Genomic DNA, 144,179 nt, shown 5'->3' on the forward strand with positions numbered 1-144,179 from the left:
TTTGGTTAGCGAGAAGACCAAGCTGCCTAGGTAGATACCAAATTGTGATCACAGAAGGATCTCTTAAAAAGGATCGTGCTAAGCCTTTGATTGTATGGTTCATAACATATATGCAATAGAGTATTGTTGAGTGTGCTACTCTCTCTCTCTCTCTCTCTCTCTCTCTCTCTCTCTCTCTCTAGCTATGGAATTCTTGGTGTGGTTCAACCCACCTTATACATGTAATTTTTTATTCCCTCTATAGCCCCAAAAAATCGGGCAAATATCGGCTTCATTGAAGTCGTGGTATTTTTTACCACATTGGTAAACAGGTGCACTGCCCTTGATGCATAAAAAGGATTGCATTTTTCTCACCCAGATTATGAGGGTCCCCTACCCAAGCCCGTGGGTACTTGAAACAGTTTGTAATGTGGTGTGCATTGAGTAGTGCATGCATGGGGGATGCACTTTGTGGGTTGGTTCCTTCCCCCGGGCATGCATGGGTGTCCAAAAAGTACTTTTGGGTGGCTCCTCCCAAGCAAAATGGTGCTACTCGAAATGGACTTGAGGTGTCTAGGTTGGGTAGACACACACAGACACACTTGTTGAACACTCCATGCATTGAGGGGGAGAGTTGAGATTGGCAATGCCAAATTGTTGAGGGTGAGAGGTGAGTTGGTCAAATTGGTTGGAGAGATGGTTAGTTCATGCATCTAATTTTACGTTGAGGAGGGGTGTTGAAATGTGCAATGTAAAATGAAGTGTGAGTTTATGTTTGTGTGGGAACACACCTTATGGATGAGATATTGTGAGATGTGATTTATGAGAGCCACACAAGAGGATGTGGGATAGAGATTGCCACATGGCATAATAACGTGTAAAGGAGATTGGGCTAGAGGCTATCTATATTAGAAGCCTTTGATTGTATCATAACACATTGCAATACATTGAGTTGAGTGTGCCTGTCTTGTTTATCTCCCATTAGTGTGCCTATCTTGTCTATCTCTCATTAGTGTGCAATTAACATTGTGGAGTTTCTTGATTACTATGAGCCTCCTTAAGCATTTGCTTAGTATGTGATTAGCACTAGGCTTAGCACGATTCTCACTTTCTTAACACCCCACAATGTGCACACACACATACACTTGTACGTACGCATGCATATGCTTGCCATAACTCTCTGTGTTAACCTATCCACCATGGAAGTACCTCAAGTTTTTGTCATCATGCCATCAATTCATTTTAGGGACAACCACTATGGGTTGTCTTTATTTTTAACAAACTTTTGTATCTTTCTAATTTTTAAAAGTGTAGATGTGTCTAGGTTATGGAGCAAATGGCAAAGGTGATAGTCATGTGAGATATACACATTTGTGAGAAGTATATTACACTAAGGATTTTGTAACTTGTTTTTTTTGAATATTTTTCTTAATTGGCTCAAGTAAAATGTGCTTAGTCTATTTAATTATAATAAAGGTACTTTAGATGTGTCCTTGTGTTTGGAAAGTTGGCCTATCCCCTTATTATCGAAGACATAAAAAAAATCAATGTTTATGGACAACCATTATGGTTTGCTTTGATGATAATAAAATTAAGAAGTTTTCTAATTTCTTTTTTTTTGCTATAACTAGGTTATGGATCAAATGACAAGGGATATGGTTATGTGATATTTACTTGTTGTGTTACTATATATATGTGGGGTGTGGATAAGTTTTCCACATACTTTCTTATCTATGTATGGACTTAGTCCATGAGGGATAACTATATACACTTGTTGTGTTACTATATATATATATGGGTTATGGATAAGTTTTCCACATACTTTCTTATCTATGCATGGATTTGGTCCATGAGGGATAATTATAGTCAAAGTTTTATTATAACTTGACTTGTTATAGTGCATGTTCTCATGGTTGAGCTGATGGATAGTTTGGACCTTAACTACCTAGGTCTAGTGTGTGAAGATGTTTTTAACCATTCATGAGTATAAAGTTTATATCTATACACATATGCATTTGTGTTGTCATTCTCTTTTGCTATACTCCTTATCAAACATCAAAAACTTGAAAAAGTTATTTAATGCGACTTGAGAGTAGCAAGCGTCTACTAGTGTTGTGAAGAGGTTTTTATTTGTGATCATAAGATCCATATCTATACACTTATGTATTTGTGTTTCCATTCTCTTTTGCTTTACACTTTATTAAAAATTATAGAGTTAAAAGACTAAGTTAATGAGACTTAAGAGCGGCAAGGAGATATTGCTAAACAACCCCATAAAGCCTTTTCATCTTGCACTTTGACTATTGTCCAAAGATGTCTTTTAGTGTAGTTTTTTAGTTTAGCATACTAAGGGATAGGTAAAGTTCCTCAATGTTCCAAACAATACAAGAATGCTATTTTATTTTAAAATTTATAAGAGAAAATAACAAAATGTACACGTCATTTGAGAGCACCCTTTAATTTATAAGAGAACACAACAAAATATACATATGTCATTTGACAAAAGCAATACAAAATGTACATGTGTCACTTGACAAAAACAATACAAAATGTACACTTGTAATTTAACAAAAGCAATATAATAAATACAACAAAATAGCAACCTCCCTTCCCATTTCAAATGCCATCCTTAGCATGTCTTCTTCATATTCACGTGACGATGGAATGTAAGAAGATGGTTACGTAAAACCCTTTGTTTTTGAGTATGGAATCTCTTGCCCTTTGGGGTTGGTGGGCTATGCGGTTTTGCAATGGCACTTATCCTTAGCATGTCTTCTTCATGTGACGATGGAATGTAACGAGATGGTTACATAAAACCCTCTGTTTCTGGGTATGGAATCTTTTACCCTTTGGGTTGGTGGGCTATGCAGTTTTCCAATGGCACTTATCCTCTCAGCATCCTAGCTTTAAGTTTACAAGCTCACTGCTACAACTGCAAGGACACGTTCTATGAATGCTCGTGTGAATCCCTTTGTCATGAGGTAGTCCTTGACATTGGCCCCTTACCCCTCCCCATGTTCCATGTTTCTCATCCAAATGGAGAAGAGCTAGAACTTGGTTATGTATAATAAAGACACTTCTATAGTGGGCTATTGTGGTGAGTGTGACTCTTGCTTGTGCTTTGTGTGCTTACTGTTCTGTGTAATGTGGAACATTTTTCCTTGGTGGCATAGCAAAAGAGAAATGTCTCATTTGCCATAACTATAATTGTTGGGCTGCTTTTTGGTCATGATATACTTGAGATAAACCCAGCTCAGGATCGACACCAAATGTTTGAAACATTATGGCATTAGATATGGTTTGACAGCTTCTTGTGGAAGTAAACCTTAAGGTTCTAAGTCCTACTCCGCTCCTTCACTGGAGCTACACCAAAAAATAAGGCGGTTAAATGCTTTCTTCATAAAATTTAAGATGTTGTGACAGAGATAGTAGGTAAACTTAAAACATTATATGTGTCAAAGAATACCAATGAGAACGATCTTTATTCCTAAAAGCGGCCAATAATGCATGGACCAAATCCTAGAACACAATAAACGTTGGTATTCTAGTAGTGTTCCAACACATAACTTGTGAAAGATCCCAAAGCAATCCCACATGTGAAGAAGTATTTATTTTCTATAAACAAAAATGACATTATAGAGCTTAAACATGGCTTGCATACATACATCCAAAAGTAAATATAGTGATACATGTAAATATGTGGCCCAATATACTACATGTTAGAGAGAACTAATAGCGTCTACATCAAGTTTTAAAATGCATAATTATGCAAGAGAAGCTAAATTATCTAAAGAGAGTCTAAAGGAGGTATAGTGCCCAGAAAAAATCCAAAACCCTAGATAGTCACTATACCTCCCATGCTAAATTATTAATTATACTAAAGGCCCAAACGAAACCCAAAACCTTACATAGTCACTATATCTCCCATGCTAAATCATCAATATAATGCAATGAACCGTGGCTCTTCTTAGGAATGTAGTCATAATGTGTGTGGAGCTCCATAAAGGATAATATCTTCTCTACATAATAAGGCAAAGCACTATAGCATATATTTGAGTATTAGACAAATCTTAAGGCAAAGAGTTGTCATGCTAGACAACTCTTAAAAAAACCAAGACATATTTACTTACCAATATGCTAGAATTTGAGTATTGAATGCTTGATCATTTGGATCCACAACCATAAGAGCATGGCATGCAAAAGGTCCCTCATCATGTAACAATCCTTAATAACCCCTTTATGTATGAATCATTTGGATCCATAACCGTACGATCATGGCATGCAAAAGATCTCTCATCTATGTAACTATCCTTTATAACCCCTCAAGTATGAATCATATATCTTTTATCCAATTCCCCCACAAGGCAAGAACGACAAGAATGCAAAGTTGCTTTAATTCCTAGATCCTTTCCAATACTGGTCAACTCAAGAATGGAACCCTTTCTAGGACCACAAAACTCCATGAACATCATTACGTGGGGGTTACACTCTTCTTAAGACCACCGCACCATGTTCTTACCTTCTTATTTACAGCACCACATGGAAGAAGGTAAGAGTAGGAATTAAGAAATTATGAAGTTACAAGTTTAAAGAAGAAGCAATTGCTTTTGTATCCTACAAATAAAATAGCTCTTTGTTGTTTAGTATCGTGCGAAATCTAATTTAAGTTGTCTCGAAACCATTCGGCCTTCTAGACCACTATCCCATGTGAATACAAAAATGTAGCGTACTTGGGATACTCAACCATGGTTGGACAATAAAATATGAGGGTGGAGCATTGGTATCCAACACCCCACCTTGATGTCCATAGGTAAACTAGCCATTTCTTGGATACTACAATATGAGGGTGGAGCGTTAAAGTTCAACACCCCACCTTGATGTCCACCCATAGGTCAATTACCTTTGTGGTCCTATGCAATGAACATGTTGCTCTATTTAGTCTTTGCTTCGAGTCTTTCTAAAGATGTCCACACAATTATCTATCTTCATATAGTAGATATATTATGGGAATATATTTTAAGCCCTCTTAAAAATATTATTCTACCCTCTTAGATAATTCGAGGATGCTTGGATTATCTTTGCGTCAAACCAAATCATGTTAATATCATGGGTGATGCCATTATAAATATTAATATGTTTGGTGGATCTTGACGTATGTTTGGGGTCTCCAATGTTTGTTTCAATTGGTTTGTATGGAACGGTGATTTCTGGGTTACTTACGCCTAGCAAACATGTGTGTGGTTATAGTTTGTATACTTATGGAATATTTGTTTCACCAATTTATTGTTGGTTATTTTATAGGTGAAGAGGATTCCAAAGATTGAGGAGAAATTACACAAATTTATTACTTGGCACACCATTTTTGTAAACAAGCTTTGTATATACATGTGCTAGCTTGTGCACATTTTGATTTATTTGGAAAGCCTTAGTTTATCAAGCATAGACTTGAACTTTAATATTTTGTAAAGCGTGATATGCTTTAAACCCTAGCCTCAATTTATGGGCACTCTATTTTAAGCAAGAAAAGCACCTTTTTGTATTTTTGGAGGCTATGGCCTAAATTGGAATAAAGTAATCCGTAAATACTCGTGTGGGGATAGACCACACACATGAAGGGGGATGATTGCACCCAATCTTGGAGTCATGCTTTGTGAGCTAAGTATTATTTGTGTTTCACTCAATTATTAAATATGTTGACTATGTGGAATTTGATGAGTTATTTGATTTAATCAATTCTTGTAAAGTTTCTTTAAACTCTATTTTCCTAAAAAATTTAGATCCGTGACAATGGTATCAGAGCTTGGATCTAGGAAGATGGAGATAAGGATTGAAGGCTTGATTCAAAGGTGTTGCACTCTATTATCCAAGGGGCATAGACCAAAGGATAAAGGGGGTGGAAAACCACTCTATAGAAAACCATGAAACCACCTTCTTCTTCAAAAGTGGTTTTTCCAAATTCATAACCTGACAGTGATCCAATTGTTTGGATTGAAGCAGCTTTTGAAGGGGGTTTGGGTCCCATAATCCAGTTGTTTGCTAAACCACTGCAAGTTGAGAAAATCCATAATGGAGGGTCCCTATGCCGCTACAAAATCAAATTTTGGTGGAAGAGAGAAAGTATTGAAAAACATAGCCTGGGGAAATTCTTATTGAATTTTTTTTAAAAAAAAGAGAAAATCTTTTAAATTATCTCTTCTTCTCCAACGGGTGGCAGCACATATTTTCATCTCTCTCCTCTCTCTTCTTCTCCACGACAGCGACAGCGTGAGTTTTCTCCTTCTTCACAGTTGCGCAGTCGGCGGGGCAGGTTCTAGAGAGAAGAGAAGCACTGTTTCTTTTTTTAAAGCTTTGTAAGCTTTACAAAGCAAAGCTTTAACCTTAAGCTTTGAAGCTTTAATATTAAAGATTTATAAGCTTAAAAAAGCTTATATAAGTTTTAAAAACTTATCTTACAAAGCTTATACTCAAAGGTTCTCTAAGACCTCAAGAAAAGAAGAGTTTACTCAAAGGAAAAATTCAGCATTTCATATTTTCAGGTTGTAGGAAATTTATAGAATTTTTGAAAGGCCCTCTTTTCTTTTTCAAAAGATTAGAAATCTCATGCAATAAAATTTTTGACATCAAAGAATTATTAGCTTTCGGCAAATTCTTGGAGGACGGAATCAAGCCAACTATTGGACAACGAATTCAACAATTCTAGAGCTAAGTCTTCCATCTTGATTTATTTGCATTATTAAATTACATTGTCCTTATCTATTTAATTGTAATGGCTACTTTACCTGCACCACCCATTGTGTAAGAACAAATCTTAGCACTACAAGAGCAAATTGCTAGTGAGCGAGAACTTCAACGCAAATTAGCGCGTCAAGTGAAGTGTTCGAAACGCAAACGTGATTCTTCTAACTCTTCTGACTCAGACGAGGAGGAAAGTGATCATGTTTGTTAGAAGCATTGTAAAGCTACCTTGCGTGCTCAAAATTCTCGAAAAGACTCATGAATCAGTCGAAAGGTGTTCACTTTCCAAAATTATGAGGCAAGAAGGATGCACAAGTTCTTATTGCATGGATTAGCCAACTAGATGATTATTTCTCTGGCGACAAGTTCTCAGAGAAGGATAAAATTAAATGTGCTTGTAATCACTTAATCAAAAGTGCTGCTTTATGGTGGAATGTGATCAAACAGGGTGAACATAGACCTTCAACATGCAAAGAGTTTCAAAAACTTTTAAAAAACATTTTCTACCATCTCAGTACAAGGCTAAAGCACATCAATGATGGGACACTCTACGCCAGATTGAGAAAGAGAATGTCCAAGCTTATGGGTGGTTGCAGGATCAGGGTGCCCAATTTTGTCCACTTATACACCCTGTAAATAGTAAAAAAATAGACATTTGTTTACCTTTAGTGGCTAATCTCTCCTAACTAACGAAGGAATTTCCTTTCAAGTTCTTTTGTTGGAACATCACATACAAAGTTGGGAATATAGTTGCATAATCTGATTAAGCATTAGATAGTCAAAAGTCCTCATTTCCTTAGGTATAAGGTAATTTATACACCCTATCCCAAATTTGGACTGATTCCATAAAATGCTAATATCTTTTACGTATAAACTCATATGAGATTCCCAATTTGGACCTTAGATATTCACATAAAATAGAGCTTAACTTGATTTTTTGAGAAACTTTTAAGCTATTTGTCTATTTTCTTTAAATATTTCAAGGTCTTTAAAGTGTTATAATATATGTCACCTTTTGCACCCACAATAACTACCACTTAAAATGCTCAATCTTGTAGATCAAAAGAGTGGTAGATAGTGAGACATTAGTAGAATGTGGTGGTTAGTCAAAATTACAAATCCAATGGTTGAATTTTTAATGATCTCTTTTCCAAAATTCTTCCAAGCTATCAGAAGGCCTGCAAATATTAATAATCTAATTAGTAAAATTACATTTTTGATGTAAATCATCTAAAACCTGTAGGGACTAGTGTACTTGTAATGATGAATCTATGGAAAAAAAATGGATCACTCTAAGTATAGAAAGATCATTTTTTATCATTTCATCATATTTTTGATTACTTTTCTCATTTAAAGTACCTTGCCCCGCCCAAATTTTCTCTCCAAGCATTGTCCCAGTCCAACATAAACTGGACAAAACTAGATTGCTGGACTTAACTCTACCATTAGAGCCGCATTAATATGTTCCATCCACATGACCTTAGTTCTGTTATGGACCTCGCTTTAAATTCAGAACGTAAAACATCTATATCTAGAGATTTTAGGATGTAGGATAAATCTTTTACAAAGCCTACTAAATCTTCTTTCCCTTCTAGTACTTTTGATAAATCTAGGATGCAAAAGGGTAAAGATGTGATTAAGGGAGATGTTCGGAAAGAGAACAACAACAAACTCTCGAATGGTCAACCAAAGAATTGAATCTTTAGATGTTACAAATGTCACAAGGAAGGACACCTCGCACAAGACTGTCTCGTGAGACAAAAAGAAGAATTTTGCATAGATGGCTTGACTCAACGTTATTGAAGAAGATGACGATGATTCTTTCAAGCAAGAGGGTAACTCTGATCCCGATTAGTCGGATGATGGTACGTTTTTAATTCATGCTTTATTGAGAATTCAAGTCAAAATAAAAGGAAAATCAATTTCTATATTGCATGATGATGGTAGCTGGCATGATTTCATTTATGAAAAAGCATTGAAAGCACTTAACCTAGATGCATCGTGCTCTAGTTATTACAAAGTAAAAGCTGTATTCCAAGGTACTAAGTACAACTGCACAAAAGAGGTTAAGGATTTAGAATTAGAAATGGGTTCACTGAAAGAAAAGAGAATATTCCTAGTGGCTCCTCCTTTGCAAGGTGTGGATGTCATCTTAGGTATGCCATGGAGACATGAGCATAATCCCCAGATTGACTATGAAACCCATACTATGTAGTTAGTAAAAGGTGACCAAGAAATTTTTCTTCAATGTAAGACCAAAGGTGAGTTAGGACCATTTTTGACTCATACTTAAGCAAAAAGAACTATACGAAAAAAGGAGAAGACATTTTTTATTTTTGTCAACTAGCTTACTGCCTAGGATGACTCCAAATCAAATGTGTCTCATGATCCTTTCATCTTTAAGTTTTCTAATTGCTTCATAGATGATTTACCACCTGGCTTACCCAAACCGCATCTAGAAGACCATAGAATTGGGATAATTCCTGGTAGCTCACCACCAACATTGAGTCATGAAAAATGTTCTCAAAATCGTGCAAACGTTCACTCAACTCCATTTTTGGAAAAAAAACAAAAAATGTACCTTTTTTTCAAATTTATGGAGACAAAAGACATACTTTGTCAAACATTTAAAAAACACCACTACTTTTGTGGAAAAAAATGCATAAAACATTACTTACGTTTTACTCTAAACCCAAAAATGTCCAATTTGAAAAAAGAATTACAAAGGAGAAGAAACTCTTCCAATCAACTAGAAGAGTCATTAGACCTTTTGCTTAAAAATATCAATTGTTTTCTGGCGCAAGTGTCCATATTTTTTTAACTTAAATCCATACACAAGAATTGCTATATCATACAAATTAAGCATGTCCTCACGTTGACGAATTACACTTTTCTTTCCTTTTTTGCTTTATTTAAACATCTCTAGATCATACTTTCTCTTGAGCATAGATAAGTTTTGTACCAATACACATTTCTAGACTATATGTTATATGTAGCATGTTATCTACAAACTGATAAGTGGTAAAATTGACATTACTTTTAGACCCAATATAATTTGATGAAACCCTCTTGCATGGGACTTGTGGATTATCTAAGAAAATAATTTTTTTGGTATACAAAGTTGATCCAATGGTTGAATTTAATCATATTTTTGATATTAAGATAGGTAGGTATATGGAGTCAATGGCCATAGAGAAGAGGTTTATTGAAGGCAAAGATGTCTCTAGATTTAGATAAAAATCCAACGATCTTAATGGTCAAATTTTAGACGGTAGTGAGTACTACAATTTATCACTTTACTTTATTTTGATCTAATAGCTCAATTTTGAGTTATAGTCTTTGCAAGAACACAGTTTTAGTTTACAACAGTTAAATTTTGAGCCATGAAAATGACAATAGTCGTTGTTTTGAAAATTTGATGAAATTTTAGATTTTAGAATCTTGTTGATTTTGGAATCCAAAATTCCGTGACAAACTAAAAAGTTTAGTCAATCAGTGAAAAACCATTTCGTTGACGAAATTTTTTCCGTTGATGGAAAAAATTTTCGTCAATGAGAAATTGGATTCCAAAATCCACTTGGATTCTGGAATTTGAATTTTCATCTTTGATGGATTGAAATTTTTGTTGACCAAAAAAAATTTTCGTCAAAAAAAAAAATCTGTCAAAAATTTCTAGATGGAACAAAAATTTCATCGATGGAAAAAAATTCTGTCAAAAATTCAGTTGATGAAAATATTTTCTGTTGACGAATTTTTTTTCTCGTCGACAGGAAAAAATTTTGTTAATGAGAATTTGGGATCTAAAATCCAAATTTCCATTGACGAATTGAACTTTACATCATCAGATTGAAATTTTCATTAACAAAAATTTGGATTCCAGAATTTAAGTGAATTCTGGAATCTAAATTCTCATCGAAAGATTGTTTTTTCCCATCGATGGCTTTTTTTCATCGACGAAAATTTATACCGTCGAGACGAACTAATTTGTTTGTCTTGTAAATGTGAAATTTTTGTTCATTATGGACCAAAATTTCTCTTTTTCGGACGAAAATTTCACTGTCATGTCAGTCTTTTAGATTCCAGAATCTACTTTGTCAACAAAGTGGATTCTAAAATCCAAATTTTCATCAATTTTTTAAAACGACAACTATTGTCATTTTCATGGTTCAAAATCTAAATGTTATAAACTAAAAATTGTGTTTTTGCAAAGACTAGAACTCTAAATTGAACTATTAGATCAAAATAAACTAATAAATTGTAGTGCTCACTACTATCTAAAATTTAACCATTTGGATCGTTGGTTTTCTATCTGAATCTAGAGAAATCATTTCTTTCAATAAGCCTCTTCTATGGCCATGGACTCCAGATACCTTCTTATCTTAATATCAAATATATCAAATATATGCTCTAATTCAATGATTGGGATATGGCCATGGACTCCATATACCTTCTTATCTTAATATCAAATATATGCTCTAATTCAATGATTGGGATAAAGTACAATGTTTGAGATGAAGTTAGTTAAGTTCTTGTAGAAGAAAAAGCACATTTTTATAATTCTAAGTAAAGAATTTATTTTAGATTACATAGACATTGTAAATTATTAGTAGTTTTAAAGAACATTAGATCTTGTCAAACTGACCTTGTTTTTTCCATTTTGTTATTTGACATGAAAAGTGAAAACTTTTTTACCTTTAAATTAGCAATATGTAAATTTTTTAAAAGAAGTTTGAAACTATAGTTATTTTGTAAAAGTTATTAAAAAATTTCTCTTTAATGTCTCCAAAAGATTATAAAATTGATCAATATTTAGGAATAGTGAAAAAATCAAGAGAGCCTGTTGTAAACGACTACTCTGAACATTTTTCATGAGTCGCTGATGTAAAGCTCCTTATAGAGTCAACATGTTTGAGCAAAAGGAGATCCAAAGGCAAGTTGAAGAACTATTAGAGAAAGACTTGATTAGACCCAATAGTTCTCGATTTGGTGCTCTAGTTCTTCTTGTTAAAAAGAAGAATGGAACATATTGATTGTGTATCGTTTATCGTGCACTAAATAAGATTACTATCAAGAATCGATATCCGATACCTCAAGTGGATGACCTGCTAGATAAGCTTAAGGGAGGCCAAGTTTTTAGTAAGATTGACCTAAAGTTTGGTTATCACATCAGATTCAAATGGACGAAGGGGATATTCTTGAAATATCAAAATTTTATTGTAGTATTTTTTGATGATATCTTATTTTTTAGTAAGAATCGTCAAGAGTACGAACAACAACTAGAAAAAGTGTTCTCACTTCTTCAAGAAAATCAACTCTATGTCAATTCTGAAAAGAGAAAATTCTTTCAAAATAAAATTGTATATCTAGGACACATTGTTTCTATTGATGGTATTCGAGTAGACCCTAAAAAGATTGAAAGCATTGCTAATTGGCCTAGACCATGTGATATTCACAAACTCCAATCTTTTCTTGGATTATGTAGTTACTACAAGAAGTTCATTAGAAATTTTGCATACATTGCACATCCTTTGACTAAACTTTTTAAGAAATATAGAAATTTTGATTGGACTAATAGAGAGGATCATTCCTTCGCTGAACTTAAGAAAGCGTTGACCCATGCACTAGTTCTTACACTACCAGATTTTCAACGATCATACTTTGTTGTAGTTTTATTGATGCAAGTGGACAAGGCTTTGGTGTGCTGCTCTTATGCAAGATGGACATCCCATTGCTTTTATGAAAGTCGTAAGCTTGAACCAGTAGAAAGAAATTATAGTACATATGACAAAGATTTAGCTGTTGTTATGCATGATTTAAGACTTTGGAAACATTATTTAATGGGATTTGAATTCTTAATCAAGACAGACCACAGCAAAACATTCGTCATTTTTTGACCCAACCATTGATCTCTGGTTGACATATTAAATGGGATTCATTTATCCAAAGTTTTCAAACCATGATTCAATATCAACCAGGCAAAGAAAATGTTGTGGCATATGCTTTAAGTAGACGTCCTAGTGTTTACAACATTTTTGTTATTCAAAGTGAACCATTGAGTCCTATGAGATAATCCTATGATATGGACCCAAATTTTATTGAAGTTTGACCATCCATAGCCATGACAGATCATAGATTCAAAGAACTTGTGGAAGTAGCCAAGAGGGTTGGGAAGAATATGCATAAGGCAGAAAAGGCCAAGAAGAAAGAAGGAGGGACCTTGTAGAGCAACCATGTCTAGGAATACCAAGAAGAATGTCAGGAGTTTGGATGGCTCATGATTCCATGAAGGAGTGTGTGCGGACAATGCAGGGGTAAGAATGCCACCTCCAGGAAGAGAGTGAACCATAGAGCCTACATGCTAAATCTTTCCAGTATGGAACCATCCAAACTACAAATACAATGGGAAAAATAGAACCCTTGTAGTAAAAATCAGGTAACAAGCAATTAATATCCACTAAACAGATAGTATTATAGAAGAGGTGATGATAATTTGCCACAAAGATAGCATATTATGGAAGAGGTTAAGGTAGAGGATGGATAAGTGTACACTTGTTTAGCAGGCATTATGCAACTACAACTTGCCCTTAACCTATCTGATATGTCTCTGGATGCATCTTAGAGCTTAAAGGAAATCCATATTTTCATAATGCATGCATGGCTATACGCTTGCTAGGCTTGCACTATGAAAATCTGAATTCGCTTAATTCATGCCCAGATTCTTACATGAAAGTGAGCATGCATTATGGTAATTCGGATTCACTTAATGCATGCCCAACCTTCAGAATGCAATACACGCTTATCCAATATTCTATATGCAAATCCAACTTGTCCTTAAGCATAAGGGCATGCTCGGCTTGTGTATATGCTTTTCAGACTTGCATTCAAATAAGGGGGTAGAGCAAACCCCCTTATTGAAGAGAAAGGGAAAATAAAAATGTTTGAAGAGAGCTAGCAAGATTAGCAAGATTACCTAAAGCAGGGTGTTGAAGGACCATTGGATCCACCCTAAACATTTTAGCTAGCCTGGAAGACTTGGAAGGTGTTCCTAAGAGCTTAGAAAGAAGTTACAGGGAGAGATAACAAGAGTAAGGATAAATTAGAAAAGGAAAGTAATTTTTTTGCACAAAGATGTTGTAGGAGTGAGGAGCAAGAGTCAACAACTACTCAAAGATGATGTAAGGAAGCTAGAGAACCTTAAATAGAGTACGATTTTTGGGGCAACATGAAAGATTTGGAACTAAACATCACCTTGAGAGAATTGCTAGCATTAGTTCTCAACTATAAAAAATAGCTCTTGGTCAAGCTATTAGAAAATACATTGCTATAGCTAATATACATAGTTAGTGGAATGTATGAATACAACAATAGAAAATATCCTAGAGGTGGACAATGTAGTTTTATGAGTGACAGTTACAATCGAAGGTCGGGTGGTGGATCGGAGTGAACAACATCTCAGAGAATACGACTAGACTGTTGGTGGGCAAAAGTAGTTAGCAAGGCACTAGTACCATTCAACATCCACATGGTAGATGAGAGGATAGTGAAGCTACTTGGCATTGTCAAGAGTGAATAAGTGTTGATAGTAGAATACAGATTTCTAGTAACATTTGTGACACTATTGTGGATGGAGTCCATATTAGTCTCCTATCAACCAACTCCACCACTAGAAAATTTCTTGAAATGGGGATTGGACTTCATCTGCAAGATTGACCCTGTGGCACAAGGAGTCGAGAAATCATTTTGTCTTGCTAGCAAACTATTGCACCAAGTGGGTAGATGCCAAGCATTTAGAGATAGCTCTCCTCTAGGACAGTGATGACCAAATTTTTGTATGAAAACATTATGACAAGGTTTGGCTTCCTGATAGAGCTTGTTAATGATTAAGAAGGACACTTCTTGAATGTTATGGTGTCAAAACCAATGGACAAGTGCTTAGTTATTCACAAGAAGTACATTGTGTACTATCCACCTACAGCTTAATGGGGGCAAGCACAATCTACCAATTAGGTACTGATGAAAATCTTAAAGAACATTGTGGTGAGAATAGGACTGACTAGGATCAAAAGTTGAACACTCAGCACTATGAGCATTTTGTACAGCATCATACAAGGTCACAACAATAGATACCATTAAAATTGGTGTGTAGATTGGAACTAATAGTCCCTAGGGATTTCCTTGTTAACCCACTTTTCAGGTTACATGAGTTACTACTATAATAGCAAAGATAGAGACACCAAAACAATTTATGGTCACTCTATGAAGCAACAATGTGCAAATTTATAAGTTGGACGAGCACTGGAAAATGGTTCGAGAGAACACTTATGGTGATTCTTGCTCCAAGAGTGTGTGGCAATAAGTTAGAATGGAATGTACTTCATGCATGTATTATGAGATTAAGCATTGTTGTATAAGTAATAGACCACTTATGAGTCGGGCATGCTCGTGCAAGAAAGTTGGACACTCAAGGCATGGAGTGACAACATGGGAGTTCACCATCCTAGAATCTCATGAAGAGAGAAGCTCACCATGGAAGCTTGCTATAGGCAAGGAGATAAACAAATGGTCATGTATTAAAAGATATCAAAGATGTATAAACTATCCAATACGTGACTTATAGTCACTTACTCCTAGGACCTTTCACACATGGGCTGCCCATAAACCCAAGTCCTATGCTCCATATCATGTACTTAGGTCCTCACCCCACATGTGCATGTGTAGTACAACCAATCACATAATTTCCTACTATAATGATTTCATCCTCAAAATCAAAGTTGGCTGTATAAAACAAACCAAAACCAACCCACAACATGTGGAGTCATAAACCATAGTAAGTGCAAATAGTCCATGATCTTGTATAATAAGCTGAGTCGCCGCCAACATCAAATGGAAACCCTTGAATATTGATGCACAAGGAACATTAACATCAAAAGGTCCTCGCAGCCTCCTGGATCAAATGGAAAACTCCATGGACCAACTCCCAAACTGTAGAACATGATGCCGCCTGGATCAAAAAGATGATATAGCCATGCATCCTCAATCATAACACAATCTCTTAGATCAAATGGAAATCCACATCTTGGAAATCCACATCTTGCACTCGCCAAGACAATGGCTCTATAACCCCCAAGGTCAAATGGCCAATGTCAAAAATCGGAGGCAAAGCTAAGCAAGTCAAAAATTGGAGGCAAAGATAAGCATGTATCCTCCCGGATCAAATGGAAAATGTAAAGAACCATCATTTATGATGAAGATGGTCATGTGCTCTCCATCAAAATTACATTCCAAACGGCACCAAGCACATCCAAAAATGAATGCCCCAATTGCATAAACCATCACCTCGTGTCGGCATCCATAAGGTCCAAAAATACACCTCATAGCTGATATCCATATGGGCATTGGTGTGATCATCCAAATACACATGATCACTGTGCATACAAAAATTTCCACCATCAAACATAGAGTAAACATCATCATAGTGGGTATCTCCATTGTCAAAACGATCATCACATGCTCCACAATCAAGCATACATCCATCATCATAATTATCCCCGTTCTCATGATACTTCGTAGTACAATGATAATCTGACAAGCCCTCCATACATACAACTGTCTCTATGACATCCTCTATGAAATGAGAATAGCACATGTCAATGTCCCATGTACAAGAAGAATCACCATACACATCATATAAATAATTAGCATCTCCTAATAGGTGTATGTAAGGCATCACTGTAATGCACATCATTCTGATCAATACATGTCAAATCATCATGTGCATAACCATCACCACATGTGTAATCTACCCACATGTCCAAGGTATGATCCTCAAGACTATCATTAGCATGATCCTCATCAACATTAGACTCCGATAAGGCATCCACACATGAAGTGGTCTCATAGAGCTCACAATCATAAACTCTCCACTTCAAACTTGGAAAAGCATCATAAATTGGATTCACAAATGTATTCCACGGACCATCCTTCAAAGAGTCCATAGGTGAATCCCTAGTAAGGGTGTCCATACCAGTCAATGCATGTGTAACACCTACCATAAATAAGCGGATAAAAAACAAATATGTACACACAATGAGTATCACATATTTCCACATCGTAAGCATCACACAAAGTATATGCACAACTATCCAATCTCTTGTGAACACATACATCCATCTCTTCTACAAATTTATCATACCCATGGATGCATACATCAATAGAAGGTGTAGTGCTCAAACCAAAACCATCCACCTCTATAACATATATGGACTCCATAATCTCATGCATATCAACATCTCTTAAGGATGACTCCATATCAAACCCCCAAGAAAAGATAAGTCACCGCACAAGAAACTTGGTGCCAATCCACGTGTATGCTGCCCATAAATATCAACCCCAAGAGAAGATAAGTCACCACACAAGAAACTTGGTGCCAATCCACATGTGTATGCTGCCCATAAATATCATCAATCGATGCATCACCAAACCAAGTGTGAAGAGTCTTCGAGGAAGGTAAAAGAGGCTCGTTCACACAATTATCAATGAGTTGTGAATTTCCAGCCACATCACAAAGCTCATCATTGTCTCACAATGGGTCGCTACATTAACACATATGGATGTTTCCAACAACATGGGAAAAAGATTTATGCATGTCAGAACACAATCTGTACATGAGATAATGTCCAAAACTTCTTGTACTTGAGTGTATGGTTTCGCAATTACTTGCATGTGTTGACCCTAATAAGGATACCCTCAATTAGCTCACAAAGACCCACATAATCATAGTCCATGCAATGACCAAAAGGTTGAGTGAGCGGATAACCTCTTTTATCCCTTTTGATATCCAAATCTTTCAACATGAGCCTTGAAGCATTCCATCCCCACTCAAGCATGAAGTGTATCCAAGAATGGGTACTACCAACTCATTCATTTCTATCTTGCTTAGCTCAACAAACTTGCCCTTGTGTGATTGACCCTTTGGGTATGCATGTGAACAAGTCCCACTAACACCATGATCTCATCAAGACCAATGTCCTCATCAATTTGCACAATACTTTGAGATACCTGCATAAAGTCTTTGTCTAATCTTTGCATTAAACCCTCTTTAGTTTCCTTCTCTTTGATGTTGGGAGAGTCCTCATGTGAGAATACCATGCATTAATATCTAAAGCACTTTTGCTCTTAGGTGGTCACAAAGTATTGCACAACATCATATGCCAAATTCTACCAATCCCAATTATACTTGTGCATTTCCTTAAACCACCAAGATCTAGCTCTTCCCTTGAAATGAGAATTCACTTTCTTTAATTTGTCAAGCATAAGGAAAGGCATGAAAATAGGCATCCCAATTACGAATCCAATCCTTGAGTCATGTGCAAGTGACTCCTTCACCATCATCGAATGCAAAAAACTTTATGCAAATGGTCTCCTCTTTTGAACCATAGACTACCCACTTGAGTAGACACCGTATACTCAAGAAAATCTTGCACTTTCATTGGTTTCAAAAACCGTGTACGCATAAGTTCATACATCAAGGAAAACCTAAATCTTGCTTTTGCATCCACAACCTTTTGACTTTGAACATTACCATAATAATGTTCCATAATCCTTGTCTTTAAAGGTATATTGTCCTTTGTTCTTGACTCTCAATTGATAAAGTCCTTTGATAGGTATTTCCATCCATTGCCTTTGAAAATGAAAAGTCTCCGGTTGGCCTTGCTTGAGAGACACCTCGTCCTTGTATACCATACATGTTTGATTAGTATAAACATTGCTTCTTGCTTACATAGCATCAAATTCCTTGGTTAACTATTCCCCCAATACAAGATTTGATCCAAATTATGATTCTGAAATCCGATTGACGAGGTTGAAATATTGTAGTGAAGCTTATGGGATAAGTATTTAATCCCAATGATTTCTTTCAAAACAGCCCTAAACCCTCGATCATACTCATAGTCTTCATCACATTGATCATTATCCATGCATGTTGAATCTTCATGATTGTCTCTATCCTCATCGGATCTTCCTCATCCGTGGTACAACTTCCATTGCAAATATTTTCATTGGTACTATAACCATATTCATCCCCATAATAACTTTCATCATCCTCACTATCATAGCCACCCATGACTCCTGAATAGTGTACCGGATCCAAAATTGGTTAACTATGCCCCAGTACAAGATTTGATCCAACTTGTGATTACGAAATCCGATTGACAAGGTTAAAAGATTTTCGTGAAGCTTATGGGATAAGGATTGAATCCAAATTATTTCTTTTAAAGCAGCCCTAAACCCTCTTGACTGAATTAGGGTTTAGCACTCTACTATATGCGGTCAAAAACTACCAAAACATCAAATAGGCCTTATTTTCCTCAAACACACTCTAAATTTAATGAGATTTAGTTTCCATGTCCGTAATGGAAAGAAGATATCATATAGCACCCTAGATCCCAATTTGGATGTGTGCTATACCTCTCTGTTTTAGGGATTTTGAAGTACTGCTGAAAATGGAAAGTTGGCTATAAGATGACCAAAACTAGAATGATTTTGATGATCTTTAGCTTGCTGGAATTATCTTAGCAATTACTATCATCACCCCAAAAGGTTTAACCAAATTCAAAGTGTAAGTTAACTTTGTTTTGACTTTTGTCAAAAAGTCAACTATGTCACTTTGACCTAGCAAATGAAACCAGAATAAAAAAGTTAAGGGCTTGATTGGAAGGTCTAATAAAGTACTAAAAGAATATGTAAAGAACCTTGTGACAAAATCTAGGATTTATGATTGAATTAGGGTTTGTTAATTTCTAGTAAACCCTAATTTCACCCCCAAATGATGTCGGAATCAAGATCTTTAAGGCTTGATGCAAATTACATATGGAGCACTACAAGAGGGTATAAAGCCCAAGCCAAGACCTAAAAACCCGTATGACTGAATTTAGGATTTAGGTTGTAGGTATACATGGAATTTTAGAAATTTTGGTAGCATTTTGGTTGCTTTTAGAGTCGAATCTCAATATAAGCAAACAAAATTATTGATTCCCATGAACTCCTTGTGTAATTGCTATCACAAGGCATTCACAATCTGTCAATATGCATCCAAGATCATCTAATTAGTGTCCCCAATTGTATCAAATGCATAACACTTTGCCTTTTGCAAAAATGCATCCACTATCCAATGTGTCAACACTATGTTCAATGAGAATACATCATTTGCCACAATTGGTAGTCGATGAAGCGAACTCAAAGAAGTGTGTTGAAGCTTGCTAATCTCCTAGCCAAGCTCTTCCAACCCTTATACCCAAGTTTGAAGTCCGAGGACACAAGTTTGGGCCATGTCTTCACCATCAGGACCTAATCCTTTACCGTACCTCTTTACCACGACACTCACGGTACGGTGAATTTCAGCGATGCTCCCCTTGGTCTTTCCTCCACATATACTAGGGTATCCTTACACATCACTAGTCGTGGGGCCAGAAATGAGAAGTGTAGTATAATGTGATGTGGACAGTGAGTGAATCTCAAATAGATGGTGAGATCACTTACAAACTGATTTTAAGCATGACTCGTGCTCTTACAATTATTCATACATTCAAGTATATACTCATGCTTATCCATGAATCTCCCAATGATCTCAATACATAAAGTGTCCATAGTATGCCCTTACCATGGCATAAGATAAGCATAGGCAATCCAACAAAGCATCACTTAAGCATAGGTTGCATCAAAGCTTGTGTATGATGAAGACTCAAAAACCCTTGATTGGATATACTGGAATTGACTCAATCTTGCTTGATATGTGTTAATCATGCAAGAGAATCCTGAATCAAAGCATTAACTGTTCCATTATGCACATCAATTAACTCAATCTTGCTAGATATGATGTGAATCATACAAGAGAGTCTCAAATCAAAGCGTTAACCATTCCATTATGCATCGATTGACTCAATCTTGCTAGATACGCTGTGAATCATACAAGAGAGTCTCATATCAAGGCATTAACCCTTCCATTATGAATTGTAATAGCTTTACGCACCATATTTAGGTCTTATTGTAAAATCACATTTTTTTTTCTCTCCATAGCTACTCTTGATGAACAAAAAGACTTTATTAAAATAGACTTTAATGGGCCATAGTCTGAGGAGTGGTGTCCTCTTTTCTTGAACTATGGTTTACATTTCTTTTCGGTTTTTTGTAGTGCAAAGTGAATTATGTTTTTGAAGGACCCTCTTTATAATATGCCATGATCATGTTGGCAGTTTGATGGAGAAACTAGAGATTCTTAAGCTAACCAATTAAGATAAAATCAAAGGTTCAGAATATTGTGATACCAAATTGAGCATTCAAATAAATTTTTGTACAATGCTTGATAGAAGGCATCTAAAAGTGGAACTACGGATCAAATGGTAACGAGAGAGAGAGAGAGAGAGAGAGAGAGAGAGAGAGAGAGAGAGAGAGAGGGGGGGGATAATTTCATCAATCTGTGTGTATGTGTGTGTTTGTGCACACTTGTTTGTGTATGTGTGTGTCGTTTACAAAACAACAAAATGTATGTGTGTATTTTTATACAAAAAGAAAGTTTGTGTGGGAGGAGAGACGAGGGAGAGGGAGAGGGATTTGTAAATACATATCAAATTATCAAATTATTAAGGCTATTTTTTTATATAATAGGGTTCCTAAATATCACCCACCTTTAAGGCATTGAAAAGCCTTGGGGCATGCTAGATCACCTTGCACATTCTCTAGGAGATTGGCTGTCATCTCTAATCTAGAATTTGCGACTTGATGAGGTCATCATCACAACATCAATGTGGAGTCTTCCACTAGAGACAATAAAGTGGGCACTATCAAGCTCGATACACGTGTAATCACATACCTAGTGGCATGTCAATAGACTCTAGCACAACGTTTCCAAAAAAAGATAGAGGTTTGAACTCTAGACCTTTCAGAATCATGAAAAAAGTGAAGATTACACCTCTCTAATCACCAAATCTTTAGGGAGATGCCTTGAGTGATTGTAAAGCCTCAAACTAGTTGAAAATAGCTTTGCTAAAAAGGAAGGCATATGGTCACTTACATGTAATGAATAGAGAGATGCCTTGAGTGATTTAGTAAAGCCTCAAACTCGATGAGAATAGCTTTGCTAAAAAGGAAAGCATATGGTCACTTATGTGTAAAGAATGTTTTCACATGACTTGTATTTTACCTTATTCCAATATTTTACGTACAGCTACATTTTGGGCACATCATGCTATAGTTAATTGGTTGATTTCCCACATTAATGTATAGTGACTAGTGTGAAGCGTATATATGTGTTTGAGGCCTCTTACCTTATGCGGTCGATGTTATGGCAATGTAAGTTGAACATAAGAGCAACCTATAAGTGTAGTGCAACATGATGTCTTGGATTTATGTAGGGCAAAAAGACTCAAAAGATTGAGTTATAGCCAAGTAAGAACATACACTTGATCCAGCATTTTATGAAGCCTAGGTTTATCTCGGCCAAGCTTGGGCATTTGTTGGGCACATGAGAACAAACTCCATTGTAAATAAATCAATTTAATTAGACTACAATCTTTTCAATGGTTTGATTTTGTTAATATAATCACTTGTCAAAAATCATGGTAAAAGGGGGTCGTGTACAAATAGCATGTGAGAAGCCATGTGCACGTGTAGCATTTCCACCTTTTGTACTCATTAATGGGCAAGTGGCACTAGGCTAATTAAAAAAGAGATACCCTTATATGAAATCTTTGGGCTACATGCGAAGTGTAAGAAATTTAGACCATTAATGTGCCAACATCTTTTACTTCATCTTAGCTAAAATCCTTTTTATCTTATGCTTAAGCTAAGATAAAAATGGTTGATTAATCCATATTTGTTATGTGTATTATATGGGTGTGTTGAGTACTTTATTGTACCTTTTTCTCTACAAGATCCTTATCTCATGGGTATCAAAGCTTGAAGAAAGGGGAGACATTCCAAGACTTTTCTCTCAATTATGGAGCAAAAAATTACATCCTTGAGAGAGGGGACACTTGAAATTTAGTAGCATACTATATATACTTTGTTTATATAGTATATATATAATTCAAGAGGAAAAATTGGTTGAGTATTGAATTTTTAAAGCTTTATTAACAAATCTTTATAATGGATTCATAGGCAAATTAAAGCTTTACAAATAAAGATTTTGAGAGGTAAAAAATTTAAAGTAATACCTCATACATCTGTAGCCGCTTTGTCAACAAAAAGATTTTACTTTTGAATCAAAAAGTTCTAATCTCAAAATTCCAACAACAAAGCTAGATTATGTTAATCTTTATCTGTTTTATCTCTTTGTAATAATATGTGAATATTATTGAGCAAAGCTATTAAATGGTTGTAAAATTATTTTGGTGAAAGGAAAAATCGCATAAGTAAATAATTATTTAAAAGTGCTATATTGAATACAATTGTCTAAATAGAAGTCACAAATAAAATAAATAAATAAAGTTTCAAAAGGTGCAGAAGGCATGCATGAATCCATTTTTTATTGTGTGGTGAAAGGTTCTCCACACTGACCTTCCCAGAAAATCCCCTCCATGTTATGGTTTCTCCGTGGACTTGTTTTAAGGATTTATTTCAAGCAAGGTCAATTTGAGTGGAACCAGAATTTTATTTTTCATAGTTTTCTTTTCCTGAATGTGCAAAATGCTACTCAGCGAAGATTTTTTCCGCTGCTTTACGATTTCCCAAAAAAGAGAGATTTCTAGCCTAGTTGCGCGTGGTGGATGTTTCTCTCAACCACTAGGAAGTTTTCGAACAGAGTTGCGGTAAAGTTTTCTCACAGCAGGACGTTTTCCAACGGAGTTGCGGCGGTAAAGTTTCCCAGCAAAGTTGCATTGAGTTTCCCCAGCAGGATCTCCAGTTGTTTCCCCAGCAGGATCTCCAGTTGTTTCTCGTCTCGCTGATTTCCCTCTTATTGGAATGGAAAGATAGCGGTCTACGATAGACCAGTTAGGCAATGCCATGGGAGACGTGTTGCCACCAGCCAGAGCTTTTGGACTCAAACACCAACTCTAGAGTGGTCATGGGAACACTCAAAACAACACTTAGATTTGGAACTTCTCATACTTTCACTCTGCTCTCACTCGGCTGCGTGATTCTCTCACTCTCTTTCACGTGAACAGCATGTTTATTAAAACAGAGACATGGCACTCTTATTCAGCACATAAAAGAGAGTACATGGAGACAAAGTGAATAGCAACATTGCTCTTTGTTTAATGTATTACTTTGAGAATCAGTATAAGTTCACTACAGATCAAGTGCTCGACACAAGGCTATGACCTCCTAAGAAGTATGACTATTCTATGCCTCACATCACTCACTAACAACTGCTAGTTGTGAGCTAATTGCAACAAGCAACCTCTGTAACCTTCCAACTCGTACATCCTCTAACCTTGCAGTCATGACCAGCCATCCTTTTAAGCTTAGTCTTTTTTATCTTAGCAACAGCTACTCTGGTGGTTACAGCCCGCCTTCACACATGGAGTACTGAGGTGGTGCTCACGACGTGGAAGGTGGTCAGACTAAGCGTTATGTCGCCACTGAGCCGCTAGGTGCAACACCTTGGGAACCTCATCATGGGAAAAAACATGTGCATAAGCATAAAAGGCAAAGAAAAGATGCATTAAACACTATCCTCAGTGTGCTCAAAGCACAAGTGCACGATGAGATGACCACAACACACAGCGTGGCATCCACACTAAATGCATCAAAGTCATATAAGGAAATCAAGAACAAATTATTAAAGGAAGCATTAAAAAAACAAGAAGAAGTATCAAGTGGCATTAAAGATAAAGTCTACACCAAAGACATAATGAAGAAAAAGCCAAAAGATGGACATGAAGACAAGCAAGGACAAGTAGACAAAGAGCCAAGCCAAAGAGCAAAGACCAACACCAGCCAGGAAACATTCAACAATGCAAAGAGGAAATGACATCAACATGAAGCATTAAAGAAGAAACAAGAGATATTCATCAAGCAAAATCAAGGAGTTCTCAAGCAAGCAACAGCATTGAGTAACAAAGGAGCTACCAACTACTACCCTAACCTAATGTTGTAAGCCACTAAATAAGTAGGAAAATCTATCTGTTTGTAAGAACTCTTTACACCCTAAGAATAGCCAGAGAGTACCTAGGGGAAGTGATGCAAATGTAAAACATTCCTGACCACTTGAGAGTAGCTAATCAAGCACCCAAGGGGGGGAGATGTTCCATGTCCAAATCCAAATCTCAATTCACCTACCACCTACATTAAGTGGGGGTGAAGTATTTGTAAACCTCACATCTGACCACCTTGCAGAACCCTAACAAAATGGCACCAAGGGGGGGTGTTGAGAAATGTGGTTACATTAAGCACAAGGAATACAGCCACCCATGTAAAAAGGGGGCATTTCAAAAGTATCAAGCTCTTAAGCCTCTATATGAGTAAAAGTCTCGATCTTGTAACCTAATTGTGTTTAAGTCTCTTATTTAATTAGTTTAGCAATTAATCATCATGTTTATACTTAGGCGTCACCCACCTTAGATTAGCTCAATTACTAGATTAATGTAAGATTAATACTAATATAATCACTTTGCACATTCACATTATATCCATGATTTTGATGAAGTATGACATTGAGAGGAGCATTTATAGCCTTGCATGGTCTTTATGCCACTTCTCACTGCATTTGAACACAACCTGTTTCTCCTGAGTTCATTAAGACGGTCCTCTTTGACATACTTTGTCTTACTTCCGCCATTAGAGACATTTCCATCCCAACTTGAAGCCTTTGAAGCACCGCTTCTACCAAATCTGAAATTTATGTTACCATCCTTTTCATAGATGGTAGAGAACCTAGGCATTGTCACATTCAAAGGAGCATCCTTTCCATAGACGGTAGGGTCACCTAGGAATTGCTTGTGGGTACCACATAAGAAGATGGGGCAACTTCAATCCGCTAGAAGCTCTTGTATAGCCACCCTTTAAGGCACATTTTTCTTTGTATATCTCCACCATCATCTTATATCTTCGTAAAGAGTGGTGGCCTTTGAGAATCAACATCAACCCTTATGTCCTTCACACAAGGCCTTTGATGTACTTGATAGTCTTGAAATCACACTTAATCCTTTGACAATTTGAGGAATTTGTGATTGAAATCTCTTACATTTCTTGTTTGTGTCAAGTCATCCCACTCACTAATCTTGTGAGCACCATGCAATTTGGAAACAAATGCATCTTATTTTATTCCCGAATTCTGACCAAGTGGTGATAACAAAGCCATCTTCATATACATTCCACCGCCTCACATTTGTGTGCATACCCTTCCAATTGTAGAATAGCAAAATGCCATCTTCATATACATTCCACCACCACCATTTGTGTGCATACCCTTCCAATTGTAGAATAGCAAAATGCACCTTAACACGCTCACATCTAGAATTGAGCTCAAAGTCAAGTTTATTTGCCCAGAATTCAAGCTCCTCGTTGTTGGTGTTGGTATTCTCTCCCTTGAACTTTGTAAACACCACTTTCAACATGCCCTTTTGGTGTAGATCTATCAAACCTCCCTCACATTTACATGCATGTCATCAAATACCACTTATTTTCCTCTCCCAAAATCTCTAGATAAAGATCCAAATCTCTAGATAAAGATAAAGATCTCTAGATAAATATTGCTTCTCTAGATAAAGATAAAGGTCTATCAAACCTCCCATTTACATGCATGTAATCATATACTGCTTGTTTGTCTCTTCCAAAATCTCTCGATAAAGATTGAGGAGATTGATTCTCCTTATTCACAATGTCATGAGCATTTTCAATTTCATAGTCATCTTCATCATCATAGTCATGACATTGTCTCTTCCAAAATCTCTCGATAAAGATTGAGGAGATTGATTCTCCTTATTCACAATGTCATGAGCATTTTCAATTTCATAGTCATCTTCATCATCATCTATAAGCATCATGGTAGTATTGGTTGAGTTCAAATTGTCATTTGGTTGTTTTGGAGACCCACCAATGTGTGATTTCTTCCTCTCTTCCACATGAGTTTTCCTCTCAATATTTTCCCCAAGTCAAGAGAATTCATTTCACCTTTCATCTCTCAAAGCATCTCTCTATTGATTGAGTTGGAAGCTCTCATCATATTCTTTTGAGAGTTAAAAATTTGTCCATCATTGACCTAAACATCATTGCAACATATCGCATCTCATTGCTCACAATTGAGTGTGGGAACATTTGTGTAACACCCTCATTAACATCCATATCATTCACTTGAGCTTGTACCACATGTATTGCCTCACTTTGAGCCTTCAATATGTCATTGTCCCCTACAGTATTATCCAATGATGTGTGTGCATCATCCACATTTGCCATTGCTTCTTTCCTAAGTGATGGTAAAAGAGGGGTCTTTCTTGTACCTTTCGGCATGGAAAATATGCAATTTCACCAATCAAATGACCTTTGATTGTAGTGCCCAATATCTCTTCGTAAAGCTCTTGAGATAAGCTTCACAAAGATTCAAAGATCATCAACAAATAAAGCTCTCTATTTTTTTCTGTGCTAACGACACAAAATCAGCTGTCCCGAAAGGCCAACCCCATCTTGCCTTCCAGGTCCATCCGACCTTGTGCACTTGCACAGGGCATTGGTGGTTCGAGCTGTTTCGAAGTCCCGAATAAAAGGGACTTCCGCTTGTCGAACCGGGACATGTCAAACAGACTCCTTCACCACTGGAACTCCAATTTGAGAATTATTTAACCTGTTGTATGGGAATCGGAATCGGGTGGTTGACGACTTGTTAGCAAGCCTTCAACATAGCTTCCCAAATATGCTACCAAATTAGGTTCAATCCGGTTAATTGAGATTGAATCAACTTCTTAGATTTTCCCAAACTAGCCGCATTTTGTTGCCAATTGCTCAAATGCATGTGTTTCCAACATCATAGAACATCAAAAGCACTTGACAAAGCACCTTTGAATACATTCCATATGATCCGTTTGTCCACACATGCATTTCATAAGCATAGCCTCATGTACATCATTCCATTGGTAACAACCCTTAGCCATACATAGATCCATTGGAAACCATTAGACATACATGTGATCCTTTGATTCCATTTCCATGTGTTTGTCCAATGTATACCAGTCCATTGCATGCGGTGCATAATCCTCCCACTTCAGGGACTAATAGTTTTGAGGTAGTGGAATTCATGAAAACTCTCTCCCTTGGCCCCTTTTTCCTCCTCTTGTCGTACAACAAGATGGATTCTAAGAATTTGAAATGCAATTGATAGAGGCTTGCAATAGTGACATTGAGGTCACTTAAAAGTTTTCTCACATTCCGCTTAGCGTGGACTCATGATATAGCATTCCAATGACCATTGCATCACCAATCCTTCAATGAGCTCCAATCTTTGCCTCTTCACCAAAACATCTCATGTGCCTCTTGTGTGGAGCACCTTTGAATACATTCCATATGATCCCTTTGTCCACCAAGGCTTACATAAAAACAAAGATGTCCCTTTGTCCGCCAAGGCTCATAGCTGCTTCAAGAAGTGAGAAATTATTCCAAAGGCTTCAAGAAAAGCATGGAGATGTCCAAAATGGCTTCAAGAATGCCTCATATGCAAATAGAAGCTCCCTTCATGATTTTTGCCCAAAAAAAAAAACTTCTTAATGCTTGTATTCAAGCTCCATAGCTATGATTTATGTAAGAACTTTTGGGAATAAGCAAGAAGAAGGTAAATCTTGGCAAGGTCTCGTTGCTGCAAATGCTCCAAATGCTTGTAAATGTTTACTAATGTCTTCCAAGGCTAGTGTTTGCAAAAGGCTTCAATATATGTGCAAGAAACCCTAAATACCTTCATACAACTTATCCAAGGGTAATTCAACCACCAATCATGCCCTTCTCCATGCCCGTAAACATTACCACAAAAAACGCAGGTTGCCGCCCAAATTCGCGTCGTTGACTACTACTACTACTACTACATTTTTTCCCCTTCTTTGCTTTCTAAAAATGATTAGTATTATGCCTAAGAAACCCTAACCAAAGCTCACAACACTCTCAAAGCTCACAAGATCAAGATACTCTTAAAAGCCCTAGGGTTTGGAGGACAAAAACAGCAAGAAAAATTGCACAAAATAGGCATATCTATTTAAATTTTTTTTGAGAAATTTAATCGAGGAGGATCACAGCTTGTGCTTTGATACCAATGCAAGAGAAGGGATCTCATAAGGGCTTGAATGGGAACAAGATAAAAGAAAGGTTCCTTCAACACAATCAAGGTTCCATTAAAGCTTGCATGAGCTCTCCAAGGATGTATTAGTTACATGATTGGTAAATGGATTACGCTCAATAATTGTCTTATATACTTGGCCCTTCTTTACATGCCCAAACTTTACAAGCATATAAGCTAATATGTACATGGCCCACTTCTTATGATCATCGCTGACCATTATTACACCATGTAAATACAAGGATACCAAGCACCTGACCCACTCAACCATGGCTAATCTTGATTATAGGGACCATACAAACATGAGTTAGCCGATCCCTCAATAATACAATACAAGAGTGGAGCGTTGATATCCAACATTATTTGCCCGAATCCATGTGTGTGTGTGTGTGTGTGTGTGTGTGTGTGTGTGTGTGTGTGAGAGAGAGAGAGAGAGAGAGAGAGAGAGAGAGAGAGCATTTTCACAAAAGGATGGACAAAATATAGTTACATATGCAGTGAACACATTGGATAACATAGGATGACATGTGCATTCAAGATTTTAAGGTGTCTTCTTTTTTATAGATGGTAATATAGTGTACACATGTACAATGTGCACCTGCACATTGCAATACACAAGCCCGATTTCCTTTTGCAAGTGTTTTATTTTTTGTTTTCATGTTTCATGTTGACAACTATGTTATATAATCTCTCTCTCTCTCTCTCTCTATGAAGGCATTCCCCCCTTTCGGGCCACAAACCCCCTTGTTCCCATCCATAAAGCAAGAGACCCTATGGACCTCAATAATCCTGAACTATCATGATTGGCCATACCTTGGCCAAGATCATGAGGCAATACTAGAGGCAAAGATTGGTACTCTAATAGAGGTAGAGACAACGCACACCACAATAGGCACACTTTAGGAGGACATATTCCACATTGGATCATATCTTTACTCTCAAGGCTATGATTGAGGAAGCTAGGGGACATGGGCTATTGTTGCTTTGTGGATTTCTACAAGGCTTTTTTATTCCCTTGTTGGGTCACAACTTCTTGGGCAATTGTAGGAGCTCCACTTGACACCTAAAATGATTTGGGGTGTCATGGCACTCTATGATTACATAAACAACAACGTTTAAGAACCAGGGAACCTTTTCAAAGAGACTACTAGCACTATTGATGTCAAACAAGGACATCCACTCTCCTCGACACTTTTTGGAATATACATTGATGGGACCTTGGGTTTCATTGATCAATTGGGTGGTACAAGCTCACATGCCAGCATAGATGATGATAGATATCCTCTTATATGCACATGCTCTAGGCCTTATCTCAAACTCGGTCGAGGGAATGCAACACCACCTCGATGCATTGCAAGCCTTTTGTGATAAGGACCTCGGAGAAAATCTTGGGGAGACCAATATTATGCTTTTCAACACTGTCTACCAAGTTGCAGCTAGACATTCCTTCACATACAAAGGAGACGAGATTGAGTTGGTCATATCATATGTATATCTGGGATTCCTTTTATTGGCCCATTATTTAGCATGCATCCCACTGCCACGCAACACGATTGACATGAGGATATATGCCACTTTGGATCGTTAAGAGTGTTTTTGAGGTTTATTTTTAGGAACATAATACCAAATGTTGACTATTTTGATACTTTGGTTCGCCCAACAATGATATGCAAAGCATCTTTCTGGGAACTAGACTTCAGAGCGAAGACTGGAGGAGAGTGGAAAGAGTGCAGATTATGATGTTGTAGTGCATGATTAAGAGTAAGCCATCAATGCCACAACTCCTCTCATCATTGATGCAATGTTCCACATCGTCACATACTTATAGCATGTCCTCCAAAGAGCCAAACTTCCCCGCTGATACCAAAAACCTAGATCCTCTACCCAACAACTCCACATTTAGGACTTGCTCTTCAATGACAAGGAGAGGCACCTCCCACAAGTAGTTGACGTTGAGGCTCCATAAGGAGGATGACATGTTATGAGTATGGACACATGAGGCTCTTTTGCTGGCCACTCTATTGCAATATACTTCAAGGCCCGCATAGTACGTTGGCCCTGTATTTTTCTTTGGGCAGTTGTTCTTTTTTCATGCATCCAACTTACTTATGTAACATCTTTGCAGTCTCATAGAGCCTTACAGATTTTCGTGGACGTTAATAACATCTTTCTTCTTTCTTGCTCTTTAATAGTCTGAGCTGTTTTCCTCCTCATTACATGGAAGCATTGTAAGATTGTCACACGCATGAATGTTTAGTTACCTTTTACCTAGGTTGTTTCCTCTTATCACATGATATAGCCACTTCATGCATGTATTGTAATACTTTTGGTTTCGTACTCTGTAGATGGTGTCTGTGTGTGTGTGTGTGTGTGTGTGTGTGTGTTGTGTGAGAGAGAGAGAGAGAGAGAGAGAGAGAGAGGATCATTTGAACAAGCTCTCTCAACAAACCTTTAGCTGAGAATATTTTACAAGAGAAATGCTCTATAACTAGCTCAATCCGTTTGCAGAAAAGTACAACCATCGTATTGTATACCATGGCACATGTCAAAAACCGCCACCATGTTTCACTTCTAAAAAAAGGTGAACTTTTCTCCCCAACAATTTTCTCAGCTCCTCGCATGCCTTGATTCCAATTTCTCTAAAATCAAAATCCTTGTCAGCTATAATCAAACATCTAGTCGCCGAGTTGGTTGGCACAGAGTAGTGGAATGACTGCAACATCTACAATCATGCCATGCTCAATTGTAGTAATAGGAGCAACTTACCTTATTTTAGAGCCACTTTTGCCAACAACAATTCTGCATTGGCCCTTCTTGGGCAGGTAAAAATGTTGCTCAATCTGCAGAGAACCATCCTCCAGCTCTTGCCAGTCAACAAGTTGCTGATCCAATTCATAAGGTATTTCCTACAAAAGAACGTAGCCCCCATTAGACCTGGGAGCAAGTTATATGTGGCCACAACAGATCCCACTCTAGCTTGAGCCTTGAATGATCTATACCTCGTGTACAAGGTCCAATAAATGCTCGCGTACTACCTCCATTGAAAGTGTCTTTATAGTCTCCTCATTCAGTGGGTTTGGTTCCTCTTCCCATGCCCTCAAAACGGCCTGCAAGCCACACCATAAAATTAGAACACGAGATCGTCAACATTTCATAAGCCCATTCACCTGCTTCAAGGTATACTAAAACAAATAACATAGAAAAAGCTACTGTTCATATGTTTTGTTATAACCAAATTAGCGATCATTCTTAGGCCTGGTTCACAGGTATCCGGCATCCAAGGCAGATGCAAAAAATTGATGCTGGCAGGTGGATGGCAACAAAGCAGCAATTGTCAGGAAAGCTGTTCAGGTGTCCTAGACATAAGGTAAATCATTTATAGGCCATCTTAACAACTCCTTGTAGCACAGCTGTAAAGCTAGCAGACCAACTAATCGACACAGGTGCAATTCACATATCCATGCTGTCGGAAGCATGTTGAGGCTGGACACATTTCAACACTCTTGGTGGTGGGACACTTCACAAGTGCACGCACCTCTTTTGCCAAATACCTCTTTGTGCCAACAGAATTCTTTGGAAGGACCAGCAGACCTTTGTGAACCAAGCAGTAAATGAAGCGTCTTTACTCTATTTTAGGGTGCCATCAAGTTGGCTCCTTGTGAACCAGGCCTTAGATAAGGACTCTTTACCCTATTAAAGGTTGCCCAAAGCAATCATGGTGTCCTCCAAAATTCTATAAAAGCACGGTGTGTGCATGGCAACCATGGTGGCCTCCAAAATCCTGTAAAAGTACAGTGTGTGCATGCACATGTAGCAAACCTGATCATTCAAGTAGTTTACAATGTCCTTAACACCTGAGCCCGTCAAAGCTGACACCATGAAGATGCTGCATTCATCAAAAAGTGAGTTCCCCCTGCTGGAATGTTGGAGAGAGAGAATATACAAAAAATAACGCATTCAATTCAATTGTGTCACCTTTCATAGCCAAGAAGCTTCTCAAATTGTTGAGCAAGTGGCAACAAATCCTTTTTGTTCTCAACAATGTCAACCTTATTCAATACCAGAACTCGCTTTGGATGTGGGTTCTCTTCCATTCCTAACCTTTCTACCAGTCTTAAAACTCTTTTATCTGGCCTGTAGACAGAAAAGTTCCGGGATGAAGAAACCAATATACTCCTAAAACAATATTAATGAACCAAGACAGCAACCAATGTAAACCTGCAAAATCATCACATACAAAGACAAAAAAGGTGCTCCCCAGCAATCATACAAAATAGCTAAACCAAGATAATTTATTTAAAAAACATGGTCAAGTGTACTAAAGGATATAGTGATGGGATCCATTATGTACAGTAAAGGATAAAACCTTTTCTCACTGACACAAAGTAGGGTCCCCAAAAGTTTGAGTAATATTACAAGAATCACAGCTATGCACCATTTAGCACTGAATTTCTCAGGGATGAATAGCAAATGGGGCTGCATAAACTAGGTGACTAAATGACCCACTGATTCCATGAAAATACTAAGCTATTTGTTTTTCATGGGATCAGTTTGTCATAAAGCACTGGAAAAGTGTATTTACCTTTTAAAAAAGTCTATCTAAGAAACTGTTTCCACATTCAGTTAATGATTACAGTTACAAGAGGAGACAGATCAGAGCTCTTATTAAAAGAAACGTAGGTTGCCTTTCTAAGACCCACCATAAATCTAAAGAGTTGTCTCTCTACTGATTCACGTGCACATTTGATGTCAGAGCTTTCAGCCACGATCTTGTGAAGGTGGTTCCAAATTGCAAATACGAATCTGCAAGCACATCAAGCTTAACTGGCTGGATATGTGGACACTCTTCAAGAAAGAACAACAGCACTGTGCTCTTTTTAGCTTAGGGCTTCTCAAAATTTTTCTTTTCTTGCCATTCTTCCATCTTGGTTGCCTGATTAGGGTCTTAGTGTCAAGATGGCATTGTATTTGGGGCAAAGTTTTATTTTGCACCCTACTTTCAGCTTAGGATCTTCCTTTCCTTGTGCCTGCTACTACCATACATATGGCAGAACCATTTCCAACCCAAGCCCAAGACTTGCAAGGGCATCTGATGGTCAAAGAGTTGTCTGAACCTTCCATGGAGCTAGAAGAGCACGAGAGTCGCTTCAATATGCATGGGACGCATAGGCGGTGTCCCCCCTCTCAGGATCCCTCTTCCTCCCTCAGTTCTTGTGCATCGTCTTCCAATCCCTAAGCCCGTCAGCGCTCCTCTTCTAGACACCATTGTTTGACTAAATTGTCGAAACAAGAGCATACCCAAATGATGAAGAGGCTGAAGCCTCCCAATCCCGATAGCTTTGAATGGATGAAAAAACATAGCTAAGCCCTAGGCTAGTCCCCGGCAACGGCACCAAATATGTTCAAGTCAAGAGCTTACCTTAGCCTTGCCAAAGCATGTGTCATTGGGTCTTGCCTTGGAGCTACAAAATGCAACTTCCCAATGTGGGAGCGCTACCTTTTCCATCACGTCCTCCATCTCTTCATGCCTCCATCTAGGCAGAAAGAGCTCTACTTTTATCCCATTGGCAAAGGAGTATTCCGGTGTGACAATGGAGTGTCTTTCGCGATGGTTCTCTCTCACAAAAGGCGCGAATGAAGAAGCTAATAGAAAGGAGAAACTTACAATTACAACTATTCAAACAAACATCCATAAGCATGTAAGAATCCCATACTATGCAAGCAAGCAAAAAGAGGGAAGAAGGGAAGCTCACAAGAAAACTATTGCAAGGAAATGATTGTGTGTTGCTTATTGTCAAAGCGCCTTGTACAAAGGTCTAGCATATATGGTATGCATAAAGATGAATATCTATAATACCCTACATGCTGTATGACTCTCTGCACCCTTGTAGTTGACAAGCAATGGCAACACTAAGAGCACAAGAAAACTTGTTTTCATCTCTAGAGATGCCATCCTTGGAAACAATGTGTCCAAGAATAACACCGAGTTGAACCCAAAATTGACATTTGAGGGGGTATAACGAGATGTGATAGAGTCTCCGCCTCTCAAAGACGAGCCGAAGTTGAGCAAGATGCTTCTTTCAGTTGAAATGCATGCATAGGTCATTAGTGATGCATCAAAAAAAAAAGCGTGTACTTTCCGCATAACTCGATCAAGTTATGTAAACACCCAATGAATAGTTGACACGTGTCCCTTGAAGCCTAATTTGTTTTTCCATTTTTCTTTCATGTATTTCAATCAAGTTATGCATAGAGCCAATCGATGCTTGTTTCTCGAGGTCCAAAAAATTCATATTTTTCATGTAACACAATCGAGTTATTCAGAAAGCTAATCACCTGACACGTGTCCCTTGATATTTAAAAAAAACCCCCCAACCCTAACTTGGTTGAGCTATAAAAAGTCCCTTTCTTAACCCTCATTCTTGAAGTACAGCTGGAAGATGGATGGTGAGACAATCACCAATTGGGCCTATCACTCTTGCAGTGGCTGGCAGATCAAAGAAATTTAGCTCCACATTGTTTGGAAAGCACAGCTCTCCTTTGGTGGAAGGACTAAACGCAAGCACACACATAGTATACCTAACTCTAACTGCATATTACGTACAAAGATGAAAGTCCAACAAAAAGTTTTGAATATATATCACGTGCTTCCTGCACTTAGATGCCACGTGGATGTTGAATTATGACCTAGGATTAGCTACTTGCATACAAGCTATGGTGGCTTGTATTGAAACGTGGCTATAGCACTGGAGCAAGAGAGAGAGAGAGAGAGAGAGAGAGAGAGAGAGAGAAGAGAAGAGAGAGAAAGACAATGCACAAATTAAGAGGCGGATTTGCACAGCTTAAATAATGTGACTTGTGTTGTATTTCTTCACTCAAGTACAATGCTTTTATAGGCTTAGAGCCTCTCTTACATAACATCACTACTTAGGTCAATACACGTATAATATCTAGATATTTAGGTGCTAATATTGGATTCACACACGCACATACATATGAAGCCTTTTTAGAGGCTATTCACAAACACTTATCATTTGTTACTTGGATAAAGCTTGTTCTCCAACACTTTCCCTCAAGCATTATTCTAGTACACACTTCATTTGGATAAATCTATATATATATATATATATATACCTAGATGAAACCAAGAACATACCCAAATTCACCATTAGGCAACGTGCATGTTATATACTCATGGTAGTCAACCCACAAGACTATATAACTATCAACTCCATTATGCATAGTATGGACTAGATACTACCACATCTCCACTAACGTCATCAGTGTCCAATAGTGAGTGTAGAACTCTGTTTCAAGATATACTCTCACACACGCACTCCACACACACACACACACACACACACATACATAAGAGCATATATTCACACAAAGGCCTTCGTACTGAGTTTTTGTCAAACCTCCGGAGATGCAAGGCAAACTCAGCCATAATGAAGCCTAGCACTAAGGGAAGTAGCAAATAGAAAGAATTAGTACAGCAAATAAGTAGCTGATAGGACAAATGCACCACTAAAGATAGAAAGAATAAGCACAATATCAATTGGCTATGACATAGTTTCACTTCTATCCCTTGAAGTAGAGTAAAATGGAAGTTAAGCCACTTTCTGTGTAGTAGACCTTTAAAAAGCCCATGAGTCTTCATACTCTGCAAAGTTTGCGTCTTCTTTGCAAGTGGCTTCTTCTTTCTAACTAACATTAGTCTCTTGTAAAAGCAATTGTTCTCATTGTGGTTGGTTTTCCACAATGTTTGCAAGGCTTCTTGGCATTGCAGTTCTTCTTTGCATGATTGTTTCTTCCACAGATGGAACACTTTTTACTTTGTAGTTCTTCTTTGTGAAGGAGGAGTTGTCCCCCTCAGCTTTGTTCTTTATCTTCCTTTCTTCTTCCTTGAAGGAGGTTATGACCCCTTCCAAGATAAGATATGGGATGTTCCTCAATGTAGTGATGGGATTCCTGTAAAGCTCTTCAAGCATGGACTTTACGAGTACTGCCAGGGCCACATCATCTTCAACTTGTACCTTTAGACTTACAAGCTGGTTCATTAAGGACTTCATCCTATTCACATGAGCATCAAAGCTCTCATGTGTATGCATTAAAAGACCATAGAACTCTATTTGCAAAGAAACTTTGGAGTTCTTTTCCTAAGCCCAAAAGGCTTGTCCAACTTTTCATAGGCTTCTTTGGAGGTAGGGAAATCTACATGATGGTGTATGAAATTATCAAAGAGGCCAAAGACTCTTTTAGCCCTAAGCTTTTCCATGCTTTCTGAGCTGCACCTTCAATCTCGAGCATCATGTCATTTTTTGCTCACGTGATATTTGAATCACAGTGAGGAATAATACCCACCAGAGGACAACCACACTCCACTAGCAAGCCATAATATACTATAAATCCAGGCAGCTTAGTTTTCAATGCCAATGTCTAATCTGTTACAAAAAACAAATGCCCCTAAAAAATTAGACTTTTAAGAAAATAGGGTTTTTTTTAATTAGGATTTTCAAAAATTAGGGTTTCCAAACAAGGGAATTTTGAAAAATGATGATGTAGCATGCTATAGCAACACTTCAATGCTTAATTTGTACCCTCAATTTTGAAAAACGATGGAGTAATTAAGGTTAATTTCTCTAATTAAGCAAGATTTTACAGAAAATTAAAAAGCCCCGAATTGATTTTACTTCCATGTGTAATGGTAGCTTTCTGGCTGAAGTAACTCTTGAAGATGTGCTTTGAGCCCCTCTATCAAGCTCTTGCAAGAAGGAGACACTGTTACTCGCTTGTTGATGAGCCTTTGTGGTTATTTTGGTGTTGCAAATCTTAGTGAGCGACAGTACGTCATGCCTACTTGTGTATGCAAAGGTGTTGCTGAATAATTTGCGCTTGTGAGAGTTGGTGTGCGAGTCGAATGCAATGCGCACACTGGAGAGGAGGCTCACAGTCGAGGCAGCATGGCTGGGTCAAGTTCTTCTTGACTTCTACAACTTGGTGTGGGCTCTACAACCCATGGAGGCGGCTGCAACGGCTCTGCACATTCAGTTGTGGCGGTGACGAGCAGCTCAGGCAGCGTGTGTATAGTGGAGGAATCAGCCACAAAATGTGGGGGCGAACATAGTGAATGCCAATGCTTTGATAACGACCGTTGAATTATGGCCTAGGATTAGCTGCCTGCACACAAGCTATGGTGGCTCGTACTGAAACATGGCTATGGCATTGGCACAAAGAGAGAGAGAGAGAGAGAGAGAGAGAGAGAGAGAGTGCACAAATTAAGAGATTAATTTGCACAACTCAAATGATGTGACTTGTGTTGTATTTTTTTACTCAAGTACAATGCTTTTATAGGCTTAAAGCCTCTCCTGCATGCCATCAATGCTTAGGTCAGTACAGGTATAAATCTAGATATTTAGGTGCACCCCTCTAAGGGTGGGTTCGCGCACACACATACACACAAAGCCTTTTAAGAGGATGTTCACACACGCACACTTATCATTTGTTACTTGGATAAGGCTTGTTCTCCAACACTGGGCATATCTGTACAGAACAAGTGCAAGCCTATGGTGGTTACATGGTCCCATGTGAGCCCTTATCCGGGGCGAGTCAACAAGGGATCCACTATAGAGCATCATGGCTAGGTGTACAAGTCCCATACATGGTCATGGTCAGTTGTGCATGTCCCCCACATGATTTCAGTGCATGTTCTGCACGTCTTTGTAACCCTCTGGATATGATGTACGGGCAATTATTAGGGATGCAGCCAGGTGTACGAGCACCAGTCTGGGTCTAGGAGTCAGTAGCCAAGAGTACAATGTGTGTGAACCCATATTTACATGGTAACTAGCAATACCAATAAGGGGATTGTGGACCAGCTATGGCTTGCGAACAAGGTGTGGCACAGTGGGCAGCCTTGCAGGCTTGCCCAGGACCCATTGGGGACCCACAGGAGCAGCCAGCCCTACGCAACCAGATTTGGGGGGCCACACACAAGAAAACACGTCATTGAATGATCATTTTGTCCTCTTTTTGTTGGTCTGCCAAGGTGCTGAATTCCATTAATCAAAGTATAATCCTTGTGTGTCAGCTTCCGCATGTTACAATATACAAAAGATACACGCTAGATCTCAACCCATATATGTGGTAGATGGCTATCCCTCAGCAAACCTTGGCTGTTGAAGATCCAATTCTAGCTCTCCAAACACGTCTTGTTTAAGCGCTCCTAAAGGTCACGCTCCAAAGTATTTGAGAGGATGAATAAAGCCCCCAAACCCCCTATTTATAGGGAAGGGGTTAGGCTGCTCAGCTAGTAGGGCTGGTCTGCCTGGTCGACCCCCAGGTGCTGCCTGACCTGCTGGACTCTTATTCAGGGCCACTCGGCACCTATTCAAGCTTCTCGCTTCAATGCACTCCTGCCCCGCCCTCTCCCAGGCTGCCTAAGTGTAACATGCTAACAAACATTGGAAGACTTAAAATGAGATTAACACAATTACTCACACATTGACAATGAATGGAATTGCAAACCCTAGAGTGGGGCACTTCCGTGAAGATGATGATGTTAATTCACGTGCTCACGGTATGTTGGTGAGTCTCTTGTCTACTAGCTGTCCATTGTCTCCGAGCACATACTACTCAACATGAATGACTCTCAGCCCTTGCCGTCTACTTATAGTGTCCTAGGCTAGTTGGCTGTGGCTTCAAGAGTCTAAATATAATAACACGAATGTCCAAAAATAATAAAACTGTCCACATTTGGCTGCTCATTGGATGCCTTGACCAAATACAATGTAATGGTTGAAGAGACTCAAATTGACCAAGACTCTACCATGGACATGCCCTTTAAACTCGCTAAATGGTGAGGACATGTCCATGTCACACCGCCAGAAGGTGTACACATGACATCCCCTCTTGCTTAACTTCACAGACATAATGTTGGAGGTCGAGCCCGTAGTTGGATCGACATCAAGTTGGAGCATAGGAGCATCATGTGCACCCTTGCTCCAAGTTAAGCAAGAGGGGATGTCATGTGCACACCTCCAACACACTGTCTCTCCTCACTGCCTCTTCGGGTACTATAGGTATTGGAACTAGCCCCTTTGCTTCCAGATGCTCTACTCGCATGATAAATTCCACGAAAACCTCGGGAACTGTTGAGGCACTCAACTCATCCTCAACGGATTCGGGGAGACATGCCTAAACCTCGAAATTTGATACAAGATCTGAGATGGGTTGTCCTTCTCTATCAGTATCAACTTCAAGCCGCAATGTCTGCACCTCACGATCATCCTCTAAAATCTACTCCTTACTTGGGAACATTGTCTCCGATGGCATTTCCTCTCTTGAAAGCTGTATGGCACACTCAGACACTGCCTCTTCTTGAGCTTCCTCCATGGGTGGACTCACCACCATACTTACTGCTTTTTTTGCTTGAATCTCCCGTCGGCATGCTGCCAACTGGTCTCCCAGCACTTCCGGCAATCAATAGTCCCCTCAATGAAATCCTCTTTTCCATTATGGAGAACATATACGTGATGGTCTCCTCCCAAATCCTTAACTCGTCAAAGTAAGAACAAGCTCCATGTCTACCATGAAGAGTTGCTTGATGTTTTTCTATAGTAATCGGCCCACAAATCCTAACCTTAGACTTCTACATGCTTCCTAGACTCCCTAGGACCATGCTAGGCTTTCCAGCTTTGCCCTATGTTGAAAACGAGCAAAACTTTGATGCCAAAACGCTCATTTAACGCAAAAAAGAATTCACTTGTTCCTAATTTTTCTTGCAAATCCTAAAACGTAATGTCACCATTTGGCCACCCAAGTGGTCTTCCCCTATTTCATGCCAAGGTACAGGAGACTAGGGAGCTTCATGTCGCCCGTATTGAGGCTAGGACTCACATCACCTACACAAGGCCAGGACATGGAACCTAATCTCACCTACAAATGACACGAGGCCTCGTGTCATTTGTAGTGTGGCCAGGACATGGAACCCACTCTCACAGACCTAGTTTAGGTTCCCAATGAGCCGGTTCCGTGCTCACGCATGAAGACCTACTACAGGAACAGGAGATATATCCATTGCATAATGCATATGCACTCTGCCTGCTTGAAACTGTTTTCACGTGGCTTGTTTTCGTGTGACTGCCTACTACAATGTGTCCAATTCACAGGCAAGGGACGCCCACCCATTAAACCTTGCGAATGCCCTATATTCTGACACGGTTTGGCATCAGGTGGTAAGTATTAATCTAGGTCTTTATTCTTTATTGTAAGGGTTTTATAACCTTTACTATTCACATTCATTAAAGTTGGGCACCGGCCAATGCCCGGGGCCCAATAGACCTTTGTGTGTGCAACCCCAAACCTGTGGAACCTTGTAAACACACATTAATGTGAACTCTTAAAAGAGGTTCCCACCCCAGTTTGAGGTGGCTATGCCACGTGGCACCCGGGGGTTGGACCCCTTCCACCTCAAGCCCACCAACCTCTCCTACGACTCGTATGCTCCTCTCCATCACACCACCTTGGTCAAGCGCATCACTACCAGGGCTCTTTTTATGCAAGTTTACTAGCTCCAAGAGCTTCCCTTGGCTGCCATACAGTACCTACTATAGCCGCCTATTGTGCCTGCTGTAGCCATCGTATAGTACCTACTATAGCTACCTACTGTACCTGGTGAAGCCGCCTGTTGTACCGGCTATAGCCACCTACTGTACTTCATGTAGCCGCCTACTATACCTGCTGAAGCCGCCTATTGTAGCCGCCTAATGTACCTATTCAAGCCGCCTATTGTACCTAGGTAATGCTATGTCTCCCAAAATAAAGTCTTATGTGCACAAAGATGAGGCTTCCGTGACTTCCAAGCAAGCCTCGACCTTGCATGGGTCAGGAAAAGGAAGGGATGTACATGGCAAAGAGAGTGGCAAACATGATATAAATGTACATGTGATGCAGGCTTCCCATGGGGAAAGTGATAGGCATGTTACCCGCCCTGCTTTGCTATGGAATTGGCTAGAGATGAGCCCCATCATGGGCTGAAAGTTGTGCAAAATGTTGGGACAGCCAAAGCTGATTATGTAACATCTACTACTCATCCCATCGAGTGTGTACATGGTGAACGAGTCTCATGCAAAGACCCTTATGCAAATGCAAGTACTGGGAGGCCGCCTTTGCACAAGTCACCATTGCATAGGGCACATGCCTCTGCCTGCATATTTTCAGTACCACTCTTTATATCTTTCACAAAAGGTTCAACATGCTGTCTACGGTTTTTCTAGTTATGACCAGCTACATGATGTACACATAACCTAAGGCCCAAAACCTTGCGGCTTTAGCTAGGCAGCATTATTTTGTCTTTTTCATCTACATCTACCACCTTCTCCTACCTTAAAAAGTGCCTCACTGAAGCTCCCATTCTCATCCCACCGGACTGGACACTCATCTTCCACATCCATATAGATGCAAGCCTCACTGCTGCTGTGGGCGCGGTCCTCACTAAACCTAGTGTGGAATACAAGATGGACAGACTAATCTACTATGCCAACTACTTCCTCACACCCGCTGAACATAACTACACCATTGAGCGGGAAGGCTTCTATGCATGTCAAAAGTTCCAACACTATCTCTTGGGCTCCCACTTCATTGTCATCTCAGACCACCGTGCTCTCAAATATCTTCTCAAACAAGAGCGACTGCAGTCCTGCAAGGTAGTATTGTGTGGTGAGTATCAAGACCGGAGTTGTAGACCAGTTGAAGTCCAGATTTGAACTTCCTTTTCTTCTCGGGTTCACCCATAGACAAGAATGGCGAGACCTCTAAGTAGATCTTCAAAAACTTCTGCACAAACTCATTGTGCTTCTACTCAATCTTATCCCACTTCCTCATGATCTTCTCCACGACATTGGGAGGTAAGAGTTGTGCATACTATCTCTCTTTAAAGTCCTCCCATGTTTGAACAGGGTTGCTTGAGAGCTTTTCTGTGATCCACCAATGGGCAACTGAGCCCTTTAGGAACATGCTCACATAGCGAATCTTTGATTTCTCAAAGAATCGCTCATCAATGTAGGCAATGTCAAAGTTGGCTATAAAAGCCATTGCTTGCATCATAATCACCATGATGAGCTTTAAACTCTACAGATTTGTCACGTGCTTTAAATTCTTTGAGTCTCTTGGCATGGTGACCCTCATCTTCCAGCTTTCTCTTCCTCTTATCCAATGGGGCAGCAGTAGGTGCATGCATATGACCTTGGCGAGAAACATGCGACAGATGCCTCTCAGAGAAAGCACAAGTTTAGCCTCACTTCGGAGCAAAGGGAGCAACATGCCTGTGGTAGCAAAGATCACATGTTTCGGGAGTGTCTTAAGCGTAAAAGTAAGGACAATGAGAAGCATCGAAAGCCAAATGTGCATGTCATTCCCGATGTGCAAGGGAATACATGAAATGAAGACAAAGAGAGGATGATTTGCAAAGCTTGGGAAATGCTCAAGGATCAGCTCGCACTCTATATGTTTGATGATTGTGCCATAGATAACTTCATTGAACATTGATGTAGGAGACATGGGACCCTATATTGAGATGGAGGCCACTTTTGTGGGCAAGCAAGTGCAAGTAACCCCTATCTTTGGAAAATTGTGCATACACATCCAGGGTATCTTGATCATGAGAATTTCTTGGTTGCACAATTGCAGGGATGATATGTATAGTTGGGCAAGCCATGGCATCAGCCACGAAAAGAGTATAAAACTAACTAGATTACTTTTATGCATAAGGGACACATGCATGTTATTGTTATTGATGCTAGCCAAGAGGGAAACTCCATCCCAATTGTATCTCATACTCAAATTAATAAAGCAATGAAAAAGAGTGTTTCTGCGTACTTGGTTTTTGTACGTGAAAATGTTAAAAATGATGATGTACAGGTAGACACTCTTGCGAGTGAGGGGCTGAAATGTTTAGATGCATACAAAGATTGTTTTGCAAATTCATTGCCAAGAGAGTTACCTCCTAAGAGACCCAAGGAATCAGGATCACCGCATTGATTTGGTGCCGGGTAGCTCCCCACCAAATAGATCTACATGTAGAGTAAGCAGAGCACATCCTCTACTCCAGTCGGCCAGCTCCTCTACTCCAGTCGGCTAGCCCTCCTCACCTATAAATAGGTGGGGCTGGCCTCTCATTTCTCATTCAGTCTTGTACATATTTTGCTCTCTCACTTATGAGACTATCTGTGTCTCTTGCTTGGGACTGTTTTGCTTCAGTATATTCAGCATAGTTGCTCCATATCTCTCTCTCTCTCTTGCACTCTCTATTCAGCACACTCTAGTGCCCCTTTGCTTCCGCTTTGTGCACTCTTTCAATACCTGCCTGCTGCAGACTGCACCCGCCTGTTGTACCTGCCTGCAGACTGCACCTGCTTCTTGTGCCTTTGTTGTACCTGCCTGCAGACTGCACCCAACTGCTTGTACCTTTGTTGTACCTGCCTGCAGACTGCACCCGACTGCTGTACCTGAACAATACCTACTGTACCTGTGCTGTACACGCCTGCTATACCTGAACTGTATCTGCCTACTCTGCTGTACACACCTAGTGTACCAGATCTATGCCTGCTAAACTATACCTGCAAAGTTGTACCTACTATACTTGCATCTATACCAACGATACTAATTGTACTTGATGTACCTGCATTTGTACCAACATTACCGGCTGTACCTGTTGTACCAGCTATACCTCTTTGTACCTGTTGCTTACACCAATTAGGAGTACACAAAAAGGGAATGATCTTCTCCGCTGAGGTTTGAATTAAAACCTTTGCCAGGTATTTGTTTCTATATTTTATTTCAAATCCAGATAAAAATTAAAGTTAAATGTTTTTTTTACAAGCTTTGCTAGGCAAGTTTCACCTCCAGCTGCCTACACCTTAGAAGGCCATTGGGATAGTGATTTTTCTCATGAATGCCCTGACCACGCCCTCACCTTTAAGAGGAGCTAGTGGTCTTGTGGGTATAAGGAAAAACAAGGAGCAAAGCTGACTTGGGAGCACCTCGTATTTCTCCCACCGCGGTGTTTCACCTCGCCAGATGTTAGTACGGGCGTGCCTATTGGTGCACGGTTCCGGAAGACCAGTGAGGGCAGGCGTTCACCCAGTGAAGATGGGAAACTGCCTGTGATTTGGACTACTGCGACAGTTGATTCTTCACCGACAAAAACTTGTTGTATTTCATTGTTCTCACTCCATGTCATGGAGGAATCTAGCCATGAGGCCCATGAACACTTGTACATACAAATACTCCAAAAAATACAAACTGTATTGAGGGGGGACCGGCCCTTTCCGGCCCCAGTGTTGGTGCCAAGTGTTCTTGGTCATTTTCAGCTTTAATGTTGTTAATAATGTCCATTGTTGGAATTAGTTAAGTGATCTAAAAATGTGTATTTTGTCTTCCGATTTGTAGGCTTCCTATAGGAAGCAGTTACAGCCTCTTTTGGAGAGCTCTGTTTGACAATATGGACACTAAGCTCGACTTCTCATTGGCTTTTACCCCCAAACGGTTGGGCAAAGTGAGGCTGCAAATTCAGTTGTGTTGGATCTCCTCAAATGCTATGTTTGCAAACCGGAAAACAGCTTGGGAGAAGTATGTACCACAATCCACTAGGAGAGTTTGCATATAACAATATAGTGCATGTCTCCACGACAAAGGCCCCATTTGAGATTGTTCATGGCAAAGTGATATTGCCACCCATCCTACGCACTAAGGATGAGATCTTTGCAACTGATCAGTATGTCATAGATCTTAATGTTGCCTTTGCACAAGTGTATACAGCCATTGCTCGTTCACAGGATAAGCATAAGAGGGTTGCCGACATGCATAGAAAAGGAGGGGGACATCAAAGAGAATGATTGGGTATTGCTGAAATTTGAGAAAGCAAGACTCCGTAATAGGCCATGAGAGGAGGGAGCATGCCCTAAGCTCTCTACCAAGTATTACGGACCTTTTAAGGTGATCAAGCAGATCAATAAGGTTGCTTTCCGGCTTGCATTGCCTGATCATTCGAGGATTCACAATGCCTTTCATGTGAGAAGTACGTGGAGCCAGAACTAGAGCCTGTCACAAAAGAGCGGCCAGAGGTTGATGAGCTAGAGGAAGTTCTTCAACCTGAGCAGATTATGTTTCACAACGAGAGAAAGCTACATGCCGGTAAGCTTTCCAGGTGATACCTTTCCGGTAAGCTTTCCAGGTGATACCTTGTGAAGTTCAAGAACTATTTGCCTATCGATGCAAAATGGGTTGATGAAGACTACTTCAAAGATTACCCACAGCTTCTTCAGGCATATTTGGAGGCTTTTCAATTGAGGTCAACTATTTAGAAGCTGAGGGGATGATGTCACCATTTGGCCGCCCAAGTGCTCTTCCCCTATTTCATGCCAAGGTACGGGAGGGAGGCCACGGAGCTTCGTGCACTTGGTGGCAAATGCCCTATATAGAATTGACTTGTTTTCGCATGACTTATTTTCGCGCGAAATTCGAATGCCCTATATTGTGACCTGGTTTGTGGCATGTGAACAAGTTGTTAAGTATAAGTCTAGACCTTTATTCTTTATTGTAAAGATTTAACCTTTATTGTTCACATTCATTAAAGTTGAGCACCAGCCACTGGCCAGTACCCGGGGCCCAATAGACCTTTGTGTGGGCAACCCCAAACCTGTAGGCACCCTTAACCTTGTAAACACACATTAATGTGTGAACTCTTACAAGAGATGCCCACCCCAGTTTGAGTTGGGCTGTGCCACATGGCACCTGGGGTTTGGACCCCTTCCACCTCAAGCCCAACTCCTAGCTCTATATAGGGCACCCTCACGCCCAACTCCGAGCTCACACCTTTTGCTGCTAGTTAGCACCGAGCTTTTGCTACTTCCTCCATAGGAGCCCAATGCATCATACTCTACCCTCGTGTATTCCCACTAACTTCTGTCCCCTTTACAAGTTAGGGCCACAGCAGGCGATGTTTTCTCTGTTCTAAACCTGAACACTAGCTATGACACTTGCAATACTATAGTATCTTAAACTAATGCATGTGACATGAATCATCTTTCAATGTGCACACCTACCCAAGTTTAAACACAATTTATGGGCAGAATTAAGATTTGTATGACAGCAAACAGTAGATAACAGTTAACAGAATCAAGACACTCACTTGTAAATTTGACGATAGGCATCCACAAGAACTAAAAGAACCTCACAATGAGAAAATAACTGCCATGCGCTTTCAGAGCGCCGTCTTGTATCTGTCTTAGAAGGCCTTCCTAAGATATCCAAGACCAACCCAGGTGTGTCGTATAACAGCTGCAATAAGAAAACATTCACAGCATGAGATAAATAAGGCAGCTGTTACAAAAAATGAACAGAGCTTAGCAATCTGAATTATTCTGGGCTTCAACAAAGTTTCTGCGGAGCCCACAATTTGTGTGTTGCCTTTAGTGACAACTCCAAGGATCTCACTCAGAGTAGTGTTTCGTTTCCGAGAGACAGCTGCAACTTTAGTGCCAACCTGTAGGCGCATAAGCACAAGTAAATTAAACGTTAGAAAGAATTAAAGCTACAACATTCACCAGCGAATCTACACTATCATGCATGCACACGTGGTATATGTACATACTCACATATTTATGTATGTATGTAGAAAACATATATATATGTGTGTATATGTGCATGTGTATAAATGAAATGAAATGTTATATTAACGTCTTCAAAAGGCCAAAGTGACCTATGAGACCAAAGTTACAACCATGTGACATCTGATACACTGTCTGGAAAAGAAAAGAAAGAACTGAAGGTAAGTATCTAGCCCTACAATACATCAGTAGGGAGCATCCGGAAGCAGCAACTAGGGAGAGTGGGAAGCTAATGCTACTAGTCAAAATGCAGTACATGAGTACATGGATACATGAATACATGAATATGGGGGAGTACAAAAGTGACAGTGAGTACAACAGTATATGGCTGGAGTGGTAATCATCCTAGGAGCTCTAGCATGGGTCTCTGCCGGATGGCCTGGATATCTGCCATAGTGAGATGCCTGGATATAAAGAGAGAGAAAGAGAGAGAGAGAAAGAAAGAAAGAAAGAAAGATATATTAACGTCTAAGAGAGGCCAAAGTCGGCCTATGAGACAAAAAATAATACAACTGTGTTCTTCCGATCATCGGAAGAAAAGAAAGAAAAGAAAAAGTGTGCATGTGTTTGGATACAACTGTGAATCATCATGGATCGGTGGAGCCCATATACAAACAATATAAGGGGGGGTGGGGATGTGGATGGAGTGCTAAGGCAAGATGCATCTCTATATGCTAAAGGGGTAGTACAAGCTAAAGGGGTAGTACAAGCATGCTATGCAGATCTATGTCTAACTCCATCCAGTGCCATAAGAGGGATATAAGATATCATACATCGCCGATGCTGAGGCTGTGAATGGCGTGAACATGTACCCTGAGTCTGTATGAAAGTGAGCTAGCCTCTCCTAGTCTCCATCTGGTGTCTCATTCGGATAGCTGCTATCTCTCGGTGACGGAGTCGGGGTGCTCTATGTCCAGTCTGTCTAGGTCTCCTCCTGGCTCTCAATTCCTCTGCTCTCTGTGCGGTCACCCCACATGGTACATCAGCTGGCACTGGCATAGCTCTCTGGAAGAAATCTGTGAGCTGGGACTGTCTTCCACCCCTAGTGGGAGCAGGTGTCTGGAGGAGTCTCTCTCGAGAACTATGAAGCTCTAGTAGTACTCTGCCAAGCTGTCGCTGGTCCGAGGCCTCCATCAACTGATGTAGTGAAGAGTGCTCCTCAAACAATCCTGCATATCTATCTCTGACCCCCTGGTGGGCTCTACATCTACATACAAAGTAGATGTATGTAGAGCCCATGCATGCGGTGCATGTGTGCATAGTGTATGTATGTGTATAAAGAGAGAGAAAGAGAGAGAGACAGTTCATGCATGCGGTGCATATGTGTGCATAGTGTATGTATGTGTGAATATATTATGTATACATGTATGTATGTAGCTATGTAGTGTAAGTAGGTATGCACATACATACACACACACACTTATATATATATACATTTCTAACATGAGAGACAATGTATGAGATTCAAGACTTTATTGAAAGACCAATTACAATTACAAGAGAACACACCATGAAGTTTGTAAGGGACGACTTGCCAGCATTAACAGCCCCAATAATTCCCACCCTTAGAGAGTGTTGCTCATCTTCTGGTATTGGCCCATCTTTCTCCTCATCAGGCTCATCTAGAGCAGCACTAATCAATTCATCCGCCATCAACTTTCTAACTTTGTCCTTCTCTTTCTCTGGCAGTTTGTGAAAAGCATCCTTCTCAATTCCTCTCAGTACTTCTTGTGGGGTGATGACTTCAGCACCATCATCTTCTGAATCGCTATCCATGTCATATGGCATAGCTTCATTATCATCATCACCCATTCCGTCACTTGCATCTTCAGAACCATCATCCATATCGTAAGGAGCACCCTCCCTGTCATCACTGCTATTATCAATGCTGTGAGATCTTCCTTCGGTATCACTATCTGTTTGATTTTGAAGCTGTTGAATCTGACCCTTAGATGTGTGTCTGAAGCTGTTGTTTACATGTCGGCTGTTCCCCCTAGTGCCTCTTGAAAAGCTTGTGGTGAGGGCCTGTATAAACATATAGCAAACTGTTCGTTAGAGAACATATCGCCCCAAACCAAGAGATGAGCATTTAGTGCTCAAATTACCCAGTTTAGATGATTCTCGTTGAACTTAAATATGTAGAAGTGTATGCCATGCCGTAATAACAAGTAGACAAAAACTCTCTAAATTGACTCAAAATCAACTGTACATTGTGTACATATCATGCTAAGGAAGCAAGCCGGTAATAATTATTCATGCCACATAAACACGATAGACACAATGCTAAACACATGATCTTTTACAGCAAGAAACATTTGCTCAACTTTGCACAAGTGTAGCTTCAACTGCTGAGAAACTTACGTACAAGAGAGCAGCCATTTCCTTGAAATTGTGTTCTTACTATAAAAGCCCAAGTGGTAAGGGAAGCAGTGAAGACACCCGCATGAACTTAGTGAGACTACAAATGGGAGTTTGTGAGCTGCAACATACACAGATGAACAAAAGAAAATTTTACAGAGCTGTGGACCCATCTGCAATGCAAGTAGAATTTCAAATGAGTTTTGAACATTGTGTTGCCCTAGGGTGAGGTTTCAAATGTGAGGATTTATAGTAGTGACCATGTGAACTAGGGACGCTGGGGCACTTTTTACTTTCGTGTTCCCCCACATGTAAACCATAGTCACCAGAAACGGGAAACACGAAAGGATACGGCACAGAAACGAAAACGGGAACGGTAGGAAACGGCACATATACTTGATTAATTAAATTACCAAAACTAGTAATTACAAACTCAACAGCCAAACTTTCTCAAATTTGCATAAAAGAGCACAGATTTAGAGCAAGAAAAGAGAGGACACCTCAAGATCAAGTGAATTTCCTGTTACAAACTACAATGCAAATACATCAACCAAGTTTGGAACTCATGAGTAGACTCAAACTTGCGAGAGATGCACATCATGTGAGCCCAAATCATCATAATCTAGAAAGTCGTTGGAACCGTAATCCCCTGCTTCGTTGGAACTAGCTATCGGGTCAGGCAATAAAGTGGACTCCTCTGCCTCTGAACCTTTCTCATCCTCCTCTGACCAATGCTTCCAAGATTGGGGTTCTCATAACGCTCAAGAAGATGCAAATTGGCGCTCACAAAAATTAGATCATTGGTCTTTTGAGTGCCAAGCCGGTTTCGCTTTTTTGAAGTGATATGGTTAAATGAGCTCCATAGTTGCTCCAAACAAGAGGAACTGACCGCCTAGCTCAGAATCTTGATGGCCAACTGTTGCAACTCTGGCGGGATGCAACAAGGCCACAAGACCATGGATAGGTCTATACATCCACCACCACCTCTTCTCCACAAGCGCCACAAGCGAATCGAGTCATGGAGTGGGTGGAGGTTCGATGGGATCCCTAGAATGCAAAAAGGCCACTTTAAGGTTAATAAGTAGTAAGTATTAAGTATTAAGGAAAAAGAAAGAGATTTAAAAACGAGAAAAAATAAAGAGCAAGGAGAACCGAGAAGGCCCATGGGACCTCGGTTTACCTAATCCCCTCCATAAGAATGTCGGGGTCCTCCTCACCAAGCACGGTGATCGTACGAATCTCGGCTAGGGCCTCTCACACATGAAGTAGGTGAGTAGCCCCAATGTGGAGCCCTCCATGTCGGCCATGCGCAAAACCCTATACAAGGGAGTCACCGCAATGACAATGGCACGCACCTCGTGCCAAAAGGACTCTCTCATGCATAGCCGTTGAACTCATTGCTAAAGAGAGAGAGAGAGAGAGAGAGAGAGAGAGCCTAGGCCCTAGAGGGCGGGACTCGGGAGAGAGCGAGCTTGAAAGTTAAGAGCTTGAGAGAGGGAGAGAGGTAGGGAGGGGAGAGAGATGAAATCAAATCAAATGTCATATTAACGTCTTCAAAAGGACAGAATGACTTACGAGACGAAAGTTACAATCAAAGGTCCGATACAAGCTATCTGTGGAACAAGAAAGATAATATAAAGAGGGGTACGATCAGATGAGTGATAGCATCCAAGGAGGGGAGTCATTGGAGAAACTCTCACATGGGACACTGTAACATGAGGCTAATCTCTCATCCGAGGTAAAGTGCCTGGTACACCTCTGCTGATACCTGGCTATGATCAGTTGTATCCTCCGGTGCATACGAGATCTCCTGTTGAGTCCTCTAGGTCCTCTGCTATGTAGAAGCGCCTCTCTGTGCAGGCATAGCTCCAATAAGAAAAGTCCAAGGCATCTCTGGTCAATGAAGTCCATCACTCTGGAGAAGGGTCCGAAACCCTCTCTGAAGATACAGTGAAATCTCCCTCAGATCGCATAGTAGACTCAACAGTGGCATATATAGTGCTCCTCTGTCTCAGGCGCCATGTTGCACAAGCGACAGATGCACTCCTCTGCAAGCAGTCTTTATTGTCCATATCTACCAGTCTCAATCAATAACTGGCGGTAAGAAGTGTGGAACTGTCCAATAGCACATCTAATACCATGTGAAGTGTGTGTGTCCATGTATCTCGGGCGAATGATGAACCTATCCTCAATGGTATGGAGAAGATGATCTCTATAGAAAGCCATCTTCGTCCCTAACTCCTGTGTCAGTGAAAGCCACGTCCTCTCATTGTCCAACCTAGTGAGATCGTGTCTGATGATCTTGCTAATCTCCCTATGTGTTAGGGGGAGAGATGGTTGAAGGCCTATGCATTGTTAGGGTTAGGGTTTGGAGATGCTACAAACACAGGCGTGGAGAGCAACAGAGAGAGAACACGACTGCTTGTATTCAGATGATTAAGATGTGAAGTACGATAGCCACATAATAAGTGACCTAAAGAGATGTGTTCACATGTCCGGCCATAAAATGTGCCGGGTGGACCAAAACACCTATAAACTGAAACTAAGCTAAACTGGGGGAAAAAACCTCCACTAACTGAAGTAAAAAGTGCCCCAGTAATCTACTGATGATCACTAGCACTCCTCTGGGTGCATACACAGCATAAAACCCAACAAACCCCCCTGGAGTGATATGTGATCACTGTACATCATCCACCAAAAGGAAACAAATTCAAAGCAGTGCGGAATGCTTTGAATTTCGGACGTGGTAATGCCTTGGTGAAGATGTCTGCCACATTCTGATCTGTAGGACAGTAGATCAGACTGATATCTCCTGCCTGGAGTCTCTCCCGAACAAAATGATAGTGAATCTCAATGTGTTTCGTGCGAGCATGAAACACAGGATTCCTGGCCACAGCAATGGCACTCTGACTATCAGTATAGATAGGTGTAGGCTCCTCCACTGAAATATCCATATCAGTCATGAGACGACGCAGCCAAACACACTCAACAGTAGTAGTGTAGGCTGCTCTGTACTCTGCCTCACAAGACGAAGTGGCCACTGTGGTCTGTTTCTTGCTTAGCCAAGAAATGCATGAAGAGCCAAGAAAGAAACAATTTCCACTAGTGGAATGTCTGGTATCAAAATCACCAGCCCAATCTGAATCATTATAAGCGTATAACTGCATGTCACCCCCCTCAGGATAAAGCAATCCAAGAGACAAGGTACCCTGCAAATACCGGAATACACGCTTCACAGCTTGCCAATGTGACAACCGTGGGCTGTGCATGAATCTGCTCAACTGAGAAACTGCATACTGAATATCTAGCCGTGTAGTACACAAGTAAATAAGGCACCCAACAGCCTGAGCATATGTAGTGGCATCAAAGGAAATACTGTCATCTTGTAGTGACAGTTTCATCCCAGGCTCCATAGGAGTACTAATAGGCTTGCAATCTTGAAATTTAAACTTCTCCAGAAGTTTAGCAACATACCGAGATTGCAACAACCCAATGCCTCTGTTATCCTGCACAAACTATATGCCCAAATAGTAGTGTACAAGCCCCAAGTCAGACATGTCAAATGTCTGTTTTGCAGTATCTCTTTAAAAGCTGCAATTTTGTCATCATTTGATCCCATGAGCAAGAGATCATCTACATAAAGACTGATGACCAGCAGATCTGTCTCTTCTTTCTTTACATACAGAGTGGCTTCTGATGGACTGTTCACAAATCCCTGAGTGAGTAGGAAAGCATCTATTTTTGCATACCAAGCTCATGGAGCTTGTTTCAAACCATACAAGGCCTTTTTCAGCCTGCATACTTTCCCCTCATGACCATGTTCTGCAAAACCCATGGGCTAATATACATAAACTTCCTCCTCGAGGTCCCCATGTAGGAATGCAGTCTTTATGTCCAACTGGTGAACAACCCAACCACGATGTGCAGCCAATGCAATGACACACCTAAGTGTCGACATACGGGATGTAGGAGCAAATGTCTCCTCATAATCAATGCCCTTCTTCTGTGCATAGCCCTTTGCAACTAGACGGGCTTTGTACCTGTCAATGGATCCACTGCATGTCTTTTCAACTTATAGACCCACTTAGTACCAATTGCTTTCTTGCCTTTGGGCAGATCAACCAAATCCCATATTTGATTCCTTTTAATAGAATCAAGGTCATCCTGCATGGCTTTGTTCCAATGCACATTGTCTCGTGCATCCACAAATGAATCTGGCTCATCATCATCCTGTAAACTGGCTGCCATAACCAGATTCAAATCCATGATGTGTGCATGCTCATTGGTCCTTGTCTCCCTACGAGTACGACCAGCAAGAGGACCCTCTAGATGGCTGTCCTGTAATGTCCTCAAATACCATCTAGGTATGTGTCTGACCTATGGTGCCTGCTGCCCCATATTTGGTTCAACTTCTGGCTCAATTTGCTGCTGAATTTCTGCACCACCTTCATCATTTGCTGGCTGTTTTGTACCCTCATGAGTTGGATCACCAACTGTGGAATGAAACTCCATAGGTAGTAGACCTTCAAACACATCATTTTCAGCCTGATTTGCATCATAACCAACCATGGATATTTCTGATTTTTCATCAAAAATCACATCCCGACTAGTGAATATCTTCCTGGATAGTGGGTCATATAACCGGTAGCCCTTGCTCTCACGGCTATACCCAACAAAAATGCATTTTGTGGCTTTATCATCCAACTTCCTCCTCAACTCTTTGGGTATGTGTGCATATGCAAGACACCCAAAGATACGAAAATGTGATACAGAAGGCTTACGGCCATGCCAAGCCTCAAAAGGAGTAATGGAAACCAATGCCTTTGTGGGACATCGATTCAAAATATGACAAGCACACATGACAGCTTCCACCCAAAAGATATGTGGTAGCCTTTTTGCCTTTAGCATACATCTGGCCATCTCCATGAGTGACCGATTCTTCCTTTCTGCAACCCCATTCTGCTGTGGAGTATATGGAGTAGTATACTGATGTTTTATACCTCTACTCCCAAGAAAGGAATTCAGCATGTGTGACATATATTTCCCCCCTCGATCAGAACGGAGAGTCTTAACCTTGCATCCTGACTCTGTCTCAGCAAGTGCTACAAAGGCCAAAAATGCATCATATACCTGTGTCAAAGGATAGACCCAGCATATACGAGAGAAGTCATCAATAAATGTTGCAAAATAGAAGCAACCACCTAATGACTTCGTCTGCATGGGACCACAAAGATCACTGTGTATAAGTTGCAACTTTGCAGTTGCTCTTCGAGCCTGATCACGTGGAAAGGAAAACCTATGCATTTTTCCCAAAATACATCCTTCACAAATGTGATCTGGAGGCTTCTCCATGAGAGGTAGATCTGTAAACGTGTTATGTCGCTGCATAAGCATAAGACTACCAAAATTTACATGCCCCATGCGAGCATGCCATAACTCCGCATCAACCATAGCTGGAGTAAGAGTGAATGCATTATAAGCAGACTGATCCACTGGCTGAAATGCATCCAACTGATAAAGTCCATGACATAATGTACGAGTAAGCATCAAGGTCAAAGCATTAGCTTTGTCTCTAACCATGCATTTATCATCATCAAAGTGGACTTGCATACCACAATGTGCTAAAGGACAACAAATTCTTCTTTATCCCTGGTACATATAAGGCATCTGTAAGGCGGAGAATGGAGCCATCAATGGCTGTGAGCTGAATCTTCCCAATGCCACGAACTAGATATGAAGCATTGTTGGCACACTGAACAGTTTTGCCAACAGGGGCAGGGCCAACATGACAAAACAAATCCCTGCGAGATGTGATATGCTTTGAGGCACCACTATCAAAATACCAAGTACATGCATGCTCTGTCATACTGAGTGCCTGTGAAGACCAAGAGGCATCATAGCTGCATGTATAGAAACGGTAATCCCTATCCTCAACAAAAGAAGCAGTCTCTGGAGGAGCTTTAGAAGCATCATTAACAGACATCCCAGCTTCCTTTGCCTTCTCTTTGGCAATCCTCTTTCTACATTCTGTGATGTAGTGACCTGGCTTCTTACAGTAATGACATTTGCCCTTCTTCTTGGGCTGTCCATCACCTTTCTTGGTATCCTGAGATGAACCACCATCACCTGAATTCTGATTTGAACTCTTTGGCTGAGTTTTTCCTTTCCCCTTTTGACCTGTAGTAAATGCTTGTTCAGCACTTGTGTTCATATTCATATTCTTCCTCATTTGCTTGTAGCAAGAGCGCAACAAGTTCCTGATACTTAAGGGGTTCAATAGCATTCCTCATGCTGAGGTTCAAAGAGGTATGAAAAGCCAAGTAAGATCTTGGCAAAGAGTGCAAGATGGTGGACACAAGCTGTGTCTCAGGAATAATCTCATCCACATTGATGAGTTGCTCTCTCAAATCCTGCAGCTTGTTTAAGTGGCTAGATGTATCATCTCCTTCATTCATTTTCTGATTTTCCAGCTCTCTTTTCAAAAATGAGATCCGAGCCTCATTACGAGTAGCATACATCTGCTCCAAAGTCACCCATGCATTCTGTGAAGAGCCAGCTGAACGAATATGAGGTATAATAGACCTCTGTACTGACAATGCAATGAGTGACAAAGCTTGTGCATCCCTGGCATCCCATGTCTTCTGAGCATTTGTTCTTTGAACAGGCAATGGCTGCCCTGGAGCCTGAGTTCGTGCCGTCCAATTTGTCTTCCTTAGACAAATATGTGAATACATCACTCTGCTGTTGATTTGTCATTATGCCTACGCACAATGTTGTACCTATGTATCAAAAAACCCAATAGCAAGAACCCTGAAAACAACTGTACTCCACTGAATACAGTTCACCCAAATATGCCTGCACTCTCAATCCTCTGAATGTGCAGTTCAATGCACCAATGACTGAGTAGAGCAGCAAAGAATGGCTTACACAGCGCCAAAATGCCCCAAAAATATCCAAAATTACTGCACCCAATACCTTGCAAGAAACCTGTGGATTTCTTTGCAAGAAAGTCTGCCTGTAGTACCTGTAGATTTTCACAAAGAAAATAAAAATACCCAGTATTCAAAACTTGTAATGCTTACCACAGTGTGATGTTCTGAGTAGGTTGTGGTAGTTGTAGGTAGTTGTAGTGCAAAGTACAGTTGACTGTACTGTGCAGGTACAGTCCACCAAATGAACAAGTGCAGGTACAGTCCACCAAATGAACAAGTACAGGTACAATCGACTGATGCTGTACGGAAGTGGTACTGAAGCAGGTACTATACGGAACAAAAGGCGACTGCAGACAGATATTCGTAGCAAGTACTGTGCAGGTACGTTTACTGTACTGAGCACAGTACGGAGCAGGTCGACCAAGTACAGCTGGTTACTTCGTATGTTGGTGCAGTCGACTGTATCTTACCGTATGCGGTGGTCAAGAACTAGGCCCCCAAATCTGCACACCATATAAGAGTGTCGGGGATACAAGAGTCTCAAAAAGCCGTAGCTTCGTTCGAGGCTCCCGAAACTGCACCTGTGAACACATCCTCTCTAAAGCTCCCAGAGCCGCATATCCTCGCCTCAGCAGCTGCCCTCAGAGAGAAAGTTGGGCCAGTAAACAAAATCCCCAAGTATACATAGGAGGAAACATACTCCAACACCTCACCTCTATAAGAGAACTATGGAGCTGATCTACTCACCCACTCTGCAGAGGTAAGGGGCACCAATCTCTAGAGAGAGGAGGAGGAGTGAGGTGGTGAGTTGTCCAGTACAGGTGGTAGGCAGGTGCTTTTTTGTGGAGCAAGCTAGAGTGGACACATGACTGGTTACTCCCTTTGTACAAAGGAGATAAGGTCTGGGCGGTGGACATTGGGTTTTGTCCACCTCGAGACATCAGTGTGTGTGAACACCGGGTTGGTCATAATTTATAAATGAGTTTTGGTCGCCTAAAACTTAATGAAGTGTGTACACACTCACTTATAAATTAGTGCTAACTCCTAAGGCTAGGTTTATGACCAATACTTGCCACATGTCATCTGCCACATAATCATGTCAGCAGATAGTTTCACACGTACGGTTCGCGGACGCCAGGCGGGCGTCTCCTTACTCGGAACTACACATTGGTCAAGCAAGCATGAAAACAGCATGCAATTTCAATTGCAAGCAAGCACATGAAGATGCTATGTAATGCAGCAGTGGTATGGACAATCCCCGTTCATGAGACTATACCAAAATAGACGTGCTCTAGGTAAGTACACGAAGTACTAGACCCAATGGAACACCAATCCACCAAGCATTTCCAAGCATGTACACAGAGGCACAAGTCCCAACGGAAAGCCAAGTCCACAGTATCACATGAGTGGCATTAATCCCCAGCATATACAATTGCCATGGACACCAATCCAATGTGCATACATGATGAGAAAGCACGGGTGGATCAATTGGGTGGCCAAATGGTGACATACTCATTGGTAATATACTCCAAATATATGTTTTTGTCATCTTTTGTAGCAGATCAATATCATTCGTGGATATAGTATAGAAGATGATTCGTCAATATTTGATGAAGAGTTTATGGTTTGACTCCCCAACTGTAACAATCATTGGAGGCACACATGTATGCTATATATGGGCGTCCCTGATATATAGTTGCGTAAATGCACGAGAGGATGGCTTCATGATTGATGTGGAAGACTAGATCTACACATAATGTATATGCAATGAACCAATCAAATGAATGTATGTAAAACGAGTCTAAGTGTCTCATACCACATAGGCACATTGCACATACACACACAGATGATAAAAGATAGAAGACATAAATGTGTTTGGAGTAAGTATATGAAACCAATTTGATGTCCCATATCACCAGATTAATTCTATACATCACTTCGTTCAGAATGGAAGTTTGAGAGAGAGTAGCTAGTTCCCTCTAAAATTTTCTTCTCACCATAGCTGTTTTGAGATGGTGCTGATTTTCATCTCTCCTTTTTCTTTCCCGAGGCGGCTTAGTGCTAGTTCACCCTTTTCTTTACTGTTACGTAGCCGACGATTTTTGGCTAAAGAAGAAGATGTTTACCTTAAAAGCATTATAAGCTTTACAAAAAAAAAGAGCTTAATAATAAAGTCTTTAAATATATATATATATGTGTGTGTGTGTGTGTGTGTGTGTGTGTATGTGTGTGTGTGTGTGTTTCTCTTTTTTTTTTCAATTACTGACGGCCTGAGATTTTATGTCTCTTTCTTTTCTTCCCCACGGCAACAGCACTGTTTTTTCTCCTTTTTCACAATTGCGCAGTCGACTAATTACTAAGAGTATCCTTTCTAAAGCTTAAATTATAAGCTTTAAAGCTTATACAATTAAAAGCTTTATAAGCTTGCAAAAGCTTATGTAAGCTTTAAAAATTTGCTTTATAAAAGCTTATCCTTAAAAACCCTTCAAGAACCTCGAGAGAGCAAAAAAGATTTGTAACAACAAAAAAAATTGAATTTTTTTTTATGAGATTGCAAAATTTTTTTGAAAAAAACACATCTCTTTGGAGTGTCAAAATTTTTTTACAAATAATTTCAATAACATCACAACGATGGAGATATGCATATATTCACTTCCTTTTGTACAACTTTTTCGTATGTATCTCTATAATATTTTTGCAACCTAAGAACCTAATTAATAAACCATAGATTAAACATTAAGATCAATTCAACTTCAATAACTTAAATAAAATTGCAAGATAAAGAAAATTTGTGTCGGAATTTAAGCATGAGCACCCTCCATTATAGAATTCTTCCTGCTACAGTGGTTTAGCAATTTGATTATGGGACTAATTACTTTTTCAGAAGCTTATTCAATCTATACGAGTGGATCATAGAGAGATTATGGATTTGTGAAAATCACTTTTCAAGAAGAAGATGGTTTCATGGTTTTCTGTAGAGTGGTTTGTCACTCTTTCTCACCAAGGTCATAAGCATGCATCTACTGCTGCTCCATTGGATAAGGGAAAGTGAAAGCTGGGAGATGAGGGTCACCATGCCAAGAGACTCAAAGAATTTGAAGCAGGTGACAAATCTGTAAAGCTTGAAGCTTATCAGCTTCTCGCCAAGGTCATATGCATGCACCTACTACTGCCCCATTGGATAAGGAGAGGAGAAAGCTAGAAGACGAGGGTCACCATGCCAAGAGACTCAAAGAATTTAAAGCAAGTAACAAATCTGTAAAGTTTGAAGCCTATCATGGTGATTATGATGCAAGCAATGGCTTTTATAGTCCACTTGACATTGCCTACATTGATGAGCAATTCTTTGAGAAATCAAAGATTCGCTATGTGAGCATGTTCCTAAAGGGCTCAGATGCCCATTGGTGGATCACTGAAAAGCTCTCAAGCTGCCTCGTTCAAACATGGGAGGACTTAAAAAAGAGATTTTATGCACAATTCTTGCCTCCCAATGCCGTGGAGAAGATCATGAGCAAGCGGAATAAGATTGAGCAGAAGGACAATGAGTCAGTGGAGACATGCAAACAAGTTTTTGAAGATCTACTTGGAGGTCTCGCCATTCTTGTCCATGGGTGAACCCGAGAAGAAAAGGAAGTTCAAATCTAGACTTCAACCGGTCTACAACTCCGGTCTTGATACTCACCACACAATACTACCTTGCAAGACTATAAAGCAATCGCTCTTGCTTGAGACGATATTTGAGAGCATGGTGGCCTGAGATGACAATGAAGTGGGAGCCCAAGAGATAGTGTCGGAACTTTTGGCATGCATAGAAGCCTTCCCGCTCAATGGTATGTTCTGTTCAGCGGGTGTGAGGAGGTAGCTGGCATAGTAGATTAGTCTGTCCATCTTGTATTCCACACTGGGTTCAGTGAGGACCGCGCCCATAGCAGCAGTGAGGCTTGCATCTATATGGATGTGGAAGATGTGCGTCCAGTCCGGTGGGATGAGAATGGGAGCTTTAGTGAGGCACTTTTTAAGGTAGGAGAAGGCGGTAGATATAGATGAAAAAGACAAAAAAATGTTGCCGTTTCGTACAACAACAACGAAATGCTATTGAAAAAACAGTCGTCTCACATTCAACTCGTACAACTCGTTTCGCATGGTACCATTTTTTATGTGCCTGTGGTGCGGTACACGTCCCGCAGACAACTATGAATAGAGCTACAACACGTGCTTCTAGAGGCTGGAGGTTTCGCCATATGGGTGCTTGTCTTCGAATGTGTCTTCGGACTCCCTATAGTAGCAATGTCACCATGCACTACAGTGCATAGTGAATGTCACATGCACTCTGCACTGTAGTGCATGGTGACAAGCAAGCAATCTTCATCATCCCAAAACCACATGGAAGGACCGCCATATCGTCGAGTCCTCTTAGAGATTGCTTCCTGCAATGTCATGCTCTCTCAAAGAGGCAAAGGGCATCGACAAGCTGTCTCAATGTATTGTCGCTCAGCCACACATAAATAACAACCACAACACCACTATCAAGAATAAGTTTCCTATGCCAAGGATAGAGTACATTTTGGAGCGTTTAGACGGTGCTAAGTTTTTCAATAAGATCGACCTCAAGAGTGGTTACCATCAAGTCCGCATTTTTGAAGCTGACATTCCAAAAACAGATTTTTGGACAGAGCATGGTCACTACGAGTTCGTAGTCATGTCTTTTGGGCTTACAAATGCACCCGCAACCTTCAATAAGATGATGTCTAGGATTTTCGCAATCCACATTGGGAAGTATGTTTTCATATTCCTTGATGACATACTAGTCTTCTCAGCCACTGCGGAGCAGCATGAGAAAGATGTGGAGAAAGTCTTGCAACTTTTGCGAGATAATCAGCTCTACATAAACGCCAAAAAGTTTGTCTTTGGTGTTAAGGAAGTTCAGTATTTGGGCTACATCATCGGTTCCGATGGGATTAGACTGGATCCCTCAAAGGTTCAGGAGATCTTAGATTGGGACATTCCTAAGACCGCCCAAGAAATCCGTTCATTCGTAGGTCTTTGTCAGGCCTATAGTACCCATGTCCATCAGTTTTCCACCCTTGTAGCACCTCTTACCGACTTGCTCAAGGGGGTGAAGACTCGCAAGCAGAAAGTCTCAGTTACAGGCAAGGCGCTTGATGCATTCCGTGCACTCCAGAAAGCTGCCTCAGAAGCACCTGTATTAAAGTTAGCATCATGGGACGAGCCTTTCGAGGTCATCACCGACGCCAGCAATGTAGCCATAGGTGCAGTCCTCCAGCAGGACAATAGACCCGTGGCATATTACAGTAGAAAGTTGGATGTCGCCGAAAAGAATTATTCGGTATATGACAAAGAGCTTTTGGGTGTGATCACAACACTCAAACATTGGAAGCCTTTTCTTTATGGACATGTTTTCACAGTGAAAACAGACCATCAAGCACTTAAGTGGTTTCAAACTATGCCTAGTGCCCAGTGGAGTGATCAACAGGCCAGGTGGAGTCAACTCTCCCAACAGTTTGGAGGAATGATTGAATATATCCCTGGTAAGCATAACCTAGTAGCAGATGCTCTTAGTCGAAAGGCCAGCATCCACGCAGTCCAAGAATCTACCATTCTCGAAATCACGGGGAAGGACTTAGATAGTATGAAAGACCAATATGTCGACTCCCCTGAGTTTGGTACTCAGTACAGTTTGGCCCTCAATTCTGAGCGTGGTCACTATTCAATACAAAACGGTTGGTTGTTCTACAAGAACCGTTTCTGTGTTACTCGGGAAAAGCGTTCCGCTCTTCTCCACGATGCCCATGACTCCTTAGTTGGAGGACATAGGGGTATCAATAGTACCCTCGAGAAATTAGAACGGTCCTTTTATTGGCCAAAGATGAGGCGTGATGTCTACGCACATGTACAAGCCTGTAAGATTTGTCAAAAAGTAAAGGTTTCACATACAAAGAAGGTTGGTTTACTTCAATCTTTGCCTATCCCCGACGGACCTTTCATCGACATATCTATGGACTTTGTAGGGCCTCTACCAGCATCCACCGGATCCCGTAACACTTAGTGTTTTACCATTGTGGATCGCTTTAGTAAATTCTGCATGCTCATCCCATGCAAGCATACGGCCACAGCCGAGGCCGTAGCCCGTCTGTTTCTCAAGTATTGGTATCCAGTTTGTGGTTTGCCTAGCACCATAACATTAGATAGAGATTCTAAGTTTACCTCGCATTTCTGGAGGGACATTCCATCCGCAGATAGATGGCCAAACAGAATTTTATAACCAATTGGCCTTTGATGTTCTCAAGTCATACTGTCATGACCAGCAGTCCAAATGGGAACATTATCTTCCATTGGTCCAAGCTATCTTGAACGACACATTCATCCAGTGTCGGACGGACTCCATATGAAGCAGCCTTTGGTCGCCGTTTCTCTTCTCTTTTGACGAGATTGGTGTCTCCATCTGTAGAGGCTAATAAAACCACAGAAGCATTTTTCGAAATCATTGAGTCAGTCAAGGACCGCTTGACCAAAGCTCAGGAAGCATATAGCAGACAGGCAAATAAGTCTAGACGAGATGTCCACTTCAAGGAAGGGGATTGGGTCTATGTGCGTATCATGAAACAAAGATTGAAACAAGTGGGCAAACGTTGTCCCAAGCTTTCATTCCGTAGTTTTGGCTCTTTTCCAATAGTAAAGAAGTTAAGTGATGTCTCCATGAAGTTAAAGTTGCTTACCAGTTGGATAATGCATGATGTTTTCCATGTTTCTTGGCTAAAACCATATGTTGGTCCAAAAGTGTTTGATGTTTCAGATGAATAGTAGCCAGACGTGGTAGACGAAGCAGAAGTCATTGAGCCCGAGCAGATCCTTCTTCATCGTTGGAAGCATGGTTCCGGTCGACGGATATGTCAGTTCTATACGAAATTTCGAGATCGAGGTACCCACGAAGCCGTATGGCTAGATGATGAGTTCTTCCGGGAGTACCCCCAGTTATTGGCGGACTACTTGGAAGCCATGAACCTGCCGCCAAGCTAAGCAGGAGGGAATGTCACATGCACTCTGCACTGTAGTGCAGAGTGACAAATTGGCTCATCATTAGCAGTGCAACATTTGTATAGTATTAGTTCCATTCAGGATGATATTTGTCGTACGCCGTGACCCCATTGTATATCCTCAGTCCAAGATAAGTCAGGCACGAGCTACGTAGGTCATTCTCAGCCATAGTCAGTTAGTCAGTTCAATCTAAGTCCCTTAACCCACTTAAAGAGACACATTCATGCATTCAGTCAGTAGAACCCTTAGGGTTTGCATCAGAAAGCATCCTGCATATTGCACATCATTCATGCATAACATCTAGACCATTGCAGGAACCTCAGACATCATCTAGGATTTATCTAGTATTTTTCTAGTAATTTTCCCATCATTTTCAGCATTTTTCACATCATTTATGCATTATTTATGGACATGAGCAGTCGGCCAGCTTTGTAGCCAGCCGACTGGCTCATGCAACCCATATAAATAGAGCCCTTGCATAATCATTCAGTCATTCATCATATTCAGCAAGAGAGCCATCGAGCGCTTACCATCCTCAGTCCCAGGAGCATAAGCGATTGCAGTTTCAGCCATCTCTCTTCAGCGTTTGTCTCTTACAGCCTTAGGCGCCTCAAACGCATGAGCATTCAGCCATCTCCATCAGTAAAACGCAGCAGTTCAGCATTCAGTCTTCAGTCCATCTTGCGTTTTCTGCATCCATACAGTTTTCAGCATTCATTCATTCATCGTTTTGCTCCAGCCACTTGGTGAAGGTAAAACGCAGCATTCTCCTTCATTTACAGCATTCATATACAGTCGAGAACAGTCCCAAACAGCCCCTCTCTCAGCCCTAGCTTTGCATACCTCCCTCATACCACTGGGAAGAGTGCATAGGCTCGAGATTGGACATCTTTGGTACTTCTACAGCAGTGCACAGTTCAGCCCAACACTTGGTCTTCAAAGGTCTTGCGTTTGGCCTATCGTTAGTCGCACCGTCAGTCTCTTTAAAGATAATAAAGTAAATACTATCTCGGTAACGGGATAGGGGGCCCTTCAGTGGGTAATTCGGGACCCCATACGGTGTATAGTTCTCATCTCTCTCTCTCATATCTCTCTAAAGTTTGAAGTATTAAAGTGGATTGCTAAACTTGGGAAACTCGGGATACAGAAGACGGTGTGTGCATTTGTGTGACAGGATCCTCCAATACGAAGACTTCCGCTGCATATTACATTCCAAGAACTCGACCGATGCACCCAAGCTTACTCTAGATTAGAAAGCTTAGACAGGCAAGACCAGTGGCAAATTGAGTGCTGAGGAGACAGCTCAGTACAAGGAGGAGGGTAGGTGTTTCTTTTGTCATACAAAAGGACACACTTCTAGGGAGTGGCCTAAGAAGACTACCACTCGACAGACAACCACCCTAGTCTCCACAGCTTCTGTGGTGAGCCCAGCTCCTACACAAATCCCAACGGTTGTCCCTAGTTCTTGCGGATCCCAGTGCTTCAACAATCGTTAGCCGGCAGCTCAAAGATAACTGGAAGGGTACCGAAGACCAGGAGTATGCGCACAACGAATTGCTCAAGACCTTTGGCTACACAGGTGGCCAGAGAGTCGTCTTGTTTGATAGCGGCAACACAGAGGATGTGGTCACGGAATAGGTCGCTTGGGGAGCCTGTTTCGTTTTAACTTCGATGGACAAGAAAGTTGAGGGATTTAGCGTAGGCATGATGGCGAGCATCAAGTTTGAAGCTCAGAGTGCTAAGTTAGTCATTCAAGGCATAGAGTTTGTGCGCGATTTTATGGTTGCCTCTCTTATAGGAGCAAACTTAATTCTGGGAATTCGATGGGTTCACAAGTTCTAGCTTGATATTGATTGGGATAGGTACACTTTCGAGATTAGCCGGAATGTGTTCAAAGCCCTAATGACCATTAAGTATGAGCCAAGAATCGCTAACTTTCCTCTCATAAGCCATTTATAGGCTAAACAAGAAATCAAGAAAGGCGCACAGTGTGCGATGATATACATCTAGACTGCCCAGACGGTGGACGGTGCTTCCGAGAAGTACCAGGATCTCCATGACAAGTTCTAGAAGATTTTTATTCAGGACAATCTCCCTTGGGACCACATGATAGACCTCCTCCTAGGCTCGGATTCCTTGAGCAAGTTTCCATACCGCCTTTCCAATGCAATGGAATCGGTGTTGGACCGCCAACTTCAAGAACTGTTGCAATCTGGCTTCATATATCCTAGTGTGTCGCCATTTGCAGCACCGATCCTGTTTGTCAGGAAGAAGGATGGGTCTTCTCGATTGTGTGTCGATTAGCGTACACTCAATAAGTTGACTATTAAGAGTAAGAGGCTGAAGGGAGCCAAGGTGTTCTTGAAATTGGACTTGAAGAGTAGGTACCACTAGGTGAGGATTGTTGAGGCCTCTGTATGGAACGAGCCCACTATGAATTTGTGGTCATGCCTTTTAGCTTGACGAACGTCCCAGCCACATTTAACCGCATGATGATGTGTGTGTTTAGGGACTTAATAGGGAACTGTGTGTTCATATTTCTGGATGACATACTAGTATTTTTAGCTACCGTTGAGCAGCATGACATTGATGCGGAGAAAGTCTTGAAGTTGTTGGAAAGCAACGAGCTCTACATCAATGAGAAAAAGTCGGAATCTTATTTGTTCGAGATTCACTACCTTGGATACATTATCAGTGCCGAGGGCATCCGACTTAATCCGGTCAAGGTGGCCGAGATTGTCAATTGGGAAGTACCACAGACTGCTTATGAGATCAGATCCTTTGTGGGTATATGCCAGGCACACTCCACCCACATAGACAAGTTTTCTGACCTCTCGGTGGATCTCACCGATTTGGTCAAGGGTGTCAAGACTAGAAGGTAGCGGATCCGAATGACTCCACGAGCGTTGGAGGCATTCAAGAATCTCAAGGTGGCTTTGTTAGAAGCACCTTGTCTAGCGCGCATGCCTTGTGGGACGAGTCGTTCCAAGGGATCACCGATACGAGTAACATCGCAATTGGAGGTGTGTTACAACATAATGGTTATCCAGTAGCTTACGTGTCTCGTAAGTTATTACTTGCCGAATTGGAGGTGTGTTACAATAGAATGGTCATCTAGTAGCTTACGTGTCTTGTAAGTTACACGGTCTACGATCGGGAACTCCTTGTAGTTCTTCAAGCCCTGAAACATTGGAAACATTTCCTCTATGGCCGTGAATTTGAGGTTTGCATTGACCATCAGGCATCACGCTGGATTCAAAAAATGCCAAGTGCATAGTGGAGTGATCGTCAGCACTGCTGGAGCCAGATTTTTCAGCAATTTGGTGGTATGATCGAGTACCTTTTAGGAAAGGCCAACCCAGTGGCCGATGCTTTGAGCAGGAAGGGAACAATGACTTTGATTTAGACCACTAGACTCGACTTTGCTGGTACGGGACTAGTGACATGAAGCACACGTATGCGGATTCTGAGGAATTCGGTACACAATGGGAACAGGCATTGGATGCCACAGGACCATGCCATTTTTTGATACGCGATGGTTGGATTTTCTACAAAGATTGACTTTGTGAAAGATTCTCGTGGGAAGAAGCTAGGATTGTTATAGCCTTTACCAATTCCCGAAGGACCTTTCCAAGATATATCGATGGACTTTGTCACGAATTTGCCTCCTAGTCTGGGTAAGCGTAATACTCAGTGCTTAACTATTGTTGATAGATTTAGCAAATTTGTTATGCTTATCCCATGCAGGGCCAATGTGACCGCCAAAGATGTTACCCATTTGTTCATTCGGCATTGGTACCCAATTGGTGAGATCCTTAGGACCATAGTGTTAGATGGAGATGCCAAGTTTACTAGTCATTTTCTGAGGGCATTGTTTGATAACTTTGGTACTAAATTGAATTTTTTCAATGTATTTGATCCACAAACTGATGATCAAACATAAATCTACAACCAGTTGGCCTTTGATGTGCTGAAGTGTTATGTCCATGTTTGGCATAGTAAGTGGGAATCGTATTTGCCTTTAGTTCAAGGTGTTTTGAACGATTCCTTTTCTTCAGCTATTGGCAGGACTCCATATGCAGTATTGTTTGGAAGACGATTTTAGTTGCTATTGACCAGAACCTCGTCTTCAGTACTTGAAGCGAACAGAATGACGAAGTCTTACCAAGAGATTTTGGAGTCAGTGAAAGACAGGTTGGTTAAAGCGCAGGAGGCCTACATTCGACAAGCCAATAAAGACCGAAGGGATGTGAAGTTCTTAGAAGGAGATTGGATTTATCTTCGGATCATGAAGCAAAGACTGAAACAGGTGGGCAAGCGATGCCCAAAGTGATCATTCAGGATCTTCGGACGTTTTCCCATCTAGAGAAAGATTAACGAGGTTTCAATGAAGTTGAAGCTATCTCCGAGCTGGGCTATGCACGATGTGTTCCATGTCAATTGACTAAAACCTTGTGCAGGTCCAATCCCTTCAGAAGTGAACGATGAAGTGGAACCAGATATAGTTGATGAAGTTGAAGTGGGCTCACGCCGAAGACAGAGACAGTTCCTCGCGAAGTTTTAGGACCGAGGGACCCACGAAGCGGTATGGCTTGACAAAGAGTTCTTGGATGACTATCCGGCTTTATTGAATTTGGAGTCTATGCAGCTTCCATTAAGTTAAGCAGAAGGGGATGTCACGTGCATCCCACAATTGGATGCCACGTAGACATATCTGAACAAGAAGGTGCGGGACATGGAGTGGAAATTGGCTCCATGTGAGCCTAGTCTGGGACGAGTCAGCCAGGGTTCCAGTCTATGCGTCCGAGGTCAGGTGTGCATTGTCCCGCACATGAAGCAGTGCCTGTCCATACTATGAATCTCCCTTTGGAATGATGTCAAGTGATCTGAGTATCTGGTTTGCGACCGGGTGCCGGACATCTGAAGATGCATGTAAGTTTGTATGTAGAGAAGAGGCCAGCCCATAGGGCTACCCCAGAGCAGAGCCTAAGGCTCTTACTGTGGGCATGGGGGAGGTGTAGAACCATCCCCAAGGGGCCAGGTGGGCCCCATGCTGTGCCCATCAGCCTTGGCTTGGTCTGGGAGGGCTGTCGGCCAGCCCTAGGGGCCCTGGCCAGGCAGCCAACTGGGCCTAGGGCCCTGCCCAGCCAGTCGGCTGAGTGTGGGGCAGTCCCATACTTCATGCGCTGGCTGCCCAGCAGCCCAGATAAAAGCGCATTACAGCCAACCTTCTTTAAGGTGTGAAAGCGATGGATTTTATAGCATTAAATGCTTTTTTGTCCTAGTCGTGGAGAATTTCCAGCAGCCGACTTCAGTAGAGCTGGTCGACTAGGAGCCTGAGGGGGTATATAAAGCCCAGCCGTAAATCAGTTTTGGCATCTTAGTATTCACAAAGGGTTGCCGCGTTCCAAGGGGAGTGCTCCAACCAAGGTGAACATTGGAGGTCAGGATTCAGTCTTTATTTTCTGATTTGCATCATTCTAATAAAGCAAATACACCATTCGTGGTGGGGGCCCTACAGAGGGTATTTGGGACCCAATACTGTGTCCTCTTCTCCCCCCCCCTCTCTCTCTCAGATATTTTGGAGAGTGGTATACCATCTAGTCGGAGCTGATGTTGCTCTCATGTTTCTATGTTCCTAGCAGATGCTGCGTAGGCTGTACGGATGCCACATAGGCTGTACAGTCAGAAGTGGAAACCCTAATATGATGTTCAGATATTGTAGTAGCTATATCGAAACCCTAAGATGCTGAATCTGTGTAAAAACCCTAAAATGTACAAAAACCCTGAAATGGCAGAATGGTTAGGCAAAGGCAAGTGCCCAAGTATGGCAACCAATGCTCTGATACCACTCTTAGGTTTAGGGTTAGCAATGAAGAACACAAAGCACAATCAACTTGGAGAAGGGAGGAGAGTGAAACAACATGATTCACACAATAATGAGAGAAGGGTGCAACTACAAAAGTGAGTGACTTAATCAGTCACTTTACACACTCTGAAAGAGCGTGTTCACACCATAGTCATGGGAAATGTAGGAAACGTTGGCAAGAAACTTGAAATGCCGTTTCAGTAGTATAAAGTGGCGGAAACGTGTAGAAATGGCTTGGAACAGCCACACCATCTTTTTGTCACAAAAAACGGGCAGGAAACAAGATGGAATGATGGTTCAGTGTATTAACGTGTCGTTTTCACTTACGTAAAAAAAAAACACTTACATTATTAATAGAACCCAAACGATTTTAAAAAACGTTCTTATAAACGTTATGGAAAAAACAGAACCCAACGATTAAAAAAGAATGTTCTTGTAAACATTATAAAAAAAAACGTTGGGAGAATCCGATGAATTAAAAAAAAAAAGTTTTTGTGAACGTTCCTGTCTACATTATACCTTTCACCAGTACAAAATGGCATGCCTTGTACTTCTATTGTACTTGCATGAAACATAGTACACAGAAACATTGTACCATGATGAGATTACATGGACACTATTGTATCACTTTTGGTCTCATAGACCCGCAGGGTCTTTTGAAGACGTTTTATATAACTTTCGCCATCGAGAGGCTCTCCTATGAGCCAACGTAGGACACCAGGATCCACCCCGCCAGTGAGCCATGACAGATTTTTTTAGGGCCAGGACCACCCAAGTAGATACGACTAGGACTTCCACTATCCCCTCGACGAGCTAGACGCCCTTCAGGAGGAGTCACCCTTGACAGAGCCATAGCACTTTGTCGAGCGAGATGCCCATGCTTACCAGGACCTCGTCCATGGCCGCTTCAGCACCGGTGGATTAGCCGCTTCATCACCGGTGGATTAGAGCCATCATCACCTGCCCCACAGGAGACGACTGCCCCGCCACTTTAGTTTCTCTATCTTACAGCACCCCATGAGAGATACTGAGATGAGCAGATTACACTAGTCTTATGCTAGTTGTAGATATTATACACTTTTGTTGTACCTTGGTAGGAGTATTTTCCTTTCATAGCTGTTTAGGATTGTTTTAGGACTTTTTTAGTCCTTTTTGTCTTACTTTTGATGAGACACCATCAACTGTGTACTATGTTTTGGTCTCGTAGGCCACTTTGGCCTTTCGCAGACGTTAATATATCTTTCTTTCTTTCTTTCTTTCTTTCTCTCTCTTGTGCGGAGAACGTGCTACGTGGTTAGAGTTGAAGCAAGTCGGTCTCCACATCTCGAATCTCAATTCTCCCCGCTTAATTTTAAATGTGAGTGGATTTATCTATCTATTGTTTTTTAAATTATTTTTCATATATTCTTTTTAAAGAAACCATTTTGCAATACTATTTAGAATTAAAAGAATGAACCTTATTGTATTAAAATTTAATAAAACAAGGTTCTTTCTTTTGATTTTAAATAGTTCTCTTGTTAATTAAATGCATGTTTTCTTGGTAATTGAATTTTACATTTATTCTTTTTAAAGAAACCTTTTTGCAAGGCTATTTAAAAATTAAATAATGAACCTTGTTTTATGCACCTTCTAAAATTTAACCTTCCTGCAAGCCCTTTTAGAATAAATGGACCTTGTTTTTCCATTAATCCATGTCCTCTTCTTATTATGCTGCATTAACTAGTTAGGCACCACCCTATAATCTACACAGAGGCGTGCAGACTTGTCCTTCTTTTGGACAAATAGGATAGGTGCAGCAAATGGGGAGGAAGAAGGCCGAATGAATCCGGCTCGGAGAAGCTCAAATAACTGCTTTTCTATCTCGCCCTCTAAAGTCTGGGAAAGACGATAGGGAAACCTCCTAGAAGGATCTGATCCAGGGACCAAATCAATGTGATGGTCCTCAGGGCGAGAAGGTGGGAGACTGGGCGGGAGATCGTCCCTGAGCATCATGTCCTGATGTCTCGACAGGAGGTTTGCTAACTCAGGGACCGAAGATGAAATGGATGCTCCCAATGCGGTAGAGGTTGTTTGAGCACGAACATAAAGTAGGGCTCCTTCTGCTCCCTTGCGGATAGCTCCTCTGGCCTGGAGATGCGAAATCAATGGGATGCCAAGAATACTTCTATCCCCACCAATCATGACAGGCTCAAGAAAACCTTTACAAATAGTAAAAGTGTCCTGCCCCCAATCGGGAATAGGCTCATACTGACGGAACCACTAAATTCCTAAGATCATGTCACACCCCAACAGAGGCGAGATGATGAAATCTCGTTGGAATGAGGCCTTTTGAACTTCAAAGGTAAATTGTTATGCCTTCTGGGAAATGGGGGTGCGAAGACCAGGTGTAAACCCGTCCACATCCAGATGATATGGGACTAATGGGCAGTTCAATTTATTAGCCAACCGGGGAGAGATGGCGTCTTCAAAACTACCCATATCGAAAAGTACTACAAACTGTCGGCCCTTGGCAGAGCCATAAGCTCGGATGACGCTCTTCTGTGCAGCATCGCTCTCACCCTCATGCTTAGCATCAAATATGTCACGTGCATCCCGCACTTGGATGCCACGTAGACATTTCTGTACAGAAGGTGCAAGACCTGGGATGGTGAACTGGTCCCATGTGAGCCCAGTCCGGGACGAGTCAGCCAGGGATCCATCTCAGATGTCCGAGGTCAGGTGTGCATTGTCTTGCACAGGAGTCTAAGGTCAGGTGTGCATTGTCCTGCACATGAAACAGTGCCAGTCCGCGCTGTGAGTCTCCCTCTAGAATGATGTCAGTGGTTCTGTGTATCTGGTATGGTACCGGATGCCAGATCACTGAGTAGATTATGTTTAGGACAAGGGGCCAGCCCATAGGGCTACCCCGGAGCTTAGTATGGGCATGGGAATGGTGTGAAACCATCCCCATGAGGGCCAGGAAGGCCCAGGCTGGACCCACCAGCCATGGAAGGGCTGTGGGACAGCCCTAGGGCAAAGATAAGGCTATTTTCAGGAGCATACAGCCTTTAAATGGCTGTAGGGCATGTATGGGGCAGCCCATACAGGCTGCCCAGCCTTGGGATTGTGGACAAAAGTTGTGTCCAGCCAATCAGAAGCAGGCGCATCACTTTCAGCCTGTTAGGAAAAAAGGGCAGTATTTTTTGGCCAGCATTTATTGCTGAATTTTCACCAATCGTGGGACATAGCCTATTTTTCAGCTGGCCGACTACTCCTAAGGAGGAGTATAAATAGTGGAGGCCATAATCCCATCATTCATCTCAGTTTTCACCAAGTGCTCAAGCCAATCAAGGGCCAGTCAAGCCAAGAAGATTGCCAAGCAAAGGGGTGGACTTCTGAAGGTCAAGGGCAGGATTTTCCAGCCAAGAAAAGGTCAAGTTTTCTGTATTTGTTTTCAGATTTACATCATTCTAATAAAGCAAATACACCATCCCTGGTGGGGGCCCTACAGAGGGTAATTGGGACCCAATACTGTGTCCTCTCCTCTCTCTTTTTTTTTTCGGCACATCTCTTTTTAGTTTGTGCGTTAATTCCGTCGCGAAAAGAGTGCTGATTTCTAAGTTTTGAAGTACCGATCCTTCTCCGAAGCTTCCGCATATTACAGTGGTATCAGAGCCTACTTCAAGGACAAAGATTCAGCAAAGAAAACTAGAAAATTTTCTTGCTCGTGTTGTTGGTTTTTAGACGCCGGTGGACTACCCCTTTCGGAGTGACTCCTGTCCCTCGAAGGACGGTTGGTTTTTAGCCTCCGGAAGTCTCCCACACAGATAGTGGATGGTCAGATTGCGTTCCGGAAAGGAATTGCATTTTCCCGCTATGGCGAGCTTCGGCGACGAGAGAGAACCAGAACCATGGGACCAGAGTGCACCAGGCAGCCCAGCTAGGGCACCAGGCTTGAGTGTCACAGACATGTTCCAGCAGATGATGCGAGCAATCGCAGACCAGACAGCCAAGTTGGATGAGCAGAAGGCGCGGATCTTGGCTCTGGAGGAGCGTTCTCGCTCTCCAGCGTTGCGTTTTCCATCTCCTCCTCCCTCTCCTTCCGTATCCCAAATACCAGATCCTCGTCACAGGGACCCTCTCGCAAGGTCACAGCCGCAGCCAAGCTCCTTGCTTGAGCTGCAGATGCGTGCATTGGAGATTTGACAACAAGACGACGCCATGCGACGCGTGGAACACGAGCGTTACCTCAGAGCTTTGGACGCCATACTGACACCGGCGGCGCCCTCGAATCATTTTCCCGAGAAAATGCATTTCAGTAAGTATAATGGTAAACTCGATCCCACAACTCTTTATTCATGGTTACATCAATTTGAAGCTTACTTTGCCGCAGTTAGAAAAACAGATACTGACAAAGTGATCTTAGCTAGTTGGTACTTGAAAGGTGAGACCATTCCTTGGTGGACTCAGTGGGCTCATGCCCACACCAGAGCAGGTATGGCAGCTTATGGGTGGGACGAATTCGTCCGCGACCTTAAGCAACGGTTTCTACCGCCCCACTACCTTGAGCGACTCGAAGACGAGTTCAGGGGAGCGCGTCAGAACACGCAACCAGTCCTTCAGTTTGCCAATAAAATTTCGACCTTGTGTCTGCAATTAGGCTTATCTCATACGGACAAGAAAGGGCAGTTTTTGTATGGCCTGGATACGCAAATCCAATGGGAGGTGCGTATGTTTAGGCTAGCCAACCACCTTTGAGAACGCACTCTCGCTTGCGCAGAGTGCAGAAATGAAACACAATGGTGGCAAGCCCAAGTTCTCCCAAGGCTAACACCTCAGGGGGAAAAGCCAGAACCAGACGGGGTCTTCCCCGGGACAGAGCTCGAGAGCCTCTGGCTCCAAGAACTCGAACAATGCGTCTAAGCTTACTCCAGACCAGAAAGCGGAAGCTGTGGAGGTGGCAAGTTGAGTGCTGAGGAGCTTTCTCAGTACAATGAGGAGGGTAGATGTTTCTTTTGTCACATAAAAGGACATACTTCTCGGGATTGTCCGAAGAAGCCTCCAAAGGCCGCCGTCACCTCCACAGCTTCCGTGGTGAGCACAGCTCCCACACATACCCCAGCGGCTACCCCTAGTTCTTCAACCCCCGGTGCTTCAGTTGGAGCAATTATTAGCCGGGAGCTCAAAGATAAGCAGAAGGGCGCCCATGACCAGGAGTATGAGCGCAACGAATTGCTCAAGTCCTTTGGCTACATAGGTGGCCCGAGAGTCATTGTCTTGTTTGACAGCGGCAGCACGGAGGATGTGATCCCGGAACAGGCCGCTAGGCGTGCCCGTTTCGAGCTGACTCCGGTGGACAAACAAGTTGAGGGTTTTAGCACAGGTATGACAACGAGCGTCAAGTATGAAGCTCTAGGTGCTAAGTTAGTGATTCAGGGCATAGAGTTTGTGCGTGACTTTATGGTTGCCCCTCTTGTAGGAGCAGACATAATTTTGGGTATCCAGTGGTTTCACAAGTTTCTTCCTGATGTCAAGTGGGACAAGCACACGTTCCATATCGATTGGAATGTGTCAAACACCCCGGTGACCATTAAGTGTGAGCCAGGTATTCCAAACTTTCCGCTCATAAGCCACTTGCAGGCTAAGCGAGCAGTCAAGAAAGGCGCACAGTGTGCGATGATTTACATCCAGACAGCCCAGACGGTGGCCAGTGCTTCCGAGAAGTACTCGGTTCTCCATGAAAAGTTCCAGAAGATTTTTCTTCGGGACAGTCTCCCTCCCCAGCTCCCCCCGTCCAGACCGGAGGATCACAGGATTGACCTCCTCCCAGGCTCCGAACCCCCAAGCAAGTTTCCGTATCGCCTTTCTAAGGCAATGGAATCGGAGTTGGACCGCCAACTCCAAGAATTGTTGCAAGCTGGCTTCATCCGCCCCAGCGTGTCGCCATTTGCAGCACCGATATTGTTTGTCAAGAAGAAAGATGGGTCTTCTCGGTTGTGTGTCGATTATCGTGCACTCAACAAGTTGACTATCAAGAGCAGATTTTCGATGCCTCGAATTGACTATATTCTCGAGAGGCTAAATGGAGCTAAGGTGTTCTCCAAACTATCTCCAAAACAGCCTTCCGTACAGAACGGACCCACTATGAATTTGTGGTCATGCCATTTGGTTTGACGAACGCCCAGCTACATTTAACCGCATGATGATGCGTGTTTTCTGGGAGTAGAGAGTGTGTGTTCATATTTTTGGACGACATACTCATATTTTCAGCTACAGTTGAGCAGCATGACATTGATGTGGAGAAAGTCCTTAAGTTGTTGGAAAGCAACGAGCTCTACGTCAATGAAAAGAAGTCAAAATTTTATCTATTCCAGGTACATTACTTGGGATATATAATTAGTGTTGAAGGCATTCGACTGGATCCGGCTAAAGTGGCCGAGATTGTTAACTGGGAAGTACCACAGACAGCTTATGACATTAGATCATTTGTGGGTATATGCCAGGCATATTCCAACCACATTGACAAGTTTTCTGACCTCTCGGCAGACCTCACCGATCTGCTAAAGGGAGTGAAAACAAGAAGGCAAAAGATTCGAATGACTCCACGAGCGTTGGAGGCATTCCAGAACCTCAAGGTGGCTTTGTCAGAAGCGCCTTGTTTAGCCCTTGTCTCGTGGGATGAACCATTTCAAGTGATCACCGATGCGAGTAACATCGCAATTGGAGGTGTACTGCAACAGAATGGTCATCCGGTAGCTTACATGTCTCGTAAGTTACTGCCCGCCGAAAAGAATTACTCGGTCTATGATCTTGAACTCCTAACAGTTATACAGGCCTTGAAACATTGGAAACATTTCCTGTATGGCCGTGACTTCGAGGTTCGCACTGACCATCAGGCATTGCGCTGGATTCAGACGATGCCAAGTGCACAGTGGAGTGATCGACAACACCTGTCACGTGCATCCCGCACTTGGATGCCACGTAGACATTTCTGTACAGAAGATGCAGGATATAGTCACAAGGGACGGGGGACGGTGACGGGAGACGGGGACGGGACGGGGGACGGCCATAAGTAGGGAACGGGGACGGGGGAGAGAACGGCACTCAAAAAATACTTTTTTTTTAAATTTTCTACTCTGCACCTATTCTACTTTGGAAGCACATCAAAATGAGCACAAATTTACACTAAAATGCTAAGATTTTGAGTCATACTAATAATTAAGTAGATACAAAATGAGTCATGACTCAAGAGTCAGGACTCAGGAGTCAGGACTAAGCCTTAAGGAGGCAAAATACAAGGACGGACTCAAATGAGTCAATGACAAAAAAGTGCTGAAGACTAGAGGCTAGAGGCTAGAGCTAAGTAGTAAGGCCCATGAATCATGATCCATGAATGATCATCCACGTGAAGTGCTCGCCTCATGGTCATGGGTAGCTTGTGCGGCTGCCAAAGAAGCATCAAGCTCATCCTCAGTTTCGCGCTGACGAAGACAAGGTCATTGGCACGCTCTACCCCGAGTCGGTTCCTCTTCCTAGAGGCAATGTGGCTGTAGGTACTCCAAAGTTGCTCCAAGCAAGAGGAGCTGACGGCCTGGCTAAGTATGCGGATGGCAAGCTGCTGCAGCTCCGGTCCATCTGAACCAAAGTCCTCCCACCATAGAGCAGCACCAACTTTGGAGCGGTCAACCTGTGCATCATGACAACCATAGGAGCCATGAAATGACCTGTACATCGAAAGCTGGTCCCTGATCTTGCGCCTAACCGATGCATCAGGCACAAGACGATCCAAGATGATCCTCCATCCAGCGCTCACCTCCCGGTCGCTCTCCTGCTTGTTGCCTTGGAATTCTGGGTCCACCACATAAGCTGCTGCATGCAATGGAGAGTAGTAGGAATTCCACCTTCCTAGACACAAGGCATGGATCTCCTCGTATCTGTCTTCGTCAGGCATGAAGTCTTTCAACTTCTCTATCATGCGATCCATGGCCTCGTAGACCTTGCCTATGCATGGCTGCATAGCGTCTACAATCCTCAACAGGTGGACTATGGGCCTCACCATAGCATCTGTGGTTCTTCACACGCTCCCACCAAGAGGCGTCATCCGCCCGTAGCCTACACTCTTGGCCAGTGTTTGTATGGGACTCTTGCATGGCGACAAACTCGTCGCTAAGGAAAAGCCTCCTCAAAGCACCACTACAATCCTTCAACCGGCCCAACATGAGAAAGTTGTAGGCAAACCGGGTGTCGGAATATTTGAGGAGAGAGAGACAGGACCTCTTGTTGAACTCATGCCGAAGTCTTTGGTGGTTGAGGACAAAGGAGACCATGGTGTTGGCCTCCTCAATGAGCGGGCTGATCCATGGTAATGCCCCGATGTCCTTGAGGAGGTTGTTTCGGCAATGAGCCATACAAAAGGACACCGTGACATGTCCATACATACTTTGGAGAATAGCTCCCGCCGCCCTATTGGAAGGCTCCCCATCCGCAACAAAGCCCACTACATGCTCGGGGCCAACGATCTCCATGGTGGTAGCCCACTCCGCCGCAAGCACATCCGCGCTCTTCCCAGTGCCGGATGCATCATGAGATGAGATGAAGTACATCTCTCCACGGGAATATGCAACCATGCCGTGAATACTCCTCTTGCGGGTGTCACTCCATCCATCCACAATGAGGGAGACTCCGTTCCTCTCCCATTGCCGCTTTGTGTTGTCGGCCGCTTGCTCTACAATGCGCTTCTCCTTGTCGAGCAATGTAGTGCGCAAGCTCTCGGATGAGGGGGGCGTATAGGTTGAGCCATACTCCCCAATCTTCTTAACCATTACCTTGAAGTATTCCGACCTATTCAAGAAAGTAATTTACTAATGAGAAGGAGACTAGGATGATGAAAACATGAATGATGAATTGGCAATGATCGATTGCACTTACCTAGCCGCTTGAAAGGCAATGTGGTCGTGGAAGAAGAAGCGAGCAACCGCCATATCCACCTCCTCCTTCAACTTGGGGTTCCAATTCTCCCCAAGTGTAGATTGTCGCCGTGGGCCACGTAATGATTGAGACCGTGGAGATGGAGGGTGCCGGTGTCGTGGATGGAGTAACATTCCGACTTGATGGCGAAGGTGATGGTGTGCATGATCCCGATCCACCACATGACTCCATGGTAGAGGCTTGAGTTCCTCTCCCCATCGTCGCGGGATCCACGGCCACTCGTGGTGTCCTTCTTGTCGCTTCAACCGCTTCGTAGACGCTAAGCTTGTCAAGAAGTTCCCGTCTCTTCTCGGGCGTGACATTCGTGCAAAACCTCACCTCATGCCCACTCTCATGCAAGAGGTGGGCTCGCACTTTGTCGGCGCCACCCGTTCGCCGGTACGGGCAAAGCTTGCATACCCATGGCCGAGAACCGCCTCCATGAACGGATGTGGTGTAGTTTACCTCCTCCCACCATGTCCATCCCGTTGTCCTTCTACGAGAAGCCCCGGCACGTGAGGAGGATGCCATGGTTGAAGATGGCTTGCCGCTTGACTCTTGAGCCTTGAGGAATGAGAGAGAGAGAGAGAGAGAGAGAGAGAGAGAGAGAGAGAGAGCCTTGAGGAATGAGAGAGAGAGAGAGCCTTGAGGAATGAGAGAGAGAGAGAGAGAGAGAGAGAGAGAGAGAGAGAGAGAGAGAGCCTAGAGGCTTGGAAGTTGGAAGACTCAAGAGGCTTGAGGGAGAGGTGAGAGCCTAGGCCCTAGAGCTTGGAACTTGGAAGTTGGAAGAGACTCGAGAGAAGATTCAAGAAGCTTGAGCAATGAGCAATGAACTTGTGTGTGCTTGTAGCCTTGTAGAGGTGGGCTCTTATATAGATAGGCAAGAGAGAGAGAGGGCCAAGGCCCAACAGCTATAAACGGCTAGTAGAGCCCAAGCCCAACAGCCATAAACGGCTACGAAGGCAGGCAAGCGGCAGGCAGGCGCAACGGCCAGAAACGGGCGCAGGCGACGCAGGCGCAACGGCTATCTGCCGTCCCCGCACAGGCCGTCCCGCACAGCCGTCCCCCGTCCCTGCGCCGTCCCCTGTTTGAAACTCCCGTCGGGGGACGTCCGTCCGTCCCCATCCGTCCCCGTCCCGTTTCGGCGTCCCAGCGTTCCTAGGCTCCGTCCCCGCCGCCCCCTGTGACTATGGTGCAGGACCTGGGATGGTGAACTGGTCCCATGTGAGCCCAGTCCGGGACGAGTCAGCCAGGGATCCATCTCAGTCGTCCGAGGTCAGGTGTGCATTGTCCTGCACATGAGTCCAAGGCATAGTGACATGGGACGGGGGGAACGGACCCTAGGGACGGGGAACGCCTGGGACGGGGGCGGGACGTCCGCGGGACGGAGGGACGGGGACGGCAGCCAGACAGCGGAACGGGGACGCCGGGAACGCGTCCCGGGAACGTTCCGAGAACGGCGTTCCCTGTCCGTACGGGGACGGTCAAACTGACCGTTGGCGCAGTTTTTGACCGTTGGGCGGGGCTTCAACGGCTGTCTCTCCTAGCCGTTTGGTGATGCGCAACTCCTCCTCAAGGCTGAAGCTCTCCCACATGGCTCCCCATCTTCTATATAAGAGACCTCCATGCTCTCCTCAAGCCATCTCCTCTCCAAGCTCTCCCTCTCCAAGACCCAAGGCTCAAGGCTCAAGCTCTCCCTCTCCAAGCTCTCCTTCTCCAACATCCAAGCTCTCTCTCTCCAAGCTCACCCTCTTCAAGCTCTCCTTCTCCAACATCCAAGCTCTCCCTCTCCAAGCTCACCCTCTCCATTGTCCAAGCTCTCCTTCTCCAACATCTCCATCCCAATTCTCCATCTTGACTCTTTCTCAAGCTCTACCATCCATCTCAAGCTCTACTCTAGTCTCTATCACTATGGCATCCTCTTCTCAAACCCCTTCCTCTCCTCAACCCGGGTCCGCCGCCGCCTCCACCACTTCAACACCCGCTCCATCACGAAGAAGGAGGCCCGCCGTACATCGATGGAGTTGGTGGGATGAGGTAGAGTGCTCACAATACGGTCAAGGGGGTGGTTCAAGACCATGGGTATGTAAGCTTTGCGGCTACAAGCGAACCGGCGGTGCCCACAAAGTGCGTGCTCACTTCTTGCATGAGCCCGGCAACGAAGTGCAATTTTGCAAGGAGGTTTCGGCCGAGAAGAAGAAGGAGCTCCTTGAAAAGCTTGTGGTTTATGAGGCGGCCGAGTTGGCAAAACGCAATCCTCAAGTGGCCGTCGACCCCACATCCTTTGTGAGGACATCAACGCCGCATGTACCTCGTTCATCAAGAGAGGCATCCGCTTCCCGGGGACGCCAAAGTACTCTTGATGAGAATTGGAACCCTCAATTGAAAGAGGAGGTGGACATGGCGGTGGCACGATTCTTCTTTCATGACCACATAGCATTTCGGGCGGCACGGTAAGTCCTTGGCACTATGCTCATGTACTATTCAAAATTCAAATATCATGCTCTAAACTTCAAACTTTAAAGACTAAAACTTAAAAGACTAAATGATGGTAAAAATCTGAATTTTGTTTGTGTTTTGCATATGGTGTTTTGGATAGATCTCCATACTTTCGGGCCATGTGCAAATTGATAGCGGAGTATGGACCCTCTTATGTTCCCCCCTCTTCGGAGACCATCCGCACCTCTCTCCTTGACAAGGAGAAGGCAAGCGTGGAGGTGGCGGCCAACCACATGAAAGAGCAATGGGCTGAAAATGGTGTTACCCTCGTCGTTGATGGGTGGAGTGACACTAGAAAGCGCTCCATCCATGGAGTTGTTGCCTACTCACGAGGGGAGACATACTTTGTCGACTCCCATGATGCTTCCGGGACAGGGAAGAGTGCCGAGATACTTGCTGCGGAGTGGGCAACAACACTAGAGACGGTGGGGGCGGAGAATGTCATTGCCATATGTGCGGATGGAGAACCGGCAAATAGGGCGGCGGGGACAATTCTCCAAGCAACTTATCCTCGCATCACCGTGTGCTTTTGCATGGCCCATTGCCTCAACAACCTTATCAAAGACATAGGGGCCTTGGATTGGGTTGCACCTGTCATTGAGGGTGCCAACAAAATAGTGACCTTTGTCCTCAACCATCACAGGGTGCAGCACGAGTTTTCCAAGAAGTCAAGCCTCTCTCTTCTTAAGTATTCCGAGACGAGGTTTGCATTCAACTTTCTCATGCTAGGCCGCTTGTGTACATGTAGCGGGGCATTGAGGGGACTCTTCCTCAGTGATGAGTTTGCACGCACTTCAGAGGCTTCCACGACAGTCGGCAAATTTTGCAGGGAAAGGGCGGATGATGCGGCATGGTGGGAGGAGGCCAAGGCGCTTGTGGAGATGGTGCAACCGATTATTGATCTCCTTAGGGTGGTGGATTCCACTCAACCATGCATTGGCAAAGTGTACGAGGCAATGGATCGCATGACAGAGAAGCTAAAAGCAATGTTCAAAGTCAAGCCTCACTATAAACAGGTCAAATCCCTATGTTTGAAAAGGTGGCAAGCCTACCACTCTCCCCTCCATGCTGCTGCCTACATTGTTGATCCTGAGTTTCAAGGCAAAGGGCAACACAAGGACAAAGAGGTGAGCAAAGGCCTTCGACAAACCTTGGATCGCCTTTACACTAGTGAGGAGGATCGCCGCACAATCAAGGACCAATTGCAGATTTATAGAGAGAAGCGGGGGGCTTTTGGTTTGGCAGATGCACAGGCGGACCGCTTCAAGGTAGGGTCTGCACTTTGGTGGGAGGATTATGGTGCGGAAACTCCAAAGTTGCAGGAATTTGCTGTGCGCGTACTCTCACAGGCTTGCAGTAGCAGTTGCCTAGAGCAACTCTGGTCAGTTTATAGCCACATTGCCTCTAAGAAGAGGAACCGCCTTGGTGTACAGCGTGCAAATGATTTGGTGTTTGTCAGTGCCAACTTGCGAATGCTTTGCAAGGGCTTGACAAAGAAGGCAGATCCTTTCACCGAATGGGAGCAGGCACAGCAGGACCCACATCTCTCTGATCAGCAGAGGGCCGAGATTTTAGAGGAGCTTGAGGTTGTGCCCGAGGCATTGTCCCCCCCACCTCCCCCTCCCCTCCCACTTGAGGACCAGCCTATGGAGGACTTCACCGAGGAGGTCACGATTGATCTTCACCCTTTTCAGCCTCTTGCCTAGTCTCTTGAGTCTTGTATCTTGGCACTTAGTCATTTTGCCTTGAGTGTACACCCTCCTTGGGCCTTTCATTATGCCATTTGGCATTTTTGTTTAGATTGATCATTGTACACTCACTTTTGTTTATCACGCCATCGGCGCCCCATTATAGTTTTTTGCTAATACGACTATGCATTTCTCCTCTTTTTGGTGCAATTTTGTGCTTAATGTCTTGGTTTCTAAGTGTAAATCAAGTGTGTTAAAAAAATTTGCAAAAAAACAATCGTTTTCAGATTGCCGTTTTTTCCACCGTCCCCGGGACGGCCTTTTGCCCCGTTCCCGTCCCGTTCCCCGTCCCCGTCCCCGTTCCCGTTCCCCGTCCCATGTTTCTATGGTCCAAGGTCAGGTGTGCACTATCCTGCACATGAAACAGCGCCAGTCCGCGCTGTGAGTCTCCCTCTAGAATGATGTCAGTGGTTCTGTGTATCTGGTTTGGTACCGGATGCCAGATCACTGAGTAGATTAGGTTTAGGACAAGGGGCCAGCCCATAGGGCTACCCCGGATCTGAGTGTGGGCACAGGAATGGTGTAGAACCACCCCCATGAGGGCCAGGAAGGCCCAGGCTGAACCCACCAGCCATGGAGGGGCTGTAGGACAGCCCTAGGGCACAGATCAGGCAATCTCCAGGAGATTACAGCCTTTATATGGCTGTAGGGCATGTATGGAGCAGCCCATACAGGCTGCCCAGCCCTGGGATTGTGGACAAAAGATGTGTCCAGCCCTTCAGAAGCAGGCGCCTGATGTCCAGCCAGCCATGAAGAGATGCGCAGACATTATGGGATTTTTCCAGTATTTTTGGGGATTTAATTCAGCATTTATTGCTGAATTTACTCAGTCGTGGGAATATGATGCTGGCTGCCTGTTTATCAGCTGGCCGACTGCTCATGATGGGAAGTATAAATAGAGGAAGCCACAATCCCATAATTCATCTCAGTTTTCACCAAGTGCTCAAGCCAATCAAGGGCCAGTCAAGCCAAGGAGATTGCCAAGCAAAGGGGTGGACTTCTGAAGGTCAAGGGCAGGATGTACCAGCCAAGAAAAGGTCAAGTTTCTGTATTTGTTTCAGATTTACTTCATTCTAATAAAGCAAATACACCATCCGTGGTGGGGGCCCTACAGAGGGTAATTGGGACCCAATACTGCTCCTCTCCATCTCCCCCTTCTCTCTCTATTTTCTGCACACCTCCTTTCAGTTTGTGCATTAATTCCGTCGTGAAAAGAGTGCTGATTTGTGAGTTTTGAAGTACCGATCCTTCTCCGAAGCTTCCGCATATTACAGTGGTATCAAAGCCTACTTCAAGGACAAAGATTCAGCAAAGAAAACCAGAAAAGTTTTTCGCTCGTGGTGTTGGTTTTTAGACGCCGGTGGACTACCCCTTTCGGAGTGACTCCTGTCCCTCTAAGGACGGTTGGTTTTCAGCCTCCGGAAGCCTCCGGAAGTCTCCCACACAGATAGTGGATGGTCAGATTGTGTTCCGGAAAGGAATTGCATTTTCCCGCTATGGCGAGTTTCGGCAACGAGAGAGAACCAGAACCATGGGACCAGAGTGCACCAGGCAGCCCAACTAGGGCACCCGGCTTGAGTGTCACAGACATGTTCCAGCAGATGATGCGAGCAATCGCAAACCAGACAACCAAGTTGGATGAGCAGAAGGCGCGGATTTTGGCTCTGGAGGAGCGTTCTCGCTCTCCAGCGTCGCGTTTTCCATCTCCTCCTCCCTCTCCTTCCGTATCCCAGATACCAGATCCTCGTCACAGGGACCCTCTCGCGGGGTCACAGCCGCAGCCAAGCTCCTTGCTTGAGATGCAGATGCGTGCATTGGAGATTCGACAACGAGAAGACAACGCCATGCGGCGAGTGGAACACGAGCGTTACCTCAGAGCTTTGGACGCCAGATTGACACCGGCGGCGCCCTCGCGAATCATTTACCCGAGAAAATGAATTTCAGTTAGTATAATGGTAAACTCGATCCCACTACTCTTCATGGTTACATCAATTTGAAGCTTACTTTGCCACAGTTAGGAAAACAGATACTGACAAAGTGATCTTAGCTAGTTGGTACTTGGAAGGTGAGGCCATTCCTTGGTGGACTCAGTGGGCTCATGCCCACACCAGAGCAGGTATGGCAGCTTATGTGTGGGACGAGTTCGTCCGCGACCTTAAGCAACGGTTTCTACCGCCCCACTACCTTGAGCGACTCGAAGACAAGTTCAGGGGAGCGCGTCAGAACGCGCAACCAGTCCTTCAATTTGCCAATAAAATTTCGACCTTGTGTCTGCAATTAGGCTTATCTGATACGGACAAGAAAGGGCAGTTTTTGTATGGCCTGGACACGCAAATCCAATGGGAGGTGCGTATGTTTAGGCCAGCCACCTTTGAGGACGCACTCTCGCTAGCGCAGAGTGCAGAAATGAAACACAATGGTGGCAAGCCCAAGACTTCCCAGCTGGCTTCTCCCAAGGCTAATGCCTCGGGGGGCAAAAGCCAGAACCAGACGGGGTCTTCCCCAGGACAGAGCCCGGGAGCCTCTGGCTCCAAGAACTCGAACAATGCGTCTAAGCTTACTCCAGACCAGAAAGCGGAGGCAGGCAAGACAGGTGGCAAGTTGAGTGCTGAGGAGCTTTCTCAGTACAAGAAGGAGGGTAGATATTTCTTTTGTCACACAAAAGGACATACTTCTCGGGATTGTCCGAAGAAGCCTCCAAAGGCCGCCGCCGCCTCCACAGCTTCCGTGGTGAGCACAGCTCCCACACAGACCCTAGCCGCTACCCCTAGTTCTTCAATCCCCGGTGCTTCAGTTGGAGCAATTATTAGCCGGGAGCTCAAAGATAAGCAGAAGGGCGCCCATGACCAGGAGTATGAGCGCAACGAATTGCTCAAGTCCTTTGGCTACATAGGTGGCCAGAGAGTCATTGTCTTGTTTGACAGCGGCAGCACGGAGGATGTGATCCCGGAACAGGCCGCTAGGCGTGCCCGTTTCGAGCTGACTCCGGTGGACAAACAAGTTGAGGGTTTTAGCACAGGTATGACAACGAGCGTCAAGTATGAAGCTCTAGGTGCTAAGTTAGTGATTCAGGGCATAGAGTTTGTGCGTGACTTTATGGTTGCCCCTCTTGTAGGAGCAGACATAATTTTGGGTATCCAGTGGTTTCACAAGTTTCTTCCTGATGTCAAGTGGGACAAGCACACGTTCCATATCGATCGGAATGTGTCAAACACCCCGGTGACCATTAAGTGTGAGCCGGGTATTCCAAACTTTCCGCTCATAAGCCACTTGCAGGCTAAGCGAGCAGTCAGGAAAGGCGCACAGTGTGCGATGATTTACATCCAGACAGCCCAGACAGTGGCCAGTGCTTCCGAGAAGTACTCGGTTCTCCATGAAAAGTTTCAGAAGATTTTTCTTCGGGACAGTCTCCCTCCCCAGCTCCCCCCGTCCAGACCGGAGGATCACAAGATTGACCTCCTCCCAGGCTCGGAATCCCCGAGCAAGTTTCCGTATCGCCTTTCTAAGGCAATGGAATCGGAGTTGGACCGCCAACCCCAAGAATTGTTGCAAGCTGGCTTCATCTGCCCCAGCGTGTTGCCATTTGCAGCACCGATCTTATTTGTCAAGAAGAAAGATGGGTCTTCTCGGTTGTGTGTCGATTATCGTGCACTCAACAAGCTGACGATCAAGAGCAGATTCCCGATGCCTCGAATTGACTATATTCTCGAGAGGCTGAATGGAGCTAAGGTGTTCTCCAAACTGGATTTAAAGAGTGGGTACCACCAGGTACGGATTGTAGAGGGGGACATCCCCAAGACAGCCTTCCGTACAGAACGGGCCCACTATGAATTTGTGGTTATGCCATTTGGATTGACGAACGCCCCAGCTACATTTAACCGCATGATGATGCGTATTTTCCGGGAGTTGATTGGAGAGTGTGTGTTCATATTTCTGGACGACATACTCATATTTTCAGCTACAGTTGAGCAGCATGACATTGATGTGGAGAAAGTCCTTAAGTTGCTGGAAAGCAACGAGCTCTATGTCAATGAAAAGAAGTCAGAATTTTATCTGTTCCAGGTACATTACTTGGGATATATAATTAGTGCTGAAGGCATTCGACTTGATCCGGCTAAAGTGGCCGAGATTGTTAACTGGGAAGTACCTCAGACCGCTTATGACATTAGATCATTTGTGGGTATATGCCAGGCATATTCCACCCACATTGACAAGTTTTCTGATCTCTCGGCAGACCTCACCGATCTGCTAAAGGGAGTGAAAACAAGAAGGCAAAAGATTCGAATGACTCCACGAGCGTTGGAGGCATTCCAGAACCTCAAGGTGGCTTTATCAGAAGCGCCTTGTTTAGCCCTTGCCTCGTGGGACGAACCATTTCAAGTGATCACCAATGCGAGTAACATCGCAATTGGAGGTGTATTGCAACAAAATGGTCATCCGGTAGCTTACATGTCTCATAAGTTACTGCCCACCGAAGAGAACTACTCGGTCTATGATCGTGAACTCCTAGCAGTTATAGAGGCCTTGAAACAATGGAAACATTTCCTGTATGGCCGTGACTTCGAGGTTCGCACTGACCATCAGGCATTGCGCTGGATTCAGACGATGCCAAGTGCACAGTGGAGTGATCGACAACACCGCTGGAGTCAGATATTCTAGCAGTTCGGTGGTATGATTGAGTACCTTCCAGGAAAGGCCAATCCAGTGGCCGATGCTTTGTGCAGGAAGGGACAAGTATCTGCAATTCAGACCACTAGACTTGACCTTATTGGTACAGGACTAGAAGACATGAAGCACACGTACGCGGATTCCGAGGAATTCGGTACACAGTGGAAACAGGCATTGGATGGTCCTGTGGCATTGGATGCCACAGGACCATGCCATTTTCTGATACGCGATGGTTGGCTTTTCTACAAAGGCCGACTATGTGTCATGAAATCATTCCGGGCAGCTCTTCTCCATGATGCCCATGACGCCATTACATGTGGTCATAGGGACATGAATTCGACTCTGGAGAAATTAGAACGGCAATACTATTGGCCAAAGATGAGGCGTGATGTGTTTACATATGTACAACGCTGTGACATTTGTCAAAAGGTGAAAGCTCCTCGTGGAAAGAAGATAGGGTTGTTACAGCCTTTGCCAATTCCTAAGGGTCCTTTCCAGGACATTTCAATGGACTTTGTCACTAATCTGCCTCCCAGTCCGAGTAAGCGCAATACACAATGTTTAACTATTGTTGATAGGTTCAGCAAATTTGTTATGCTTATTCCTTGCACGGCCAATGTGACCGCCAAGGATGTCGCCCAGCTATTCATTCGGCGTTGGTACCCGATTGGCGGGATTCCTAGGACCATAGTGTCAGACCGAGATGCCAAGTTTACCAGTCATTTTTGGAGGGCATTGTTTGATAATTTTGGTACTAAGTTGAATTTTTCCAGTGCACTCCACCCATAGACAGATGGCCAGACAGAGAGATACAACCAATTGGCCTTTGATGTGCTGAAGTGTTATGTCCACGATCAGCAAGGTAAGTGGGAATCGTTTTTGCCTTTAGTTCAAGCTGTTTTGAATGACTCTTTTTCTTCAGCTATTGGCAGGACTCCATATGAGGCAGCGTTTGGAAGGCCTTTCCAGTCGTTATTAACCACGACTTCGTCTTCAGTACCGGAGGCGAACAGAGTGACGGAGTCTTACCAGGAGATCCTAGAGTCCGTTAAAGACAGATTGGCTAAAGCGCAAGAGGCCTACACTCGACAGGCCAATAAAGACCGAAGGGACATGAAGTTTTCGGAAGGGGATTGGGTGTATCTTCGGATTATGAAGCAAAGATTGAAGCAGGTGAGCAAGCGATGCCCAAAGTTGTCTTTCAGGAGCTTCGGACCATTTTCCATCCGGAAAAAGATTAATGAGGTGTCTATGCAGTTAAAGCTACCTCCGAGTTGGACTATGCACGATGTATTTCATGTCAGTTGGTTAAAGCCATATGCAGGTCCACCCCCTTCAGAGGTCAAAGACGAAGCGGAACCAGACATTATTGATGAAGCAGAAGTAATGGTTCCAGAACAAATTCTTCTGCACCGTTTCAAACATGGCTCAGGCCGAAGACTACGACAGTTTCTCATGAAGTTTCAGGACCGAGGAACTCATGAAGCGGTATGGCTCGACAAAGAATTTTTTGAAGACTATCCGGCATTATTGACAGATTATTTGGAGGCTATGCAGCTTCCGTCAAGTTAAGCAGAAGGGGATGTCACGTGCATCCCGCACTTGGATGCCACGTAGACATTTCTGTACAGAAGGTGCAGGACCTGGGATGGTGAACTGGTCCCATGTGAGCCCATTCCGGGACGAGTCAGCCAGGGATCCATCTCAGTCGTCCGAGGTCAGGTGTGCATTGTCCTGCACATGAGTCCAAGGTCAGGTGTGCACTGTCCTCCACATGAAACAGTGCCAGTCCGCGCTGTGAGTCTCCCTCTAGAATGATGTCAGTGGTTCTGTGTATTACGTTTGGTACCGGATGCCAGATCACTGAGTAGATTAGGTTTAGGACAAGGGGCCAGCCCATAGGGCTACCCCGGATCTGAGTGTGGGCACGGGAATGGTGTAGAACCACCCCCATGAGGGCCAAGAAGGCCCAAGCTGAACCCACCAGCCATGGAGGGGCTGTAGGACAGCCCTAGGGCACAGATCAGGCAATCTCCAGGAGATTACAGCCTTTATATGGCTGTAGGGCATGTATGGAGCAGCCCATACAGGCTGCCCAGCCCTGGGATTGTGGACAAAAGATGTGTCCAGCCCTTCAGAAGCAGGCGCCTGATGTCCAGCCAGCCAGGAAGAGATGCGCAGACATTATGGGATTTTTCCAGCATTTTTGGGGATTTAATTCAGCATTTATTGCTGAATTTACTCAGTCGTGGGAATATGATGCTGGCTGCCTGTTTATCAGCTGGCCGACTGCTCATGATGGGAAGTATAAATAGAGGAAGCCACAATCCCATAATTCATCTCAGTTTTCACCAAGTGCTCAAGCCAATCAAGGGCCAGTCAAGCCAAGGAGATTGCCAAGCAAAGGGGTGGACTTCTGAAGGTCAAGGGCAGGATGTACCAGCCAAGAAAAGGTCAAGTTTCTGTATTTGTTTCAGATTTACATCATTCTAATAAAGCAAATACACCATCCGTGGTGGGGGCCCTACAGAGGGTAATTGGGACCCAATACTGTGTCCTCTCCATCTCCCCCTTCTCTCTCTATTTTCTGCAAATCTCCTTTCAGTTTGTGCGTTAATTCCGTCGCGAAAAGAGTGCTGATTTCTGAGTTTTGAAGTACCGATCCTTCTCCGAAGCTTCCGCATATTACAACACCGCTGGAGTCAGATATTCCAGCAGTTCGGTGGTATGATTGAGTACCTTCCAGGAAAGGCCAATCCAGTGGCCGATGCTATGAGCAGGAAGGGACAAGTATCTGCGATTCAGACCACTAGACTTGACCTTGTTGGTACAGGACTAGAAGACATGAAGCACACGTACGCGGATTCCAAGGAATTCGGTACTCAGTGGGAACAGGCATTGGATGCCACAAGACCATGCCATTTTTTGATACGCGATGGTTGGCTTTTCTACAAAGGCCGACTATGTGTCATGAAGTCATTCCGGGCAGCTCTTCTCCATGATGCCTATGACGCCATTACATGTGGTCATAGGGGCATGAATTCGACTCTGGAGAAACTAGAATGGCAATACTATTGGCCAAAGATGAGGCGTGATGTGTTTACATATGTACAACGCTGTGACATTTGTCAAAAGGTGAAAGCTCCTCGTGGAAAGAAGATAGGGTTGTTACAACCTTTGCCAATTCCTGAGGGTCCTTTCTAGGACATTTCGATGGACTTTGTCACAAATCTGCCTCCCAGTCTGAGTAAGCGTAATACGCAGTGCTTAACTATTGTTGATAGGTTTAGCAAATTTGTTATGCTTATTCCGTGCAGGGCCAATGTGACCGCCGAAGATGTTGCCCAGTTATTCATTCGGCATTGGTACCCGATTGGCGGGATTCCTAGGACCATAGTGTCAGACCGAGATGCCAAGTTTATCAGTCATTTTTGGAGGGCATTGTTTGATAATTTTGGTACTAAGTTGAATTTTTCCAGTGCATTCCACCCACAGACAGATGGCCAGACAGAGATATACAACCAGTTGGCCTTTGATGTGCTGAAGTGTTATGTCCACGATCAACAAGGTAAGTGGGAATCGTTTTTGCCTTTAGTTCAAGCTGTTTTGAATGACTCTTTTCCTTCAGCTATTGGCAGGACTCCATATGAGGCAGCGTTTGGAAGACCTTTCCAATCGTTGTTAACCAGGACTTTGTCTTCAGTACCGGAGGCGAACAGAGTGACGGAGTCTTACCAGGAGATCCTAGAGTCAGTAAAAGACAGATTGGCTAAAGCGCAAGAGGCCTACACTCGACAGGCCAATAAAGACCGAAGGGATATGAAGTTTTCGGAAGGGGATTGGGTGTATCTTCGAATTATGAAGCAAAGATTGAAGCAAGTGGGCAAGCGATGTCCAAAGTTGTCTTTCAGGAGCTTCAGACCATTTCCCATCCGGAAAAAGATTAATGAGGTGTCTATGCAGTTAAAGCTACCTCCGAGTTGGACTATGCACGATGTATTTCATGTCAGTTGGTTAAAGCCATATGCAGGTCCACCCCCTTCAGAGGTCAAAGACGAAGCAGAACCAAACATTATTGATGAAGCAGAAGTAATGGTTCCAGAACAAATCCTTCTGCACCATTTCAAGCATGGCTCAGGCCGAAGACTACGACAGTTCCTCACGAAGTTTCAGGACCGAGGAACTCATGAAGCGGTATGGCTCGACAAAGAATTTTTCGAAGACTATCCGGCATTATTGACGGATTATTTGGAGGCTATGCAGCTTCCGTCAAATTAAGCAAAAGGGGATGTCACGTGCATCCCGCACTTGGATGCCACGTAGACATTTCTGTACAGAAGGTGCAGGACCTGGGATGGTGAACTGGTCCCATGTGAGCCCAGTCCGGGACAAGTCAGCCAACCAGGGATCCATCTCAGATGTCCGAGGTCAGGTGTGCATTGTCTTGCACAAGAGTCTAAGGTCAGGTGTGCACTGTCTTGCACATGAAACATGAAGGGAGATTAAGAGTTAGGGTTTCATGTGGGAGACATACACAGAGAAAGAAGGGGGAGAGAGAGAGAGTTGTGGGAATAAGTCAACTCATCAAGTGTATGAGTGTGTGACTCCCCTATCACACATGTATATTTGCACTAGTACACATAGTGCACTTAGTACATTAAAAGTACTAAGTGTACTATGTACTATAAAACTTATGGGCTAGTACACACTATAAGGGTGGGCATAATGCCTTTACCCCAACAACCTGCCACTTAAAGGCAAAGTGCCCTTAAATGAAGGAAAAGAAAAATCAGCATGTACATGATAATATACAAGGCCATATCAAGGCTGAAACTGGCCTCATCCAATGCCCATCAAGTGTCTGCAATGAGCAAACCGCTCTGGAGGTAAACTCTTTGTCAACAAATCAGCCGGGTTGTCATCCGTATGAATCTTGACAAGCTGAATTTTCTTGTTCTCTATCACCTCTCTGATGAAGTGATACTTCACATCCACATGCTTCGTCTTTGCATGAAAGACAGGGTTCTTTGCCAACTGGATGGCACTCTGACTGTCACAATGCAACAATGGAATATCCCTTGTATAACCCAAATCAACCACTAACCGAGATAGCCATAACGCCTCCTTGCAAGCCTCTGTGGCTGCAATATACTCGGCCTCTGTAGTAGATAAGGCAGTGCACTTATGCATACTGGATATCCATGACACAGCACCTCCTGTGAATGTAAACACATAACCGGTAGTAGACTTCCGGTTATCTGGATGACCGGCATAATCCGAATCCGTGTAACCATGCACTAATGCATCCTGTTTGCCAAAGCATATGCACATATCCAGCGTGCCCTTCAGGTATCTCATGACACCTTTCACTGCTTCCCAATGCTTCTTGCCAGGTTTGGCCATGTATCTAGAAACCACTCCCACTGCAAATGCAATGTCAGGCCTGGTAGCAACCATGGCATACATGAGACTGCCACAAGCTGAAGCATACGGAATCTTGGCCATATCAGCCCTGCCACTATCTGACTGTGGACTGTCCATAGCACTGAGTTTCACATATGGAGGCAAAGGAGTACTAGTCTTCTTTCCCCCATCCATATTGAACCTCTGCAAAACTTTGCCAATGTATTCCTTCTGAGACAAATACAACACATGCTGATTTCTGTCCCGAAGTATCCGCATACCCAAAATGTGATTTGCATCATCCAGATCCTTCATATCAAAGGTCTGATGCAACCTCTTCTTCAAGGCATCCATCTCTTTACGAGATTTCCCGGCAATCAACATATCATCAACATACAAGATGAGGATCAATAGACTACCATCCAAAGCTTTTTTAGTGTATAAGCAGTGATCTATGTCACTTCTCCTGAAATCCTGGGATTTCATAAATGTATCAAATTTATGATACCATTCCCTTGGTGCCTGTTTGAGCCCATAAAGACTCTTTTTCAGCTTGCATACAAGCTTCTCCTTTCCATTCACTGCATAACCCTCTAGCTGTTGCATATATATCTCCTCATGGAGATCACCGTGAAGAAAAGCAGTCTTCACATCCATCTGAATCAAATCCAGATCATCATGAGCAACCAAAGCTAATACAGCTCTAAGTGTGGTCATTTTGACCACTGGAGAAAAGATCTCATCAAAGTCCACACCATATTCCTGCTTGAAGCCCTTAGCCACTAACCTGGCTTTGTATCTTGGCTTTGCATCAAGTGCAACTTTGAGCCTGTAAACCCACTTGCATGGCAAAACCTTCTTGCCTATAGGCAAATGCACCAACTTCCATGTTCCATTTTTGTGCAGAGAATCCATCTCTGACTTCATAGCACGCTCCCAAAGAGCCTTGTCTGCCCTCTGTAAAGCCTCCTTATAGCATGAGGGCTCCCCACAGTCAGTAAGCATCAAGTAGTCAACCCCTGGAACAAACCTGTCAGGGGCTCTGGAGGGTCTTGTGGACCTCCGTACCCAATGACCATCATTTGCAGGTTGCTGTCCAGCCTGCATATCACTGTTCCATGCCATAAGGTTGAAAGATCATGCCCGGTATCTCCTCTAACTGTGGAATATCCATAGGGATATCTTCTGCCATCTCTGGCTGTCCATTTGGACCATTTTTAGCACCATTTAAGGGCTGGTTTTGCTGCTGTAATGGCTGATTTACAGCCCTTATGTCCATCATCATCAAAGATGACTCTGCCAAGCTCCTGTTGCCTTGCAGGCTCCTTATACATGCATGTTTCATCAAAAATGACATCATTGCTGCGTATAATCTTTCTATTCACTCGATCCCAAAGTCTATACCCCATTTCACCTCTGTCACCATATCCTACGAATATGCATTTGTGAGACTTAGGATCAAGTTTGGTGCGCATTTCCCTGCGTATGTGCACGTACGCAACGCAACCAAACACTCTCAAGTGCTTGTAGGACGGAGGCTTCCCTGTCCATACTTCCTCTGGCACTTTCCCACCAAGCCTCGTGTTAGGTGACCTGTTTATAAGATGAACGGCTATCATAACAGCTTCAGCCCAAAAACCATGAGGTAACGCAGCATGTGACAACATAGAACGGACCTTTTCCTGAATGGTCCTGTTCATCCTCTCTGCTGTCCCGTTTTGTGGAGGATCATAAGGAGTAGAGAGCTCCCTCTTGATGCCTTTAGCATCACAAAAGTCCTGAAACTGTTTGGACATATACTCTCCACCATTGTCGGAACGCAAAGCCTTCAATGTTTTGCCAGTTTGATTCTCAACAAGAGCAACAAACTTCTCAAACACTGAGAATGTATCACTCTTCAAACGAAGAGGATAAACCCACACCTTGCGTGTGGCATCATCCATAAAAGACAAAATATTTTGCCCCTCCCAAAGAAAGCTGAGGCATCTCACATACATCTGTATGCACAAGCTCTAACTCAGCATCTTTCTGTCCAAGAGCTTTCTTGTGGGGGCACTGGAGTTGCCTGCCATATATACAATGCTCACAAAACTGAAAACTTGAGAACTTTAGAGAAGGCAAGTAACCAAAACGAGACAATTGCTCCATTCCTTTGACACTCATGTGTCCCAACCGGCTATGCCACATAGAGATTTCCGGCAGCTCGGTTGCATTTACATTAACATGGTGACAAACACCAGCATGCATGAAGTAAAGAGTGTCCACCTTAGAGCCTCTGGCAACAACCAGTGAGCCCTTACTAATCTTCCACTTTCCACGACCAAATGTGGTAACATAATCAACATCATCAAGCTGTCCAGTAGAAAGCAGGTTCTTCTTGATCTCAGGCACATGCCTGACATCATGGAGCATAAAGCTGTGAGCCATCTGAAAACACAAGCCTCACATCACCTCTGCCAAGAATCTTGCATGCATGGTCGTCACCCAAATAAACTACTCCTTCATTGCCAGCAGTATACCTGACAAACAAGTCTCTGCAACCTGTGACATGAAAGGAGGCACCTGAATCAATGATCCATGAGTGCATACCATGACCATCTCCTGCAAGAAGTGAATGGGCATCAAGTGAAGACGTGAATAGGACTTCATCCTCACTGTCACCTGCATGTGACACATTGACTTCTTCAATCTTGACTCCACTTTTGCCCTTTGGCTTTGCATCTTTGGCTTCATCTTTGTCTTTGTCTTTTCCTTTTCCCTTTTCCTTTTGATCATTTTTCCATTTGTAGAATTGCTTTTTGATATGTCCCTTCTTGCCACAATAATGGCATTCCAAGTCCTTTTTGGAGCGGGACTTGCTCCTTCCCCGTTCTTGGCTTTTACCCCTTTGCTGGGATCTCCCACGTGCATTCATTGCATTGGACTTTCCAACAGAATTGTTCTTCCTGTTCATCTCTTCTTGAAGAAGAGCACCCTCCACATCTGCATATGACAGCATAGCATTTGAATTGCTAGTGGCTGTCCTGAATGTGTCCCAACTCTCTCGCAAAGTGCATAAGAGAAAGGTGGCTTTGAACTCATCGTCCATTGCCAACTTTTGATTGATGACCTGGCTGACAACACCATTAAACTCATTTAGATGGGCTGTCATAGACGCCCCTTCCTTCATTTGAAGACCTATGAGTTTCTTCAACCAATACACTTTGCTTGAGACAGTTTGCTGGGCATACAAGTCCTGCAATCTTTGCCACATTCCCCAAGCTGTCTTCTCTTCACGTATGCTGAAAAGTAAAGTGTCTGACACAGACAACATGATAGTGGATCTTGCTAGCTCATCCATATCTTCCCATTCTTCAGCAATAAGAGAAGCGGGCATTACACCCCTTTCTTTGATGGGCTTGTGCTGCTTCTTCTGAAGCAACACATTATAGCACTGGGTTTGCCAAATGTCATAATTATGTGAGCCTTCAAGCTTCTTGATGTGAAGCAATGAAGAGCTCTCACCTGTGGTTGCCATAGCAATATGCAACCTTTGACAATGCCTGACTCCCTGCAAGATGTGCAAACACTGCACCAAAGCACACAAAAGTATTCACAGTTGTTCTCCCAAAGTTTATCTCCCACTGCGGAAGCACAAATGCAACTCTACTCCCACTGTATGTGATAAAATCACCAAAATCTGGTTGCTGCAGATTTAGGACAGCACCTTAAATGTGCTCTGTTCCCCTTCCAAAGTACTGTACAACAGTACTAAGTGCTCACCAATGATGTACCAAACCTGTACCGGCAAGTACAGCAGCTGAAAATGAGCCTTTTCCTCACTCAGATCAATGTACAGCCATGCCAAAACTTGTACAAAGTTGTACCAAATCTGTACCAGCAAGTACAGCAGCAATAAATGCTCTCCTAGCTGTCCAAATGAGTGAAAATCAGACTTTTACAGTCCCCACCACTGCATACAACAGTCCCGAACAGAAATTGGGCAAAAGCCCCTTGACTGCAAGTGGATTTCTGAGGATTCAAGGCATAAAAGTCTTGCCTGCTGCTTTGCCAAGCTCAACAAGCATAAAATCTTGAAAAGCCCCTTGATTTAAGATCAATTTCTGATCATACATGGTACATTAACGCACATGAAGGCATCCAGAGTCTTCACAGTGCTTCCCCCTGGCCACAAATACATCCAATACATAAAAGCCCCTTGATTTACAGGCACATTGAGTGCTTGACAGGCATCAACACATTACCCAAAGCATCAAATGCGAGTGCCTGCATGCAAATCAACCCAATCGGCACAAAAGCCCTTTGATCTGCACTGCAATTTCCTGCAATTTAGGCCCGAATGTGAGATTGCTCACATCATACAGCATGTATGAATGCCCAATGGCACAATTACATCAAAAGCCCCAAATTTTGACATCCAATTTCCTGCAAATTGACTCTGATTGTGACCAATGTCACCCAATTTTGCCAATTTTGCTCAAAATTTGAGCAATTTGGCACCTGTACCTGCTCAATTGATGATTGTACCTGCTCAATTGCAAATCCCAAAAAAAAATTGAAGCAAATACCTCTGAAATTTCTGCTGCAGGAAAAGGGGGGTGTTGGGGGCGTCGTGCTGATGATGCTGCTGCTGTGCAGGTGGGCAATAGTTGAGGAGCTCTGCGCTTCACGGCCTACCAAGACACCTGTACTGCCCAGCGATGACACACATGGAGTCCTCAGAGAGAGCAGCCCAAGACATGGGCACAGAGAGATGCTGCTTCACGGCCTGCCAAGACAGCGCTGGACTTTGGCCAGCATAAGGGCTAATAAGAACCAGTCGTCAGGTACAGAGAGAGTCGGAGCAGCGGGCTGTTGGAGAAGCAGTAGCTTCAACGACTATGCAATGCGACGGGCTCCACCTTTGTTACGCCTTGTGGCCAGCGCTACACGCGATGAGCTGAGCGCCGCCCGCCAGCCTGCATGCGCGTATCCGCCCAACGCTTGCGTGCGCTAGTTCTGCACACGCAGCTCTTCGCCGCCTCCGCCTAGTAGCCAGCCGTCTAACGCCCAACGCGTTTGCTGCAAGCGCTTTGTTACGCCTTGTGGCCAGGCGTCTGACGCCCAACGCGTTTGCTGCAAGCGCACGAGCTCAGCTGCGGTGACTTCCTGCCTTGCTTCTTTGTTACGCCTTGTGGCCACCAACGCCTTGCTTTGCTCACACTGCCTACGACTGGTTCAACAGCTCTGCCTCGCTTCTTTGTTACGCCTTGTGGCCACCAACGCCTTGCTTTGCTCACACTGCCTACGACTGGTTCAACAGCTCAGCGCACAGGCGACCAGCGACCAGTTCTGCACACGCAGCACACAGGTCCGTACAGCACACGTAGGCTCGTTTTGCAGCTCTTCTACAGTCGATTTCCAGCTCTGCACCCTTGAGAACAAAACCCTAAAACCAGGGCTCTGATACCAGTTGAAGGGAGATTAAGAGTTAGGGTTTCATGTGGGAGACATACACAGAGAAAGAAGGGAGAGAGAGAGAGAGTTGGGATAAGTCAACTCATCAAGTGTATGAGTGTGTGACTCCCCTATCACACATGTATATTTGCACTAGTACACATAGTGCACTTAGTACATTAAAAGTACTAAGTGTACTATGTACTATAAAACTTATGGGCTAGTACACACTATAAGGGTGGGCATAATGCCTTTACCCCAACAAAACAGTGCCAGTCCGCGCTGTGAGTCTCCCTCTAGAATTATGTCAGTGGTTCTGTGTATCTGGTATGGTACCGGATGCCAGATCACTGAGTAGATTATGTTTAGGACAAGGGGCCAGCCTATAGGGCTACCCCAGAGCTTAGTATGGGCATGGGAATGGTGTGAAACCATCCCCATGAGAGCCAGGAAGACCCAGGCTGGACCCACCAGCCATGGAAGGGCTGTGGGATAAGATGAATGGCCTCCTTTTCCCTTTGGTGCTCGAGTCACATACGTTCTCGATGGAGCTCTCGTTGGTGCTCCCGCGCGGCGAGTTCAGCCTGACGTCGGTCTTCGTCGATCCTGCGCTGGGCTTCCTCATAGTCCCGTCTTTCTGCTTTTTCTTGTTGCTTTCTAGCTTCTGCTTCTGCTTCTGCTTTTTCTTCTCTCCTTTGGACCTCGTCCTCTCTCCTTTGTTGTTCCATCTGAAAGAAGAGGGAGATGTAGTCGGGTGCTGCTGGAGGCGAAGGAGGGCGTGCTACTGCTACCTCCAAGAGTTGGAGACGCTCCATGAGCAACTGGTTCTGAGGTCTAAGAAGAGCTATGGTGTCTGTGGTAGATAGAAGAGCAAGGTCTCCTTCGGGGGAGACGTCTTCCAGCTGATGAGTACTCTCCTCTGTAGACATGATGCTGAAGTCGGTGGTCGTGTCGGAACGCAATCTGACCATCCAAGGATGCCCTCACGCTAGGATACGGTGTGTGTGTGTGTGTGTGTGTGTGTGTGTGTGTGTGTGTGTGTGTGTGTACAAGCTAAATCTGATACCAATGTAATATGCAGCGGAAGTCTTCGTATTGGAGGATCCTGTCACACAAATGCTCACACCGTCTTCTGTATCCTAAGTTTCGCGATTTTAGCAATCCACTTTAATACTTCAAACTTTAGAGAGATATGAGAGAGAGAGATGAGAACTGTACACCGTATGGGATCCCGAATTACCCACTGAAGGGTCCCCTATCCCGTTACCGAGATAGTATTTACTTTATTATCTTTAAAGAGACTGACAGTGTGACTGACGATGAGCCAAACGCAAGACCTCTGAAGACCAAGTGTTGGGCTGAACTTGTCAGAATACGCAACGGAGATGATGACCAGATCTGGGAACATGAGCAAAACGCAATGCAGAAAAATAACAGCACAAGAGATAGAGAGGTAGAGGCGTGTAGCTCTGCTCTATATACACAAAAGAATCTCGAAAATGATACAAAACTGGCAAGGGTGTGGGGCCATTTTATATGGCCCCCACAGTGCAATCGGCCTACTGTAGGGCAGCCGACAGGCCCTGATCCTCCACGACCAGCCAACACAGCCAGTCGGCCAGCACAAATGTGGAGTCGTGGACCAGTACCATCAGTCGGCCAGCTCATGGCCAACCCTAGGCATCCACCCAAGCCAAAGATAAATGGGAAAAATGGGGGAAAAATATGGAGAGGGGAAAAATGAGAAAACACCTAATAAGGGCGGGCACACCCACAACAAAGGCCCTGGTGTATATGTATAGACAGGAGATGACTTCTAACACCCCCTCTCAGCTCCTGGCTGTGAAACCAACCACAAGGAGCTGGAGTGCCACCTGAGCAAATCCTGAGATAGCGACTTCATGAAGAGGTCCACCGTACTGTCCTCCGTCGAACAGAACTCTAGCAAGATGTCATCAGCAACGATCTGTTCAGGAACAAAGTGCCTCTGGATGACCATGGGTTCCTCCAGTGGAAGCCCAATCCTGCAATGCAACCTCTGCATCCTTACCACCTCACAAGCAGCATCACAAGCAGCCCGGTACTCTGCCTCTGTCGTCGACAAGGCAAAAGATGACTGCCTCTTACTGCTCCGTAAAATTGCTCCTGGGCTTGAAGTAGATCTCCTCGTGTCCGGATCTCCTCCCCAAACTGAGTCACTCCATCCGTGGAGTCGGACTCCGTCAATCAATCCCCCTCCTGTGTAAAAGAGTCCATGATCCTTCGCATGCCGCAGAAACCACAGGAAACGCAATCCTGCCTGCCAAAGAGTCATCCGCAACCATGAGCTCAACTGCCTCACCAGGAAGCTCCCTTCCAATCTGGTGTCCATCAACCAGATCAATGAACCATTCTGCTTCTGAGTCAATGAGGCATCACACTGCTCACAAGGATCAACACCTGTTACGGTGCAAAACCAAGTCCTAGAAACCTGCTGAAGACCACGCAAGGCCTTCTGAAACCTGTCAACCACCCCCTTTGAATCCGGAACCACAAAGCCTGGAGTATGCACCTCCTTCTGCAAGTAATCAACTGCCACCTGCCTGGCTTTCCGAAAGGTCCCCGTGGAAAGAACATCCTCATCTACAAGAGGTTCTTTGTCCCGAATACTACGAGACATCAGAGCATAAGTTACCTGTTCAGTTTCCTCTGCTTGACGAACACAAGAACTACCAACATCAGTACTGGAGAGTTCTTGCCAACTGCTGCCATCTACTGGCAAGCTATCCACCATCTGGTCCCGGAAAGCCTGCACCTGCAGCGTATCCACACTTAAGTGGCCATTACCAGACTGCCACTCATCACAAACCTAAGGACCTGGGAGGAGAGTGCTGAAAGCTTGTAAACTCCATTCTCCACTCCGCCTTCCCAAACCACCTGGCCTGTTGCTTTGTCCCGAAGAGCAACAAAATGCTCATCAAACTCCACCTGTACGCCAGTCTTGCAAACCTGATGCACTGACAACAGATGAAAACCAAGTGACGGAACATACAACACCTGGGAGAAATGCTTCCCCCCTCTGCCATCGGGAACTATCTCCATCTTGCCCTCACTGTGAACTGGGATAGTGGATGTATCCCCAGTAAGAATGTGACCATAATACTTGCAGAGATCTTGTAAATCAGAATGGGAAGGAGTCATGTGCCTGGAAGCACCACTGTCTAGAATCCACTCCCGAGTATCCGTTGCGGAGAGTCCTCCAATCTCCTCCTTGCCAAAAGAAAATGAAACATCGGTGTCCATCACCTCCAGGTGCACAAAAGCCAGAGTCTTCATGATTGCTACTGAGGAATCTTCACCCTTCTCGGTCTTTCGGTTGGGACACTGCCTCCAATAGTGGCCTTTCTCGCCACAATCATTACAGGTCCTCTCTGCCTTTAGTTTCTCGCGGTCAATAACAGACTTCTTCTCATAAGACTTCTCCGACGAAGCCTTCCCTTTGCCCGTGTTACGGCCTTTCGACCATTGGCCAGTTAAGGCCTCCGAACCTCCACCCTGAGGAGGGTTCGTGAATCGTTCCTCTTGGTCCAAGACCATGGGTCCAAGACCATGGGCACAAGCTCCTCCCACGTGATGGTGCTGAGCCTGCCACTGGTAATCAAAGACGAGTAAAATGCTGAGTACTGAGAGGGCAAGTGCGACAGCAACGTTATGGCCATGTCCTCTGACGATATCTCCTTCCTAGCCTGAAGAACTTCCTGCTGAAGAGCCTGCAGCTTGTTAATATGCTCCCGCATCCTCAACGACTTTGCAGGGCTCATAACCCACATCTATACTTCCAAGGAAATCCTCTTCATCGGCGATACGCTGTTGTAAAGAGAAGCCAAATGCTGCCATATACCTCTGGCCAGCATCATATGCTTTACATGATTGATTACCTGCGGTGTGCAGTTGAGAAAGATAAACGAACGGACCCTGGCATTGACACGATCCCACATCTGTGTCTGAGCCTCCCGTCCTTTCGGATCTACAGTAACTCCCCTTCCTCTACTTCTGGCCATGGAACCCCAACAACAACGAAATCAGCGAGGTCGTAAGACTCCAGAACAGATTCCATCATAACCTTCCATATGCCATAGTTGTTTCCGTCCAAGAGACAGTCCACCGGAAACGTGGGGAGTGTCGGGATCTTCACATGCCTCTCGGCCATCTCAAACAGATCTGCCATTGCGGGAATGTACTCTGAAAAGGATGGGTGGGTGGGAACAAAGAAGAACTAACACCTGCAAGTGGCTGTCTAGCAAATCAGCCCGCCGTCCTCTTGCTTCTCCTCTTCCCAAAAAGTCCCGAACAGTCCACCAATCAGCAACACAACAGTCCCCCTCTTGCTCACACAAATCCCAAGAACTATCTAGAGCCTAGGCTCTGATACCATGTCAGAATACGCAGCGGAGATGATGACCAGATCTGGGAACACAAGAGCAAAACGCAATGCAGAAAAATAACAGCACAAGAGATAGAGAGGTAGAGGCGTGTAACTCTGCTCTATATACGCAAAAGAATCTCGGAAATGATACAAAACTGGCAAGGGGTGTGGGGTCATTTTATATGGCCCCCACAGTGCAGTCGGCCTGCTATATAGGGTAGCCGACACGCCCTGATCCTCCACAACCAGCCAACACAGCCAATCGGCCAGCTGTCAGCAGTCGGCCAACACAAATGTGGAGTCATGGACCAGTACCATCAGTCGGCCAGCTCATGGGCCCTCCAGCCAACCCTGGGCATCCACCCAAGCCAAAGATAAATGGGAAAAATGGGGGAAAATATGGAGAGGGGGGAAAAATGAGAAAACACCTAACAAGGTCGGGCACACCCACAAAGGCCCTGGTGTATATGTATAGACAGCAGATGACTTCTAACAGAACTGTGCACTGCTGTAGAGGTACCAAAGATGTCCAATCTCGAGCCTATGCACTCTTCCCAGTGGTATGAGGGAGGTATGCAAAGCTAGGGCTGAGAGAGGGGCTGTTTGAGACTGTTCTAGACTGTATATGAATGCTGTAAATGAAGGAGAATGCTGCGTTTTACCTTCACCAGGTGGCTGGAGCAAAACGATGAATGAATGAATGCTGAAAACTGTATGGATGCAGAAACCGCAAGATGGACTGAAGGCTGAACTGCTGCGTTTTACTGATGGAGATGGCTGAATGCTCATGCGTTTGAGGTGCCTAGGGCTGTAGGAGACAAACGCCGAAGAGAGATGGCTGAAACTGCAATCACCTATGCTCCTGGGGCTGAGGATGGTAAGCGCTTGATGGCTCTCTTGCTGAATATGATGAATGACTAAATGATTATGCAAGGGCTCTATTTATATGGGTTGCATGAGCCAGTCGGCTGGCTACAGAGCTGGCCGACTGCTCATGTCCATACATAATGCATAAATGATGTGAAAAATGCTGAAAATGATGGGAAAATTACCAGAAAAATATTAGATAAATCCTGGATGCTGTCTAAGGTTCCTGCAATGGTCTAGATGTTATGCATGAATGATGTGCAATATGCAAGATGCTTTCTGATGCAAACCCTAAGGTTTCTACTGACTGTATATGCATGAATGCGTCTCTATAAGTGGGTTAAGGGACTTAGACTGACTGACTGACTGACTATGGCTGAGAATGACCTACGTAGCTCGTGCCTGACTTATCCTGGACTCAGGATATACAATGGGGTCATGGCATACAACAAATATAATCCTGAATGGAACTAATACTCTGCAAATGTTGCACTGCTGATGATGAGCCAGTTTGTCACCATGCACTACAGTGCAGAGTGCATGTGACATGGAACGAGAGGCTCCCATGTTCTGTCCTGGGAAAGACCCTGTCTGGTTCTAGCCTTTTCTCCCCAAGGCAATTGCCTTGGAAGTGGCAAACTGGGAAGTCTTGGGCTTTCCACCATTGTGCTTCATTTCAGCACTCTACGCAAGCGAGAGTGCATCTTCGAAGGTGGCTAGCCTAAACATACGCACCCCCACTGGATTTGCGTGTCAAGGCCATAAAGGAACTGCCCTTGCTTGTCCTTGTCAAATAAGCCCAACTGTAAACATAAGTTTGAAATTTTATTGGCAAATTGAAGGACTGGTTGCGCGTTTTGACGCGCTCCCCTAAAATCGTCTTCGAGTCGCTAAAGATAATGGGGCGGTAGAAACCACCGCTTAAGGTCGAGGACAAACTCGTCCCAAACATAAGCCGCCATACCTAATCTCGTATGGGCATGAGCCCACTAAGTCCACCAAGGAATATGGCCTCACCTTCCAAGTACCAACTATCACTCTGCCAATATCACTTTTTCGAATTGCGACAAATAAGCTTCAAAGTGATGCAGCCAGGAATAAAGAGTTGTGGGATCGAGTTTACCATTATACTTACTAAAGTTCATTTTCTCGGGAAAATGACTGGAGGAAGCCGCTGGTGTCATTCTTGCATCTAAAGCCGCAAGGTATCTTTGCCTAGCGGCTTTTTGTGCAGCAGTACAGGATATTGCCGCACGGTCTGTCGAATCTCCATTGCTCACATCTGTAACTCGAGCACCAAACTCGGCTACAGTCATACCCCTTCAAAAGGGTCATGTTGTAGAGGAACTGGAATCTCAGAAACAGAAGGAGAGAGACAACTATTTCAATCTCTGAACTCTACGGTTCAATATCTAGGTATCAGTCCTCCTAGGCCGTGATAGTACCGTAGACTCAACTTTCAGTGTGAATAAAAATAGCAAAGTCCTTCAAGAATTGCCCCAAATGTTTTGTGGATCCATATCATGGCTACCTGCCATGCTTGAGCATAGTGTGAAAACACTTCCACACCTACCCAACTATACATTGAACAGATCGAATGATGTGTCTCTGTTTAAAGAAACATGCTGTGTACCAGAGAGAGAGAGAGAGAGAGTGAGAAAGAAAGAAAGAAAGATTTTATTAACGTCTTCCAAAAGACCGAACTCGACCTATGAGACAAATCAGTGTACCTCTGTGGGGTATCCTCTGTCATCCCAACAAAATGAAAAAGTACTGAACTAAAAAAGCTAAATCTGGGTGTGCAATAAGTACAATGAGTGGGGGAGGTGATGGAGCTCTACTACTAGGAGAATGCAAAGCTATATGCATGGAGTATACAATCATGATATATGCAACCTAGCTAGCTCCATCCTGTACCATACTGGGGGTATAGAATGGTATACATCAATGAAGGGGGTGTCCACAGCTCCCTGAAGAACATGCCTGGGTCTGCTCTGAAGCAAGCCAATCGCTCCGCACCCTCTCTGTGAAACTGAGCTCTCATCTCTGTCATCTCTCTCTGGTATAGGCGTGGTGTCCGAAAGCCAGGTGTCCTCTGTCTCCTGCGGGCTCTGAGTGTCTCTGCTCTCTGGAGAGTAATTCCCTGCTGTGTGGGGGCTGGGAGTGGGGTGGATCTCTGAAAAAATGTAGTAATCTGTCTGTCGTCCCCCCTCTCGAGCTGTCTGAGCCTGTAATGATGTCTCTCTGTGACGCTATATGTCTAGAATGAATCTCCCTAGTATGCGCTGGTCTGCTGCCTCAAAGATCTGGCGTAGGGAATGTGGCTCTCTGAATAAAATGGGATCTCTCTCTCTGCATGTGCATACATAATGCTCCTCACTCTCCACCTCCTCTCTGCACAATTTGCATACCCTCTCCTCTCGGGGGATCCGTGCTGCTCTGCCAGTCTCGATCTCCAATCGATGTGATGAGACTCTAAGCTGACCAATAGCTACTCGGGAGCCGTGTGGTAAAAAGCCCTCCATGTATCTAGGCCTCTCTATGAATCCATCATCAGTGATAATCTCTGTAGTATAGCATCTTCGGCGGAAGAGGCTCTGTAGGTGATATCCATGTCTCTCGTGTATAGAGCTGCCATAGGTCCTGTCTCAATACTCTGTTCCTCTCACTATGAGAGAGACGGATATGTGGTGCATCCCTGTCATACTGGAATGGTGGTAGATGATCCATGTCTAGGCCATGCTGTGAGAACCAATGTGTGACCTGTGCATACCATGATCCTCTCTCCTGCCTCAACCAGCTGTCTAGATGCCTCAAAAGCTCTATATGACAATCTGTCCTGTGGCATCTCTCTGAATCTGTCTAGCAGGCATATAGTCTGGAATATGGCCTCTACCATCATAGGAGGCGCAGCAAACTCTGCTCAGATAATGTCATGAGGTACTGACGGTTTGCTGCGTATCATGCGTGCCATCATGAGGGCCTGTGGTCTCTCTATCTGTGTCCACCAATGGGTAGCAAGTCCTAGCTCCCATACCGTTGCTCCACCAATGGCCTGTGGTCTCTCTATCTGTGTCCACCAATGGCCTGTGGTCTCTCTATCTGTGTCCAGGTAGCAAGTCCTAGCGCCCATACCGTTGCTCCATACAGCAATGCCGGTGTGACTAATGTGTCAAATAGCCACCCTTTCGTCCGGGGTTCCTGAAAATGCGCCTGGTGGCACTGTCTCTCTAGCATAGCCAATGCTACATATCCCCGTGTCAATCTGGCTCTGGCTGCTGAACCCATGGTGAAGCGCGTGGCTGCTGCAGAGAAGGTAACCCCTAGGTACACGTATGATGTCACCACCTCCACCTAGCGTCCTGCGAGAGTGAATGTCAGCTCACTCCTGCCCTGTCTCGATGTATGATGTCACCACCTCCACCTGGCGTCCTGCGAGAGTGAATGTCAGCTGACTCCTACCCTGTCTCGATGTATGAAAGACCATAACCTTGGTTTTCCCAAGGTTCACAATAAGACCCCTCTGTGTGCAGAAATCATTGAGTGCATGTAGATGCTGCTGTAGACCTCCTGGAGACTCAGACACTAATACAATATCATCAGCATAAAGCATAATATGTACTGAGGTACCTGCTAGATCAACTCCATTTCCGCCTCCCCGTGTAATGAAGTCAACCACCTCATCAATGTATAACCCAAATAGCATGGGGGAAAGTGGGCATCCTTGCTTCACACCAATGGTGCTAGCAATAGTCTCGGACATACCTCCTGGGCATCTGACTCGCCCAAAAACCTGCTCATATAATGCATAGATGCCCCATGTCATATCTGCTGGTATGCAAGAGACTGCAGGCGCTGAAAGAGCCTCTCTCGTGGTACTATGTCAAATGCCTTGCGGAAATCCACAAAGCAGTAATAGAGCTTTCTCTTCCTCACTCTGGCCTGATCAATCATACATCTCAAAGTGAACACATGGTTAGCGGTAGAGAAAGCTCTCCTGAAGCCTGCCTGCCCTGATGAGCGTAACCTGCTCGCTCAGCGTATAAGCTAAGCTCTTCCTCCAACACTGCACCATAGAGTTTGGCCAACACGTGGCCGACCATAACCGTCCTGTAGTTGCTCGGATCGAGCATATCCCCTATTTTGTGGATCGACACAATGGTGTGCATCGTCCACTCCGCAGGCAAACCCTCTGCTAGTGCCCTGTTAAACAGGTGTGCAAGAAAAGGAGCCAAAGAATCTAGTGCATATATGGGATGCTCACCCTGTAGGCCCATATGGTCGGCGGCCCATCCATGCTGTAGGCGGCGGATAGCTTTCTTTACCATCGAGTGGGTAAAGAAGCTAGCTGTGGTAGGTGGAGGCTCCTGTGGCTGAGGTATAGGTGGCTGCTGTGGGGCGTGGTATAGGCCCTCTGCATATGTGTGCCATGTCTGTGGGTCTGCAATGGGTGTCCGTGTCCGGGGCTCTCTGAAGTGCCGCCATGAGATAGGGCTCTCTCTACTCATGAAGAAATGAAAGATCTCTAGCTCCTGTATCTCTACGAAGGCCCGCCTTTTGCGGCGAGTAAGTCTCCTCATCTCTCTCCTCAACTCCTGCTCTGTGATGGCTCCCAAGGCTCGCTGTATGCGGAGCCGTGAGTATAGAGAGTGACTTGGCAGAGTGAGAGGAGTGTGAGCGTGTGAGGTTCCAAAGCTGAGTAGCTTTCTGAGTGTCCCCATGACCACTCTAGAGTTGGTGTTCGAATCCATAAGCTCTGGTGGGTGGCCACACATCTCCCACAGCCGTCGGCATTGCATGACTAGTCTGATATCCCAGACTGTTGTCTTGCCATTCCGCTAACACGAAAATCAACGAGAAACACCTGACGATCCTGTTGGGAAACTCTACTGCAACTCCGCTGGAAAACTCCCTACTAAGGAAAACCTGTACCGAAGCTAGGCTGAGAGACTTCTCTTTTTGAAAATCATGAGGCGGCGGAAAAAATCTCCGCTGAGTAGCATTCTGTACCTTCAAGCAAAGAAGATCTTAAAAAAGAAAGCTCTGGTTCCGCACAAACTAATCTTGTTAACATGGAGGGGATTTTCTGGGTAAGTCAGTGCAGAGAACCTTTCACCACACAACCCAACCAACAAAAATGGATTCAAGCATGCCTTCTGCATGATTGCGAACCTAAGAATGGAGAAAAGGAATGCCTCCCAAGAAACCCTCTAGGAAGCTCGTAGCTGGGAGTGTCGCACTATTCCAAACAAGAAGATAAGGCGGAAACTTCTACAACACTACGCGAGCAAGAGGGAGTGTCAGGTTTCAAGCATAATTTAGACCAAGAAAAGGAGTGTCAATAGCTAGAAGCTGTGCGCAATCCAAGTCTAAGTAGCCCAAGAAGGGTGGAGCTACGGAATCCAAAAGAACAACCACAACAACAAAACCCCCGAAAAAGGTTCAAGGGAGACATGCCATCACTAGCCAAAAATTTCCCGGTGTTCTCGGGAGAGAAAGGGGAAGATGCAAATCTGCATGTAAGGAGGTTTGAGCAATACTGGAAAATAATCAAACCTCGAGATATGGAAGAGCCAGAGCGGAGTAAAATCCACAGAGATACTTTCATGAACACCTTCAAAGACAAAGCTACAGAGTGGGTATCAAGATACCAAGACAACCATTTCCAGACTTATGAAGAGGTCATGATTGCTTTTCTAAAAAGATTCCGCAAGATAAAGTCTGCAACTTAACTCTGTGATCAAATACGAGAACTCCGACAAGAAGACATGGATGTAGAAGCCTATGCAACAAAATTACTAAGCTTGAGACAAAAAGTGGCGGAACAAACCCGACCCTCAATGCAAATAGTTACAGATTGGTTCGTCCAAGGGCTTCAGCCGGACATCCATGCGACAGTCAACACAAAGCAGACCGAAACTAAAGAAGAGTTTGTGGAATTGGTCGAGCTAGCCAAAATGGCAAAAAAAAGAAGCCAAGAAACTTTGAAGGAACAATGGTGTATTTGTGAGTTCCGAAAGATTCCGAGACTTTACGGACGAGTCGATCTCCGAAATTATACCCCAGATACTACGGACCATTTCGGGTTACACGCTGGATTGGTTCACTTACATATGAATTGGACTTGCCTTCTCATGTGAAAGATTATCCCGTATTTCATGTCAATAGACTTAAGGAAGTACTGGGTGGAGCAGATCAGCTAGTTACTCTTCAAGAAATCATAGATGTCGAGGATAAAGTGTCACAACTTAGGAGGATGATTCAAGCGACACCTCACAAGACACTCAAGTGGCAATGAAGAAAAGGAAGACAAAAAGAAGAAAACCGTGAAGGCAAAAATGAGCCCTGGAGAACTTGTGCTCCAGGTGAAGCAACTAATGCAAGAGATGAAAAAGAAAAAAAGCTCAAAATTTTGCAAAAATGTGTTCTACTCTCAATGCAAACAAGAAGACCACCTCAAGGAGGAATGCATAGTGCCACCAACGTGTACCATTTGTAACATGTACAATCATAGTACATGGAACTGCAGGTACAACATGAAAAATAGAGCTCCCATGCTTTTATAGGTTGTAAGTCTCTTTTGACTCAAGGGAATCACACACATATTTAGACAAGTGACACATGGCACACTTATCTTATCCACACCTAAGGATGGATTCACACACACAACACAGCCCTTTTAGGGACTGTTCACACACAGACAAAAGTGGGTACACAAACAAGGGTAAAGATACAGAGACTCCAAAATGCCCAACACCAAGTACATGTGCCCAACTCAATCTAGTGTGAATATGTCCATGAATACAATTTAGCAAGGTCTAATCAGATTATTGGAAAACAAAAACATCTAATAATTGGCTCTACAATACCAACAATTTAGGACCCCACTCCAATATCCAAGATGGTAAACCTAATCATTTCCAAGATGGTATTACTCTCTTCAAATTGGACCTACATACTTCGCCAAAAGCCAGTGTGACGATGTGATTTTGGTTCCAATATGGTCATGGCCCACCTGCCTAGTAGAGTCCACATTGATCTGAGAGTTAGGCAGCCCCATAAGGCATGCCATGAGTCCTCCTTGGCTGACCTACACCTATAGCACCTCCCAAAGCACATATCTTGTTGTCTTTCACCAGCTCAACATCACCAAACTACTGAATTACCAAGGTCTTTCTTCATGCCTTCAAAGAACAAACTCAGCTCTCATAGCTTCTTGTTCAACGAGAAAATGGACGGTGAAGTTGTCACCCATTGGACCCACAAGATGGCTGCCACTCGCGGCAGTAAGTGGTTTTGATGCGTTTCAGCTTCATTTGGTTTGTGCGGCATTGACCGATGCCTCTCTCTTGTGGGGGGAAGACCACCTAAGGTACCATGCCGTCACATGTTGGGACGATTGCCGCAAAGCCGTCTTAAAGCAATCTGTTCAACTTGCATGAGGATAGGAAAGTCTTAAGTCTCAACAGGATGGACATGGCACCCAAAGCACCTGCTGCAATGCACTCAACGTCTTTGCTTGCTTGCTATTCCCTTCAAACAAACAATGCTGACTCCAAGCAAAAGGTAGATCAGCCAGATCACCTCCGGCTAGAGCCATCAACTATGAATCTGCTATTCTTCATGACTAATCTTCTCTCTCTTGAAAGATGTGTAGAATGGAGAGAAAAGGAGGAGTCCTATTTATAGAAATAAGTCAGCTAACTTTGTGTGCATTAAGTTGTAATAGTTGCCTTAATGTGCGCTTTGCATTCATTGCATTCGAACTTTGGTGGGCAGCGTGCTAGTGTTGGTCCTCAGCAACCCTACTTTACACTAACAGCCTCTTTTGTCCCTTTGTAGACAATATGGGCTGATTCTGCTGCAAAACCTTGACTGAATTTGTTTAGCATGACACGTGCATATGACAATTGGCAGCTTACTATTGCTAGTTCTTGGCACTCTACATCACACTAACATCCTCTTTGTTCCCATTGTAGATAAGGGCTCACAACATACAGTGAATCTTCTACAAAACCACACATGCATCTGAAAATTAAAGTTGATGCATGTGACACCGGCACTAGGTCACAACGCCCACCCCAAGCCACCCTCCCTTTCCAGAGTTTTTTCTTTTACTGATATAAGAATGAAAAGTACATGTAAAGGCTGCTGAAAACAAAGACCCAACATGTACCTGTCTGGGCTTCACTGTTGTCTTCCTTCCTTTAGAAAGGGCCGTACCTTCGATGGAAATCACTGCCGCCTTGTTTGAGAACTGGCGAATCTCGTGACTACAAACCCTCTCAAAAAGGACCGACCGACAGAGATATGCCAATGCCGATGTCGATGATGATGGTGATGACGACAACAACAATGAACCTTGATTCTGGAGTAGAACTAGCCTCGCCAGAAGCAATCTGGCTTGCATATTGATAATCAAAAATGGTTGCTACCCTAGAACCTCCTAAACCCCTCGCAGCATGTGAGGGATTTGTCAATTCAGCCTTTCACCAAATCCGGAGAATCGGGTTTCCACCTTACAAAAATCCTTTTCTGCGTCTAATCATATGACCAGCAGCTAAAAATTTAAACCTCGATATGAGAAAACTTTTCGTTTAATTCGCCTGCTCGATTCAACTGTGCACAGGCTTCGTCCAATCCAGCGCCTCTGCTTCTTCTTGATAAGGGTCTTCGATGCCGCTTCAGGACCACCCTGTGCTCTTCCTCTGTACTCGACGAAGCCTCGGCCTGTTTGTGCCTCGCATTGGCTGGCCTCTTTCCCCTTGCCCTCCTCCTCTTCAAGACGACCTCACCATCTCCTTTGCAGACTCCAACAAATTAAATTCCTCTGTTTTTTCCTTACGACAAATTTGTTCGATTCAAAGTTTAAACCTAGAGCGATCGAGATTTTTGAAAAATCTATTTCAAAAAAACAAAAGAAAGGATGTCATTTCCAGATTTATATATCTAACCCTAAGTTAATCTTTTAGTGGCACACCCCTTTGCCAAGACTAAGGGTAACCCTAAGGGCGAATATATATTCACCCCTAACATTTCAAGCTTTATATATCTAATCCCTAAGGGTTAGCCTAAGGGTGAAAATATATATATATTCACACATAAAGGTCCTTAACCTTTTGGTATTACAAGTGGCACACCCCTTTGCCAAGACCATCGCTATGTCACCATCAAGACCCTTCACCAAGCCTATTGCTATGCCACCATCGAACGCATCTTCCTGCTCAACTCTACTCTAGACGTCTCCATCTCCCTATTGGAAAAGTATTTGCTCAATGCTCCACCCTCGTGTTGTTACTCGGGTGATGGATGTGCTCTATTTTGTAAGGCCCCCTATATGAAGAGTGGCCCTCAAATATTTCAAGATTTACATATCTAATGCCTAAGGGTGAATATGCACCTATAAAGGTCCTAACCTTCTTGCATTATAAGTGGCACACCCCTTTGCCAAGACTTTCACCATCGAGCACCTCTTCCTCCTCAAGTCCACTCTAGATGTCCCCATCCCCCTATTGAAAATTTATTTTCTCAATGCTTCACTCTCATGTTGTTACTTGCGGAAGATGTGTTGTATTTTGTAAGACAGGGCCTATATGAGGAGTAACCATTGTGGTGAGCACTCGGGCACCCCAATAGTTCCCAATTTAGACACCAGATGGTGGCCAGATAGTTAGGAGACGGCTTATATAGACTTAACACTTTGTTGAATAGGACGCATGTTTGTGCTTGCTATGTGACCGTATTTGGACAGCAAACTAATTACACATTATTATTAGGTTATAGGGCCCATTTGAGAGTCTAGATGGTCTCACATGGCTGTGGGAGTTGCACAAGATTCCTACAACACTATGTTGTAATCTAATATGGTCCCAATCAAATGATATGGTCGGTAGGTCATTTTGGACCAAGTCATAGGTGACATAGCCGATCAAATGATATGGTCGGTAGGTCATTTTGGACCAAGTCATAGGTGACATAGCCGATCTATGTCCATCCTAGGCACTAAATATAGACTAGTTTGGCAGCCTTTGTTCATCATTGAGTTCATTGTGTTCAAGCACTCTTGAAAGTAAGACATCCTCTGTCCAAAGTCTACGTAGATCGCCATCATTGCTCCTTACACAAAGCACATAGGTGGGCAAGTAGCTAATTAAAGTTTTCCATGAATACTATTTTTTATGTTACTAGCTATCCATCCATGTGTTTATTGGTAATATTATATTTTTAATTCTTGATGGGGATGCCTATGTGAACTGTGCGGCACATATATTACTTTGATACCAATTAAATAATCATTGGTGGATGGATTTCCATGCATGGGTGGACTCCCATGTGTTTATCATGATATTTTGGTTATTCGATATTGTATTTTTTATCATGTTGTGCCTATTTCTCATGATCTTGTTGGGATTGATTTATGTGACTTCAATTGATTACTTAACTAACGTAGATTACATTTGTGAGTTTAGGTTATGAGCTATATGAGGGTTCTATCACCCTCGTGTTATTACTTGTGGGTGACGGATGTGCTCTAGTTTGTAAGGCCCTCTATATGAGGAGTCTGAGCCTCGTGTATGCGTGTACCCATATGTGTTCGTGTATGAACAGCCTCTAAGGCTAGATATTGTGTGTGTGTGTGTGAAACCACTCTTACGGTGGTTGGAATATCTAGATATTATACCTATTTGACATCATTGCTTATGTCATCTAGATGAGCCTCCAAAGGCTATAAAAGCATTGTACTTTACATCATTCAAAGCTTTCATTGTATGTGCAAGTCTTGTTTCTCTCTAGCATTGTTATTCTCTCTCTCTCTCTCTCTCTCTCTCTCTCTCTCTCTCTCTCTCTCTCTCTCTCTCTCTCTCTCTCTCTCTCTCTCTCTCTCTCTCTCTCTCTCTCTCTCTCTCTTCAAGATGGAGTACCATCCTCCTTAGCTCGCTGGACTATTAACCTTAACCCTAGTTGGCATGTGACCAACAATTGGTAACAAATCCAGGAAGGGCATGTTGGGATGTTGTTAGCGGGGCTGGTTGACTTGCCAATTCCTCTCGATGGAGCTAAATGAAGGTCGAATGCATGTATGAGCAAATGGACAAGCTTGCTGACATGCCGGGTGTAATCATGAGCCAAAAAAGAAGGCTGTGTGGTAAATCCAAGGGTACCAAATCCAGGAAGGGCATGTTGGGATGTTGTTAGCGAGGCTGGTTGACTTGCCAATTCCTCTCGACGGAGCTAAATGAAGGTCGAATGCATGTATGAGCAAATGGACAAGCTTGCTGACATGCCGTGTGTAATCATGAGCCAAAAAAGAAGGCTGTGTGGGTAAATCCAAGGGTACCAACTGTGACATTACTGACAATGTGAGAAGCCTCTGAGCCCTGTATCATCAGAGCCTTTAGGTATCCTACATCCTGGCTGCACCGAGGGAGGGTGTTGGAAGGTCGAGAGGCCTAGCTGCGTACACCCCGCATTCAGAGAGTCCCAAAAGCAATGGGATCATCTATGAGTAGTAATAGAAGACTAGGGGCATTCTCATCCCTCCTCCACCGATTTTCATGGCTTGGAAGGGATTAGAGTGGTGGAGGTGAAGCACAAAGTGGCATGACCATAGTTGGGATGGGTGGTCTCTCGGGAAGTGGCCCCCTATCAACAAGGAGTAGCCATTGTGGTGAGCACCTAACAATTCCTAGTTTAGACAACATTGGATGGTAGAAGACAGCTTATGTAGACTTGGCACTTTGTCAAGTAGGATTCATGCTTGTGCAAGCTATGTGACCACATTAGTAAGTGTTGGGACAGCAATCCGAGGATACATTGTTCTCGGGTTACGGGACCCGTTTGAGTGTCCATACAGTCTCACATGGGTGCGCAAGATCCCTATGACACTTTGTTGTAGTCTACTATAGCAGGGTCTATTGCCCTACTTTATGAGGTGGAACATTGTTTGTAATGAGAAAAGAGTGTGTGAATTTATCCCATATGTGAATGGGTGTGAAAGTACCATTAAGTTGTATGAAAACCCATATGTGAAGGTGTGAAAGTGCCTTTAAGTTGGATAAAAACCCATTTTTTGCAATGAAAAGGACATCTCTTGGCTTGGTACAATTTTGAATATTTTGGTATGTGTGTCTCTTCACTTTCTGTTCATTTTCAACCATTTATTTCATTAGGCATAGAGAGTTGCTACAGATGTAGCTTGGGACGAGATTGAGCTTCCATTACTCCCCCTTTCCTCCTGATCCAGAGGTTTTGTCTTTTGTTTTTGTGCTATCTGGTTGGTCTTTCATGTGGCAGTATGCCCCTTGCTTTCTCTGCACACCAACATCCTGCACCCTTCTTCATGCCTTCCATTCAACCCTCACCAGTTTGTTCCTGCATATCTTACTCGTCCTCTCCTGCTCACCTCTCTTTGCAAATCGCCTCGTCAACTCTCCTACTCGCCTGGCACCTCCTTCAGTCAGGATGCTTGGGGCTCCTCATCATGTGCTCTGTGAGCTTAGCGCACCATTCGGCCATGCCCATGTTGGCGACTCTATTGCACGCCATGTACTCCATGCTCATTCACACCAGAGGCGGTTGTTTCTCAACTTGCCTAGCAATTCCACTCATTGTTGACGTGGCGGCACAACAATGTGGGTACCGCCCCACACTCTCTGAGCATATCACAGTTTGAACCACCTCACCTTTCTCTCATCCCATTCACCTCGTATCGTCCATCTTCCTACTATGGATCACCCTTCTATTCACCCATCACATTTTCCATAGCTTATTACCAATCCACCCACTTATCAGCGTAGCGTGTGCTTATTGTTGCATTTCATTGCATCATCCTCCACTGCCCCTTCCTAGGGCTAGCCCTTCCGTGCCCATCAAGAGCCTCTCCAACAAACCACTTATCATCCTCACTCTTGCTCTTCCTCCTTGCCAATCTTTCTTGTTCACCTCGAGGTTACCATCTCTTTATAGCATGCCATCAAACCTCAGCACCGCTACAATGCTAGCCACTCATAGTTTTGATGCCGAGCTCACACTACTCCAAACCGTAGACCAATGTAGAACATCAAACCAACACGCTTGCCTACATGCTAATTTATGGTTCAACCGGGTCATAAAGGTGTCTATAATATCTTATCAAGACACGCATCACACTTATTTGGCTGCTCAAATCAAGCTTCTATGTGGCACAATGGACCGCAAATTGCAAGACAAGGAGGTTCTATGATAGAATGCTCAAGTATGAAAAGGAGGCTGAAGAAACTCTCAAGTGCAATGGAGCCTATTGCATTACTAATATGACAACCATCTCAAGGTTTGCCACATCATCTCTTCCCCCCTCTATCTTCCGGTGAGCTCTCCTTTCCTCTCTATTTCATGATATTAATCTCTCTTTCTATGGCGGACTCCTCTCTTCCTCTTCCTCTTTCTTAGTCCTCTGTGGACTCCTTTCTCCCTTCTATTTCTCTCTCTCAGATTCTATGATGAATCTCTCTCTCTCTCTCTCTCTCTCTCTCTCTCTCTCTCTCTCTCTTTGTGTCTCTATCTCTCTCTTTGAGATTCTGCAGTGAATCTCTACTCTTCTCTCCACCAATAACTTTGATATCCCAAGAATAACCTCTTGCTACTACATGGACACTCCCCTCCATGGACGCATCCTTGGCATCAAATATGTATCTTTTTTATATATGTTTATCCACTGGGACAGTGAACTCTTTTGAACTGAGGTATCTGTAGTAACTGGGTCCATTGCCCTACTTTATAAGCTGAAACATGAGTGTGTGAGTTTATCCCATATATGAATGGGTGTGAAAGTGCCTTATGAGTTTTTGTTCATTTTCAACTATTTATTTCATTAGGGGCATAGAGAGCTACTACATCTACTATGGTCCCAGTCAAATGATATGGTCGATTGGTCATTTTGGACTAAGTCGTGGTTTGGTCAACATAGCCGACATATATCCATGTTGATGATATGGTCGATTGGTCATTTTGGACTAAGTCGTGGTTTGGTCAACATAGCCGACATATATCCATGTTGACCCTAGGCAATATATATAGACTAGTTTGGCAACCTTTGTTCATCATCGAGTTTATTGTGTTCAAGCACTTTTGAAAGCAAGGCATCCTTCATCCAGAGTCTACCTAGATCGCCATCAATGCTCCTTACCTACAGCATACATGTGGGGTAATATAGCCATATGTTTGTAACAAAGTTTGCTAGCAGTTTGTAAGCAAGGTTTGGCATCATTACTATTGTTTATGTTACAAGTTGTCTATCCATGTGTTTATTAGGGACATTATATTTTTAGTTCTTGACAGGGATGCCCATGTGAACAGTGCTACTTGGCCCATATGTTACTTTGATTACATACTAAATGATCATTGGTGGATGGATTTCCATGCATGGCTGGACTCCCATGTATTTATGATGATATTTGGGTTATTTGGTATTGTATATAATATTGTGTTGTGCCCATTTCTCATGATCTCAATGGGATTGATTGATGTTGATTGCCTAATTGACGTTGATTGATGTTGATTGCCTAATTGACGTTTATGAGTTTAGGTTATATGTTGTGCAAGGGTACCGATAAAGGTGTCACACAATGCAAGGGTACCAATTGAGGTATCGCATGGATGGTGGATTGAGTGGTGGTGTGAAGATTGAGATTTGAATATTTAATATAATATTTTGTGACCGTGTGATGGCATTTGAGTAATTCATTTTAAGAGAGTGAGAGGGATACAACAACCCTTAACGACCCATCCCCCCCTTCTACCTCTCTCTGTTTTGTACTCACATGACTCCCCCCCTCCCCCCTTGCCTCTCGATGCCATGATCTAGCTATAGCCTATAGCCTAGTTAATAAAAGCACATGTTAGAGAAATAAGGGTTTGGAGTTGATTACACTATGTTTCAAAATTACACAAGCCTTTCTTAATTGATCCATAAATTTTCACGACATTAACAAGTCGATGATTCAATCTCAGTGTTGATATGAAGAAAAATAGATAAATTTATAGAAAAATATGAGACCATAGTAGGAAAATTGATTCCAATTGCTCTTGTTCGACATGGAAACAATGATGCTAGTAAAAGTGCACCTATTAGAATTTGAACACTAATTGTCAAAAGCGAGGTGGATGCTCATATTGTTGAATACAAAAGAAGCCTCTAAAAGAGTCCTTGCATAATAGCATGTTGACCAATATCAGTTGTTGATTAAGTTATTGTTTTTACAATAACATTTTCTTATGTGCATGCATGCGTGAGTGGGAAAAAGCACTAATGAAGTTATTGTTTTGACAATAACATTTTCTTCTATGCATGCATGTGTGAGTGGGAAAAAAAACATTGTATATACACAAGGTATGGGAGGGAGGTGATACAAGTCCCCTTAAAACTATAATCATAAGTGAACATCACATTCCCCCATTTAGATGAGCATTTTTATTTATGAAGGTGGAGGATAGCACTTTTATTACTAAAAGTGAAGCTGATCAAATTATTATAGAGCCATATAACAAATAACAATGTACTCATGTTTGCTTTGCTTATATGAGGGAACGTACCATTCCCCCATTTAGATGAGCATTTAAATTTATGAAAGTGGAGGATAGCACTTTTTTTAATTGAAATTGGAGCAGAGCAAATTATTACAAAGCCATAAAACAAATAACAATGTTATTATGTTTTCCTTGCTTGTTTTGAGCTTGTCCACAAATAGCATCGAGTTCTGTAGAGTGTTCTATCCTCTTCAGCTTGCTCATGAGCAAACCTTATTCTCTTCATAATGCACGTTACTCGCTAATGGAAAGTGTTGATAGCTTAAATAAAGCATTTAACTAAGCAATCACCCTCCACTTGCATTTGGTGATAAGAGTATCGTGTGTCCTTGAGACACCCAAGATGAGTGCACTCCAAGAAGACATGTCTCAAAATGACAGCTTGTTGAATACCTCCTATGCTTTAGCAAGTAAGCTTCATTTCACATACAAAACTACCAAACAATGAGCTCCTGACACATGATAGTTGACACACCCAAGATGAGTGCACTCCAAGAAGACATGTCTCAAAATGACAGCTTGTTGAATACCTCCTATGCTTTAGCAAGTAAGCTTCATTTCACATACAAAACTACCAAACAATGAGCTCCTGACACATGATAGTTGAAGATAGCGAGCTACTCTAATTGTGCACATAGAAGTGTAGGACAATGTACGCCCTAGGCACAAGAGAGAAAGCCATGTGCATAGACCTTCTTTTACCCTGATTTTTTGCTATACTTGCAATCTATGCTTAAACAAAGTGCATTGCATATCTTGCAAAGTGTATCCACATCATACCACACCACCAGCTCCTCTCTCTCTCTCTCTCTCTCTCTCTCTCTCTCTCTCTCATATATCAAAAGAACCCCCTCACTTGCAACCAAGATATTACAAGCACTCCTCCCCTACCTTTCCTTCCGAAGCTAGACTCTAGCGTTATTATATTATGTCCACTCTATGGTTGATTATGGGGATGCCATATAAACCATTATACCATGGTGGTAGTTGGTATTGTGGGTGATACCACATTAATTGACTATTGAGTGTTATTGTTATATTTAGGGACATGCTAGTGTTATATTTAGGGACATGCTAGTGTTATATTAGTATACTAAGTGATTTCCCATGTGTTAAATACTGAGTTAGTGTTATGTGTTTATGCATGTGATTGTAATCATGCTGGGATAAGTTGTGAGGAGTCCAATTAATGGTTGTTCTAACCAATGTGATTGAATGTAATTATGTTGGGATAAGTTGTTGAGGAGTCCAATTAATGATTGTTCTAACTAATGTGATTGATGTTCGTGATTAAAAGGTGATGAACCGTGAAAGGGTATTGATTGAGGTATTGCACGGATGATGGCATGTATATAGTGTGGCCGTGTGGTAGCTTTTAAAAGTTATTACTTTTTTCCCCATGTTGACTTTGACTTGCGGTGTTGTATTTGTAATGGTAATTTATATTCCTTGGTTAGCAACGTCTTAGATGCAAAGGAGATGAATTTATTTATTGTAAAGATAGTGCACAAGGCACTAAGGTTGTTTTTGTAAAAGAAGACCCAAAATTGGATGGATTAAGCTATTATTGGCTCCATGGGTCTATTTTTTGCAATAAATATTATAAATACTCCAAATGGAAAGAGAAGCCACCATTTAGGAGGGGCAGATTGGAGACAATGTTGTGTTGAGTCTTTCTTCTTTGTTTTGAGCTTTGATTTCTATGTATTGCTTATATTTGTAGGATAAGTCTCGTTTCAGTGGTATCATAGCTTAGGCAACATTCTTGGGGACTTGTGTTGTTGATTATTTCCAAGCGATGGGTACCACCTTCAAGGATTGCATGGCCATCTGCACTCACACAACAAGGCTAGAAAGTTGCTTCACTTTTCCCAATGATTGTATGTCTATCTGAACTCACTTGTCCCAAGGAAGGTAGCATGGGTATCCAAAGACAAGACTAGAGTAAGAAAATAAAATTAACAATGGGAACACACATAAGACGAAAATGTGTTCCTACAGTAGTGGTAAATGAAAGCTTAACAACCTTTCTCCTACATATATATATAGCAACAGGGGAATTTTGCCTTGCATCAAGCAACACAACTCATGAATGCAGTGACTATAGCCAAGGTTCAAAGCAGCATATGGTCTTGCTCTGCTGATAAAGCAAGGTATGCTTACTGTCGATAGCAACCCATACTATAGCACAAGAATGAGAAAGGCTTTACTTAATGAAAGATAGAGACATGTAATCAAAACTTAACTTAGTGCATTTGCCACCATCGTTAGCCACCATCCATGTTGACACAAAGGGCTTGAACAGTTGTTCGTGAGTTCATGCATGGTATTTCTTTCATTTGAAGGCAAATACTAAAAGAGGCATTGTGGTTTTATGTGGCATCAATCATCATTGACTTGCGTGTGACTTGACTAGGGAGTTTTTAAATTTCTATTTCTTTTATCTATTATTAATAGATGGTGGATTGCTTGATTCTTCAATAATATTAGTATTACAATAAAAGGAGCTACAACATGATGTTTAAAGAAGAGGTAAAGTTTAAGTAGCAAGTTGAACTTTCTAGGGGTCAATTCCTATGGTACACCTTTATAGTGATCAACCAAGGGTGGAAGTGAATACAAGGCAATCAAATTTCTCTTCTCCAACAATAACTAACTAAAACAAGAGCTCAGTAATATCTTTTCTTTCTTATAGTCAAAATGTTGTTAGTTACATCAACTTTATCCTCATGGATAAAATTTGTGCTCACACCTCCTCGTGGATAAATTTGTGCTCACACCTTGTAGCTAAGCTGTACGAGTGAAAGAAAAGAAATAATAAGAGACTGAGTAGTTAGACAAAATAGAAACATCTTTAGCATTTTATTTCATTAGGTAAGGGACACTCTTCCCAAGTTAGAGTAAAAATCTTAGCCTTAAGAAAACATTATCATAGGTCTCTAGTCAAGCCTACCTAATGATGTTGCAAAGGAGTGTACTACTATGGAACCTTTGTATAAGGACTAGTGGTGGGCTCAATACAGTTTAGTCACCTCCTTCTGATCCAATGTAGAGTGGCATGATTTTCTTCTATTATTTTTTCTTTTTATAAAATTTTTAAAAGATCAATACATCTTCATCTAAAGTTCATCCATCTATGTGGAAAATCTCTTAATTTATCATGGCTAATAGAATCCAACATGAATGAAAATGACCCATCAAGTTTAGAACAATCTGTTGGTTGGATCTATGTAAGGGTCATAACATACTTTATCCTTTAAGAGCTTAGCTCCATATGGACAAAGCTAAACATATCAACCACTTTGTATTATCCCCAACTTATTTAAGACTTATAGTCTTCTATTGACCATTGATAAATCCATGTGTTTGAGTAGCTAACTTTTACCATAGCATTCTCATCTCTTACTCTCAAAAGAAGAACCTACACATTAAGATCTCCTACCCACAACCTTCTCAACTAACATTATGTCATGTGTTGATTGCAATAACTAGTCCACATGAAAAGTAAGTACTAAGTTCCAAATTTGATCAAGTCTTGTCAAACAAATAAGAATAATTTCTTAAAACTCAATAAAAGTTATAACAATCTATTGTCTTGAATTCTCAATATTATGAAAACAACAAAATATGTCAAGAATTCATATGGACACTTGGTTGAGACAATCTTTAAGTCTAAATAAAATCATGGCAAATTTTTGGCCTTAATTAGTAGATCAATTATCCCCACTAGGATAATTATTAATTCCAATCAATTATCTTAATTTAGTCTATGATGCATTTTGCTTTAAAGAATCCTCAAACACCACAAGAATTTCTCCCTCCACATTAACTAAAGATCGAAATATCTTGTGTAATCTAAGAGGAAGTCCATTATTCCTTGAACTTTAAAGATCTTTCAAAGAGAAGATTACTACCTTTAATTCCTCTTTAAAGATCTTTCAAAGAGAAGATTGCTACCTTTAATTCCTCTTTAATAAAGGGAAAAAAATAAGAGTAGATTGTTGAGGGGAAGCAGTGGGTTCTTTACCCTTAGAGATCATATTTTTGCAATGAAGGATCTCAAGAGAATCTTGAGGCTCTTGAAGATTTATCAGTGGTTCTTGACAAAAACTAAATTTTCTTCATTAGAGGAAGTGTGGGATATATTCTCTTCACAGGAGGGGGGTAAGAAGAATGCGAGGGAGTGGGTGAGCTTGAGTTCCTTTCAAGATTTCTTCTTCATACACACACACACACACGAAAATAGACAAGCACATACGAGAGAGATGCATGCCTTAATTTTTCCACTATCTTCTTTGCTAACATAAATATAAGACTACATACTACATAAGGGAAATTACTCTATTACAAGAACATATAAGGTACATAGTGTGAACCCAACTATATGAGTCGGTGCTATAGCTCTGCCATAACTCTAGTAAATAACCAAAGAGGCTACCATACAACTTATAAACCAATGACAACATATCAACCATAATCTCATCCCATGCTTAGTGGCATATGTGTATAGAGGTGTCTTCATGGCATGCCATCCATATTCGCTCTAGTTAAGCTCGATATCTTAACACTCCCCCTTAATCTCAACTCCATGCCACTCCAAGTAAGCTTATAAACTTGCTAAGCTTCTCTATACCTAATGTCTTCATGAAGATGTTAGTCATTAGATCCTCTGTGCTAACATAAACTAAATCCACATCATGTGCTAGAACATTCTTCCTTACAAAATGATAATGCACCTTAATGTGTGCTTCATCCTAGCATGATACGCTCGATTTACTAGCCAACCATATACTACTCATGCTGTCACAAATGACAACTGTCCTGTACATGATACGCTCGATTTACTAGCCAACCATATACTACTCAGTTGTCACAAATGACAACTGCCCTGTACATGGTCTCATCAATATCTACAAAAGAGACTTTAACCACCAACCAAGCTACCTCACATGTTTCCATAGAGTAGTGCCCCTGTATTGTCCTTGTACTTAACCTCTTTACTCGATAAAGCAATGGGAGGCTACTTCTTGCTCCTCCATATAATAAGCAACACTCCTAATAATAGAGAACATAAAGCTGCTAGTAGATCTTCTATTTAAGACATTACTAGCCTAATCTGCATCTGTGTATCCAGATTCTTTTCTTCAACCTCTAAAGAATCCTTCACTAGTGGTATACCAACTACTCATCTCATTAAACAGAACATTTCTAGTCACTTGCATCTCATACATAGTGGGGTCATAGTATCTATAGACCTTTTTGATTAAGAAAATAAATAATGAATATACATTTTTATGTCTTGGGATCCAACTTACTTCTCATCTCATTTGGTACATGTACATAAGCAATGCACCCAAACACTTTCAAGTGTGCCAAATCTAGTTTTATGTCGGTAAACATTTGTTCACGCATCATGCCATGTTGTAGTGGAAGTTTTGTTGTTCATTATATAAAATTTAGTTGCTAATTCAGCCTAAAAATAATGAGACATCCCTTCCTCATTCATCAATGTACATAAGCAATGCACCTAAACACTTTTAAGTGTGCCAAATTTGGTTTTATGTCGGTAAACCTTTGTTTAGGCATCATGCCATGAACTGTTGTAGTGGAAGTTCTGTTGTTCATGATATAAAATTTAGTTGCTACTTCAACCCAAAAGTAATGAGACATCCCTTCCTCACTCATCAATGCATGGGCAACCTACAATATGCTTATTTTTCCTTTTTGCAACCCCATTTTGATACGGAGTATGCTTATACTAAATTGCCACTTTATCCTCCTATGACCTTTTAAATAGTCATTAAATTCATTGGAGATATATTATCCCCCATCATTTAATCTCAAGCATTTTATATGCATACCTTTATCTTTCTTTACCATAGCTTTGAAGCTCTAAAAGTGAGTAAACACTTCACTTTTCTCTTTCATGAAATACACCCCTACTTTCTTTGTGGTCTTATCAATGAAAGATACATAGTAATGGTATCCTCTAATTGATGCCATCTTTATTGGTCCCTAAAAGTTAGAAGGCACCATATCCAAATGGTATCTGGCTTACATGTGTTGAAATATACAAGTGAATAGGGTGTGTGCGGGAACAAGCCCTTAGCAAGAGGCTATAAAAGAGAATCTGTAAATGTGAGAGAAGCTGAAAAGGTGAGAAGTATCTATTGGGAGGGAATAAAGGGTAGCATGATAAGATTTATGAGGTGTGGAGATATTCTGGGAAGAGGTGGAGAGAATCAAGCAAAAGAGGTGGAGTGAATCAAGGAGAGGTCATTGGGATTAGATGATTGGATAAGATTTATGAGGTGTGGAGATATTCTGGGAAGAGGTGGAGAGAATCAAGCAAAAGAGGTGGAGTGAATCAAGGAGAGATCAGTGGGATTAGATGCTTGGATGCTTGAATAGGGTGTGTTCGGGAACAAGCCCTTAGCAAGAGGCTGTAAAAGAGAATCTGTAAATGTGAGAGAAGCTGTGAAAAGGTGAGAAGTATCTATTGGGAGAGAATAAAGGGTAGCATGATAAGATTTATGAGATGTGGAGATATTCTGGGAAGAGGTGGAGAGAATCAAGCAAAAGAGGTGGAGTGAATCAAGGAGAGGTCAGTGGGATTAGATGCTTGGATGTAAACTCTATAAATTGAGGCATTGGCCTAATGAGAATTTGTTGGTTTTTTATTATCCATGCCTACATTAAGTTATCAGTCACTAATCACATTTTAATCATTATCTAATCTCTTTTTTAATGATGTTGATTCTAGCATTTGATCCACCATAGCTCATCACATTGCTGCAAATTTGACATGGTATCAGAGCCTAGCCTAGAATCCATCAAATTTATGAGCCCATTATCTTGCTAATCACCTAGCTAATTAAGATCAAGATGAGTAGATAATAAAGTTTTACCTCTTCTTTTCAAAGAGCTTCTATACCCCCAGCTGGTGGAGGGGCTTGATCTCCCTCTAGCCTTAACAATAGCCTTCAAGACTTTAGCCACACATAGCCACAAGCCTCATGCTCCAGCCCATTCAAGCGATTCGCCAAACCGCCTTCTACAACTGCTAATTTTTGCCAAACCGCCTTCTACAACTGCCAATTTTCGCTAAACCGCCTTCTACAACAACTGCCAAACTGCCTTCTACAACTGTCAATTTTTGCGAATTCGCCAGCGCCTTTAAAAAAAAAGGAGATTTGAGATCTTGTCTGCACCAGAAGACATTGCTCTAATTCCTCTTAGTCCTAGGGGTTTTCAAGGGTGCTCTCTCTACAAGCTGGTGAAGACAGTTTTTGATTTCATTAAGTCTACAGCAGCAGCGAGATCCAATCTCTTCATCAAATTTACAGGTGACTTTGGTAAAACAGAGATTAAGCATTCAATGTTTGGTCAAATATTATGTTTCTTAGCTTAATCCTCTACTAGACTAATTGCTATTGATGGCCTTGAAAGGATTTGAGCTTATTTGAACTCTAAGGCCTCAGATCTGGACTCCCGCATACTCTGTTTTTTGCATACAAAATAGAGGATTAATTTGCTAATCAATGATTAATCAACACTAATCACTCTATTTTGGTGCAATTGAGGGTTCAAATTAACCATTAGGTATCTGATACAGATCTTTATAACTTTAGATTGCAATTAGGAGATGGTTTGATACTCCAACCATTCAGTACAGATTTGTTACCCTTGGTTTAATGTAATTTCTGGTGAATTTATGTTGATAAATATGTTGTAATCATCACCTAAACACTAGATTAAGTTGTAAAAGGGTAGACACTACCCTTGAATCTTGAAATTGGATCAAGAGGTAAGACCCCCTTCACATCATCATGAGCACGGCACAAGAGAGAGCCAAATTTAATGGGGAGCAGTTTTATACATGGCAAACAAAAACCATGTATTTTCTCATGAGGAAAAATCTGTGGGGGCTAGTTGAGGGAAGAGATGAATGCCCAGAGGTGAGTGGGAAAAATGAGTGGAAGAGCAGGAATGAGAAAGCATTAGGACTTATCGCACTCAGTTTAAATGATGAAATCATTCATCACATCACAGGGATACAATGGGCAAAAGATGCATAGGATGAACTCAATAAATTATTTGGCACTCAAGCAAAAAATTCAAAGATAAATCTGTTAATGCAATTCTACAAACTAGATATGAAGAAAAGTGAACCTTTAATCACACATTTGAACAAATATAAAAGCATTAAGCAACAACTGGCAACCATTGGCAAGAAGGTAGAAGATGATGAGGCACTAGCAGTGCTTCTGAAGAAGATGATGAGATACTAGCAGGTAGAAGATGATGAGGCACTAGCAGTGCTTCTGAAGAATGTGGACAAAGGTGAATATGAAAACATTATAACATTAAAGAATGTACCTGAATTGAAGCTGCATGAGATAGAAGGAGCTCTACTAGAGCAAGAGACTAGGGTCAAAGAGAAGAAATGGCTGGACTCAACAACTGGAGAAGAAAAAGCATTCTTCACCCGAGGAGGATTCTCTCAAGGACAAGGACGAGGAAGAGGCAGAGTAGGAGGAAGGACCTTCACTTGCCACAACTGTGGAAAGCCATGACACATGGTAAGATACTGCTACAGCAAACCCAGTGGAGAAGGACTGACATCGGCAAACTTCATGGAGTGTGAGAACAATAGACACCAATGAATTACTTGGATAGGCCTCACCAACATATGCAAGATACTCTTTGAGAATAGTAGACACCAATGAATTGCTTGGACAGGCCTCACCAACACCTGCAAGATACTCTTTGAGAATAGTAGACACTAATGAACTACTTGGATAGGCCTCATCAACACATGCAAGATACTCTTTGAGATCTTTGATCCTTGTGAGAATTTCATCCATTGATTCTTCCTCATTCATATGCTTGAACTCTAATTGCTTGCGTAAGTAGACCACATGTGCCACATTATGCACCTTGTAATATGCACGTAGCAACAAGTGCATCCCAAGACTACTGCTTGGTAGTTTCACATGAGAAAATATTAAGAATAACACTCCTTTTCATGAAAGTGCTACCAATGCATGTGCATGTGCATCATCCCACCTAGCTTGTTCAACTATGTGGAGGTGAAAAAGTGGATGCCATAGTTACATTTGAACTAGTACCACCATTTGAAGTACCTTCACTATCCTATTCTGGTGAGATAGGATGTGCCTTAATGCCAATAACAACATTCCAAAGCACGTGGTGTAAAGCTTAGTGTGCAATATCCCAGAGAACCATTCGATATAACCACTTATGATCAAGCTCTTGGATATCTTATATATTTGTACTTTTCTATCCTTCTTTTTACTTTAATTATATTTTTCTTCTTTCTTATTTTTATTTTTTTATTCAAAAAAATAACTCAACCAATCAATCGATCAATTAGTTATTTGATTAATTAATCCAAAAAGAAACCCCTCTTTTGCTTTTTATTACTCTTTTTTCATTATAACACACACACACACACACACACACACACACACACACACACACACACACAAAAGACCTAGCTATCACAAGAGTCACCATAATCATAGGCAAATCAGAGTGATTAAATGATCTCCTTGTGTCCAATGTATATAGCACTCCTCTGCTACTACCTAATCATCATGGACAAGAACTCAAGTCAATCATCGAGGCATCGAGTGAAGCAAACTTCAAGTTTCTCTCAAACACTATGTCAAAAAGAGGCATTTGTGTATGGAGCCTATGTGCCTTTGAACACATTAATTTGAGAGAGAGAGAGAGAGAGAGAGAGAGAGAGAGAGAGAGAGAGAGAGAGAGAGAGAGAGAGAGAGAGAGAGAGAGAGAGAGTAATAATAAATAAAGTCCCTACATCTACCTTGCCTTTCTCCCTATGGGGCTGCAGGCTATGCCACACTGTCCCCACCCCCCTTCTCTCCTTGGGCCTCCCACCTACCATCATCTGTGATGTAGCTCCAACCATCTTCGCCCTACACACCCTTCTCCTCCGCCATAACGAAATGCACCCTCGTTTTCCTCCTCTATCACATGCATGGCCCTGATCATTCTCAGAAGGCTCCTTCTTCTTCTTCTTCTTAAAGACGATCTTGCCTTTGGACTTGAACGGAGAAAAGAAGTCACCACCTTTGCACTTATTGGACATGTCTAAAGGAAGGCAGTCTCTCCTTGGGGCCCCGACCACACTTCCACCTAGCCACTCGTCACCATCATTCAACTCTGTGTGGATACCTAGGACCCCACCGAGGGTAATCACCATGGAGGGTTAATTAGTGCAGTGCATCCACTCCCACCTAGCTACTTGCCATTCAACTGGGGGGCACGGATGACCCCATGACGCATTGCTTGGAGAAACCCATGCATTGTTAGTATCTCCAATGAGCTCTCATGCATGTATCCTTTTCTTTGGCTCCAATTCAACCCTAACACAACCTCACCTTGGCTAATGTTTTTGCTATAAAGATCTCTTCTCATCATGCTGTGAGATTGGGACATACTCTCATGTCGTGCCATGAAGATTTGTACCACCATCTACCCATGCAAATCATTACATGGTGGTCTCGAAATTCATTCCGCCAATCACAAGGTGTGGACCGCATCTACCAACTACCTAATGTTGAAGAGTCCATGCCACTTCCACAACCAACGGAGGCATGGCATGAAGAACCTCTACAGTGCCTATCACTTTGCATGCCGCCCTTGATAAGCTACCTGTCTCATTAGGACTGCCCAAAGCTTCATGTCAATTATCATGTGCCAAGTCAAATAAGCAAAGTCTATGGACTTAGTGTATATAGTTGCCTAAGACTAATAATATAGGCCAGGCTATTAAGTTTGGTTGGCCGTGTGAAAACTAGTCATTTATATATAAGTCATTTTTGCCATTGAGAAATACATAATCATTCCCTTACAATAGTTTTCTTGTGAGCTCTCCTTCTTCCCTCTTCTTGCTTATATGCTTGATGGATGCCTATTTGAATAGGTGTGATTATAGATTTCCCTCTTTGATTAGCTTTTTCTTTCCCTGCCTTTTGTGAGGGGAACCATCATGAAGGACCATCTCTTCTTACCTCTATTTAGGCATTTAGAGTTCTCCCTCCACCCCTTTGGCAAATAGCATTCTGATGTGACAATGGATTGAGGACATAACAGATGAGCTAGCGCACTCACATTGGGAAGTTGCATTTGCAGTTTGAAGGTAAGAGTTGGTGACACATACTTTAGCAAGGCTAAGGTAAGTTCTTGACTTGAACAATACAATACTAGTTACTAAAATGCTATAGCCTCAACAAAGGGTAGCATGAATTCTTGGAGAAACTTCAGTATCATGAGTAAAGTACCTAGCATTTAGCAATACAATCATCATGGTACGCTGAAGCTTGAATCTCTACTTGGTTGTATGGCAACGGATCATCACAAAATACTTAGCCAAGCTACATCTAATGTAGAAGACCTTATTTTTTACAAACTCAGATTGAAACCTAGATGTAGGCTTCGATAAGCTAGGAGTGAACATGTTCCACTCATGACACAAGAGGGAACTGATATGTGCTACACCTAGTGAGGTGGGAAATCTGCCTAGACTACCTTAGCTACCTCTATACAAGGATCCCCTTTGTATGAGAGATTCTTGGCACTCACCCACCTTGCCAAAAAAACTCTAAAATCATGCAAGTACATCCACATACAGACATGGAAAAGCGCTCACTAAATTAACATAAAGAGAAGTACACAAGTTAGGTTAGGGATGCATATAGTGTTGAGCCATCTATAATCTCAATATTCACTAATAACACAAAAGTGTGATATGTTGTGCTTGATGGTCCAAACAAAATCCATCACGATTCTAACATTGCAACATACAACATACACCCAATAGCACACTAGGACAATTGCGACTTTCAATTTTAGAGCTAGTGGGAAGTCAAATTACAACTTATGTGTTCTATACTATTGTTTAACACCCAAGAAAGAAAAAATTTATTAGGAAAACCTCTTGATGCACCTTCAATCTGGGAGAATTTTTGGGATTGCCCTTGAGTGGCCTAAGCTATCAAGCCCTCATGCCATTTTTACAAATAGACAGAGTGCAAGTTGTGTCTCAAACTGACACAGTGCTAGGAGGACAACCACCTTAGCATCATATCCTCTTTGGGTAGCTCTTCTCATAGAATAGCTCGATCCTAGTTCCTCTTTATTGGGAGGATGAATAGTCATTATGGAGTAAGGGCAGTAGGAGTTGGACCCTAGAACTACACTCTCTTAGGGGCAAGTCTCCGTCAAGTCCTTGTTCGTTGTATAGGCTTTGAGTAAATGACAAATGCCAGTGGTTCCCTCAACCCCAGGGGGAATTCACCTACATACATGAAGAGACATAGTTTTTTGTGCTGCCAAAATCATACGAGCATGGAGTTGCATCCCTAGATTATACCATATTGTGCTCATTGGCAATGATATGGGAATCATGACACTTCCTGGTGTTGGAGTCAAAGAAATTATTAAGGGTGGAACCATGCCTAATATCCTTTATTCTTAGCACCAAGTCAACCATTAAGGGGTGAAACCATGCCCAATGTCCTCTATCCCTAACACTAAGTCAACCACATTAATAGAGACAATATAAGATCTCCTACTGAAACCAGATCTTGAAAAGGGAAGGCTCTAATAGATTATTCCAACATTTAAGAATACCCCAACCTAGTCTTAGAGAAAGCACCAAGTAAAAGGAGCTCCAAGATCTTCTAGGGAAAGTGCAAGCTAAATTAGAGCTACTTTTTGAACAATAAGTCAAGTACGAACCACTAAACTACATCAATGTACCCTATACTAGATCTAGAACTAGAAGCCTCAGAGCACCCCAAGGCTATGGCTATTCCCAAATCAATGATTATCTCAAGAAAAAGACTAGAGAAAGTACCAAATATGGAGACCCCAACTCTAAAACCAATCAAACCATATTGAACAATGCTATTATATAATCATCAAGGGGGGATATAGAGCATGCCTCCATGGGTTGCCATATTATGTTCTTCGAGCTGATTGATTGATAACTTTATTTTTCCCTTACTAAGGCACCCCATCAAGAGAGGACTCTCCTTTTTGGTTGGTCATAGTGCTTTTTGAACTAGGGATTGCTAGTGACTCTTCTAGCAAAGATTTGTTAACAAAAGAATCAAACCCCATCTTACCAACCAATTCTAGACTAAACCATGGAGAAAAACTTTGAAATATGTCATCCCCATAGAGGTAGACCCTTATTAGCTTTGCTACATGATGGAGGTTGTAGACTCAAATGAAACTTACACAAAAAAGCAGTGGGAAACATACCTAAATTTAACCACACTTCTAGCAAAGAGAGTGGCAGATGATAGGGCTATGCCAAAAAGAATGCCATAAAGGCACCATCATAAGGTATAGCATGTATCATGAAAAATCATACAATATGAAAACGTAGAACCATAGGAGTATGAAAATAAAACTCTATGTCGATGAAGAGCAAGTAGTGGAAAATGAATCCACCACAAGACCATATCCACATAAGAATCTCCATTAAGAACCACCTTAAAAAAGACATGAAAAATGCCAACTATGATGACCATGGTTAACAAGCCATTTGAGAGCTTTATCAAGATTCTTATCAAAGTCTTCCAACACCCATATCCACATTAGAATCTCCATGAAGAACCACCTTAAAAAGGACATCAAAAATGCCAACTATGATGACCATGGTTAACAAGCCGTTTGAGAGCTTTATTAAGATTCTCATCAAAGAATCACCATGAAGAACCACCTTAAAAAGGAGATGAAAAATGCCAACTATGATGACCATGGTTAACAAGCCATTTGAGAGCTTTATCAAGATTCTTATCAAAGTCTTCCAAAACTACAACATCATGAAGTGGAGCTATGAAATGGCATCACAAAGTGGAGCTATGAATGGTAAATGAATCTCCAATAGTCAAACATAATGTTTGTTCCAATGGCCACCAGGAAGGCCACTTTCATGAATGGAAAATTAATCTCCAATAGTCATACACAATTAATCTCCAATAGTCAGACACAATTAATCTCCAATAGTCAGACACAATGTTTGTTCCGATGGCCACTAGGAAGCCCACTTTCATCCCAAAACTTGCAAAAATGCGGCATATTAAGGAACAATTAAAAAGAAAGGAATTCAAATCACTCACATGAAACTTGTCAATTGTGAAAGCAAACTTTCATTCAATCAACATAAGAATCAACAATCCACACTAACCTTGATATGCAATAGAAACTTGAGAAAGGGGTATCGTCATCAACAATAGGATTAGAGTTCCACCAAAACATGAACAACAAGAGTGAAAGAACCAAAGAATCAAATCCACACATGAAAAGCCTAGTTGATAATTTTTAATTTTGAACTTTGATAAATAAAGTTAAATGAAACTTTAATTGAAACTTTGATAAATAAAGTTAAATGAAACTTTAATTCTCTACCGTGATGAGCTATAAGGTGACATGTATTTGCTCAAGCACCCTCATTAGAGCATCATTATCCCATGCTACAGGCAATCAAAACAATGGCTTCATCATTATTAGATATAATGATGCAATAGCTGTAGCATCAACACTTGGAGGGTTACTAGAGGTGTTTAACTAGGAATGGAGGACTACTAATGAAAGGCTTGTTGGAATTAGGGTTGCAGGAAAGCACACAAAGCTTGGAGAAGAAGAAGCAAGAATGCACACAACACAAAGTGTATTAGATTGTGTCAATGTACAAAGATAAGTTAGCCCTAGAATGATGGGCGTATATACAAGCCGGGGGAAAAAACCTCCTAAAGAGGGAAAAAATGCCCCGACAGTCCTAAGTGTGTTCACACACATCACTGCCTATATATATGGCAACAAATCTCCCCTGGGAGTGATGGTGTGAACGAGAGCTGGCACTCATGTATAGGGGAGTGCCATGCCCGAAGTAGATCAATCCACAAAGGGAAGCAAGCCCAAAGCTTTGCGGAAAGCTTCGAACTTCTCACGAGGAAGCGCCTTTGTGAAAAGATCGGCGAGGTTGTTCTGTGTTGGCACATAGGCCAAGCTGATCTCTCCTGCTGAGAGTCTCTCCCTGACATAGTGATAATGCACCTCAATGTGCTTTGTGCGAGTATGAAAAACTGGGTTTCTCGCAACTGCCAATGCGCTCTGACTGTCAGTGTAGATAGAGGTGGCAGACTCCTGTCCAACACCCAAATCAGCCATAAGCCGTCTGAGCCACACACACTCAACCGTAGCTGTGAAAGCTGCCCTGTACTCAGCTTCACAACTAGAAGTGGCCACAGTAGGTTGCTTCTTGCTCAACCAAGATATGCATGAGCTACCGAGCATGAAACAAAAACCACTTGTGGACACTCTTGTGTCATAGCAACCAGCCCAATCTGAGTTCGAAAAGGCATGTAAATCTGGCGGCAACAATCCCCCCTTGGGATAAAACAACCCAAGATGTATGGTGCCACTCAAGTAGCGAAAGATGCATTTAACTGCCTTCTAATGCTGAGACCCTGGGCTATGGATAAACCTGCTCACCTGTGAGACTGCAAACTGAATGTCCAGCCTCGTAATGCATACATAAATGAGGCAACCAATAGCTGTCTGATAGAGTGTGACATCAAAGTGATCTCCAGCATCATGAAGACTCAACTTCAAACCTGTCTCCATTGGAGTAGCAATAGGCTTGCAGTCTTTAAGGCCAAATCTCCGCAACAATGTCTCAATATACTTTGTTTGACACAAAGCAATACCTCCATCACACTGCTTAAATTGTATCCCCAAATAATGATGCAAATGCCCCAAATCTGACATCTCAAAAGAGGCATTCAAATCAGCCTTAAAATCAGCAATATGACTCTCATTTGGTCCTGTGAGTAGCATGTCATCGACATAGAGAGCAATGATTAGATGTACACCATCCACACGTTTAACATACAAAGTGCTTTCTGTTGGACTATTCTGAAATCCATGTGTATTCAAATATGCATGTATCTTTTCATACCAAGCTTGTGGAGCTTGCTTTAAACCATATAAAGCCTTTTTCAACCTGCACACTTTGTTTTCCTGCCCTCTTTGAACAAAACCACGAGGCTGCGATACATACACCTCCTCATGCAAATCTCCATTCAAGGACGCAGTCTTTATGTCCAGCTGATGTACATTCCAACCATTATGAGCTGCCAATGCACAAATGCTATGAATGGTAGTCATACGACAAGTGGGAGCAAAGGTCTCATCAAAATCAATGCCCTTTTCTTGAGCATAACCCTTTGTAACAAGTCTAGCCTTATAGCGATCAACACTGCCATCTGGCTTTCGTTTCAACTTAAAAACCCACTTACATCCAATGGCCTTTTTACCAATAGGCAAATCACACAAAGACCATGTACCATTCTTCATTATAGCATCATATTCACTTTGTATTGCAGCCAACCAATTTTCTGAATTTTGTGCCTCATCAAATGAAAGAGGTTCTTCCTCTTCACACATACTAGACACAACCAAAGCATAACAATCTGATGTATAAGAGGCATGCTGAAAACCTGAACGAGTACGACTAGTCATAGGTGCATCAATCTTACTATCACGCAAGGTTTGCACCAGCCATTTTGGCATACCTCTAGCCTGCTCATTTTTAGCCCTATCCTCATGAATTACATCCTGTAAATCTGCATCAGAAATAGGCTGATCTATAATGTCGTTTGAAATCTGCATAGGCTGAATATTTGCCTCATTAGGACTTACATTTGAATTTCCATGTGTAAAGAGAGGCAACAACGTATCAAATACATCCGGTGAACTCACACCTGTCTCTTTGGTACATGATAACAAGGGCTGCACAGCATCCTCCACAAAAACAACATCTCGACTAATCAAGATACGCTTTGACTGCGGATGATACAATCTGTAACCCTTGCTTTCAGCACTGTAACCAACAAAAATGCATTTGACAGCCTTATCATCCAATTTTCTGCATTGTTGCACAGACACTAAAGCATAGGCCAAGCAACCAAAGACACGCAAGTGACCAATAGAAGGTTTCCTGCCATGCCAAGCTTCATATGGAGTAATAGACTGCAAGGCCTTAGTGGGACACCTGTTGAGTACATATGCAGCACACATGACAGCCTCAAGCCAAAATGCATGTGGCAAAGTCTGGCTCTTGACCATACATCGTGCCATCTCCATAAGTGACCTGTTTTTTCTCTCAGCAATACCATTTTGCTGAGGGGTATACGGCACTGTACATTGGTGTTTTATCCCACGACTAGCCAGAAATGCATCAAACTCTTTAGACATGTACTCCCCCCCTCGATCAGAACGGAGGGTGCCCACATTACAATTGGATACATTTTCAACCATAAGCATAAACTGTTTGAAGCACAAAAACACTTCGGACTTTGCCTTTAGTGGATATACCCATGCATGCCTTGAGTAATCATCAATGAAAGTCACGAAGTACAAGTGTTTACCAAATGACGGAGTTTGCATAGGCCCACATACATCACTATGTACAAGTTGCAATTTGCGAGTGGCCCGCACAGAACCATCCTTTGGAAACGCAGAACGTTGCATTTTGCCCAAAATACAGCCTTCACAAACATGTTTTAATGGTGCCTCAAGAGGGGGCAATGAAGCAACCATATCAAATTTCTGCAAACGCAGCAAACTAGCAAAGTTCAGATGACCAAAACGAGCATGCCATAGTTTTGCATCTGAAACGGCCTTTTCATCAGAAACTGCATTTGCTGAATCTTCCACACACTTATCATAAGAATTGAGCCTATACAGCCCACGAAACAAGGTGCCAGATACAATAATTGTATCACCAGAAGTCAAATCATGAACAGTACATCTGTCATCCACAAATTTGACTACAAGTCCAAGTCTAGCAAGCGCAAAGACAGACAATAGATTCTTCTTTATCCCTAGCACATACAAAGCATCTGCTGAAAGTGTGAAAGTGCTGCCATTTGCAGCCGTAAGCATAATTTTACCAACGCCCTTCACTAGGTAAGAAGCATTATTGGCACATGTGACAGTATTCCCATTAGGGATAGCCTCAAGAGAAGTGAACATATCACGATGCGAGGTAATGTGCTTTGTAGCACCACTGTCAAAATACTAAACATGAGAGTCAACAGAAACTGCCAAACATGCATCATGTACAAATGGATCATACTGGCAATACACGCTTAAACGCCCATTCTGTATCCTGCACAACATTTACAAAATCTGCATTTTTAGAAGCATCCGCTATTGTGGCTGCATTTGACTCTTTCTTCTTTGCCTCTTTAGCCTTTAGCTTAGGGCAATTCTTAATGACATGATCATTTGCCTTACAATAGTTGCACCTGGTCTTTTTCTTGCCTTTATCAAGAGCCTTCTCAGACTTATTGTTTCTACCTGTGGAAGGAGAAGAAGTTGCAGACCTACTAATAGGAGAAGAAACAGTGGAAGGGGCTACCTTACCACTTCTTCTCTACTGCTGGGCAGCAATAAATGCTTGATCAACTGCACGCTGCCTGGCCCTATTTTGCCTGGACTGCGCTTCTTGCAAGAGTTTGTTGACTAAAGTATCATACTTGACAGCATCAGGTCTGTCCTCATTAAGAAGTCTCCATGTGGAAGCAAAAGTCTGATATGTCTCAGGTAAAGCATCAAGAACAGTCTGCACAAGAGAATGATCAAGAATAATCTCACCTGCAGAAATCAATTGTTCTTTGAGATCTTTAATCTCAGCAAGAAAAACATTCATGTCATCATCTTCTTGCATAATCTTCAATTCTAGCTCTTTACGTAGGTAAGCGATTTTTGCTTCGTTACGACCTGCATACAAACCAGCTAGAATATCCCAAGCCTGTTTTGCTGTTTTAGCTGAACGAATATGTGGGGTGATGTTACGGTTGATAGAAAGTGCAATCAAGGCATGAGCCTGCGCATCTTTACCATCCCAACGAGCTTGTTCAGCAGTGGGTAAAACAGCAGCAACAGTAGAGCTGCTAGAACCTGCAACATCCTCAACAGATCCTACATCCACAGAACCTGGACGTACATCCATACCCTGCACAATGTTCCACACTCCTTTTGCAACCAAAACATGCTGCATCATGTATGCCCAAAGTGGGTAGTTGCATCATTGCTGTTATCAGCCATGGCCACTGACTGAAATTGATGCAAAAGCTACCTGTAATGAAGCAAAGACTGAACAAAAGACAACTTGTGCTATGTAGCACGGTCCACAATAGAACACGTATGCCTGTTTTGCAGAAATTTGCACTGTCAAAATTTCTGCAAAAAATGACGAAAACACCTGTGCAGAACTTGAAATGCAAAAACGGAGCCCGAAACGACCTCAGATGCAAATTCTGAGAACGTAGAGCCCTATGGGCCAATTTGCAGAGTATAGGGACCCGTAAGCGCTCGTGAAAACTCACCTCAATCGGAGAATGTGAGTCGGAGGGTACTGGCGACGTAGCCCTGGAAGCCGATGCCTACTCTGATACTAATTGTTGGAATTAGGGTTGTAGGAAAGCACACAGAGCTTGGAGAAGAAGAAGCAAGAATGCACACAACACAAAGTGTATTAGATTGTGTCAATGTACAAAGATAAGTTAGCCCTAGAATGATGGGCGTATATACAAGCCGGGGGAAAAAACCTCCTAAAGAGGGAAAAAGTGCCTCGGCGGTCCTAAGTGTGTTCACACACATCACTGCCTATATATATGGCAACAAGGCTATCGGGCTACCTCACCAAAGAACAGTTTGCAAGAATTTGAAGTTGATGGTTGTTGGTGGATATGCTCCGATGGTAGATTGGTCATATATTTTGTAAGCGCCATTAATGTTGGATCATAGTTTTTGCCACCCTATTTTACAACTATCACCGTGATAAGATTTGTGATCATCTTTGCACACAACAATAGTGATGATGCCCCTAATTCAAGTAGTAAAGCCTTTAGTGACAAGAGCATTGTTGTCTACTTCTCCCACCATCATTAAGACATCATGGCTATCATCAAACAGGTTTCATAATGGCTTGCCTTTTATTTGTTTAAGTGATTAGCCATAATGAAATCGCATTACGATTTCACCATCACCACCTTCTTCGTTTGGTCATCACCAAAGTGTTCCTCATCTTTGGATCACTTAGTGTGTGCGGAACATTCCTTCATCTCACTAACTCGTGTTCTTTTTCATCAGAGCCTCATAATTTTAATCTATCATGGCTTGGAGTTGAAGAATATCATGGCTTCTCCTTCTAAGATTTTCTAATGATGATGGCCACCTTAATCTACCCATTTTGTTGCTTTTTAAGCATTGGCTCCCCCCCCAAAGGCTTCGGGTAAGATAAGGAGGGTCACCAAGTGTTGGTGGCATAGTTACGACATGATAGAATTACACAGAAAATCAAAGATCACACAATTGTCTTGCTCAATTTTATTCCCAAAAATAGTAGTCAAATTGTTGGTTTTTATTAACACTAGTTCTGTAATTGGACACTCTATTTTATTCCCAAAAATAGTAGTCAAATTGTTGGTTTTTATTAACACTAGTTTTGTAATTGGACACTTTAGTGTCCTGTTTCTCACCAAAACTTTGGAATTTTTTGGGAAACCTAGAAACAACATTTCTACACCTTGTTTCAACCATAGGTCGGTTAAAAGTCAAAAAATAAAGGGGATTTTTCATGATGTCAAAACATAAGCTATATTAGAAATTTGACAAAAAAACTCTAACTTGAAATTTTCATTGAAATTTGAAGCTGTTTTGTCAAAAATCCCATAAAATGCCTATAACTTCTTGAATAAATCATGTTTTTCATGTTTGTAAAAGTCAATTGGTAGAACTTGGGGTTTCAAAACAACATAATCTCCTTTAGGTCCTAGTTCCTAAGCTACTTGTGAACTATAACAAAAATCTCATAATTACCAAGATGCTGAAAAAGAGAAAAATTTTGGCCTTCCAAAGGTACTTCCATAAAACTAGGGTTATGTTAGTGCAAATTGGCAATCAGAAATGATTATATAGTTCAAAACCAAGTTAATACATATTTTTTGGGGTCCCAAGCTCAAGTAAATCTTGCTACTTGAGCGCTATCTTAGTTTTTCAATCGTGCTACATTTTTCAAAATTTCTAAATTCTCTCTCAACAACCATGAAACAAAGGTTTTAGGTGCCCAAATTATGTTTGTACAATGTACCTTAGTGGAATTATTCTATATAGACAAAATGTTGCAAGTTTACTAAGGAATGTAATGCGTATGACTCAAGAATCTAAATCCAGAATTTTTGTTGTGTGCAGTTTTGACATTTGAAACAATTAATATTTGTAGCTTACTAAGGGGCTTTTACATATAACTTTAAGATCTCAATGGATAGAGTAAGCATTGTATCACCTTAAAAAACTTGCAAACACATTAAAACCATGTATTGGTTTGGATACAAATGGATGCTAAAAAGTGGTGTATCAAACACACACAACTTCCTACTATTTTAGACACTCTCAATTGAATTTTATTTCATGTGAAACTTGGCAAAATCTTTGACACAAATATGAAATAATTACTTGGAATTTTTCATGGGGCTTAGTGATTTTTTTCTCTAAGCTTATAAGGTGGTTTTCTCAAACCTGAGTTGCAGTCTCATGCAAGTCCTATTTATGGGTGTAATTCCTTATCGTGCCAGCATCCAAATTGCAAGGTTACATTTTTTAAAGACACACTAGGTCACATATTCAAACTCCTCAAGAGGGATTTTGAATATGTCTTTCCTAGCGCAAGTAGCATTTTATTTGCATCGTCCGAAAAAGGACACTTAAGTGTCCTTTTTTGGTACCAAACTAGTGTTAAGCCACCGATGAGGTGCTCTCTAATCTGGGTGCTCAGCTAATGAAATACCCATGGGATGCATTCAAGATCTTGTCTCTCACCCAAGACCTCCAACAAAGACTAAAGAACAAAAGAATGATGAATGTGCTAATCTCTATTTATAGTCTAGATGTATGGATAACGAATAAGCTAATCTAAGGGAAATGAGAAGAGAGAGGAAGAGGGTAACATGAGGGAATGATTTTAATATCTCACCACACATTGTCACTCCATACTTAGCTCTCACCCATAAGCCTAAGATCAAGAAAATGACAAGCACATGGCAATGAGAAGATGGCAAACCACAGACAATCTCTCAACGATAAGCCTCTCACACATTGGGACTACTTAAGAGTGAGCAAGGCATGCCCAAACACACCACATCCTAAGATCAACTCCTAAAAGAAGACAAGAGAAGAATAAACTGACTCAACTCACTAATGTAAGAAGGAACACAAGGATGGAATCCACAACTTGGGCTAGAGGGGAATGAGATCTCCCTCACCCATGCTCTTTATAAATAGTAAAATATAGGCCCATCTTATATGCACAAGTGCCACATGGAGAGAATAGGTGAGTCCACAAAAGATATACATGAAGCTCAATGTTGCCCAAATTTCCTTTGGCAAAATATAGGATATGTGCACCAAAGTGATATGCATATACATGTGCGTGTACATGTATATGCATATATGTGTGCATGTACACCATCATGTGGAGAGGGTAGGTAGTATGCACATCCGGTCCCATGGATGTAGTCAGATGAGACGGCAATGAGTATAAAAACGGAAACGGAGGGGGTGAGAGCAAAAAAGGGATAGGGTCGATGTCGATGAAGCCCAAAAGAAGGATGGATCATGCCAAAGATGTGGAGAGGGAGTATGCACATCCGGTCCCATGGATGTAGTCGGATGAGATGGCAATGAGTACAAAAATGGAGGGAGTGAGAGCAAAAAAGGGAGGATGGATCATGCCAAAGATGTGTCGATGTGCATGACACAAGCCCAAGAATTTGTAAGATGTATGGATGAAGAGGATCCTCCTGCACCAAAAAATAAAGTGAGGGAAACTCCCCCACCTCAAGAGTATAGACCATCATGGAGGTGAGAGGTGCTCCCCCATCTCAAAATCTGATCCCATCTGTCGAGATCCAAAATGTAAATAAGGAACTCAAGGGGATCCCAATGGTGTATACATGGATCCCAAATATATGAGGTTAGATTTGGTGCTCTAAAATGCCATGGAAAGGTACATTGATGGAGATGATGGCATCAATGAGGCCCATGGAAAGTCAATGTAGACTAATCCAAGATCCCACACAAAGTGGCTCAAGATAGGTACCCGAGTAAAGGCTAATGATGAATGATATCTAAACAAAGTGGGGCCTATGAAACAAGGTGGAGCTAAGGTCTCCAAATGTAATGAGGGCCTATGGAACAAGGTGGATCTAAGGTCTTTAAATGTAACGTGGAATGGAAGGGATGAAGAAGATCCCCCTCGAAAGATGCTACAAGCATGGAGGTGGGAACCCCCTTAAAAGTTGTTGGTGAGGTAAGAGTTAATATCTGCACATAAGGATCTTGGATCCCAAATGTAAGTGCTAAGAGCAGGTGGTCTCATAAATGTAATAATGAGTGCAAACCATGCAACAAAATGAGGGTAGTGGAGGATGATAGAAGTGGTATATGCACCTTGAATGGTGGCAGGTATTCACATAGGTGAAGGAGTGTCCCCAAAAAGGTGTGTCAGTGGGGTAGGGGAAAGATCCTCCTCAAAAAGAGGGTGCTCAGATAGAATGCTCATGATGGCAAGGATATGTGAGGTCGGGGGGCTTGTCCCAAGGCTCAAGATGTGGTGATATAATGCGAGATGGCAAGGCCATAGGGGAAATGTTATGGGCAGCTAGAAAAGGGGGGCTAGTTAAATATACATTTTTTATATTTTTTTGAAAGATACAAAGGAAGGGAGTTAGTTTAAAAAAAAAGAAATGCAATTTTTTTGGTGAAAAGTGAAGGGGGTTAGTTTAAGAGATAAAACAAAAATATATATTTCTTTTGAATATTTTTGAATATTTTTTGAAAAACAAAAAAGGGGAGCTAAGAGGGATTACCAAGCCTTCTCTTCAACTTGTACACTCAATGCCTATGAAAAAATGAGTACATTTGCAATTTTAGGTTCTTCCTTAAAAAAAAACTATGATTACAATAAGAAGATTTGGATACATTAGTCTCAAGCTTTTTTTAACTATGATTTATGATTACAATAAGAAGATTTGGGTGTATTTTCTTAAGGAGTATCTCTCAAGCTTTTGGTTGGAAAGTTTAAGGAATGGCTAGTATTTGTTGAACAGAGACAAGAACGGGTTGAAGCAATTCACAACAAACCAAGAAGGAGAATTTATGTCCATTGATTTCTTGGGTTTCTACAAGGAAAGAGCTTTTAAGTAATGACTCACTACTGCTCATACTTCACAATAAAATTGTGTAGTAGAGCACAAGCTCTAGTCACTCTATTTTGTTGAATTGGGTTGAAATGGTAAGGAGTACGCTTAATGGAAATAAAATTCCTAAATTCTTTTGGATCAAGGTAGTTAATGTAACTGAAACAAAAAAGGTACATGTATGTCATGCCTCTTAGAGGATGAGGCTATGTCATGTAGTACGCCACTTAGAGGATGAGGCTACCTCATGTAGTAGGATGAGGCTACCTCTGTGTTGTGTTCAATATTATAAATTTTTGTGCCACCCCCCATCATTGCTTGTTTTCTTGAGATACTTCCTTCAACCTGGATGTCCTTTGTAAATTGTATCATCCAGAGTCTTGTTTTACATGAATCCTTTATATTATGGTACCATATCATGAAAATAAAGTAATTAAGTCTTAATGCATAGAAGAATACCCA

The 144,179-nt window shown here is 42.6% G+C and overlaps 1 protein-coding gene across 3 annotated transcripts; it reads right to left on the reverse strand.

The window, feature by feature from the left end:
• Window positions 1–31,391: 31,391 nt before the first annotated feature.
• On the reverse strand, window positions 31,392–112,745 carry LOC147639081 (GTP-binding family protein). Of its 3 annotated transcripts, none has more exons than XM_086787255.1 (10): window positions 111,998–112,705; window positions 49,996–50,113; window positions 49,144–49,659; window positions 47,421–47,510; window positions 47,157–47,305; window positions 32,942–33,100; window positions 32,786–32,852; window positions 31,966–32,073; window positions 31,733–31,872; window positions 31,392–31,605 (listed from the first exon to the last, which is right to left on the reverse strand). In XM_086787255.1, exons 2-10 carry the CDS (start codon window positions 50,011–50,013, stop codon window positions 31,512–31,514), a joined length of 1,341 nt encoding a protein of 446 aa, XP_086643381.1. In that variant the 5' UTR covers window positions 50,014–50,113; window positions 111,998–112,705; the 3' UTR covers window positions 31,392–31,511. The 3 variants fall into 3 exon arrangements, with proteins under 3 accessions (XP_086643381.1, XP_086643386.1, XP_086643375.1); XM_086787260.1 differs by having other exon boundaries at window positions 50,000–50,113; window positions 111,998–112,664; XM_086787249.1 differs by lacking the exon at window positions 49,996–50,113 and having other exon boundaries at window positions 111,998–112,745.
• Window positions 112,746–144,179: the final 31,434 nt, after the last annotated feature.

Source organism: Cibotium barometz, chromosome 4 (genome assembly GCF_041138505.1).
Source record: "Cibotium barometz isolate CiBa-2024 chromosome 4, ASM4113850v1, whole genome shotgun sequence".
Taxonomy (NCBI): domain Eukaryota; kingdom Viridiplantae; phylum Streptophyta; class Polypodiopsida; order Cyatheales; family Cibotiaceae; genus Cibotium; species Cibotium barometz.

What these genes read in the sequence shown, in the direction of transcription:
- LOC147639081 (XM_086787249.1), bottom strand. Translation starts at nt 112,231, where the DNA reads ATGCAAGCCAGATTGCTTCTGGCGAGGCTAGTTCTACTCCAGAATCAA. An exon ending in CGTCCCTTACAAACTTCATG is followed by an intron (nt 47,511 to 49,143) that starts GTGTGTTCTCTT and finishes ATGCGCCTACAG; the next exon opens with GTTGGCACTAAAGTTGCAGC. An exon ending in GCCTATCGTCAAATTTACAA is followed by an intron (nt 33,101 to 47,156) that starts GTGAGTGTCTTG and finishes TTCTGTCTACAG; the next exon opens with GCCAGATAAAAGAGTTTTAA.